The sequence below is a fragment of the Enoplosus armatus genome, chromosome 17 (assembly GCF_043641665.1).
Source record: "Enoplosus armatus isolate fEnoArm2 chromosome 17, fEnoArm2.hap1, whole genome shotgun sequence".
Lineage (NCBI taxonomy): Eukaryota > Metazoa > Chordata > Actinopteri > Centrarchiformes > Enoplosidae > Enoplosus > Enoplosus armatus.
In genome coordinates, this window is record NC_092196.1 from 19,234,075 (window position 1) to 19,358,093 (window position 124,019).

The 124,019-nt window shown below is 41.5% G+C and overlaps 5 protein-coding genes and 1 pseudogene across 6 annotated transcripts; 3 read left to right on the forward strand and 3 right to left on the reverse strand.

Moving 5' to 3' along the window:
- Positions 1–4,857: 4,857 nt before the first annotated feature.
- cacng2a (calcium channel, voltage-dependent, gamma subunit 2a) lies at positions 4,858–59,667 on the reverse strand. Its single transcript, XM_070923201.1, has 4 exons — positions 59,442–59,667; positions 23,871–23,954; positions 6,705–6,845; positions 4,858–5,393 (listed from the first exon to the last, which is right to left on the reverse strand). Exons 1-4 carry the CDS (start codon positions 59,665–59,667, stop codon positions 4,858–4,860), a joined length of 987 nt encoding a protein of 328 aa, XP_070779302.1.
- Positions 59,668–70,445: 10,778 nt separating this feature from the next.
- LOC139300617 (uncharacterized) lies at positions 70,446–74,417 on the forward strand (annotated as a pseudogene).
- Positions 74,418–75,441: 1,024 nt separating this feature from the next.
- Positions 75,442–77,872, forward strand: LOC139300038 (uncharacterized). The gene is made up of 4 exons (XM_070923011.1): positions 75,442–75,480; positions 75,692–76,224; positions 76,328–76,447; positions 76,912–77,872. Exons 1-4 carry the CDS (start codon positions 75,442–75,444, stop codon positions 77,870–77,872), a joined length of 1,653 nt encoding a protein of 550 aa, XP_070779112.1.
- Positions 77,873–79,478: 1,606 nt separating this feature from the next.
- sult3st1 (sulfotransferase family 3, cytosolic sulfotransferase 1) lies at positions 79,479–81,641 on the forward strand. The gene is made up of 6 exons (XM_070923398.1): positions 79,479–79,620; positions 79,713–79,918; positions 80,386–80,512; positions 81,009–81,103; positions 81,287–81,458; positions 81,532–81,641. The coding sequence occupies exons 1-6, from the start codon at positions 79,479–79,481 to the stop codon at positions 81,639–81,641; spliced, it is 852 nt and encodes a 283-aa protein (XP_070779499.1).
- A 184-nt stretch (positions 81,642–81,825) lies between these two features.
- eif3d (eukaryotic translation initiation factor 3, subunit D) lies at positions 81,826–88,749 on the reverse strand. 2 transcript variants are annotated; one of them, XM_070923521.1, is made up of 16 exons: positions 88,672–88,749; positions 87,225–87,350; positions 87,081–87,126; positions 86,582–86,718; positions 86,381–86,466; positions 86,201–86,273; positions 85,516–85,631; positions 85,298–85,430; positions 85,036–85,183; positions 84,807–84,937; positions 84,392–84,477; positions 84,026–84,155; positions 83,446–83,588; positions 82,714–82,906; positions 82,487–82,580; positions 81,826–81,940 (listed from the first exon to the last, which is right to left on the reverse strand). In XM_070923521.1, the coding sequence occupies exons 2-16, from the start codon at positions 87,345–87,347 to the stop codon at positions 81,927–81,929; spliced, it is 1,653 nt and encodes a 550-aa protein (XP_070779622.1). In that variant the 5' UTR covers positions 87,348–87,350; positions 88,672–88,749; the 3' UTR covers positions 81,826–81,926. The 2 variants fall into 2 exon arrangements, with proteins under 2 accessions (XP_070779622.1, XP_070779621.1); XM_070923520.1 differs by having other exon boundaries at positions 85,516–85,637.
- Positions 88,750–97,206: 8,457 nt separating this feature from the next.
- sstr3 (somatostatin receptor 3) lies at positions 97,207–98,739 on the reverse strand. The gene has a single exon (XM_070923012.1). It carries the CDS (start codon positions 98,737–98,739, stop codon positions 97,207–97,209), a length of 1,533 nt encoding a protein of 510 aa, XP_070779113.1.
- Positions 98,740–124,019: the final 25,280 nt, after the last annotated feature.

Genomic DNA, 124,019 nt, shown 5'->3' on the forward strand with positions numbered 1-124,019 from the left:
TATCATTAGTTTAGAGAGCTCCAGTGCTAATATCATTAGTATTAGCTCTGGAGTGCCTGCCCTGACCCTCCCTGACATCCCTGTGCAGTGTCCAACTCTGTTAGCCTGCCAATAAAATACAAAAAACGGCTTTGACTCTTCAAGGACACGTCTCACTTCCTCTGGACTCCAACTCCCCTCTGTCAGGAGCCAGAGGAGGAGGAGGAGGAGGAGGAGGAGGAGGGTAAGCTTCTTCATCCCACGCCTGCACAGTGAATCAACCTGTCAGGAGCTGGATGGAACATAACACAGATTAATGTCACTTGCACCTTTTAGTCTGGTGATTGTTCCACATGTGATATATGTGTGTTGTTTTACACAAACTGGAACTGGGAAAAAAAAGTTTTACATGACTTTTTTTGTCCGCCCTTCAACAGCAATTGTCCAATCACAGTTTAGCAACGACAGGCCCGTCAAGCTTTGGATTGAATATCTTGAAACTGTGAGTTTAGGGCTGTAAAAAGAGCGATGGTCCGTACGTAAAGAGTTTGGACTGAGTTGTCTTTAATATCATCTTTCCAAAAACCAAAAACACAAAAACAAAAGCGTGCTGTGTGATATGAGGGAGAAGATGGGGGAGTGTATGTCTAAGAGTAGCCGAGGAGAGGCTGAAAAAACGGACTTATTCATTCGTAGACACATTAAAAATGTGACATTCATACACCTGCACCGGGGCCAGGTGCTGCTTTATGAGAAAGCCAGTATTTCTAAGCCTCGTCCCCAACACACACACACTTTCTCTTTAATGTACTCCGGGCTTGTAAAATGACTTTTGCTTATGAATTTTGAATAAAGATGGCTATACATAAAAAAAGCCCTATTCATTTAGATTGCTACGTTAACATATTTCTTTCCTCAAATTTATGGAGAGCGGCTTATGTCAGTGAACTCAGATAATGGCAAATCAGGATCTCAGCACTTTTTCTAATAGAAACTTTTTCCTCCCCTCCCGTGTTTGATGAATCTGCTGGCCTCTAAACTTGTCTAGAGCTCGGGGAAGTACAGTGTATGTACAGTATGTGCTCTATTTATGCCTGTGAATCCCTTTATTTTATTAATTTAGTCATTTTCTTGGAAGAACCTCTCAATGCACTCAGCTCCCCTTCAACCACACATACAGAAAACACACCGTGGTCCTGAAGAATGAACCCCTTTTGTCTCACAAATAGATTTGCTTTGTATAGCTCTGCTTCAACAGCATATGTGAGCACTTCCTCACACATATATACACACTCACAGCAGTGTGTTTGGCCCTGAAAGCAATGCTTTTAGGGCGGTGGTGTAGAAAGGTGTTGGATGTTCTCTTTATAGGGAAACTGCTGGCATGAATAAACCTGGTGGTGTTGTTGCAAACCTGTGTTTCTTTCTCAGGAATGTCTTAGACAGATGCCATGACTGTCTGTGTCTTACATGCTGTCTTCTCTGAGGCCTTTTTTTTTTACCTCGAAGAGAAAAAGAGAGCGAGAGAGAGAAAGATGCTGTATCTGTGCAGCAGGAGTCAAAACCACCATGTAGTTTCTTCTGAGGAAGACCGTTTTGATAGTCAGTTTGAGCTGTTTTATACTAAAAAGCAAGCTTATGAAGTATGTGTACATACAGTAAACTTGGTCTTATAGTTGTTTAATTGGCAGGAAGTTGAGGTAAAGATGTTTTCTGACTCTATTAATCCACAAAAATTGGGGTTTGTCAGGCATTTGAGGGCCAGCATTGATATTTTTGGATGGCGACTCCCAGTGGTCGATTACAGTGTGTTATCACCATTTTACAACAGCAGACGGCAGAGGCTGTGGTTTTAGCAGAGCACACAGAGTTTTATGTCTGACAACTCAGCTTTTATTTTTATGGCTGTGTAACGGCTGACGTATGAAGGCTGATGGCAATATTGTGTGTCGATATATAGTGTCTGAAAATTGGCCATTTTCAAGCCTCAAACAGTTTCTAAAAGACATTCTCGGTTCTCGCTAAGATACAAATACAAGAGCACAGACACACATTTGTTCTGTTATTCTTGTGAGGACCCTTACTGACGTAATGCTTTCCTTACCTCTAATCTTAAAGGTGTCTGAAACCCTTTTCCCTCCCTCCCTTTTTGTAACAAGCATGCCAACTTCACGTAGCAATTAGCCCGGTAAGCAAAGGTGATAAGTAGGCAGGATTTGAAATTGTCTCTCATGTCTCATCGTCTTTTTTCATTCTTCACACAACTTATTCTGTCACTTTTACACGTGTACACCATGAATGCCTTTGAGGAGAGACTGTCTGTTGTACGGCTGGCTATGAAGGACCAGCGACACATCACACATGATACAGAAGGGTGAGACAAAAAAAGGGGACAACAGCGCAAACTTTCAGTCTCTCCTGGAAGGCATTCATAGTGCTGCACCCCATAACCTAAGCCTTATTCTAAACTTAATCCTAAAACCAAGAATTAACTTTCAAACAGTCCTTTACAGCAGTGAGAACCAGATAAAATGTCCTCACTCTTAAAGCCTGAAACTAAAATTGGTCCTCTCATAGACAGAAGAAGAAGAAGACTACTTTACTTGGGAGGACACAGCATTGACATTTCCTGGTGGCTTACCCTAACCTTAACCACCATCTCTAGTCCTAACACTAACTTTAACATTAACTTAGTCTCATTTCTAACCGTAACCCTAAAGCTAAGTCTTCACTCTACAGAAAATGGTTAACCTTGTGAGGACCAAATAATTTGTCCCCAGATGGGAGATGAGTCCCCACACTGTGACTATATTGTCCCCACAACGTGATTCAGACAAGCACACACACACATACCATCCCATATGTCCTTTATTCCAGTGGTTCCTAACCTGGGGGTTGGGACCAACCAAGCGGTCAAAGAAGAAACATTTCCGACCTCGGGAACAGTCGTTTGACATAACACGCTTAACTCAATGTCAACTTACTAGCTTTTTCCAGAGCAATTAACCGCATCTCATGGTCGTCATCAGCATCTGTTCATGTTGCCTGACTCTGAGATTTGCTCTTTTCTTATAAGACACTGGGTTCGCTCATCTGTTTCAGGCCGCTTAAAATCCTTCAAATGAAACAATCTGAGACTAAAAAATAAGGTCCCAAGTGGACATTGCTTCATTTTAAGGTGCAAGAAGCCAAATGTTTTGGAAACTACTGCTCTATTCTACAGCTCACCACGAAGACAAATAGTATACTTTCAAGCCTCAATTGTTTTTTTTGCTGTCTGTGAGCAGATATGAAGATGTGACAGACAGACAAGTGTTAGTACTGAAAACAAACACAAAGCTGTTATAAGGTAGAGTGTTAGAGACACGCAGTGAAACATGGTGATTTGTTCCCCCTAGGGTTCGTATTTTATTCATCAGGACTTGATGCATCCAAGTATAGGATCATTCGGTTTTGGCACCTTTAAAGATTTCATTTTCAATTTGAACAACACATTAAAAATCAAAAGAAACAAAGAAATGACTAAGGCTGTGTGAGTTTTAAAAATAAAACACATACATACATATATTTATATATTTATAAAGAAATCAACCAAACCATTTAAAAAAGCAGTTTTGTTCAATGTAGTTTGTTTGGTTTGTCTCACAAAAGCAATAAGATAAAATGAACTAAATAAATAAAAAAGAAAACATAAGAAAAATACACATGAAAACATTAATACTTTAAACTTTAGCGTCTTTGCTTTTTTTCCCCTTATAATTATTAACCTTTAAAACTTAAGTTTCTCAAGAGCAGATTTGCTGTAATTTTATAGCATGCATTTAATTTCTGAAATTGTGAGTCACTTAGCTTCTCTTGTACTATTTCATATTTAACTTGTTTTTGTTTTTGTGTTTGGCGTCCTCTTCTTTTCCTTCCCCTCTGCTCCTTCCTTTTTATTTTGTAGAAGTCGTGTTTGGAGTCTTTGCTTTGTGAACTTTGACCCCTGTTGTTGGCTCTTTCTGTTAAGGGGTTCGACTCTCCTGTTACGACCCCCCCAAAAAAGAAAGCGAACAGGGACTGAGAAAAAGACGAGAAGGTTCTATTAAAAGAATAGATATTAGTCTACTGTTGACTGTCTGCAGCTGCCTCTGGTGGCATCAGTCGCTGTGTACTGCTGCTACCTAAAGGACCTTCTCTTGTTCTCAACCGTCAAATGAACAGATACTAAAAGAGTCTTTTCTCATCTTAACAACAGCACTTAGTTTAGTTAACTTGTTTTTTTTTCTTTTTTGCTTCGGTAAAGTCTGTAACTCTTGATTATTAACGTAATAATTTATTTATAAAAGTAATACATATATATAGTACCTTTGTTAGAGATTACAGATTGGGCTAATTCTTACTGAATCCCAAACTGTAACAATTCACAGTTTTAATGCAAGAAATGAACAAATAAAAGAGGTGTATATCTGAGCGGTGGGCTGGCTGAGGGGGAGCTTGACCTGTTGCTCCAACCAAACTTGTGGGGCAAAACTGTCAAACCAAAGGGCTATGAAATCATGAAATCCATTCTTTATCTCATAAATGTCCACCCCCTCCCACCCTCCCCTTCAGTGCCCCGAACCTCATAAACAAACCCTGCGCAAAAAAATGACAGATCTCACTCTGCTGGGAGAACCTGACCCATTCTCACTGTTCTGCCATTCAATCCAGGAACACAGCAGACTTGTTGAAACTCTCTCAACAATGGTAATGGAAAAGTCATGCAGCTGAACAAAAAGAACAAATGTCTATAAACATGGAAATCCGTCTTCTCCTGGGGCGTACTGCACCCACAGGGGTTCCCGTGTCTCCTGGTCACCGCTCTCCGCCGGGCTGGCCTGGCCTGTGTCGACTCCCTCATACCGGCGTGGTGCGGCGGTTCGCTGTGTTGGTGTGGCTCGAGTCTTTCAGGTCCTTCTGGATGCAGTTGTGGACTTGCAGGAAGTTGTGGTCCCTCTCAGAGTTGTAGGTGGCCGTGGGCGTGCCGGAGGACTTGAGGGTGTCCCGGGGCAGCGTGTACATGGAGATCTCCGTAGATGGCAGCGCGCTGAAGCCCTTGAGGCCTACCGGCGAGGTGTCGCGGGAGTGTGACGGGTCTGTGGAGCGGGAGGAGGAGCGCGAGCGACGTCTGTAGCGGTAGCGATAGCTGGGGATTCGTGTTATGGCCGAGCCTTGGAGGTAGTCGGCTGCGCGCGCCCCTATTCGGAGCTGTCGATGGCGGTCGATGAACATGTGCACGGCCAAGACGCCCACCATCTCAGCCATGATGAAGGAGAGCGCACCGAAGTAGAAGGACCAGCCGTAAGAGTAGCTGTTCTTCTTCGAGTCGCTTTTTGAAGGGTCCCCCGCGTTGGCTGATATGTACACGATGATCCCGATGATGTTGCTCAGGCCTGAAGGGTTGGGAGGTGAGTGGTGGGTTATGGGTAAAGGGTTCATGGGGAAAAGGACAAAGAAAAGAAAACAATACACAAAGTATCAGTCAGGATGAGCTCATGAGTTATTCTTAGTGTATGCTTTACTTAACGTGCAGTATCAAGTCAAATATGTTTACAACGCTGATTCATTCTCTGTACATCGCGTACTAATCTGTCCAACATGACTGAACTCGGTGGCTTCAGATCTTGATGCAGATCATTTGGGACCGAGTATAACCTAATCCATGTAGGAGCTCTGTGTTTGAGCCCGTCATATATATATATATATATATATATATCCACAGATATATACTTTCACTTGTTAGTTTAGTCACACACGGAGAAACGTTTGACATGGTATATCTGGGAAGATGGATCGTAGGGAAAGTGTGTCAGGGACACCATATTTTTAGAGATGAGTCCCCATGGGTGGCTTTTAGCCCAGCAACAGGATCAAGAGAAAAGAAAAGAGGACAAAAGAAGAAGTGACTTGTAGCTGCAGAACAAGAGACGACCAACAGCCTTTTTGAATTTATGCAGTGATATAATGTAAATCACAAAAGAAGCGAGTAAAGACATCTTCTTAATGGAATAGTGTGCTTTTTGGGAAATATTCACTTTCTGGCAGAAGTTTGATGAGAGGATTGATACCACTGTCATGTCTGTACTGTAAATATAAAGCTACAGCCAGCAGCCGGTTAGCTTAGCTTAGCACAAAGACTGGGAACAGGGGGAAACAGCTAGCCTGGCTCTGTCTGTAACAAAGTCTGCCTACCAGCACCTCTAAAAAAGAGTCTTTCAGGATTCTGGAAAAACCTTTGGTGTTGTTAAACGACCTTCTGGGTTTTTATTTTTCACAAACTTGCATACTTGTCTCTGACTTGAATATAATGGTAATACTGGGCTAAGCTCAATGTTCAGTATTTAGACACAGAAAGACATCCATGACCTTGTCTCTGGGTAAATGGGTAACATTCCTATTTAATTATTACCACTGATAACTGGTCAAATACGGACAAAGCAATGTGATGCTGAGGCTACAAAATAATTTGATAACATGATAAAATTACAGCTTAAAATATTTTGATAGTGATTTTGTGCGCTCCCATTCATGAACCAGTGAAAGGCTTTTATTGTGAAGCCACTGCAGGAAGCAGCCATGGAGGTTAGTGACTGTTCAATACAAACTGGTCTATTTCAAAGACACATTTGCTTGCACACTGAACTGATTCCCCCCATAAATAATCGGAGCCCTCCTGCCTCTCATGTCGTGGGTGTTTGACTCACCTGCAGACACGAAGAAGATTCCTGCGCTGAGGATGATGTTGTGGCGTGACTTGTAGAACTCACTGGCAGCTATACACAGGCCTCCCATGAAGAGCAGGATGACACTGAGGATGGGGAAGATGCTGGAGGCTCGCACCGCACCTGGGAATCAGCGGAGGACAGCGGCAAAGAAAAAAAAAAAACGGGGGAAGGAGGCGAAGGGAGAATGGGATGTGATTTGGTGTTCACACAGAGAGCAGAACAGCCACAGGGGCAAAAAAAGAAAGAGGGGAAATGGCAGCGAGTGCGGGGATGAAAAAAGTGATGAGTATAAAGCAGAGGGAGCGAGAAACAAAGAGAGAAAAGCACATTAGTTTCCATTTCAGCATCTGCTCCTTGTGTGTGAGCACATCCTAATCAACACCCCATCAGGCCTGTGAAAGACTCCATCAACACTGTCTAGTGAGTGTGTATCCCCACAGTGAGCCTGTTACCCAACCTTACGTAATCACACTGCTTGACTCTCCCTCTCTCCCTCTCCCTCTCTCTCTAACTGGCTGCTTTATGTAGCATCATGTGAATGGCAGTCAACAAATGTGCTACGGGGCTCTGGCATGTATATCAGCCGGGCCGCAGTGCAGAGGGATGTAGCCCGCGTCCTTGAAACAAAACGGCGTCCTTGCAGCTAATTATCATGGAGCAAAAACTGGAAGAGGGATATGGTGTTACTTCTGAGGTCAAGCCAGGGTCAAAAAAGAGCTGCGCTACGCCCTCAGGTGTCAGGTAAAAATCAGAGTCATATTGGAGTCTGCAGACGGCTGTTTGAGTCCTGCAGGTGAAACAATGAGGAAGTCTCCCAAACCTGCCATCCTTTCTCCTTTCATACTTCCCCCTATCCCTCCCCTCTCTCCTGTTTAACATGCACACTTAAACTTTCATCAGGCTGGTTAAATTTTCACCACTTCACCTCATCTCCCCACGTGGCTGCCGCCTCAGCACTTTCCCAGCTTCTCCCCAAAGTGCTGATGCCGGGCTGGGTGGCTCTGCGCTGAACTCGGCCGCCCGCACCTCCACAGGGACCCGCCGGGGCTCCTGGCGGCCCATCTGCCTGCATACGTGCTGCCGTTCACCGCTCCCCTCCCCCCACACACCCTTCTCTCTACCAGGTATTCGCTTATCCCCCACCCCTGAACACCCTAAGGCTCGGTGGCGTCCGGTCGGCTGGATGGGAAAGCCACCCTTCGCCCACAGGCGGGTTGATAGGCAGCTGTAGTGGAGGAGAGCGCCAAGCGGTGGCCACGGCTGGATGGACACTCATCGCTCACCCTCCACTGGGCCCTCAGCAGTAACTACAGCAAGAGGCTCTGTGTGCTGATGCTGCTTCATACTGTATGTGCGCATCCCATCAACAAACTGTCTGAGGGTTTTCTATAACGCCCCCTTTTTAATACAACCTGCTGCAACCGTGTTGTGATATGAAATATGAAAATGAAAGGAAGACGCTGGGCTTTAGAGTGACTTTGGCCAAAACAAGAAGTCGAGACACTCGTTTGTCAATATTGGTGTTAGAAGAAAAGTCAGATATCCGCTAGTTAGTTTCATTCTTTTAAGTTATGGTATTTACTGTTTACAGATCCCTCCAGACAAATACAACCTTCTAATGTCAAACATCTGCAGACATCATTCTGCACAGTGAAGCTCAAACATCAAGTGAAGTGACAATAAGACTTTACCAGATCAACATACTGTTTGAACTGTCTGAAGAGATTCTTATGTGACTTCTGGATCGTGTGTCGTTCAGTGAAAATGTTCCTTAGATGATCTAAATGCTGCTTCAGAAGCATTTATAGCATTATGGCAGCAGGGAAGGAAAAACAGACACACATGAAGGCTACAGAGATCCTCCTCCTACTTACAGAGCACATTAGGAGGCACAGTATGTTCACAGGTTTCATATACTGTATATTCAGCCTGGGTGTCAAAGGTTCACGTGTGAAAACTGCACCCATTCGGATTACAGACTATACATGTGTGGAATGATGTGAACCGGTCTTAAGAACAGTGACATCAATCTGTTTGTCCAACATTTGGTTTAGAGTGGATTTTTCATCAATACCGGCCAGATTGAGATGAAATTTCATCTGGTTATTTTCGGTCCCCAGAGCAGGAATACTAATGATTTTGGAGACCCCGCCGACCTTTCTGCTTGTGCCCCCATCAGGCCAAAACTTTTCACTCGTGCACAAGAAATACTGGAATTAAATTTCCAGAGCAAATTCATGATTCCCAGAGGACTGCACACAAGATGTTAAATTCAAAACGGTTAAAAAGTGTCAGGCTGTCATGACATTTGGTGAGCACTTTAATGAACGGACAAACTGATTTGATTGTAATGACCACATGACTAACAAACATTACACGTTCAGCCCAAACACTGGGAAAGTTCATTAGAAAATAAATAATCCATATGACGTTCATGCTGTCCAACGCTTTTGTGATGTGGAGTTTAATAAACAAAGCAGGCTGTAGGGGCCACTTGTGTATGGAAGAGAAAAGAATGAATATATTAATCCATCAATAACTAAACTCCCATATTCCCGCTGCTTTTCTTTTTGCTTTGTAATGTAGCATTTATGTGACCTTTGGGTCTTCCGCTGGTAAAACTGTACAAATCCGTCTTCACCTGAAGCCGCCCCACGTTTTTGCAGCTTGTGGTTTTCACAATAAAAGCTTGTTGTTGTTGTGTCTCATAAATTCAGGCTGGTTATGTTTAAAATAACGTTTGTCTAACTGACAACATGCACTCAAGTGTCACGTAAATGCTATTTATTTCTCTTTTTCAGATTATTATTTGAATGCTTTATAATTACTACCATGACACTTGTGATCTTCCATACTTGTGTGGATTGATTCTTTTCTTTTAGTATTACTATTTAAATGACTGTTATGAGGTTAAAGTGAACAAATATTGTAATTATTAATATAAAATGTCACATTTGTGTGTTTTTTGTGTATAAAGCCTTCTTTCGGTTTTATCATAACAGGATGGAAATGACTGTCTGAGAACATTGAGCATCACTTTATTGACCCGACACTGTGATGTCTCTGCTCCCTGTCCCACCTTCGCTCATCATGTCATCACTCAACACCGTGATGTGCTTATCACTTTCTTTAACCTTGCCTGAAACAGAGTTGAGCTCCAATCTGTATGATGAAGAAGACTTTAATGCCGTTATTCACCATCTTCCATTTGTCTTTCGTCTGTCTGTCTCTGTCTACTGCACACAGACTCATCTTGTCGTCTTTGTCAAACGTCCCGTCTCATCTTTTCTTTCTCTCTTTTCCATCTCTCTCTCACTTAATTTGCACTCAGTCAAAGCACAAGACCGTTTGAAAGATAAAGTGTCGTCTCGCCCTCCCTCCGTCTTTCTCCGTTTCTCCCCCCTCTCCCACTTGTCTCCTTGCGCGACCAGAGGGGATTGTGGGGTTTAGGGTTACCGGTGAGGTAGGTTGATTAAATATTAAGTTGTCCTGAGAGTTGACCCTGCTCCAGTGTCCCGCTCTAAATGCATCCCCCCCCCCCCCCCACGTCTCTTGCCTCTATTCCTCTGTCCTGTTAACCCTGAAGATATTGACACGGCCGTTCACAGCACATTACCTGGGAGAGGGCACCGGGGCTCTTTCATCCATCAGCTTCATTTGCAGAGACAAAAGAGGGATAGAAGGCCAGCCAAATTTATTGATTGTTGACGGTGGGGCTGTGAAATAGTGCAGGATCTCAAGGTGACACGAAAGTTTAAGAAACCTCAGAGAGGCTCCATCGAGGCCAAATGTAGAGAGAAAAAAGGGTTTATCAAATATAAACGGGCCTTTTTATTTCACTAAGCAGCTGATATTCATTGTTTTATTCACTAAATCTGATGTCATCATTTAGCCAAAAGCTATCATTGGGAACATTTGATTTTATCCACTTTGGTCCAAACTAACAGCTGTCTGTTGCTAAGCCTTTACAGTTTCTTTACAATGTGGCTCAGAGCAACATTGCTGTTTCATATGAAAGCAAACGGCCTTCAAGATTTGAATCTTATAAGCAACTGAATACCTACTTGTGAAATGTAATCACTACTGAATACATAAAGTTTATGGTGATATTTTACTTTGAAAACCATCTTTGAATTGATGTGGTCTGATTTCCCCCCTTTGAAAATGTCAGTATCAATCAAGTTGTGCAATTTCAAAAAACTATATATACATTTCTTAGGGTTCACAAATTCAGATTTTGTAATATGGGGTACATATTATTAAAAACTATATTCAAACTGCTGAAATTCAATATTTCTGAATTCAGAAACTGAATGCAAAAACTAAAACTGTCAAACCTGCAATAAAATATTATTATTATTACATGTTTTATTTGTTTTTGTTAATGAATTTTCTCCTTCCACTAAAAATACTGTTTGAGAAACTTTTCCTCCCAGTAAGAATGAAAGTCTGTGAAGAGGTGGTAACCCTTAAGAAAGCACAAAATGTTGATACAGGCACAAAGATACTAGAACTCTGTATGGACGCTGGTCTCCACACTACTCGTGCCTCAGGTTCAGAGAGCTTCTGAGAAATCTTGAAGGTAATGATGTAGCTTTCCAGGGCAAAAGGATCCAGGATCCTCATTTACATGGCTTCCAGGATCAGCTGGCCCGCAGTGCTTCTCCAGTCCTATGCATTCTCTGTATTAACTTCCATGTTTAACAGCACACTGAAAAGTGCAGTGACCTTCACGGTGACCTCCCAGCATGCACCGTGCCTTCCCTGGGATCCTGTTTTCTGCCCCTGGGTTTGGCTGACCACGCTCTACCTCGGAAGAAAAGGCTGAAGTCCCTGCAGATTTTTCACGTCAGCGTGCACTCCGTTCTCCTGCATTATACTGAGTGTGTCAGTGTTCACACAGCGTACGTATGAAGCTCAGAGAGCCGTGTCTCAGAGCAGCTTGTTGCCCGCAGTGAGGGCCGGCGATGGGAATTGTTGGAGGAAGACGGGACAATAACTATGCCCCAAGGCTGTGAGGCTGCTTCTATCAGAGAGGGCACCTATTTCTCACCACATTCTGGAGGTTTCACATCTTCACTTTCCATCTTTTAAGGATCGGCTGAGCCCCTGTCAGAGTTTTGGATCCTGCCTGGAGGGATGTTTAAGCACAGCAGCACCCTGGGGGGAGGCAGGCGGAGAGACTGACAGTCTGACAGATAGACGGGAACTAGTCTCTGCTGTGAGTGCAGAACAAAAGGACTGGTCCATGATACACCATGTTTAACAGTCCTGCACAGGGTGAAACAAATGTATTGATTTGTTGATATATGACGCTGATGTTGACCTTCTATTAAACATTAGCTATTGGCTAATAATGTCAGCCACCTCTGACATATTGAAGGCTTCTTAGTGATCAGAGAGGCGCAAAAAAACCTGCAGTGAACTGTGATGTTTTTGATCATTTTACTTGTTTCAGCAGCTCATGACGACATAAATGCTAAAATAAATGAAAGAAAATGCCAATTAAAAGGTGATAATCTATAAATGATCTATAAATCTATAAATGTGATAGGAGACTGCATTACCATTAGAGTCACGTCAGCATTTTCTCAACTTAAAGAAAAGCAACTGTGATACTTGACGAATGATCTCAACCAGGATGTCATTGTTCTGACAGGGATGGCTGCCGTCCTGGAACATCATTACTAAAAATGTGTAATAGCATGTTTTTATGCATATGATTAATTAACTGACGCAGGACCTTTGTGCTTCTCTCTCTAAGTAACTTAATAGATAACAATTGTTCTCTCTCTTAGAATAATAACGAAACATGGTCGCATTCGGACCTCTGTAGCTCTTGCTGGAAAAGTATTCAGATCCTTTCCTTAAGTAAAAGTATCAATACAACAATTAAAAAATACCATATTACAAGTAAAAGTTCTGCATTCAAAATTTAAGTAAAATGTATTAGCAGCAAAATGTATTTAAATACTCAAAAGTAAAGTAGTTGAGTAGAAAATGACATTATTAGATTGTTAGTACTGAAGCATCAATCAGAAGTAGTGTTTTACTGTTGCGGCTGCTTGAGCTGGTTTTAACTATTTTATATAAATAACTGTGCCATCTTAGGGATAAAAGACAAAACATCTTGTAGTTTGTGATTATTTCTATACATTTGACTTATTAACTGTACGTATGTTACAACTGGACAGCGTATAGAGGAGGGCCGCTGAACGGCGATTATCGCAGCCAGGGTGACATTTCTGACAGAAATGGGATGGCTACAGTCCTGTGAGGTAAAACGCTGTCAATCTCCGGCTGATGGAAAACAACGACCCCGTCCAAATGAAAGCTTTGACCTCCGTGCTAATAGCTAATGACAGCGGCGACCTCCGCGGCGTCTTGTGTTTCTGAAGTCCTCGTCTCGGCCCACATGAAAGGATGCTTTAGGGAGCCCTGTGATTAGCACTGAGGTCACCGCTTTGATTTGGGTCGAGGTCACGATCACTGAGAGCGGTGCATCTTCTGTTTCTTTCCCCCCCCATGACACCCACATTCATGTGACACCCAGTTAGGGTTTCTGGGGCTGAACACCCGCTTTGCACTCATCTAATGGCTGGTCACACATTACACTATTTTCACATTTTTTCTGGTCATTAATTTGAATGAAAGTACAGCAAATTATTTAAACCCCTCCCCTGAACTGCGACTGCCCAATCTAGTACTAGCATTTATGATAAAGTACTATAATACTGGTATAGCTCTATCCTGAAATACACGAACAATGCTGCTCCTTCATTTCCACGTCTTCTATATAGATCATCAGCTGGAGAGGATGCTAATGGTCTGTTTGATAAGCCACGCTAGAATGGAAAGCTTGACAGGCACTAACTAAAGGGGGGTGGAAGTTAGCAAATGGTCAGTTGACTCAGTTTACACAGCTTTGACTTACAGAACAGAGTTTATCTGCATTTGCATCTTGACTGAGATCCCAGTGAGGTACATTTATAGTATAAATGACAGGAAGTTGCACCAAACTGCTGTAAGTTCTATTAAAATGAGACTGAATCTTCAAAGGCCAATAAAAACCAAAATGACAGCTTTTCTCAAACTTTAACTGATTTCTATTTATATTGGTTGGCGGCTGTTTGCCTCGTGATGATTGGCACTTTTCTATTTACCGCCACAATCACTGGTTGTTTTCCTGTCAGTAGCAGAAATGAGAATGTTTGCTTTCCCCAGACGGAGGAAATCTCATCTACTTTTATTGAGCAAGAACACTGAATATTGTTTGGTTTTTCTGATCCTTCATATACACATGTAGGAAGAGGCGAGGCGACGGAGAGTTTGCAAAGTAAGAGATTGGTGGAATGGAAAAGTGAACTAATGAGGAATGTCACAATGCAACACAGTGATGAGATTAGTTGTGAAATGAGTAATGAATCACATGTTAAGTTAAATAATGAGCTTTAGAGGTGCTGGTTGATTTTGTTACCTGGACAGAGCCTGGCTAGCTGTTTCCCCCTGTTTCCAGTCTTTGTGCTAAGCTAAGCTAACCGGCTGCTGCTGGTGGTAGCTGCATATTGAACAGACAGAGTATATGAGAGTGTTATCGATCTTCTCATCTATTGACAAGTAACACTGGCTGCCTTTTGCCTTTTCTCCAGGTCTGTGCGGCACGGCAGCGCTCAGACTCAGTCGGTGTCTCGCTCTGCCCGGCCTGTGGGTGGCTGCACCGGGGCAGGAGCTGTGGTAATGAGTGACGGAGGCCGGTTAGCTCCGCCCGGCCCTGTCGTCCTGCCAGCATGCATGCCAACCTGCTCACAGAGACACAGGGTGAGAGCGGATACTGCGTGTACTGTATTGATTGGCACGGCTGCAGCTCAGGCTGGTGTCCGAGCGCTGGCACTCTTCAGCGCTGGCTGACAAACAACTTAATGATACTCAACACCCATGCAGGCCCATAGCTGTGTTTCTACAGCAGCTCGTCTTCCTCAATGCCACTGTGGCTTCACTCATGCAACCTGAGTCTAAACGGTACATAATCTGCAGTCTGTTTCATGCACTGCGACTGAGACTCACACTGACTGGCAGTTGCATTAATTTCATACAGCACCAGGAAACAAACACACAAGAGAAGGGAGTCGATCCACTACGCCAGAGTTACAGCAAAGTTAGACTCTAAATATTGCGTTTAAAGTTATGGCTCACCTAAACTTCTAAAGCTGCTTCTTGTAGCTGCATTTCAGGGGACAAATCACTAAAAATGTGCACGTAATTAATGACGTAACTTCTAAAACAACATGGCTGCACCAGTGAAGGTGTAGGTTCGTCCTTTTAAAGGGGATGGATGCAAAGAAGTACCACGTTGACATTTAAGGCTCTTTTTCTGTTGATCAGTGTCAAAAACTCCATAAAATCTCCATTAATTCAGCGATGTAAAACATGAAAACTTTTTATAGGCACTGTGTATTATTTCATGTATTTCAGGCATGAAATAAAACAGTAAGACACAGAAAAGCTCACAGGTCATGTGAGTTTTTGTGTTCTCAATTTAATAATTAGTGCTCTGGATTTAATATCATATTATATATTTTGCCTCGCCCCCTCTTCAGCTGGAAGTTTGAAGAAGACAACGAAGAAGACATTGACGTAGCGCTCCAGAACCCTGAATGAAGGTTTTTAGGGCGAATCAGTCTGTGATCCTGTAAAATACGTTTAAGGGATCTCAAAGGAAACACAATGCTGTGTGTAAAAGCCAAAACTCAAAGTTTATCCACACATCTGAGTCCAAAATCAAAATCAAACCGTATTAAGAGTGTGGAGGGTAAACGCAAGACACGACTTATGGCATGAAGGTGATAAGTTATGCTAAATTGAGAGCACACATCAGTAAATCATCCACTCCGCTCCGTCGCTCTCTGTTAGCTCACTAACTGACATCCATGAAAAGCATTAAACATAAGTAAGCACATGTGCTCAAATAGTGCACACATGTACGGTACATGTGAATAAAGATGCACACGTTCCTCTTTGCACCTTCTATCCTCTCCCTCCCTCTCTCTCTCCCTCTCTCTCTCTCTCTGCCTCACTCTCTCTCTCTCCCTCCCTCTCTCTCTCCCTCTCTCTCTCTCTCTCCCTCCCTCCCTCCCTCTCTCTCTTTCTCTCTCTCTCTCCCTCTCTCTCTCTCTCTCCCTCCCTCTCTCTCTCCCTCTCTCTCTCTCTCTCTCCCTCTCTCTCTCCCTCCCTCTCTCTCTCTCTTTCTCTCTCTCTCTCCCTCTCTCTCTCTCTCTCCCTCCCTCTCTCTCTCCCTCTCTCTCTCTCTCTCTCCCTCTCTCTCTCCCTCCCTCTCTCTCTCTCTTTCTCTCTCTCTCTCCCTCTCTCTCTCTCTCTCCCTCCCTCTCTCTCTCTCTCTCCCTCTCTCTCTCTCCCTCCCTCTCTCCCTCTCTCTCTCTCTCTCTCCCTCTCTCTCTCCCTCCCTCTCTCTCTCTCTCTCCCTCCCTCTCTCTCTCTCTCTCTCTTTCTCTCTCTCTCCCTCCCTCTCTCTCTCTCTCTCTCCCTCACTCTCTCTTTCTCTCTCTCTCTCTCCCTCCCTCTCTCTCTCTCTCTCTCTCTCTCTCTCTCTCTCCTCCCTCTCTCCCTCTTCCTCTCTCTCTCTGTCTCTGTCTCTCCCTCTCTCTCTCTCCCTCTCTCTTCCTCTCTCTCTCTCTCTTTCCCTCCCTCTCTCTCCCTCTCCCTCTCTCTCTTTCATTGACAGGGTTGAGAGGAAATTAGCATTGGCTCTTAATCAGCCTCCCCCAGCCCAGAATGTGCTGACGTGCAGGACAGGGTCATGCTAATCAGGTGCCTCAGCTCCCAGGCACATTGATTTAATACTACAAACACTTATTAATCCCCCCCACACCTCCTCCTCCTCCTCTTCCTCAATACTGAGCCCTTGTATCGTCCTCATCCTTAGCAAGAGGCTTGTTGCCCCTAAACCCCAGCTCTCCCCCCTCCCAACCTCCCCCTCATCAACCCTGGCATCAAACATCCACAAAACATCTCTGGGAGGGTTTAAAATACACAGTGTGAAACAATGTGCATAAACAAAGGAAATTAGCTTTGGTGGCTAAATTCAAAATTTGCAAGACTGCTTACGCAGCTTTCAGCCTGCATCGAAAAGCCTATGTGTCTTGACTGCACACCTCACAGGCAGAATGAAATTTGACTTGAATTGATTAGAAAATAAATGCAAGTCTCACTCGCTGGCATTTATAAACTAGAACAAGAGGGAGAGCTGAGATTTTCAGATTTGACGTTTAAGACACCTCTGGGAATTCATTAACGAGCTATTTTGTGTCCCATTGTTTGTATTTATACTAATCTATGTTGTTTTGATTGTTTCTTTTTGGAAATTTCTTTGTCTCTATCTGTTTATCTCCCATTCCTCTTCTCATACCTTCCAATGGATATCCACTAATCTATTTAAGATGTCCGTAAGAACATCTGTACTGTGACCGAGAACAGCAAAAAGATTTATACAATAAAACTCAACTTCAACTGTTCTGAAGCTGAAATGACAAAAGTGCCAAAAATGAACTAGTTCTGACTTCTCAAAGGTGAGAAATTGCTGGTTTTCTTAGTCCTCTATGATAGTAAATTGTGTTTCTTTGGCTTTTGGGTTGTTGGACGAGCAAAACAAGCGAAGATGTCACCTTGGACTGTAGAAGTCTAAAGATGAATTGATGATGTAAATAATCTTTTTTAGCAGTCCGAGATGAGAACGAGAGACCAGCTATATATGTGTTGTTTATCTGACCGTCAATCTGTGAACCGACAACTGTTCAAACTTTCATGGTGAAGTCATGTCTCTTTATTTCTCCACTCAAAACTCAACTTCCCTTAAAAACATCAAAATCCTCCTGCTAAAAAAAACCTTTCCAGTCTAAAATCAATGCAGATTTTGTTTGTAAACTTTATCCTGAACTGATCAGAAATGATCATCACACAACGTAAAGGCCTTAAAAAGCCTCCAATGTTTGCTTGCAGAGTCACAGCAGAGGGACAGCAACACAAAGAGGGGATTCTGATGAGGACTGATGATTTCATCCCCCATTACTTATACTGAAGTTGCTTTAAGAGGAGTCTCTCTGTGGCCAGGAAGACCAAGAGGAACTATTGCAGCCAACAAAAACTCGTTCAATGCGCATACAGTATGGGAATGTGAGTATTGTTGTAAGAAAGACATAATAATAATACGCACCTGTCCTTTAACAGATGTTAGCATGATAAAGGTTTGGGATCCTTCAAACTTTCTCCTCACAAATGATTCATGAATCAATGCACGCTTCAAACACTACACACATAAACAAACACCAGCCTGAGAATGTGAGGATGTACATGGATGATCTCCGCTCATACACACAGCTACCATCAGAGCCCAGTAGTCCTCCCACTGAAATCTGCTCTGTCATATTAACACAACATCACACACACACACACACACAGTTGGGTCAGTGGAACACAGTAAAAGAGCTCCCTCACACTGAAATCACTTCACATGACAGACCCGCTCAGACAATTAAAGTTCCCTCCACAGAACACATTTCAATTACTGTAATTACCCTCCACTCGACTGCTGATGTCCCCACAGATCACGCCTGAACGTCAGCATCACTCACCAGCGGGGAAGTAAAGGCCGCACTGAGCCGCCGTAGCACAGGGTTTTATCTGTGGTTACGTCAACGTAAGTGCTGAACGATAACTGATAAATATTTATTCAAAAGTCCTTTTTCACATGAAGTCACTGTGTCCTCTTAAAGCGTCAATCAAACTAAACTTAATAAGACCAAAAAATAAGGTGTGATGTTGACAAAATGAATATTGTGATCATTTCTATAGCCCGATAATGACGTCTATGTTATGATAAAATCATATGCTAAACAGTTGAAGTCATATTTGTCCCATTCAATCATTTTACAAAACAAAACCTAATATTTAAAAAAAAAGATATTTTCTCAAATATTAAAGACGGCCCTATTGTGACAGAAATTAATCATTAAATTGAATAATGTATTTTCATGATATGTATGACTCTCTCTACTTCTATATACCATATTTAAAAGTATATAATTTGCTGTTTTCTCTCACGGCGGTGGGAGTGTTCAGGCTCTTACAGCTGACAGCTGATGAATAAATATGTGTATATGAAACTGATCTGAACACCACGGCTCGTCTTGTATGTTCTAATGTTGCTTTAATATGAGGACACACACTCTCACCTCTGTGTTTTACAAGCTGCGCTGTCTCTATATTCCCCGTTAATAAGATATAAAGTTAGAGTGCTAGCTCTCACTCGGTCAACCAGGACAAAGATGATTGGCTTTTAATTTATTGGCCCATGTCTGTGTGCTGTGTGTTTTATGTATCAGTCGATGGCTTCCTTATTTGTTGCCGTGGATACTGCCCAATGTCACAGCGACCGGCAGGGACACCTGCTAAAGCAAACAGAGCAGCACAAGCTGCATGTTAACTTCTTCGCCTTGTATATGTGTAACACATTATGTACCCCTCTGACAAACCCATCTCAGGTCATGTGATCACATTAAAGCCCTCAGGTGAGCCCGTCCCTCCTCCTCTCTCAACACACACACTCTTGTATACAAACTGGTATTATAGACTCTGCACTGGTTGACAAACCAGTGTTGCTGCCACCCCCTGCTCTGCCCTACAAGCCCCTGCGTGTCCTGCCCCAGACCCATTGATTTATCGGGCGGCGCCAAAGCCAGTTCAGGCCAGCGTCCAGTCTGCCGCGAGGCCCCAGGGTGACACGGGCTGTGACAGGCCTGCCCTTCTGTCATCAATGTCAGCGGATAACGCATGCAAACACCAGAGGCAGAGATTAACGCTGGCTCGGGGCAAAAACACCAGGGAAAGTTCATAAGAAAGTTAATTGAGGGGGTAAAACTGGCCCCGATACTTCACCTTTTTCTATTTTTTGTCATTGACTTTTGACTTGTTCACATGCTGAAACTAGGTGCCTGTGGGCCACTGTAAATGAATCATGGGAGCCCAATACTGTGCCCTAATTACATTACTATATATTTATTCAGACTGCGTTTGCGTATGCCGTACATTCACATCATGAATTAAATGTTCATCTTTCAATCAGGCAATGTGTGGGGTAGCGCAGTATCAACATGAGAATATATAGATACGAATACTTAAAAGCATTAGTCTACAGTACGGACCTGGGACACACTGCATGGTTGGGGGATTCTTTCCAGTGGGCTGCTGGGTGAGAAACACAAAGCGGTTTGTGATCTGAAAACAGCCTGAAGCAGTAAAACATGATGTGGCCAGGAATAAGAGAAAACACCAAACCCACACAAGCCTCAGTAAAAAACATAAAACTACAAGTAACATTAATCAGCCGTGAAATGATGGAAGATGGAGTGGTTGGGGTTGGAGACCAGAAAATGGCACCATCGTTCTCAACACTTAACAATTAATCAATTAGTCGGTTGACAGAAAAGTTATTGTCAAGTATTTTGATAATCGATAATCAGCTCAGTCAGTTTTTCAAGCAGAAATAGTGAAAAACTGCCAAATAGTCTCTGGTGCCTTGGTTTATTTTACAGAATGTAACGTATTAGGGCTGCAATTTATTTTTCAATTAATCTGTTTTGGATTATGGATTATTTTCTCAATTAATTGATCTGTAAAATCTTGAAAAAAAAAATAAAAAATGCCCCTCACAACTTCCGAAAGCTGAATTTATCAAATTGCTTGTTTCGTCCGACCAATTTTTTTCATTTATTCTCACATAAATCGGAGAAGAGCAGCTGGAACCAGTTTGGCATTTTGAAGAATGACTTGAACGATTAATAGATGATCAAAATAGTTAGATAGATAATGGCGACAACGATGATATATTATTCAGGAGTTCAAAACAAACTACTTCTAAAAGTAATTTCAAGAGATAAAAAACTCCACCTCTGACAAACAGTTAATTTCCTACACCAGTCAGACACACACCCCTCCTCCCCGCACATCATCTTCCTCTCTATATTACTGAGAATTGATGTCTTTCAGTTTAGTATTAGTAGCTTGCATAACTGGGCGTTTTCTTCCCCTCTTTCTTCTCTCTCAGCTGCTTAGCGCCCAGTAGAGCAGTGGATGATGGGAGCTCCGACACGGCATGATCTAAAAACCCACTGGCGCTTTAGTGTGCCTCAGCTGGCTTATATAACCCCGTGTGGATGTGCAAACTGCCTTGCTATTGGGAGAGCTGAGGACTCACGGAACAGACACACACACACACAGAAGCTACTGATATGTGGAGTGTGTGTGTGTGTGTGTGTGTGTGGATGTCAGCATAAGGACAGCAGATCAGAGTGTGTGTTTGTGTGATGAAGCGGGGGTGCATGTTTAGCAGAATATAGTCAGATTTGACTGTTTTCTGCTCAGCAACCACAGCACCAAATATCTCCCGCCTCCTCGCTACGCTGTTTGATGACATCACCGGCGTGTCCCCTCGATTTTGGCTCGGCGAGCTCCCCGGTGATGTCACTTCCGCTGGGCCTTCACCTGAAGTGACATCATTGCTGTTGCATAACTATCCCCCCTCTCCCTCTCCTGCATGCGAGAGCAGAGGCAGCTTTTCTCTGTCTTTGGCCACCCAGAGGCGCCGTGAAACTCCTCATTATGGAAATACCAGGTGTGTGTCCATGAAATGGAAATGGGCAGATATAAAAATACTTGAATACGGAGACACCCACTAACATGCTGTGTCCTGTATGACCCCTTCATGCACCCAAGACACCGCTTAATGCTCTGAATCATCAAGGCTCTCTTTCATGCCAGGGAGATGACAATAGGTACTGTACAGCTCCTGACATGAGATATTACGGGTGTGAGGGTGAAGAGAGGCAGAGTGTGAGAGACAGCGATCGAGAGAGGCCTGACCTATATAAGAAGGAGGCTGAAATATTTATGGATGTGAGTGTCCTAATTGGCAAGCCACTGGGAGCACTGCGGCCTTCTCCTCCAATCACAGCCTGAGAAGAGGTTAACACACACACACACACACACACACACACGCGTAGACGAGCATCGGTGGTCTGAGGGCCAGAGCGAGGCCTCTACCCCGCGACCCTGTCATCCCCAGGCTGAGAGACGCCTCTTTATAAGACTGATCTGCTGCGGCATTGTTAGAATCATTACCAGAGCTGTTATCATAACCGTCCTCTCTGGCACATATGGACGAGAACAAGCGCTCAGAGCACCAAGTCAAACGCAGCCTAATTGGCGGGGCTTAATCTCCAGCACTGACACGCACTGCTCAGCTCTCTGAGAGGCCTCAATTACTGTCCCCGCTGATGGAGACGAAGAGACGGACACTTTCTGACTTCTAGTTACGACTGCAAATTTGCCAAAGAAATCATTTTATAGTCAGCGTTGGGCAAGTTGACTCCTATAATCAACTTCACATTACGTATTGAAAAAAGTCGTTACTTGTGTTACAGGTGTTGGGCAGCATAACATTCGAACCTCCCAGCCAGCTGTTGGCAGTCTAGTTGTATTGTGGGTAATGTAGGTTTCGACAGGAAGGAATGTCATGTCATTGGGAGTCACTCAAGGTTGTAGAAATGCAATGCTAAATCGGTGGAGTACTCTTTTAACTGTGTCGCTCAGCCCTTAAACAAAGCCTCCACGTCCTCATGTCACATATTGAATACATGAAGAAACAGAAAACAAGACATTGTGGTTTAACAAACAGCCAGCCTACGTTTTGGAGATATTTAATGATATCAACAGCCAGCTTAACATTAGCTACGGTGACTGACCACAGAAGTCCCATCCTCACGACTCTCAACAAAACCAGGAAATCCTGAGTGCGTGTTTGGCTTACCAGTGGCTAACATTAGCAAGCCAGCTAAGAACACACAACATGTAATTAAGACATCCTTGGAGTTACTGGGATTAGTCACTGTAATCCCTTACACTACTCGTTATACTGAAGAAAGTAATACATTTACTGAAACGTACAATTTGTTATAGACTGTTACAGGAGAGGTGACTAGATTATCCAAATTCAGGCAGAAGTAATATTATTGTGTTACATGTGTCCTTGTAAACTCTTCAATACGGTTATAATCCACCAACCAATGGTCTGCCAAAGCAGCGATGCTCTCCAAAAAAGTTCTTTAACAAAGCCGTTTTAACAGATTGCTTTACAACAAAGACGACATCCAAAATAAATCCTCCTGATTGAACCAGAGCTTCTAAACTTTTTTAGTTATTGTTCTTCCAAAATGAACACTAAATTAAAATCTGCTAAAGTAAAAGTAGATTTACTAATTCAGCGTGTGCATAAAAAGTACATAGCGTGCTTCCGTTGCTACACCGTGACAGTGACCATAGAAACGGCTGTCCTCAGCATCGGTTGGCTACACTGAAGCAGAGTGGTAACCATAGCGACATAAACAAATGAAGATTACCATTCATTCTCACCAGTAATGAAAAGTGTTAATGAAAAGGGCCTATGAGAATATTAAAAGCAATATTGGTTCAAAGCTTCCATGTTTCTAATTTGAACTTTCAATTTCAGCACAAGATGTTGCTGTTTAACTCGGCGACTTCATGACTGCGGAGTCTGCGATTCACAAATAAGTCACATTAATTGGCCAATCAGAAGAGACTATTGAGCTAACGATACTAACAGTACATCATGAGCTTCGAGTCACTGTTGTGATTTTTAGGATTAGCAGGCAAATGAGTTCGACAAGCATCTCAGTCTTGCTTGCACAAAGGGAAAGAGAGCAGAAATCAATGGGCTGTGTTTACAGGGTACACAGCCGACTGTAACACTGCACGTTATGTTACACACAGCCAAGCAGTAAAAACAGACGAGCTGCTTGGCAGGACTCAGCCTGGCCAGCCTCGTGCTAAAAGCAGGCAGAGACAGCAGTGACACACGGGCCAAGAGCAGTTACTGGCACCGCGCTCCAGTCTGAGACAGAGCAAAAAGTGGAACGCATTTAAGAAATATTCTGAGTAAATGTCAGGAGAACATGGGGAGACAAGCCTGATGGGATTTGTCCTCGTGGTCACTTCCAAGATCAATCTAATGTGCAAACAGGATTTCTCTGTGTGAAAATAGGGAGACAAGATACTCACGTAAGAAGTACTCAGATGGGTCCGCTTCGTAATCTGTTTCCTCAGGAAAGTGGTCTATCTGTTTACACATCCCTTTGAAGTTTCCTGTTGGGAAAAAGAGAGAAACAGAGTTCAGAAGAGTTCATACGAGACGGCACCAACAAGACAAGCAGCTGATCTGCAAACGGCTGCCTTTTAGTAACTCACAAAACACTTTCCAGTTTCTTTAATTGTCAGCACAGATTGTGTCAAAACAGTTCATATCAGTGGACCCTCTCTCTTCTCTGCACACAGACCAGAAGATGCTCCTCAGAAAGCAGACCTGAGCACCAGGTCTTTCCGGCAGCAGGTGCTGGCTTGTAAACAAGAGCAGCGCAGCTGGTGCGACCTGGAGCCGCTCCAACTGCTGTGCGCAGGGAACCTCGTCTCTTAAAGCTCGTTCATTTGGCTGACACCTCGCCGTCCAGCTACTCTGTCCATCCAGGAAGCAGCATGCCGACTTCCCTCTCCTCTCCATCCTACTTCCTCCTGTCCGCTCTCCTCTATTCGCGGCCTCTCACTGGAGTTTTGGCATCGATGAGGTCACTCAAGGTGGCGTGGCGGGGGAGGCGCGCATAAGGTGGCCATTACGGCAACCTGCTGCTGCAGCGAGGAGGCAGATGCCTGGGCGTTTGATTGGACCAGATTAGCGTTTCATTAACTTCTTCATCTCCTCTCCCACCAGTGTCCCTCTATTTAGGTGAACAGGTGTTGGTTACCATGGTGCCAGGTGTTGCCGAGGAGGTTTTGGCAGCGAGGCATGATGGGCACAGCGGGGTGCAGTTATTACTTTGTGAACGGCCCACATGCAGCGGCGAGAGAGGGACCCCCCGGTGATGACCACTCAGACATTAGAGAGAGTGTCACCTGGAAAAAAAGAGCCATCAAAGCGTCCTCGATCTGCTCTCCCACCTGCGCACCACAAATACAGCATTTGTGTCGGGGCTACCTGCGGGCTGGCAACCGCCGCCGTCTGTTCAGAGACTCAGCTCAGGATGGATGCATTTAGATGGAGGAAATGTTTGTTTTGATTGTCTCAATGTCATTTCTATCCAAATGTGGATAAACATTTTAAGAGAATATCCAGAAAATTAGTAAAGGAAAATGAGAATGAATGTTAAGTGAATTTCAGCAGTTTGACACAACGTGATAAACAGTTTGTGGCGCTAATAAACCCATCAAACCATCGCAGAAGAAGAGGGCGCAACGATATGACGTAATATGGCATTTTTGTTTGTTTCATGTCTTAATGTGAGGAAGGTTACAGTCTCCTCTTTGCTCACAAAACACTTATTGATATTCATCAACAGGTTCTGTGCCAATTAGGACCAGACAGAGGCAGAGATGAAGACAGAGAAAAGCAGGGAGAAAGACAATGTAACGGGAAGGAGAAAGAGAGATAAATACAGGAAGGGCAGGGAACAGAGAGGTTTTGAAGGACAGGGAGGGAAGATGGAGAGGGAGGTGGAATACATCAAGTTTGAGTGTCACAGTTTAGGCCTCAGTAATTGCTGAGCCATGAAAAAGCCCTTCAGAGTTTAACGGACCTGCACAGTTTTGAACTTGATGCTCTGATATACGACACAAAGCTCTTCTTTCAGAAGCAGACTGGAGATTAGAACTGGGCTCGTTCCAAACAGCTGGAAGGTGATCTCTGTTAACTAGCTCTATAGCATAAAGCTCAAAGTGCGTAATCCTCAGATGCTTTGGTGGAGATGCTCGGCAGCTAGCTGTAGCACGCCAGCTTTCAGATGTGAGCTGGTGCATACTGTAGGTGTAACCCCGCTGCCTCCTGCACCTACTCCCCCAGGCTGCTGCTGGAAATAACAATATGTTCCTCTTCAACTTGCCTGCTTAAATAAGCTTTAAATAAGTTGCATTTCCAGGAGAGGAGAAGGGAGAGGAGGGGAGAACACACTTGTGCCGCCTCTCAGAGCATATTTCACTGAAAGATGACTTGTGTTTACATACGACTACATTGCACGCTCCCAGTGGAGCTGTCTGAGCAAACTAGCGGCAGCAGCAATCCACAGAGCGCCATGTGTGTGTCTTAACAACATTATCAAGTGGGTGTAAGATTTGGTTTGCAGCTGGCCGTCCCATCCGCAGTTGTGCGATTTGTAATAGCAGCTGTGGAGAGTGGCCTATTGGGGGAACCACTTCAATTAGCGTGCTGAAAGATTTATGTGACACTTAACCGCTCCAAACGGTCCTTTTCTTGTAAGACATGTAAACTCAGCAGGCTGGTAAATGTTTTATAATGGCATTTTCATTTCGGAGACCTCCCCACGTGAGTGTGAGCGCAGGGCCGAGGCGTGGAGAGAGCCGTTTGGCCATTAAGAGCTTTGGCAGGAGGACCACTGTTGAATGGAGAGTTGTAACTGGAGGCTCAGGTGTGTGCTGGGTCAAAACACTTAGCACTCCAAGAGAAACACCTGTATTCATTGAGCAACACTTTCAGCACAGTGGGCTGGATTACTAAAGGGCTCTGTGTTTAAAGTCACATGAAAACTGTCTTGCTTTTGCATTCACATTTACCTGACTGAAAGTGGATGAAGGGGCAGTACAACCACAGCCGTGCTATCATGCTAACATTTGCTAATTAGCACTTAACACAAAGTACAGCTGAGGTCGAGGTAGTGTAGCTGATGATACCACCTTTTTTACTGTATGTCTTTTGGTAGATGGGATGGTAAACCACTGAGGGCAAAACTTAAAATTCAGCTCAGTAGGAAGGAAATTCAGTGAGGTTTGGATATTAAAATCCAAGAAGGCAAAGGTTTTGTACATTTTTTGACATTCAATTCTCAAGACAAACATCATGACGTGAAGAATTAACTAACAAGGTGAAATAATGTTTTTCCTGACTTTAAGTCAGTGAGTCAAGCTTATTTGTGTAGCCTTTAATCACTGTTACAGTCTCAAAGGGCTTCAGATAATTTAGCACAACAAATGAGAGATGAAACCCTCTGAACTACAAACCCTCAGCGAGAGCAAGGTTTGCGATTGTGTTGAAATCCAGACGGTAACCATAGCCCGCTCAGCCCGACTCAACAGCATAAATCAAGTGGTAATAATTCATTAAACAGGAGGAGCAGGTTATCTGAGATCTCCTGCTGGGATTGAGCGATCACCAAACCCCCTCGGACCCTTGTGCCGGGGTCGGGTGATGTGTATGAGTGTGTGGGAGGGGAGGGTGGAGGGTTTGTCCAGACTTACTCAATCAGCCCAGTCACCGCTGGCCACCGTGCCCCCCTATAGTAGGAATGAGCTATGGGCTAACCCCATGCCCCCTGCGTCCCCTCCTGTCCTCTGCAGCCATAAAGCACTTCATTACCACAGAGCCTGGAGAGACAGAGAAGCACTCAAGAGTGGAGTGCAGTGGAGAGAAGGGGGTTGTTGTGGCAAAGAGAAGGGGGGGTGGGTGGATGTAGATTTATAGTTGCCCACCACAGCAAGGCTCTGGGTCTGCTCCTGAGGGACCTGGAGTTTATCCGGTCAGCGTCGAGCCCATTTTCAGGCCCCGTTGGCACAAACACATAACCTCGAGGAGAAGCTATTCCTGGGCTGGTGACGTCGATGTGTTGCTCTTTATTTGTGTTTTTAAAAAGAAGCTTTCCCCGGGCTGATGTTCACATATAGGTGCAGGGTTTTGGACCAGCTCCAGCTGAGCTCTGCTTAATGTGGAAGCCTTCCAAGGTTTAGGTGTTGACTGGTTAAAAGAGGTCTGTGATGCAGCTGAGAAGGTTTTCCAAATGCTATTGAAACCACAAGCGCGGCCCCTGGCTCCTGGTTATTAGACAGGTACAGGGAAAGAAAACCCAAATCTTTCTCTCTTGCCATCTTTCTCCGAGTGGGAAGACAGGACTTTCTGCAAATTTTAAGGCAACTACAACCCATTTCTCCTTCCTTGACTCTCGCTATAGGCGGCACTATTAAGAGGCTGGAAATTTCTTAAAACGTCTCACTTAGTGGTGAGACTTTTGTTTCTCTTTTCATTAATCAGTAGGCTGTTAGTAAGAGGCGGTCATTGCCCCGTCTCAACTGACCAGCTTCCTTCTGAACACGAGAGACAGTAGATTTGAGAATGAAAAACTTCACATAAACTCCACCAAACATTTTTTTCATTATTCATTTATACTGCCGTTGTACTAATTAACTGTTAAAAAACCAACAACAGGTTTGGTGCTGTGTGTGCACCACCCAGACAATTTTGATTTCCACAAGAAGCGTCTCTTCATTTGTTGAGCTGTTGCTGTCAACCCCCCCCCCCCCCCCGAAGCCGTGATGTTTGACCATTGAATTTTATAGCCTCCCCAAGCATGATGGCCTGGCGCCGCCCATGACTCTCGCTTAATCTTCATTTTGCTGCCCCACCCCCACAACTCTTCTATCTCGGTGTCCAATATGACAGAAGTGACCACACAACAAAGCCAGGAACTACAGGGCAGCTACAACAGAGAGACTGATGCACATAATATTCAAGCCTAACTTCTTTGCCTAAAGGTACCTTTTTTATGTCTCTTTCTGAGATGATTAATAATGTCATAGCTTAACCCAATAGACTCTCTGACTTACCTGGTCCAGCCCAAGACAGGTCCAGTCCCCATGAATCTACTTAATTCCTCGAGAACTAAAATCTAAATCAAAACCTGTAGGTATACGTTAACCGCTTGTGTTTGGTATGAATTTAACTTTACATGCACAACCACCTCTAAGCCCTGAACCTCTCCCATGTTAACTTAAAAGATCAGATTGGGATTCATGGCGAATAGATTCAAAAAAACTAATTTAAACTGCAGCTTTTTATTTGCAACATAGTTTTTCAATTCAAATTAAGGTTACAAACACAAGCTTACTGGCAATTTGAAACAATTGGAGGCATTAAGTTGCCATAACCCAAATCATTTACTGCTATTGCACTTGTGGTCTCTGGTGCTGCCACTGTCACATGGGGTGCCTCATGCTGCCCAGATTATCTCCATGTCAGGTCGAGCACACCTTATCATACCCAGGGTGCATGAATAACAGTCCTTTCTCTCCACATTGTATTTACATTGTACATATCTGCAGGTAAAAAAAGAGCAGAACCGGACTAATCCTTCCTGGACGCCCAAGGAGAGAGACATCCTGGTCGGCTCTGCCCACACATGAAACTCTCAAACAGTGATCAAACATGATCACAGCTGCCACAGCGCTGCAGACAGAGACAAAGGTTTGATGAGACACAAACACGGAGGAGGTGCATGATGGGATGGGGAGGGTGAAGTGAGGGGGGGGGGTTGCAGGGGGTCAGGAGGACTCTTGACTGAGTAGGAGGTGCCGTTTAAAAGAGAAAGAGTTAGAGAGTTAGAGAGATTCAAGCCCACTTCTGATTTGTCAGTGGGCGGCATTCTCAAAAACTTTCCAGGCAGCCACCGAGTGTGTCAGCATACAGAAACCCCCTCTACCCTCCCCCACATCCTCCCCCTCCTCCCACGTCCATCCTCAGTCCCTACGGCAGCCGTTGCCGCGTGGACATCAGAACCGCTCGCTTCGGTTGCCATGGATATAGCTATCTGGGCCCCTAGTAGGGGAGGATCACATGGACGGAGCCGGTGAGGTGTCTTTAACCCCTGGACACACAGCGGCTCCAGTGACACAGCATGCAGCATTAGTCAGCTGCTGTTACAGTACCAGCACGGCAGCCTGCAAGCTAGCGTTAGCTCCACGCAGCAACCAGCAAGCGCAGTCAGGTACGCTCGTGTCCTTTAGGGTCAAACACATAAGCAGGATTATAGCTCCGAACAGCCAATGGAGAGAGATATATTGCATGCATGGGTCATTAAACCGCACAAATGATCACAAATGGTCTCCTCTGGTCTGGTGTTAGGGCGTTGCAGCATTCTTATGTGCATGCATGTATAGGTATGAGCGTACAAATCCCCTATGGATGAAAAGGTAATGGGTTCACGCATGTTACACGCTGACATCTTCTCCCCCCTAATGAACAGCCGCCCTAGCAGCAGTGACATAGCCCTAATCGCCTTATTCATCTTCATAATCACACCTTATTCATCCTTATAATCACTATATTCATCTTGGTAATGACCCTGCTAAGGCAGGGAGGCCCATACGCACTGGTTCTCCCTCTCCCGTCATACGGCCTGTGAAAACATGCTGTTTTCATGTCAACGCCTGAGCACAACTGTTGTGTTGAGACTTAAAGACACAGTGACATGACAGTTAGCTGAAGTGTGACGTGTCCCAAAATGAAACAGAATATGCGGACAGGGTATAATTTCAGGAAGCATCTGATCAAATAGTTCAGGCATTTTGAATGGACGAGTCTCAGTTCAGACCTGGTTACAAGCCTCTGAAGGCCTGTCTGCCTCCACTCACACCTTCCTCATCCAAGTTCAGGTTCAGGAGGTGGAGGAGGAGGCATAACTGAATAAATTATTCATTTAGACAATGTGTTGGTATTAGTGTTTTATTATGTGTTTATAACAATAACAGAAGCTGTCTGAGTGTGGCCTTCAAAATGTGTGTTAATACAATATTTCTTCATCCAAAACACAGCGGAGACTCAACTGACTACCTTTTCCATAACAATTTGCTTGTTGTTATTGTGTAACAAGCAAATTATTCCAAATTAAAACATGTATTACACAGTTGGATGAAAAGTTGTATTTTGCTCTTGCAATATTTCAGCTAATGCACTACTGCAACACAAATCAAGCTAGTTGAGCTAGTTGTAAGATGGTCGTAAGCTAGTTAACGGTGAACGTAACTGCGTCGTCTTCTTTATTCCGAGATCTGTGGTGGATGTGTGTGTTCCCAACTCTGACAAATTTATAGTAGACCGTGTCTTAACTTGACAACAATAACGACTGGAAGTTAAAAGACAAAACAGGAAATGAAACAAACGAATAAATGGATATCCTCTTCTCCTCTGAACATATGGAGTGAACAGGGCATACTGTTGAGAAAAGCTCCGTATTGAAGCTGGAGTTTCAGTTATTTGTGTTACTACAAATGTCAATGGGATTTTGAACGAGGTTTTCTTCCTTCTGGAACAGAACCCAGAATTTGTGGTCTCTGGTTTTTCACATCTCTGCATGATGAGAGAGGGTAGCTGGTTTCTCCAGATCACATTTGATTGGACATAATTTATGTATACGCCCCCGAGTGAAGGGTGAGTCATCAGAAGACACTTCAACGTTTTACAGGAAGAGAAAGGGAGAGGGATTTAGATGTATGAATAATCAAACATACTTTTTAAAAATATATATTTGACATGTACCGCGAGAGCGAGAGCAAGTGTTTTTTGCTATATTATCAAACATTCATGACTAAATTAGCAACAATCAAAGTAAAAGAAAAACACCTTTAGGTGTCAAAGCTTATCTGCTTGTTCATGTTGGATCCCATTACTCACAGTGAGAAGCTGATTGAGAAAATAGGTTTTCGGGGCCTTTATGTATTTTTATTTCACTTTGTCTTCACTAAAAGAAAAGCGGGGAGCAACAAGAATACAATATTAACAGCTTTGCAAATAAAGATGCATCTTGCAGGCCGCGGAGAAGTTGGCAGGTATGTAGCACAGCAGCTGTAACTGTAGGGGATGTGGGAGGCAGACTAATGGAGGCAGCGAGGTGCCGTCAGGTTTCGGCGCGTTGGAGGATGACTGACAGATGTTAGACAGTCATTTGACCTCCCACGGCTCGGCTCTGAGCACTTTCCCAACAAAGCCGCTCCTCTCTGCCCTGAACGCCGGGATGTCCGCCGTTTCTGACGTGAAACGCGCCACATCTGCGTCTGTCGGTGAGCTGAGAGCTGCTGCAGCGGTCTGCGGGTCTGTTTACTCCTGAGACGACGTGTTGAAGGAAAAGGAACAGGAAGGGAGGAGGAGATCACCTGTGATCCACTACCAAAGGAGCAGCGACCCTGTAGGGGGGCCAGACGTCATATTCGCTTCACCCCACTGCTTCCTCGTCTCTTTTCTTCAAATCACTCTTTATTTATAGTCTCCTTTCTTTAAACTGTATTAGGCCTTTTCCACTAAAGGAACTTAACGTGTAGACATTGTCACAGCTTCTGCTTTTGTTTCTGCCTCTTTTGGGGAGAGTTCCTGAGCCTAAACTTCAGCACCGCTCAGGAGGTGGCATCAGACATTAACACGGGAGACCGCTGTTCATTTACCGTTGACAGCCGACAGTCAACATAGTTTTTTAAAATAGCATCAATCAACGATCTCCCCGTAACCTTAACCTTGTGCTTGTTATTGTCACCATGACTTCGAAGCTCCCCTAACCTTAACAAAGTACTTATCTTAACCCCAAAAGAAGTCTTTCCCTGAACCTAACCAAGTCGTTTTTGTGCCTAAATTAACCAAACCGTGACCACAGCTAAAACAGTCATTTGTGCTTTAGGGAGGCTTCAGATCAGAAAACACTTCTATGTGTCTTTCTAGGGCTTGAACAAACAATATGTTTCGCTTAATTTGTAGAACATTTTGTTATTTGTCTGTGTAAACTGTAGATTGTGTGCACAGTGTTTTGGAATACATTATAAGTTCAGTTTCCCAGTAACATGCGGGAGCTGGTCTGGTGCCGGCCTTGTGTGCTCTGAGCGTTTGGCCTGATATCTGAAGTGATGTCATCTTTTCACTGGTGTAATCCAAAATGTTCTTGTCAGAACCAAGGACTTATGGGTTCTCACAAGTTCCAGAGCATAGATCTACATATATGTATGTAGATCTATGCTCTGTTTTTCGGCCCCAGGTCTCTGCTCTTTCTTTTTGTTTCCGACTCTTTACAACAGGCCTCCTCTCTCCTTTCTGCTTGGTGTCAGAATATCATAAACAAAGACGAGACGAGCAGCATCTCTCTCAGCTCAGGAGATGTCAGAGGATTTCTCCCGATCCATCTGTGCATCTCCGTCGAGACGTGTGGACACACGGGGACATGCAAGGTCACGGAGCTGGGCAGGAACCGCGATGAAGGGTAGGATGAGATTTCACAGATCCAGGAACAGGGAACCGGTGAGTCACCGGTGTCACAGCAGAGTGCGTCACAGCCTTCTGGTCAGACGGAACGAGAGCTGTCCAGTTCTCAGAAGAGTCCCTCAGCAGCACCCACAGAGAGAGGCATTCCCAGAACGCAGGCCAAGTAAACACCTCGCGCTAATAACAGCAATTGCAAACACCTCACCTACGCCAATCACAATCATGTAATCAGCACCACGGGGGGGGGGGGGGACTGGTTTGCATCTATTTGCGATCCTGTGCTCTGAGACTTTAGGAACAAAAACAACCACATTTAAAAATTGTCAGAATCATGATACGCACAATAGAGTTAGAATGGATATCAGGGATTTCACAGATAAGCTCAACTTCAACAAGAGAGGAGGAACTCTGGTTTAGTGTTTCTTTAGTTATTCCATCCCTGGACTTTGGCTTCCACCCTCCACATCGACACTCTCATTTGTACAGTCCAAATCAACTGAGAAACCACATTTAGAGGCAGCACGAACACAGTCAATAGAACAATGCAAATGCAGCAAGATGGATGCAGTTTTGCTGCAGGCGAAGTCAAAATGAGTCAAAGAGGAAATGACTGAGAAAATTGCCCGACTCAGTCAAGAGGAAGACAATCAACGAGAGGAAGGTGAGTAAGAGCTTGTAAACACCAGAAAATAAGCTAAACTTCTAAAATGTTGCTTTGTTAACAGCAACGCTGACCAATAACATTCAGTGCTGCTTCCGATCTGCCAAACCTGGTGTAAAATTATGAAAATTCAGCGTCAGAATAGAAATTAGGATGCTATGGCAGAGTTTGAACTAGTCCACTCTGACTCATCCACGGGGTGACGTCAACCCAAATCACAAATTATAATGCGACCACAGAGAGACGCCAGTTAAACAACTAATCTCAATGGCTTGCTCAGCTGTACCGCTACTGTCTGTTGTGTCATTGTCATTGTGTACCATGACAACATCTAAACACACAGAAAACAGAGGTTCCTGTCGTGTCTCCTGCCTCCAAACCAAAGTGCCACTCAAAGATTGCAGATTTTACCATATTTTTGTCACCTCAACTTTCAGCGCAAAGTGTAAAGGGGCCTTTTAGGGGCCACAGGAGGACAAAGAGAGAATTCAGTCAGTAGCAGCTTGAGGCCTCTAAACACTGTTGGCCAAGATGATGAAAAAGAGAGCGAGCTGGATATTACTAGTACTATTTGACTGGGCAGGAGGCAGAGAGCTAAACCCACCATCAGGTGAACTCGCCATGCCGCTGTAGGGCCTAAAGCGTCCTCTCTTCAGGACTGAGCCGAGTCCTGCCTGCATCACAGCACCGCGCTCCAACAAACCTCCACATAATCCCGCAGACCTGAATTAATGGACCAGCATGAATTTAAAAGCTGCGTCCACTGCGACATGCTAACACCGTCCACAAAGGGAAAACATGGCAACTAATGATCCTCAAACATTTGTTTCTTTCCCAAATTAAATAAATGATGTGCAGGAGAAGGTTCAGTGCAAATATTCTACAATTTTCTTTTTTGTCTTTAAATCATTTGTTAATTTTATTGTATATAACAGACAGTGGAGAGACGATGATGAGAGAGAGATGGGGACTGACATGCAACTACATGTAGGGCTGCAACTAATGATTATATTCAGTGTCAATTAATTGGCCAATTTTCTACATTAATCAGTTAATTGTTTAATCAAATTGCTTGTTTTGTTCTTCACTTTTCAATCATAGAAGAGTAAGAAAATCAGAAAATATTCACATTTGAGGATCTGCAGCCTTTGAATTTTTGTTTAAAAAACTGATCGAGTATCAAAAAACGGTCAGATCTACGCTAGTGCAGCTCTAGATACACACTTCAACTTTCACTCACTCACAATTTACACATTTTCAACAGCTGTCGACCACCTTCTGATGTATTCTGTAGTCTGAGTTGTGTATTCTGTTGCTCAAACTCCATTTTAAACACTTCAGCCCCAACAAATGAGATCAGGAGATGTGAGTTGGAGCTTTGTTTGCTTTGAGGTGGAACAGTGAGAGCACACAAGGACACTGACTACAGGAGATGTTATAAATAAATAAATGTTTACATGCATCCTCGGTTCAGGATGTGGCATGCAAGGAAAGACTCTCAGAAGGTTGTTGTAAGTGTATTTCAAGTTCAGGCTCTGAACAAACCCTTCATCCTCCTCACAAACAAAACAGCAATCAATATCTTTCCCCGTCTATTTCTAACTTCTGCTTCTCCCCTTTTATCACTTTAGGTTAGCTGAAGCTAATCAGATAGCTTTCAGCTTGTTGTCAAACTTAGTGTTGCATAGAAACAAGGGTGATGTAATGCTCCCTGTGTGTGTTAAGCTCCCGCTCTCTGTTAGCAGTGAAGCTCACAGCTGTGCTTTGTATCTGAGGAGGAGAACAAAGCGTCCTTTAAACTTTCTCACCTCGGGTTTATATCCACAGCCTGGAAAACATCACACTCAATTCAGTTCACTTTAATAAACTGGCAGCAGCACTGAGGTGTCTGCGCGCTGGATTGTTCACCTCTCCGCGCTGGGGATGATGAAGTTGTAGCTGATGCTCATTCGCTGTGATGAAACCTTAAATGATTTGACCCCGCTGACGGCCTTTTCCTGTGATTTACATCACATGCCCTGAGCTCACGGTATCAGCGCAAAATCTGCACCGTGAGCACAGCGGGACAGTGGCTGAGCTGCACATTGATCTTATGAACGTGCTGCACTCTTATTTAAATCAACTGGATTCTCAACTGCGATTAATAAGGACAGATATAAGGGGGGGGGGGGGGGGTCTTTTACTGGAGACTATAAAAGGTCACAAATCAAACGCAGTCGATGCAGCTGTTTCACCAGATTATAACGATTAACTGTATGAGTTATGTATGTTACTGTATGAGCAGCATTTTAGGATTAACTGCAGAGGAACTAACTGTTTTGGACAACATCAGAAAAACAGTAAATTAGGGCTACAACTATTATTATTACTATTATTATACTATTATTTTCTCAACCAAGAGATTAATCATTTGAGAGAAATGTCCATCACACTCTCCTAAAGTCCAACGTGATGTCTTCAAATTGTCAAATGTTTTTTTGTTTTTTTTGCCATCTTTGCTTGAAAAACTTTTTAAACAATCATCAAAATAGTCACAGTTATTAGTTTTCTGTTGATTGACCAATCAGTTAATCAACTAATGGTTTCAGATCTACAGTAAACCACTTGCTGTTGGTTATTAAATGTCAATAAATGTGTAAGAATAAGAATGTAAATTGAACAATATTCGCTGCCATTTGCAAAAAGAGTTTCTAAATTGGGGAATTGAATTTAGTGAAACTTATATTTTTATTCTGTTATTCCCACAGGATTATTTTCTAAAGCACTATAGCATGTGGAAGTGTTTTCTTTTTCTTTTCCGAGCAACCTTGTGGCAAATACAGCAAACATGAAACAGAGTTACAAGCTCTTACAGGCTCTCAGTTTAATATTTTTCCCTCCTTCAACTTTAAGTCCTGTTGCAAACAGTAAAAATGAACTGGAAATAAAAGTTTCTGAGCTTTAAGATCCAGGTTTGAGCCAAATAAAAAACCTTTAGATTAATCTTGTTTGGAATTACACTTGGATGACCCACTGACACAGAATGAATGATGACGTCTTTCTCGTCGTATTAATAACTCTGATTTACACTGAACTAAAGTAAATTGCGTTCGACTGTATTCTAAGGATTAACACAGGCCTGAGTCTTAAAGTTCATGCACCCTGTCAAAGTGTCCTTGAGCACGACGCCGCACCATCTACCTGCTCACTCAGTGTAAATCACTTTGAATAAGGTGTCAATTAAAATGTAATGTAAATGTAAATGAAGACAGAAAAAGATACTGAGAGTCAAAGAGGACAAAACAGTCAAAGAGAGGAGAGCATGCTGGGTAATATGGTCCAATAGCAGGACACATCTGTGCTGTATATCTACAGGGATCATTGTGTTGTGTTAAAAGTAAAGTTTTCTTCTAAGTTTGGAGAAAAATGGTTTGAAAATATCTTGTCAAAACCAAAATGTAGGACATTGAGGAAAACCATGATATATTCTGCCGTACAGACAGCGGTGGAGGAAGCTGAGAAAAGAAGGTGAGATGGACTATTTAATTCATATTTATCCAGAGTATCCAGGTAAAAGTTTATGTCAGTGATTTAAGAGTTTTGTTGCAGAGAATGGCGATCTGAAGATCTGATTATAAAAATAGTTTGAGTTGGTTACAGATGATTTACAGTCTTCTGGATTGTCTTGTCCATGTGAGCTGGGCCTAGTTGTATGTATGACGCCAATATAATATATAATAAAAGCTTAATTGACTATTTCATACAAAAATACATAGATCAACTAAATCATGGATGAAGCCATAACCAATGTAACAACGAATAACTTTTCCTAAATATTATTAATCCTGTTATATTATCAGTTCCTGTATTGTTTATATTATATTATAAGTTACATCTCTTTCACTTTGATATTTGCACACTCGCACGCAGGTTTTGTTCCATGTGTGAGCGATACCGTACTAAAGATGGATATGGAGAGCCCCATGATGTTTGTGTGTATATTTATTGTGTATTTATTAGCGTATATTATCGCGTCGCACTCTTGTGTAATCTGTTAGCTGTGTGTTCGGTGTTGAAATGATCAGGACTACAGGCCTGTAGAGCAGGCTGACTCACTCTTGTGTTTGCAGGGCGTTGGGGGTCCTGATCGCCCTCCCAGCCTGTTGAATGCACTTCAGCGTTGCTCTCAGCAACACACACACACACACACACTCCAGCCAAATATGCTGTGTATTCAGCCACCCGCCTACTCTTCCCTTCACCACATCACACTGGCATGAAAACCACCATATGCACACAAGTTTTCTCTTTAGCTGCACACTATTTATAAAGAACATCTCTCTCTCTCCTTTGTTCTGTGTGTTGTAGTGTTTTTACATGATCATCCAACACTCACAGTAATATCACAAAAGTACTGCAGAACTGTACTGCGAACTCCTTATTAAGGTTGGATCACAAACCGAGCAGGCTGATGATGGCCTTTTATTACGTAACAGTCATCAGTATCTGCCTCTAATATGATGGATAGGATGTTTGATAAAGCTGCAGGCAGTGCTGGAAAGTACATTTACTCAATTACTGTACTCAAGTACAAATTCGAGGTACTTATACTCCACTAAAATTCAGAGTGAACTATTTTTACTTCACCATGATTATTTGACAGCTTTAGTTACTTAAATATTTTGCACACAAAAGATGAAAATATAAAAGTACAGTTTAAAAGATTAGACTAAAAACGAATTGGCACTTAATAACTACTTTAACATGATGGACAGTAGATAAATATTTAAGCACCCTCCCACAAATATTGCATCTGGCCATTGTTTGATTTTGTCTCAGAGTTAGCACGTGTTTATACGTCGCCATTTTCTTTTCTTTGCACATGCCTGTAGTGTTAACGAATCTTTACAACCAAAATGGAACCCATCCCTACTTCATATACAATCAAACTAAAGTGACAGCTTTCCAATATCTTTCTGAATTCAGCAGCTGTTCCTTATCTAAACGTATAAAACACATTACATCCTTAACCAAAATGCTTTAAACTAATCACATAACAAAAACAGACATTTCTAGTATAAAAAAAACACTCACAATTTGTTGTTTCATATAAATATTTGCAGCTTTTATAGAATTTGTATGACTTGAAGTTAATTAGAGTGTGTTAATGTGACTTCTCTGAATGGCTCTGCTTGTGGATTTCAGCTGAATCCCTGAACTGTAAACATGTACAGCCGTGATACAATACAGTAGTATAGTGGAGTATCGTAGTACTCAGGAACATTCCCACTGTACTCTATGCTCAGCCAGGCCTCTGCCTGCAGTGGCACCGACAGAGTATCAGGTTATACCTCCAGAGCATCCAGAGCCGAGTCACACACCTGATATATCACCGCAAGCCTTCTGATGGTTTGTGTTGATACGTCAGAGCTGGATAACACAGTTCTACAGTTCCCTAAAAAATAAAGCTCAGGCAGATCCTCATGTGTGTTCAGAAGAGATGACAAGAGCTGGAAACGTTCTGCAGCTCATCAGAGCATCAAGCCATCCATCCAGCCTGAATATTAGAGCCATAATCATATTCTCTGAGAGGGGGAATGAGAGATACTTTTTACAGTTGGCTGCATTTACAGTGATTATGATTCACTCTTATGTTCATATGTCAGTCTTTCTTTGCAATGAAAACAGGATGTTTTGTATTCCATCTCTCTCGCTAATAACACATGGAACGATAAGTCATCATCATCCGGAAAAGGCTCAGTTACACCACATCCTCGAGAAGAGGTCCAGTCGCTCGCTGCCAACTCCTCGATAGATAAGCGGTAACAGTGTGATCAACCGTCTTATGCAAGATTTTTAAAGATCAAGAATGAGCTCTCGGTCCTTTTATGGGCTCAGGGGTGGAAGAAGTACACAAATCTGTTAGTCACAACAAGTTGAGACGCAGTGGGAAGGATTTCAGTGCCGGCAACAAAACATTACTGCAGCGTCACAGCTTAGTGTGACTGCTGTCGAACATCACTTGACTGACTGACCTGAGTTTGGCTCCTGATACATCTTCCACTGTGAGAAACGTAACTCAGTTTCAATGTTCAATTTACATCAGGAAGGCTTCATGTCACCTCTTATACCCTCATATTTGTCTTTTCACTGCAGCGAACAAAGAAGGGGAATAAAGCAGCAAGTCGTGCTGCATTTTCACCAAAAAAACACTGAGGGTCAAACTCGCCGAGGTCGACTTCTGTACTTTTTCCTGAGTAGATTTTGACTTCTACTTGTAATGTAGTATTTTTACACTGTGGTATTACTACGTTTACTTAAGTAAAGGATCTGAGTACCACCGTTGTTTGAATGCTTCCCAAACCAGAGATGATGTGATGTCAGCTTGTGGTGATGGCTGAAAATCCATTAAGTAGCTTTTAGAAACAATGCAGTGGCACAATGCATGAAATACAATACAACCACCCAATCCTACCTTTGTACCGCTTAAACTGTTTCCCCGTTTCCAGTCTTTATGCTAGGCTAAAGCTAACCACGTGCTGGCTCCAGCTTCATATATCTTGTACAGACATCGATCTTCTCATCGTACTCTCAGCAAGAAAGTGAATAAGTGCTTTCCCACCTAATGGTCACCTTCCAGAGGTTTTGTTCATCTGGTCGCCTCATCTGTAGTTACTCTTCTCCTCAGTCCGATTTCATTACCTCGAGCTCATAAGGAAGCCCGTAAGGTTTTCATTGTGTCTCTGCTCTCTTTGCTTTAGCCTGGTCCTTGATATCCCTCTCCTCCCAGCATATGATATTAATCTCAACAGCCTCGCTCTCCTCTCTTTTGTAGGACGCCCTCATCTCCTTTTCTGTGTTTTCTCTCTTCTGAAAAGTGTGTGATAAAAGTTCACTCCCACCACCACTGTGCCTGTATTACTGTGTGTGTGAGAGACAGAGAGGCCTTTCCTCAGGCAAACACAGTACTTGTTGTTTGTTTTGAGGGGAGTGAGAACTGGCAGATGGGGAACATACTTCTTTTTTTCAACGCAAGCTTCAAGTCTAGTTGTGGAAAATTTCAACCCACTTTTTGTTCACTTAAATCTTTTGAGGCCAAGTGACCTATCAGGCAAGACCAAACCTTATCTCAAATAACCTCAGAATATCAAACAAATACACAGTAAACCAGTGGTTCCCAGACATTATTGACACTCATCATGTTCCTAATTTATTCATTTGAGTTCAAACTGCATGTTATTTAAAACTGCTAATTGCGGATGTTGTTACAATAATGTTTTCATACAACTGAACTGTCCATTTGGCTGACTATTTCAATCATTTTACTTTTGGTGTTGAAAGTTACAAAGTTAAGTTAAATGTTTTTTGCTTTCCCCTGGTGACCGCATATGTACCCCAGGTACAAGTTCATGGTTGGGAATCACTGCAAAACACCGCTCATGCCATCATCAAAACATTAGTGAGTCCTAACACCTAGAAATTAGTTAACTCGCCTGGAATGTTAATGGGTTTTTGGTTAGACGTATGCTCCCTGCGCTCTATAGTGGTCGACAAATGATAAGAATTTCAACAAAGCAACCGTGTGACCCTGAATAAGACGCTAAACTTGATATCATTCTCACCAAAAACAGTGGTTACAGCAGTAAGACATGTATCTGCTCACGTCTGAAGCGTTCAGCTCCACATTCAGCACTTCATAGTTTTCTGCAAATAATGATTTAAACAGAGGTTTCACTCAGTTTAAATAATTCCATCAGCGTCCTCTTGTTCCTGAAAACTGCAGACCTCAGCAACACTTGAGCGGCTCAGTAGATAAGGTTATTGGGGAGAGATAACAAAGTCTTAGCACAAAGACAAACGCGCGGAGAGGCATAAAAGCCAAACTCAGAGCAGCAATTTCCAATAAAGGTGAAGTGAGGTAAATGCAGTTACGTTCGGGTGGTGATGAATATGGCGGCAGGACTTTGGGCAGCTGGGGGGAAATAAGCCTGTGAGAGTGACTAATGCTCGTTTACTGTAAACACAATATCTCATGCCCACATTACAAATCTTGCCGTCTTGGATACTATTGGACGTCTCTCAAGTGGAAACATTACTCAGTTTACAAATTCACATGATTCCTAGGGCTTCGGACAGGCTGATCAATATTTGTGATCGTGAAACTCTCTCTCTCTCTCTCTTTCCGAGCTAAAGAGTCTGATGTCATCAAAACGTGCAGCCTGCAGCTGCTCCATCGACAGCAAACTGCACACTGACTTTGTGGACTCATCCGAAGGATATTTGAGCTTTTCCACCAAAGCCGGGCTCCATTTTAAAAGCAGAGATAACAGTTAGGAACCGGAAAATGCATGCTCACACTGTCAAAGTCACCTTTCCCATCTCTGCCAATTACAGTAAGTTCTCTGAGGTGCAATTCTGTAACTCAGCCCGGCATCACACATCAGCAGGAGAGACAAACTCCAGCTCTGTGAGACAGCTGCTTTATGCCCAAGATTACAAATTGAATTGTCTGAGGCTGTCTAATATATCTGAACACTAAAATGCAGAGTTATTCACTTTTACTTTAATAAGTTCCGACCCTTATTTTAAAATATACCAAAACGTGTGTCGTAAAATGGAAGTGCTTTGGAAAAACCAAAATGAACAGTGACTACTGAGTATCCACGACGTGCCGTGCCTGAGAGATTCTTATTTTACAGGTCATCATAGAGAATACAGGCTGACCTCCTCACTCAGCAAATCACCTCAACTATCTTTCACCGGCCCGATCCAGAAATACACTAAGTCTCTGCAAGATTGTCCTGTTTGTCAACTCTGAAAATCATCCGTGTGTCCTTGTTATATGATAAACATACTAAAGTCAGCGTGCACTTTTTACCCCACTACATTTATTTGATGACTTTAGTTACTTTGCAGATTGAGATTAAATTTAAAAAAAATTATGATGTATTTTTATAGATTAGAATAAATTTAGTATTTATTAATCCCCGGCCGGAAATCCGCAAGCTGTATATTAGCTGCATCTTTACCAGCTGCACCATTAAAGCGATGTACACATTAATGCATCAATAATTATAATCCAATAATATAATTTGCATGATTCTGAAATGGGACATTCTGCATAATGAGTACTTTTACTTTTAGTACTTTAATTAAATTTTGATGCTAATAAATGCATGACTGTAACAGAGTATTTCTACACCGTGATATTGCTACTTTTACTGAAGTAAAAGATCTGAGTACTTCTTCCACCTCTGACAGCCACATCCTGATTGATATGTCCTCATATACGATACGACACCTGCCAGCCATTCAGACACAAGTATTTTACCATGTTCACGTTATATCTAAAGTACAGTGGATACTTCTTCTTCTTGAAAAATAAGTTTAAGAATGAATGTGAGAAAAAAAGATCACTTTTTTTGTTGCAAGGTTGCAGACTTCTGTGAAATGTTACTGCCCACTACTTTCACACCAATGGTGCCTTTTGGTTCTGGTCTGGACATAAACGTGAGGTCAAACAGACGGAGAGGAAACTCTGTGATTGGACAGTTTTGGTGATGTCATCCTACATCAGCAGTACTACATGGATCCAGTCAAACTCTGAACAGTCAAACACGATCCGAATCATGTTTCCAAAAGTAAACTTTCACAGTGGCAAGTTGGATTTCCTTGTTGTCCCTTTAACGCCCCCCAAACTCCAGTTCACAGCTTTGTAGCTTTAGTTTCAACACACCTATTGCAGCGTTTCAACACTCTCCTCTTATAGTCGGGGTGTGTGGTCCCAAAATCCCCAAATTCTTAAAGTCTCTTAATACCTTTCTGTAGCTTTCTAAACGCCCCGCTCTCTGGCGCCCCCACTCACCCCCCACCTCCTCCTTTGGACTGCCCAAGGCAGAATGATTAATTTGTGGCTATTGATTTCTCTTCCTGAGCTGAAAGTATGTGAGGGAGAGAGAGAGAAAGAGAGGGAGGGTGAGGGTGAGGTAGCATGAGAGAGGGTCAGAGATGCAAAGGGGTGAGGAGGGAGAGACTTGGAGGGAGGAGAAAGGGAGAGGAGTTGGGGGGGGGGTACATCCAGTATTCAGTGTAGTGCTTCTCTGCAGTTCTTTTTTTCTAATCTTTAATGTAGGAAAAAAAAGCCAATGGTTGCAGTCTGGATGCGTCAAACCACCTCCCCTCTCTCTCTCTCTCTCTCTCTCTCTCTCTCTCTCTCGGTGGCGATTGGCAATTCACTGAGTGTCCACATGTCATCTCTTGCCCTGCTGCAGCGGCGAGCAGCGCGGCATGCTGGGAGGAGGAAGGGAGGAAAAAAAGGGGAGAGTTTAAGGGAAGGCAGCAAGGGCGGGCAGGCGAGATGGCTAGATGGATGGAGGCATGTATTCATCCATTTCCCTGTTTCATTACATCTATGTAAATGCTGCTGGGTATGTACTGTATGTGTTTATATGTGTTTGTGTGTGTGCTCGCAACCTGCTGCCATCCCTCACCCCCCCACCCCCACATACACCCACTCCCCTCCTCTCACGACCTGATAAGACACAGTTTTCTCCCCACCAATTCTTCACTGCCTCTTTTGATTCCTCTTCCCATCCTTAACTGTGACTTTCTCTTCAGTTAAGTCCCCATGTAGCTGCTGAGGAAATTTAATATTATGGCCTCCCAAAAAAAAAGGGAAGGGGGTCAGGTTAGAGGAGATGATGATGTGTGATCGGCACTTAATTCTATTGGGTAATCATTTTAATTAAGCCTGTATGTGGTTAGCTCGTGACGCGCGTGTCTCTCTGCGTACTACAAGCACATTTTTGACGTTTGGAGAAAAGTATGACCTACATTTGCTGTTTGAGAATCACACACACACACAGAGCTTCTCTGACTTTATACAGTTTATGAGAGAAATGAAATATGTACTGTGATCAGCAAATGTCCTTTTTGTCAAGTGACCTTTCAAGGGCATATATACAGCAGCGGTAACAGTCGCTGAAATGAACACATATGCAACACGACGGGTGAATCAGAGGGGCGTAAACAAAGAAAATAGATCAGAGATGCAACGATCTTCTAGATGAAGAGTGTCGATAAACAAGGTCACTGTTGGTATTTACTTTTGCTTCATTTTACAAAGCCAGTCATCACTAACAGTACCACCAATTACATTATAGCCTACAATCTAAGTACAACTTAATGACCAATTATTCTTTTACTATGGTCTATTTGTGCTGAAAAATCTATTGAAAGGATCCATAAAACAGCGCTTTCTGACAGCTTCAATGTTTTACCAAACCTGCACTGCACGATGAAAGCTAGAAAATCCATGAAACACACCAACAGTCCATATTCTTCCACAGTTGTGAGGGATGTTGCTACATCTCTGTACATCTGGCTCTGAATGGTCACAAATTGATAAATTCCAGCCAAAATTAGGAAAATGTCTTAGTATTAGAATAGTGTTCCCTGAAATATGGCATTGAAAAAAAATACTGCGTCAATAGATCATTTCCCCTGCGCATATTTTGACATGTAATAGCAGAAAGAACACAGGTGTAATTGATAACATTAATAATGGCTGCATTCCATTTAGGTGAGCCACCTCCAGGATCCTGGTATTGTGCATATTGTTACACCTGCACTGCTCTTGCTATGACCTCAACAATGAAAAGGGCTGACTACCAACTTGTGCAGGTGTTGAACTGTGAGTGAAGTTGTCGACGTGATGTTTTTCTACCTTAAACCTGAATTAAGCAACACTTTGATGTTAACATGAAATGCTGCCAGATCCACTGAGAGCTAACACAAAACTAGCTTTTAGCTGCTTTAACTTTGACTGCTTTGATTTTTTTTTGAGCTCACACATACTCATTATCATTATTGCATACATTCTCATTAACTCAGAAAACAAGCTCAGACAAGCCAATGCTGCATTCATGCAATGTCGGCAGAATGGGAAGAACAGGAAAACCTCCCTATTCCGACTTGGAAGTGCTCCAAGACGTTTACTGCTGTTACGAGTCTTGTCGTCTTGTAATAGCTACTTTTGCTGTGTAACGTATTTGGAGCAGTTTATGTAGATGCAACTGCCATTAATGGTGGCTTTGCAGCCATTTTGCAAACAGTTTGTTGACACTGAAGTTCGTTTCCATGTTGCAAATTACCGATATTCCTGACTGGAACTAGAAGGCTTTTCCGACTGGGTTGCTTGTAATTACTTAACGATATGACGTGAAATCGCAGAGAGCAAAGTAACCGAGTGGCTGGTGAAGAAAACATCTACCAACTAAAGAACCAGATGTTCTTCTCAGCTGTTGGTAGAGACCAAACCAGAGCAAAAAGGAGATGAATATTTGACTTACACCACTCAGGTACACAAAAACATGACTGAAAGGGATGCACACGTTGCCCAGGTGGTTTCTCAGGGTTGAGTTTCTGTGAGTTTCTTTTCTTTCCCCTACCGGCAAAAATCAATGAATGCACCTGTAACCGAGACAAAAATGTTTCTCCAACTGTAGTGAAGCGGTCTTTAACTCCACACCAGAAAAAGTAACTCTAATCTTAAGCAAAGTTGTGTTACATGTCTGCACCTAATTGTTTCACAGAAAAGGCCAAATTGGCCTTTTTTCAAAGACGATACTTTGTCTTGTCACAGCAGGCGAAGCACAGGTGTAACTAATAACATTAATGAGTAAGCCTGTATGCTCAGTATTATGATTACGTCATTGGCACACTACTGGAATACATATCTAATAATATTAATGTTATTAGATACACCTGTGCTTTTCTGACCAAGACATGTTATTTTTAGCTTTGAGTGTCACTCAAACTGTGTCTGCATTGACTGTAAGGTGCTGAAGTTGTCCACAAATGCTTTATCAGTGGCTTATTATTGTTTACATATTATATCATTAAATTTAAACTGTATTTTATTGAGGCAATAATCTTGGCTGTTTGTATTAAAGCATTAAACACTGCAGCATTTGAGAGGCCCGTTTTGTAAAAGGTGTTACAGAAAAATGTTTTTACATAAGGAACTATGAAGTGTTGTATTAGCATTGATCTTGAAAGGTTGAAACGGCACCCAGCTCTATATTCCATGTTCAATCCCTGTGAAGAACATAATGTCCACATGCCCACAACATGTGCCCATTTCACATAATTTAATCAGACTGCTCTGCTAATTCTCACCATTTTATTGTCTTAACTCAAATTGGCATGGCGCCATCCAGGGCAAAGATGATTAGATTTTGTTCAGTGATCAATGCAGACATGTGGATTGGGAAGGGAAGCCTGTAGGCTGTTGTATTCAGTTTATTCCCAGACACGCAGCCTTCAATACTAGTTGTGCTCTGACTTTGCGGCCGAGCTGCCCCGGAGCGAGTGGTATGAAGAACACTGTGGGTAAATAAAAGATTCATTTTCACAACTTGTTCATGCAGTCATCCTAAAGACCGGAGCAGCGTAGGCCCTCGCCGTGGTGATGTCACGGCATGACACATCAAAGACACACACGCACAATACAGGCTGATTACAAACACACAACTGTCAGGCTCACAGCAACTCCAGTGTCACACTCAAATCCACGCTGCTGAGAAGGCAGAAAAAGCATACATGTGCAGTTCACATCTGCATGACATCTGCGGTCATTTCCAGGTGAAAATGTATTTGTCTGTGTGTGTGTGTGTGTGTGTGTGTGACTCTTTTCACCCAGAGATGCCTGTGTGCATGCTGCTATGATCATGAGAGACTCCCTGTCTTGGAAAGCGATCTGAGGGAGCAAAGGGAAGCCGCGCTGCTCCTCATTAAAAATTCATCCTGTTCCTTACTGCTCTCAGAAACAGAGACATGAAGGTGAGTGCTCACATACATGCCTGCATGCACACACACACACACACACACACACACACACACACACACACACACACACAGGACAGACGAGAGGGGGAGGAGAGAAGCAGCATGCTCTCCTGGAAATTACATCATCCTCCTCAGTGGACTTAGCAACACCTTATCCTCGCCTACATCAGGATGTGGAGATGATAACAACGGCAACTTCATTTTGACAAATTCCCTGATTCGCTCTGATCTGCAGATTAGTGTGGCATTGTCTTTTTATCCCGGCAAAAATCAGCAGCTTCGTCAGCGGTTCGGCGGATGCTTTGTCTACGCGTTAGAGTCACACACCTCCACAGACATGAATAATCGAATGTCAGCCTTTCCCAGACACCAGGTTTACATCATTTCCTGTAGGAAGCCTATTAAATCATCATCCTTCAGGTTAAACACCCAACTTACTCTGTCAAGCTGGTCGGCTAGACGTGTGAGTGATAGAACAAACAGCGTCTAAATCAATTAAAGTTAGGTGATATTCAACATTTGCTAAAATGAAAAAATATTTTTTTGCTGGTGCAGTTCAGTCGTTTGAAGATTGTACCCAACGCACAGCAAAATATACTAAACCAAAATGTCAAACTTCCATTGCTCGTAGATTAACCTCGTCAATGAACTCATCACTGTGACATAACAACCTTTTGTCTCTTTCTCCTTCTTATGCTCTCGTGTTTTGGATTGAAGCGGTTTTCAGCAGTCTCAATTGACAGATACAGTCTCATTACAACTGTTTGTTTTCCCAACAGCACCATTTGCTGTGACAGTGGGGTCTGCCAGCCCTGTCGACTGCAGTAAATACTCACTCTGGAGTGCAGTAAACACGACCATCTGAGCAGCGTCACACTGACAGGCAGCTCTGACGTCCTCAGAGACAGACAGACGGGCACAAAGGCCAGTTTGGTGCCTCCGGGGCTTCGCTATCAACATGGCTGCCAAAGGACGTGCCATAGCTCTGAAGACACCAAACCTAACTTCATTGTTTTCATTTTTCAAAGTAAGTCTGGAAAGTGGACAAAAAAAAATCCATCACTCAAATATCTAGCTGAAAGTAAAATAAAACTGCATTATTATTATTTTTTATTTAACCAATTATCGTCAAGGATTGCGATGTTGGTCTGTCAGTCGGTCCACCACTTTGGTCCAGACTGAAATATCTCAACACCTATTGGATGGACAGCCATGCATTTTCCAGCTGTACTTTGTGTCAGTGCTAATTAGCAAATGTTAGCATGCTAAGCCAAGATGTGTTAGCATTTGGCTCAAAAGTACAGCCTCACTGAGCTGCTAGCATGGCTGTGGAGTATTACTGTTTACTGGTTTTGCCAAAGAAAAAAATGAATACAAACAGCTGAGTGTGGCTAAAATAAAACTGTATGTAAACCTAAATCATAAAATTTGTAGTGCAAACAAAACCATTTAGACTGTAGAACATGATCAGCAGCTTATTTGCATTTCTCTGTTTACTTTCTATTAGTTACAGCATTTTAAACTATTGTGATCAGTGTATGATTATTATGAGCCCAACTTAAGAGATACAAAATGTCTTGAGTGCTGAATCCAAACTGATAATTTATGATGTGTATATGAAGGTGAGATGATTTTTCACACTTGAATGTGTATTATTTACAGATGCATCGATAAACTGATTAATCTGCAGCTACTTTGAAAACCGATTACTTGTTTGAGTCAAACATTTGCTTGTTCCAAGTTGTCAAATGTGAGAATTCACCAAACAATTAATCAACAAAATAAGCAGCTGATTAATCGACAAAAAAAAAGCCCAAGTGTTATTATTATTATTATTATTATTATCTTTTGGCTGATAGTAAGCTAAACATGGAGGCCACAGGTGAGGAGGAGCAAAACATAACCTGTTACTGCCTCTGCCCTCCAGTCCAGACTCCTAAACTGAAAAAAATCAATCCCATCAGATCAACTGTCTGTCTGAAATTACAACGCTGTCTGGTTTCTTTGCATTGTTGCACAGAAAACAAATCGATTATATTGGATGTCCAAAGACCAAAGACATCTGATATCTAAATACACCACAAAGCCTTGTATATATACACTTCAAATACAGACACACACCTGTGCTTTCCTGAGCCAGCTGGACCGGATCACCTTCAGCCTCTCTGACCGGCTGTGTACTGTAGAAGTACATCGTGCTATCTGTTTCCTTCCTCCTTGCCCTCTGTATTCGGCCTGTGCTCACTTCTCCATCTGTCATACTCAGACTCTGCCCTGCTGGCGTCACCTCCAGCCGTCCTCCACCCGGCCCCGAGCGGTGACCCACAGCTCCGCTACAGGAACCCTCGGCCCCTCCTGCCTCGGTCCAGGCCGCAGACTCTGCGACCAGAGCTGTCAGCAGCTCTCCCACAAGGTGCTAAGAGGGTGGGAACATCTCTGTCGGCTCTCTTCAGCTCTGTTTGTTTGTTTGTTTATTAGGATCCCATTTAGCTACTGCATCACAGCAGAAAATTCACCATTGTGACAATAAAAATTAACACAGCTCAAAACAAGTATATTAGGAGAATGCTTCACAACTAGAATAATCTCAGTATTCAGTTAGTTCATACAAGAAACACTGTCAATGGGTCACTTCACCCAAATCACACTTTGCCGACCATTTTGGTTTTATGCGTTGAGGTTTTCGTTTAATGTCAGCAAATTGCATAAAAAGTTCCCAGAGCTCAAAGTGACGTCTTCATCGGTCTTGTTTTAATTTTAAACCCAAAGATATACAGTTTACTATCATGGATGACAAGAAAAAACCATGAAATATTATCGATGATGACAATGCTACTTACTGGGAGCATAAAAGTCCCACTACATCAAAACTGCTCTTCACTCACAGACGAGCTCAGAGAGAATAAATCAGGGTCAAAGAAGTAATCCTCACAGCCGTGATAATCCACTACACAACCATTACTGTTATTATTATTATTAGCATTAGTATCATTATCAGCAGGCGGTCATACATTCAGCCGGGGCAAAGCCACCACACAGACTCTAACTCTGCTCCTGTTCCTTCCCCCCGACTCTGAGATGATGCAGTGTGTTTGGGCTGCGTTCTGACACAAAGCAAATACGGTGTAATAGATTGCAAATGAACTGCACCACGGACACCACCAATTAATCAAAAGGCAGATTGTCGTACTTTCTCCGTGCCATTGCAGGAAAAAAAAAAACCAGGAGTGAATCGCACCTCCTTAAAATGAATGGATTGTATCTGCAGTTAATTATCATTTACTACAGGGTCTCTTTGGGATGTTTCCACAGCTTAAGGATACGGCCGGTGAAGTGGAACGGAGAGGAGCTCTGCTGCGATGGAATCAGAGATTGGTCTGCTGGTAATTACACTTTCATTGTAAGAGGATCAATTCTATGTAATCAGAGTGCAATCTCACTGAAAATCGAGTGGTTATTCAAGCCGCTTTAACATGGAAACTTTACATTTTCGAGGGAACAACATTTGTTTGATGAACAGTAGCGAATAGTACAAGAGGATGGAGGTGGAGTCAGATTACGGTGGATACAGACACACATTTTCATTACTTTTGCTCTTGACCTCTGACCTCTGAGCACTGCAGCCACTTGAAAAGTTTGGTCAACTTGTATGTGGTTTATGGATGGTTGTTTTCATTATCAATCGGTCTGCAGATTATTTTCTCAATCAAATAATAGTGAAAAATGCCCATTATAATTTCCCAGAGCTCCAGGTGGTGCCTTCATATTCCTTGTTTTATCTGAGCTTTACTCCAAAACCCAAGATATTCAGTTTATGGCACAAATCTCCACATTTGAGAAGCTGAAATCAGAGAATGTTTGGCATTTTTTTACCTGAAATGATTTAAATTATAAGTCAGTTATCAAAATAGTTGGTAGCTGGCATTTGTAGATAACAATCCAATTAATCGTATGCCTTGCAAATTGTTAATGTTTTATACCAGTCATCCTAACAGCTCGCCTGGCTCTGTCCATTACCTGAAGGCTTGAAAAATGGCTTTGAAACATTTATAGCTTTCTACTTAAATGTTCAAACCACAGCATTATTTGCGTCTCCACCTTCATCCTTTTTATGTACTAAAAATTCGACAAAACATGGCTGAATACACATCTTGTGTTTGATGCTATTGCTAAGCTGTTTCCATCTGTCACTAGCAACTATGCTTGCTCACACTGGTTGCGACAGAGCCACCTTCCAAGGCAACATGTGGATTTGAGCTGCATTTTGTCCCATCCCAAAGTTCCAGTTTCAAATGGAAATACGTTGAGTTACGGGAGCAAGAAGACATGGAAATGTTTGTGCTAGCAGGCAGTCAACAGTCCTCGCCTATCATGTTCTGATGCCGCACAGTATGCTTACACAAAGACTGGCCCAGGGTATGTTTTGTATTGATTTGTTCTCTGGTCATGTAGGATAAAGATAGACCCCACCCAACAGGACCGACTGCAGCTAAAAATAACACGTGTAAATCAAGGCTAGAGCCACACACACACACACACACATGCAGTTCTGCTGGCTGTGATGATGACGATGTGTCGGGGGTCAGAGGGGATAATTATTATGTAGTAACTGAAACGTTGCTCCTCTTTGACGCATGTCCCATCTTCAATGCTTGTTCTTTTGTTTTTATTTTTTGTAATTTATAGCCGAGCCCCTTACTCTCTAGACCGCGGGGGTGGGGGTGGGGGGGTATGTTTCCACGCTGAGCGGGTGACAGCATTTATGGGAGAGTGCCACCGAAGTTTACAGCCCCTTTCCCATCTGAGCCATTAATCATACACTAAACCAATTACCATGCCATCACACCCGTCGACTGTCCATCTCGTCTCAGCGACTCTGTCAGGACGGACGAATGCTGCTTCACGAAGCTACCAAGACTATTAATATGCGGGGTGGGGGTGGGGGGGGGGGGGGGGGGGGGGGCTCCTTTGGGTGTACTTTAAACCCTCATTGTCTTCTGAAGTTTGATTCAGGATATAATGTTTTATTAATTTGAAGGGACCCTGCTGTTCAGTCGGGGTATAAAGTGATCGGCATGTCCAGTGCTAATACTAATGATGGATGCGTTTGGGTGTTTCCTTGTTCACAACAGGATACTTATTTTTATTTCTCTCTTATGTTAAGACTCTTGATCATGTATAGAATAGATCTGGGGACTTCAAAGTGATTTTTTTTAAGAATTTGGATTATGATCTGTAACGACCAGAATCTAGCCGTAGTTTCTAATCCCAAGCTGTTTGGTCTATCTGCTGGTTTACACTTTACATATAGGCAAGTGTTAGGTCAGTGGGAGAATAACTTTAACAATAATGAAACAGTTTAAATCATAAATACAGGACTGTTTATAGGACGTTAACATGATAGCTTTGTCTAAAGTGCTACACCATAACAGCACTGGTATCAAATCTAAACAGACCTGAGGCTGCACTCCAACACAATCAATGAACTCTACACTGATACCCGGGTACCAGAGTCTGTTGATGCACATCGCTGTAACTGAAGAATTATAACAAATGGAAACAGCAATACGACCGAAGGCCGGAGTCCTGCTCCGTTCCGGCCTCAGCCTAATCCAGTAATGTCTGGCCTGTAATTTGGCCTTAGTGGGCAATAGAGAGGGCAAGGTGGAGACCAATAAAACAGTCGTGTTCGGCAGTGACCGTCTGCAGTCTCAGCGGAGCTCCAATGAAAGGCAGGCGAGGGCAAAATGAATCCCATCCATCGCTGGCTGCAGGGCAGTGACAGTGCAGTGCAATAGAGCTCAGTCACTTTACACAAGCTGCAATCAGCTGAGGGGAGAGGCAGCCCACAGTCGTGACGCCGTCCTGATGGAGGAGAGAAACCTCAGTTTCTACTTCAACAAGTGGCTGCGAGGCCCTGAATACACTTTCCATCCACGCTGCTCTCAACTTGTGACTAACTGTAATCCGGCCCATGCAGCTGGATGTACAGTGGATCGGTGTCATAATACAGTGTAATGCCACTTTAGGGCCGGGACATTAGCCTGGGTGGGCATACTCCAGCTGGGTAATCCTTATCTGATTGGACTATGAGACTAATCCCGCTCTTCTCTGCTGCTCTGCTCTGCTATCTGCTTTTATCTCAGGCCTTCCTCTTATCCTGCCTCTCTGCTGTACACACACACACACACACACACACACACACACACACACTCACAAACATCATCATTCAAACATGTTTAAGTACACAAAAGCACGTATGCACACACACACACACACACACACACACACAAAATACTCCCACGTGTTTTCAAATGCATGAATGTACACTACATTGATACTCCCACGTGCTTATACATAAAATCATGAGGCAGGATGTGTGAACTGTGATCGGTGGTGATTGACAGGAACTGTGGGAGGCCATACTGAAGTGGTAGCCATTTTACCTAAAAAAGGAAAGCACATTTTTCTAAATAATCTGTTTTGAGAGAAGGACACTTTAGTGCATGATGGTGCATGTAAAAAGAAAGACTTGCCATGGCTACAACTCAAATTTAAATCTACTGTCTCAGGGAGAAAGAAGACAACAAGCGTTTTGTTGATGAGGAATAAGCAAACATTCGCAAGGTCATAATTTCCACTAGATTTTGGCATCCTGAATCACTAAAATCTGTCTCGGCTGTGTCCTCTTAGTGCCTGAACATCAGTTTAGTTGATTAAAAATGCTCTGAGATGATAAAAATGCAGGTATGTTCATCCACGTTGCCTTCGATTGTTATCTTGCAACAGCATGCACTAATTCATATTTTGATTTACAGAAGCCTTCCTAGGATATAAATTAAAGCACAGTAAAGAATGGATTACCATTAAATTTGATACAGACACTCATGTCGGCGTCAGAATTAATTGTAATAGTTTTGGTGATCCTCAACAATTCACGTAGCGCCATCATCAGGTCAACATTTTAGTCTGGTTTCTGACCAAAAACCTTTCCATCAGCCTCAGCTTTACTTTGCATTTAGTGCTAATTACCAAATGTTAGCATCCTTCCAGGCTAAATGAACATAATTGCGATTGAGAGCATGTCAGCACGCCGATGTTAGCATTTAGCTCAAAGCTAACTGTACAGAACAGCTTCACAGAGCTGGCAGCATAGCTGTAGACTAGTTTGAGCATAAATGTCAATGTAATATCTGCGGCTTTAGGAAACTGTGATGGGCATTTTATAGATGAAATGATTAATTGGCAAAGTAAACAGCAGATTGATAATAAAAATAATCATAAAATCGATATCATGTGCACTGTGGACAAGAAATTGCACTGCACATATTGCAGTTTAGGTTGTTGTGATTTGTGAGGGAAAAGAACAAACACATTGAATTATGAGCCTTAACCGACCATTTCTTCATTCAACAGGTAATAAAAGACAAAACTTCAGGCACCACTGTGGCCCTCCTTCATCACAGGGTCCACCATTTCTCTCCCACGCCTCCTCCCTGACTCTGTCTCTCAGCCACTGTGGAGCCTGAGGGCGGCGCTGTAATGAAGATGAATGCTTCAGATTAGCAGCAAACGCAGAGTGCTACACCTGGTTGAGAGCACAGGGGGGCACAGCGGCTGCACTTACAGACGTCCCAGATAGGACGGAGGAGCGGCGGCCTCCAGGGCCCAATTCATCAGCAACACACATGTTTACGTCTCACCGACTGAATCTGTCTCTGCACCCACACTCTTAATACTGTTTCAAGACTGCACACCTCCAAAATACTTTGCAACATCAACAGCAGAGGACCAATAGGTGCAGATTTCACTTCCAAAGAGTGAAAGTGTGGAGTCAAACTGTTCACTGTGTCTTGATCAAAATCCCAAACCTCACCCAAACGAGTTTACAAAAGGAGCAAAATCTGGAGGGAGACCAACAAATAAAAATGGACATTAAGACTTAGCTCAAAAAGTTGGAACCAGAGAATTTTTCAATGTTTTGCTTCAAGAAAGATGCCAATTCATTTTCTGTTGATCAACTTATGTGACTTATCGTTGCAGTTCTAACGTGATCTTTGAAATGATGGTAACTGGACAGTAATGTGCTGAATCATTTTCTCCTGTTAAAATGGCCTCCTCAAGAGCGCCAATAAAAATCAGATCTCAGGACGAGTGATCCCTCCCCAGAGAGCTTTTGATAGAACTAGAGTAATACATCCCAAACTGCACCATTTGACCTTTAATGCATCTATATAACTATCGCGCATACTGGAATTTGGCTGGCAATGATAAAAGTAATATTACTGAGACACTACAATATATATATATATATTTTAGGGATGTCCCAATGAAGTTTTTTTGGCCCTGATCCAGACTTAATATTGGATATCTGATACTTATATTTACTAAATGTTGATTAAATATGTAACTGACACATTGATATAACAGCTGTAGACTACTTAAACTGACACACCTTATTTTCTACGAGCTACTTGATCCAAACACTGGAGGTCCTGACTCAAAACTACGAAGTTTCTGAACTTAAATTATTGATACGATGTGACTGAAAGACGTGTCCCTCTGTTGGAGTTGTTGAAACTACAGAAACAGTCCACTCGAAACTGTACAGAGAGGAGATCTTCCCTCATAAACTATCTCTGATGAGTACAGATAAAGGCTGCAGAGAGCACACAAACCCAACAATGGCCAAGTTTAACATTTGGCTAGTTAGCCTCTCACCAAGTTACTCATGGAATGAACATGGAGATAACTGATATAATCTACCACCAGCGACATTTGTCATTTTAACTGGCCGAGAGCAACGGTGAGTGCCAGTGTTGTGTTACCTGAACCTGACCTACGCTTAACCATAACCTAACCTCAGCCCTCACCCCAACCGTGGAGGTGGTGCTGCTGGAAACACGATATGTATATATGTTTATGACAGAAGGGAAATCTGTCTGAAGGACTTCGACCTGCTGAAACCTGAATGTTTCGTACACCAATCTTTACTAATGATAATTAATTATTGACTCAGAAAATCTCTAATACACACTCACATATAACACATATATTTTACTTCATTTTGTCGCCACCCTCGCCCCCTTCTGACAGCAAACCTACGCTCTTGTACCAGAAACACAATCCTTTCTTCTTCAGGAGTGAGATTATTGTGTTTCTCTGACATGCAGTGAGTGAAGCAGAGGTCAAGGTGTTGAAGCACCCAGTGTGGGTATTCCCATTTTGCTTTTTCACAGGTTCTCCTCTCCAGTAGCTGGTTATACAAACACAAACCGTCGCCCACCTGTGTCCACTTTGTGAGCAGGATGTGTGGGCCTGCGCTGCCAAACACACAGTCTGTGTTCTCTGCTGCGATAAGGACGGAGCGACTACTTCAACCATTTGCAGCCTCAGTCGCTGCCTGATCACCAGTAAGACTTCATTTAAGAAGAGCTGGGGGGAAAGATGAATACTAGTCATCTTGGCACTTTGAATTAATTGAGCTGAGCTGCAAACTGAAGCCTAATTAACATCTGAAATGTTAAACTTGTTAAACTATGCTAAAACAAGGCTGGTTTTGCAGCACGCAGCCTGCTTATCTCTGCCTCTCTCCAGCTGCATCCGCTCTGTACTTTTCTATTTTTCAATTTCCCCTTGATTTTTGGTCTAAAATGTGCAAACTACCTATAATTAAATGTACTTGCTTTTTAAGACCCAATTTCCTGAGCAGGAAGTCATTTGAATTAGAATTTAAATGAATATGACCCCGGTAAGTAAATGCACTGGCCCCCTTTTTCCACTCCCTTGCCTCTTCTGGGCCGGGGATCATTCATGAATCACAAATGACAAATCTGGGTTTATTTCCTGCCATTTTGATCTTGGATTCAAAGGGAGAGGCTCATTGTGCCGATACAAAAGCAACATACACACACACACCGAGCCAAGAGTGTGATGTTTTGATCTGGTCTTGACTCTTTGCCGTTTTGTTTGCCAATTAAATAATAGCCTGGCAGGGATAAAGGCCAGCCACTGTCACAATTACACTCCAGCTGTGATTAATCCTATGTGCTTTAATGTAGTCATTGGAACAGTTAATACACCAGAGCACTGTATCAGTATTCACTGTGATGTCTCTTATCTATCCAGGAAAGGTTGCCTGAGCTCTTTTCCCAGGAACTCTTTGTGACACCTTCACAAACTTACAAACGCACTCACATCTGGAGTCGTACCAGTGACACCACAGTTTTCAGTTGTTGACACCTGAGCAGCTTCTCGGGAACAGCTGAGGTGTAAGCGCTGTGATCAGAAGTCGAGGAAACTATTTTGATAGCAATACCAAAGGGATATTTGAATTCCATATAGATAGATACTTACAGATACTTAAACTAAAACTTTTAACCCAAACCATGAACTCTCCCTAACCTACCTTAAACCAGCGATAACTGTTTTACCACTTTGGGGTAAACAAGTTGGGAAGACAACATTAGCATATCATCATCATCTTTTAATTTTAATAACTTTCTAGCAAACAGTTTTTATTTACACATCCAGCAGATGCAGAGCAACATTATCGTGTTTCTGGTCACCTGATGACTGTCTCTCTTTCAGCTCTGTTTTTGCTCTCTGCCAAACGCTCCACTGTGTTCACCAGCTAATCTCTAACTGTGTCTGTCTGCCGTTATTGTAAATATATTGATTATAGCCAGTTGTTACTCTAAACCAGTTAAGCTTTGAACAGAAGAGTCTGGCTGCTTCTCACAGGAGCCAGAGGAGCATGAAGTCAGACGCCGCGGCCTTTCAGGATCTGACAGCTGAGAAGATGAGCAGATTTGCAATTGCTCTGCGCCCTCACAAGGTTACAGAGCCGCACTCAGGAGTCAGCACCCGAAGCCTCCACTGGAACATCACAGGCAACGTGCCGCCTCCGTCCGACAGGGCAGACGCGGGAGGTCATCTCCAAACCTGCGCTCAGGACGTGAGGCCGTTTGACATCTCATAAAGTACCGAACACTGCCAGGTCAAAGGTTACATGACGAGCAGCTCTCTCTGCTGCCATGACTTTTACTTTTGGGGCTTCATTATGAAAATAAACACCCTGTCCAAACTGCCGGCCCAGTGCCACATCCTCTTTAACTGGACAGAACCCCTGCAGCGTCCCTTAATTAGGGTTAGACCAGTGTATTGGTTTGCCAATACATCAGGCTGATATATGATGAAGGTTCCTCCCTAACTACAGCTCATGAATATGTTATTATTTCATTATTTAAACTCTAATGTCTGACGAGAGAAACAGTTCCAGAGTGGTGTGGGAGGCTTTTATGCAACAGCTTCAGGCTGCAACCAGAAACCTGGTTCACCCTGCCCGCAGGAGCCGAACACCCAAAGAGAATTATATTAGGCCTGATTTAAGTGGAGAGTTCTAGTCTTGATGATCTATATGACCCCTTAAAATGAAGCAGTGTCTATCTGCATGTGTCACTTCAACCAAAAGGGTATTTTTCTTTGTGAGAAGTTAAACTATCCAGTATTTCACTCCATTTAATAATCTCACCACCTTCACATTTATCTTATCAAACCTGCCTGATTTAAGTGAAGAGTTGTAGTCTTGATGGTCTACATCCAACCCTTAAAAGGAAGCAGTGTCTACCTCATCACAGGTCGCTTGAGTCATTTCAACCAAAAAGTGAATTTTTCTTTTTTTTTAGATTGTTTCTTTAGAGACACGAAGAAGTAAAACTATCCAGTATTTTACAAGAAAAAACAAAAACTAGAGAAATGTTTTAATAACCGTACGACCCCTCCGATTAATCTCGCATTGTCCAAACACAGAAACCTTGTATTTCTTGGAGTTTAGGAGTATGAATGTTCCTCTTCTGTCAGTACTGGAAGCTTATTCTGGCCTTTAAACACAGATTCCTGTCAAACCCTGTTGTGCATTTCATGTGGGGAAACAGAGGCATTGAGGTGCTTCCTCACACTGCGAGTGGCATGGAGGGAAAAGATACAGAAGAGCCTGACATCCAGCAATAAAAATGAAACCATGTTGGGAAAGTTTGTTGAGAGAGCAGCAGAGAGAGATCGTCAGGCCGCTTACCTTCCAGGCAGCATGTCCTCCACAGGCCCGAGTGGGTCATCACCTCCTCGTTCTTCTTGCTGGTCTCGTTCTCGCTCATGGACTTGGTCCTGCAGACGCCGCGGGAGTACAGCCAGTAGTCCGTGCCGACCGCGATGGTCATGAGGCTGAAGGCCGCGAAGGCTCCCACCGTGGTCAGCAGCATCTGGACTCCGCGGTCGAACAGACCCATGTTTCCGCATTCCATGAAAGGGGGACCCCCTTTCCTCTTGATGTACAGGAAGTAAATATTTGAAAATTTGCGGGACCAAACCAAACCGAAAAACCGGGATATACTCGAGCGGAAGGAGAGGGAAGAAGGAGGAGGAGGATGCGGTAGGAACCTTATGGTTGCGTTTGGGTGAGGACCAAAACAAGAGAAAAACTGAGGATGGCAGGAGGTTGGGGGGCAAGAGAGGAAGAGGCAGTGATGTCTCCCCTCTCTGTTTGTTCTTACGTTTGTACCCTAAGAAAGATGAGAAACCAGGTGTACAGAGGCTGACAGCCCTTCAGCAGGCCTTCAGCTGCAGATGTAGCAGCAAAAAAGCTCCAAATGTGAGTAATAACACTGAGCTATAAAGGATTGATTATGTCCTAAACCCAACTGAGGTTTATTCTCTACAGGCCTGCAAAAGGAAAGCAAAAAAAATGTTTCTTGACTTGTAAAGGTTACAGCTGAGCACAGAGCTGAATTAACATGAGCTCAAATGGAGCACAGAGATGGTTGGGGCGGCGGGGGGGTGGTGTTGTTAGAGTAATGGCAGGCTTACAGTACAACAGTTCAATATGTCTGTTACAGTGAGTTACAGTTACTTTAGTCAGAGGTTATAACATTGCGTTTACTAGTAAGAATTCAGAAATATAGCTATACCCAAAGCTATCCTAAAGACTATTAGGCTATTAATATTATTATTCTAATGTGTTTTGTTAGTCAAAAGGGGGAAAAGCAAGGAGATAATAAACTGGGGAGGGAAACGAAGGACAGCAGGGAATTCTATCATATTAGTGGAAACAAAAGAGAGTAAACAAATGGACTAATTCAAGTCCTGTGAGAGGAAATAAAAGCAATTCTCGGGGTGTTTTAGACCGACCTATTGTTTGGTTAAAAGAAAATATCACGCTGGCTTCTCTCAGATCAGCCCTACACGCGATGGAATGAGGAAATCAAGGCTCAACAAATAAATTAATTAATTAGCAGGCTTTAAAAAACACACACACTCAAAACCAGATAGAAACCGATAAAAACCTAAAAAAAAAATGAAATTAACCGCGTAGATTTTGCTTTTTCCTAAAATTTTGATCCCCAGTTTCCATATGTAGCCCTATAGCTCTGGGAAGGTTTCCGCCGAAAATGGGGGTCTGCGGTCAGAGGAGGTTCGGTCGTCGACGATCCGGAGAGAGCGGGGAGCATCCAGCAAGGCAAGCCGACCATCACTCGACATAGAGCCGGCAGGAGGAGGACGAGGAGTCGGTGTGGGAGCCGCCGCAGCCGAGGATGCTTCTTCCGTGGATGGAGGAGGATGCCGCCGCCGCCGCCGCCGCCGCTGCTGCTTGAATATCCAAATTCACCGTGGCAGTATCACACCCAGGACGGTCCCGTTTGTATAGCCCTTGCGCCATGTAATAGGAAGAAAAATAAATTCTGATGTATGTTGCAATGCCCCCTGTTTTCCCCTCCTCCTCCTCCTCTTCTTCTTCTTCCTCTTCTTCTTCTTCTTCTTCTTCTTCTTCTTCTCCTTCTTCTTTCTCTGCTGGCGCTCTCGGATGCAGGTTTGGACGCTTGCAGGAAGGAAAAAAAAATTACACAATCAGGAGAGCGACTTGCACAGATCCACAAGCAGAGCTGGTGTTGTCACGATGTCAGAGTCAGCGGCGCTATACATTCAGTACATTCAGGTTCGCCTCTCTCCCCCCTTCTGTCGGAGGATGAGTAATGTCAGTGTGAAGAAGCTGCTCTTTAATTCTGCAGGCTAGTTTCTCTTCTTCTCCTTCTGCTTCTTCTTCTTCTGCTTCTTCTTTCTGGCGACGTTTTAAAAGGCCCACAGTGTATGTATGTGTGTATATGTGTGTGTATGCATGCGTGTGTGTGTGTGTGTGTGTGTGTGTGTGTGTGCTCTGTGCTGCAGCAATGGAGGCTCGTTGCTGGAAAGATATTAAAGATTTTTTAATTCCGTTTCTGTGAGTGGAGGGGGCGGAAGGAGGGGGTGTTGCGATGGTCTCTCTCTGTGTGTCTCTCTTTGGAAAGGTAGATGGAGGATTACTGAATTGCATTTGTGCATACAGGCAGAGATTAATGCATTTATGGCTTATTATTGTCCGATCCAATTGTTGCAGCACTCTCTCGTGCACTCGTCCCTGAAGTAATCTCACTAAATGTCCGACTTGCGGCTTCACTTCTCTCGCTTTTCACTCGCTCTTGTCATTAATAACTGCGATTCCAGGCTGCAGCTCACAGCTCTAATGGAAGATATGGTGTCATCCTCTGATTAGATCATTCTCCACGAATCACAATTAGCAACGAGGATGAGGCTGGAGTCTGATTTGGGTCATTTTGAGGGTTTGAAGTTCTGAACTCAACGTTGAATTCATCATGTTCTTAATAAATGACCGACTCCTATGTAATTAGTGTGTGTGTGCGTGTGTGTGTGTGTGTGTGTGTGTGTGAGGCTGTGGTGCTGAAAGGACAGCTCCCTCCAGCTCTGCTCTCCCTCTGTGGAGTTTGTCGCCCCCTGCTGTTCAAACATTGTCATCACAACTAATAAAATATCAAAACCCAAAGACAGTCAACCTTTCTGCCCTTTCTAAAATTATTAAAATGTGAAATTATTATTATTATATCAATGGCATTTTGGTCTCTCATGCATGTTTAATTTCCCTCTAAAAGTAACATCTTGTTTGTTTGTGCTGCAAGCTGTGTGCCTTCATATCTCGCTCCCTAGTTTCTCCTCCTCGTCTCTTTTCACTGAGGCTTCTCTGTGCTGGTCTTGGGACCTCTCTCTCTCTCTCTCTCTCTCTCTGTCTGTTTGTTTCTCCTGTCTGTGTGAAGAGTGTTTTGCTCTTGTGTGTTTGTGTAGTCTGTCCTCTTCCAGGTCTCCATGGTGGAGAGGAGGTCGTGTGGCTCAGGTCTGTTTGGTGACACCTGAAGTTGCTCGCACATCCTCCCGGATCCATATTCTTCATGTGCTCACCTTAAATCTGAGTTTAGTCGAGTCCAGCATGCGTCTTACACAAGCGTTACGTGGAAACTTGAAGCCTCCAGTGCTCATACACTGAGAATGGACTGTAGACCGACCGATGCTGGATTTTTGAGGCTCATATTGAAAAAACCCAATAATGATGTGAATCCCTTAAAGTGCTTTCAGACAGCGAGCTGCCACCTGGCAGCATCAATGTTCTGTGTACTGAATCGGTGGCAGCAGGCCGCATGAAAAATCAACGTGTTAGTGCTCTTTGGTGGACCATCTATTAAGCGGTGAGACGACTGTTTATAAATGACCTGAAACCTAGTTTGGCATTACTGGAGTGAAATGTCTTGTTACTTAACGATGGACATATACACTGACGCCGATATACCTGCAATAAGCCAATATCAGCTGATAGCCTACATCGACCTGGGCGATTTATCTGTCTAGCTAATAGGAGACTTCTTGCGTTCAGCAACTTTTTAAACAATATTAACAATATTTGCATATTCATAGATTCTGGATTTTTCAATGAGGGAGAAGGAGTCGATGTCATTTTGAGAATTTTTAACAAGATCATTGAACTTTTTTTGTGGAAAACAAATATCAGGTATTATTATTCAAAGCACAGTGTTTTATAAAACTTAAAACATGTCTGGAGCAGATCTTGTAAATCTCTAAACAAATAATAGTAATACAAAGAAATGCAATGAACTATTGAAGTACAACTGACAGTAGTGTGGCTGATATATTATTATATATGTTAGATTGTTAGATTATTAATAGTGATAATGTCTCAATGTTAGAGCAGTGTTGTAGCTGCTCAAGGTGGAGCTAGTTTAATTACTGTATATACAGTTAGCTAGTTTAATTACTTTATATACAGTTAGCTAGTTTAATTACTGCATATATATAGTTAGCTAGTTTAATTACTGCATATATAGTTAGCTAGTTTAATTACTGCATGTATAGTTAGCTAGTTTAATTACTTTATATACAGTTAGCTAGTTTAATTACTGCATATATAGTTAGCTAGTTTAATTACTGCATATATAGTTAGCTAGTTTAATTACTTTATATACAGTTAGCTAGTTTAATTACTTTATATATAGTTAGCTAGTTTAATTACTGCATATATAGTTAGCTAGTTTAATTACTGCATGTATAGTTAGCTAGTTTAATTACTTTATATACAGTTAGCTAGTTTAATTACTTTATATAGTTAGCTAGTTTAATTACTGCATATACAGTTAGCTAGTTTAATTACTGTATATGCAGTTAGCTAGTTTAATTACTGTATATACAGTTAGCTAGTTTAATTACTGCATGTATAGTTAGCTAGTTTAATTACTGTATATGCAGTTAGCTAGTTTAATTACTTTATATACAGTTAGCTAGTTTAATTACTGTATATACAGTTAGCTAGTTTAGTTACTTTATATACAGTTAGCTAGTTTAATTACTGCATGTATAGTTAGCTAGTTTAATTACTGTATATACAGTTAGCTAGTTTAGTTACTTTATATACAGTTAGCTAGTTTAATTACTGTATATACAGTTAGCTAGTTTAGCCCAGTGGTTCCCAACCTAGGGGTCAGGCCCCTCTAAAGGGTCACAACATAAATCTGAGGGGTTATAAGAAGGAAAGAAGAAAAAACAAAGTTCTGCTGAAATTTGAAAACTTCTTACACAGTAATTTAAATGAAACCATGTGAGAAGTTAAGAGGTGAAATGTCTCTTTGGTGGACTGCTAACAACTCATAGACTCAAAACGTGACAAGCAGCTCTAAAAGGGTCACAAGCCCAAAAGTTTGGGATCCACTGGTTAAATCTTGAGCAGCGCATTTTATAAGCTAATTATATTTGTTTTTATGTAAATATTAATCTGAAAAGAAACTATAGTGGAGTAAAAAGTACAACATTTCCATCTGAAATGTAACGGAGTAGAAATATAAAGTAACAGAAATACCTCAAGTACCTCAGAACTGTACTTACGTATAGACCAAAAATGGTCATTTCGATGTCATAGTTTGCCATCGTCCACATTTGCGCCTGAGTCAGCGCGTTAAGCTGAGCGGGCTAAGCTTTGTTTTTGGGTCGAGACCCACGGCTCTGATGATGGGGATGGAAAACGTTGTTCAGCTGTTCACGTAACCAACAACGTCAGAGAGAGTGCCTGTGCAGGTTGGCCGTCTCCTCGTGAAAAAAGTCATCATCATCACCATCTTCTCTCAGGCCTCAGGGCCACATGTCAGATACTCCGATGATCCGGTCAGAGACACGTTTGGACAGGCTGATTTCTGCTGCTCTTAGTTCAGCATTTATCATCTCTGAGCCGCTGAGCAGCTGCATGTTGAAGCATGACAGTGAAATGTTTGATGCAGAGAGTAAGAGAGTATAAAGTCAAAAACAAAATTACAGCAAAGATCTATACCAGTACAAGTGAATGGGTAGATTCCTCCTACCAAATGCAGATCGAGCAATAAATGTCATAACAGAAATATTCATATTCTTCGTAAAAGTACAACAATGTAAACATACTCCATTACAAGTTAAAGTCATACATTCAATAGTGAACCTAGTAGAGAAGTATTATCAGCTAAATGTGCTCAATATATAAAGAAAATCTCATATAATGATGCATTAACATGTGAGCAACATTTTAATGTTTTAGCTACTTGAGGTGAGGCTAACTACTTTTTTAACTTTATAAAAAAAGGTTATTACAATTACTACTTTTTACTCTTGGGTAGTTTATTATATAACAATGCAGTATAACTTGTTTTGGATGTGAAAGCTTGATCTGCAAATTAACAAGAACTGTAACGGTCAAATAAATGTAGTGACGTAAAAAGTAAAATATTTCCCTCTGAAATGAAGTGAAGTCTAAAGTAGCATAAAATGTGAATACTCAAGTAAAGTAGAAGAACCTCAAAATTGTACTTCAAGTACAGCATTTGAATTAATGTACTTGAATTACAATTTCCTTCCTTCACACATTTCTACACTCTCACACCCAGTAAGTCGAAAGTGAGTGTCGCTGAGGTTCCCAGGTCTGGGTTTGCCCCTTTTCATGAAGTCTGCTCCTCAACAACTACATTATGAAGCCAGAGTTAATTCTACAGAGTCTCTATTGCAGATACCAACACTTTTCCCTGAAGAGAGAGACCTTGAGCTCTGACTAAAGACCTCTCTGATTCCCGCTTTCTGCCAGGATATGGGACACCCTTCACTTTCATTAAACAATTATCCCTGACAGGCAAATCAGGTCCCAGGCCCGCACCCACACTGGTCCCACGTGGACTCTTTATGCCAATCTGACATTAACTCAGCAAGCTGCAAATCCAGCCCTAATCGGGGCCTTGTTATAGCGCCCCTCGAGCATTGGCTCAGGGAGTGCTTCCAGTAAATTGTCCTCTGGAGAAAAAGAAGAGAGAGGGAGGAAAAGAAAACAGAGGCTCTCTTAAAGGTGGTCGCACTTTGAACGTTTCTATCCTCAGTAAATGAACCTGATTAGAGGGAGTCTCTGGGTGAGGATGCACCCATGGGCCCTCTGGTCTGCAGGTTTAAAAACATCCCTCCAGGAAGGCAAATTAGATCGCACAGTGAGTTAGAAGGGGTTGGATCTGATGTTTGTTTGTTTTTAAACAATACATAATATATATGTTTTAGGTTTTTAAACTGGCAACCAACAGGATTTTGTGCTCCTCATCATGTTTGAGTTGGACAACGTCCATGTATTTCTCTTATTGTGAGGGTAAAAAAGTTGTGAAACAAAGACAAGAGAGGACTGATATGAGACTTTTGAGGCCAATACAGATATGGATATTATTATAGTGTAAAAAAAAAAAAAACTCAAACCAAGAAAATATAAACAAAAGACAACAAATTTTAGTTATTAAGTGAAGACAAAGATGTGTAAGACAGGATCTCTTAGATTTGAACAACAACTTTTACTATAGTAAAGATAGTCTTAGCCATTAGCTTTACTTGAAATTAACTGGAAGTGACAACAAAAATATTTCAATGTGAATAAAGAACATTAAAGGCTCATAGTGCATACAAATGAAGTCTATAAAACTCCCTCCTCCCAGTCAGACCCACAGAGCCGGTCCCCGTCCTGTTCCCACTCTGTGTTACTCTGTGTTCTGCTGTGTGTTCTGCTGTGTTACTCTGTGTTCTACTATGTGTTCTGCTGTGTTACCCTGTGTTCTGCTGTGTTACTTTGTGTTCTGCTGTGTGTTCTGCTGTGTTACTTTGTGTTCTGCTGTGTTACTCTGTGTTCTACTATGTGTTCTGCTGTGTTACCCTGTGTTCTGCTGTGTGTTCTGCTGTGTTACTCTGTGTTCTGCTGTGTGTTCTGCTGTGTTACTCTGTGTTCTGCTGTGTGTTCTGCTGTGTTACCCTGTGTTCTGCTGTGTTACTCTGTGTTCTACTATGTGTTCTGCTGTGTTACCCTGTGTTCTGCTGTGTGTTCTGCTGTGTTACTATGTGTTCTGCTGTGTTACCCTGTGTTCTGCTGTGTTACTCTGTGTTCTACTATGTGTTCTGCTGTGTTACCCTGTGTTCTGCTGTGTTACTCTGTGTTCTGCTGTGTTACTATGTGTTCTGCTGTGTGTTCTGCTGTGTTACTCTGTGTTCTGCTGTGTGTTCTGCTGTGTTACTCTGTGTTCTGCTGCGTTACTCTGTGTTCTGCTGCGTTACTCTGTGTTCTGCTGCATTACTCTGTGTTCTGCTGCGTTACTCTGTGTTCTGCTGCGTTACTCTGTGTTCTGCTGTGTTACTATGTGTTCTGCTGTGTTACTCTGTGTTCTGCTGCGTTACTTTGTGTTCTGCTGCATTACTCTGTGTTCTGCTGTGTTACTCTGTGTTCTGCTGTGTTACTTTGTGTTCTGCTGTGTGTTCTGCTGTGTTACTCTGTGTTCTGCTGTGTTACTATGTGTTCTGCTGTGTGTTCTGCTGTGTTACTTTGTGTTCTGCTGTGTTACTCTGTGTTCTGCTGTGTTACTATGTGTTCTGCTGTGTTACTATGTCTTCTGCTGTGTTACTCTGTGTTCTGCTGTGTGTTCTGCTGTGTTACTATGTGTTCTGCTGCGTTACTCTGTGTTCTGCTGTGTTACTATGTGTTCTGCTGTGTTACTCTGTGTTCTGCTGTGTTACTTTGTGTTCTGCTGCATTACTCTGTGTTCTGCTGTGTTACTCTGTGTTCTGCTGTGTGTTCTGCTGTGTTACTCTGTGTTCTGCTGTGTTACTTTGTGTTCTGCTGTGTGTTCTGCTGTGTTACTCTGTGTTCTGCTGTGTTACTCTGTGTTCTGCTGTGTTACTCTGTGTTCTGCTGTGTGTTCTGCTGTGTTACTTTGTGTTCTGCTGTGTTACTATGTGTTCTGCTGTGTTACTATGTGTTCTGCTGTGTTACTCTGTGTTCTGCTGTGTGTTCTGCTGTGTTACTATGTGTTCTGCTGTGTTACTCTGTGTTCTGCTGTGTTACTATGTGTTCTGCTGTGTGTTCTGCTGTGTTACTCTGTGTTCTGCTGTGTTACTCTGTGTTCTGCTGTGTTACTATGTGTTCTGCTGTGTGTTCTGCTGTGTTACTCTGTGTTCTGCTGTGTTACTCTGTGTTCTGCTGTGTTACTCTGTGTTCTGCTGTGTTACTATGTGTTCTGCTGCCTTGCGTGTGAGGACACTGCCATGTCAGCAGCGTTTCCTCCCTGATCCCTGCGTGTCGACGCTGAGCTGAGTGCAGCTGAGTGAGCGTTTTGACATGGCTCCTCACACACACTCACACTCACACACACACACACACTCACACACACACACACACACACACTCACACACTCACACACACACACACTCTCTCTGTTCTCTCCTCCAGCACCATGCTTCCTGCTCGTGGCCCGACATATTTGGGAGCCCTGGTTAGTAAGAGAAACAAAGGGTTATTTCTTCTTTCCAAAGCCACACAGTCTTGTTTTAAGGCGTTTTGGTCCGTTGTGGCCACATGATTACCAGCTGAGCTAACGAGTGGAGTCAACATGTTACTTTCAGTCCCAGTCTGTGAGCTTTGTGAGTGTAACTCCAGTGAAGTGTAGTGTTGCTACAGGTGCTGTGCTGTACAGACTGTGTGCTGAGCAGGTGGAGGGTGCTGTTCTATTTGCCCTGGGGCAAAAACAAACACAGGTAGCTACTGTTTGAGTGTGACTCATCTTCTACTTTATTAAGAAAACAGGCTGAAGACGAGAGTGATCAATGGTAACATCTCTATTTCTTTTCTGTCTTCATCTTACCTTCTCTTTCTTTTCTCTTCAGTTTCTTCCTTCGTCCCTTCCCAGTTTAATCCTTCCCCTTTTCTGTCTTTCTTTCCTTTCTATCTTGAATGTATTTCTTCCTTTGTTCCTCTCTACTTTCATTCTTTCTTTTTGTTCCTTCTTCCTTCCTTTACTGTCTTCTTATTATCCCTTTTCTTTCTTGGTCCCTTTGTTACTTTATTAGCCTTTTCTTTAAGTTCTTCCTTCTTTTGCTCTTTCCTACTTTTCCTTTTATTCTTTCCTTCCCTTTGCAGAAGGAAGATCTCAGTAAGTAAGATCTCTGCTGCAGTCTGACAGTTCATTACATTGTTTTCATTTGCTGTCTCTCGGGTCTGATCTGAGATCTGTTCATAGCGAGCACAGAGTCATAGTGTCGTCCATGTGTAGTTGTGAGGAGTGAACTGAGATCAGATTCTGGATGCCCTGTTGCCATGGAAACAGCACAGAGCCCTCCTCACCACCTATAGCTTGTATACACACCTCCGTTCTGTCCTGTGTGTGATGTCTTAATATCACCACTGACATTTGTGCTTTCACAGGGGTAATCTAATTAAGGTTTCAACCGGCTTATCAAGCAGTGTTTAACAGCAGTGTTTGATCTACTACAGCTATCCAAACATTGACATAGAAACATAGAAGCTATTTCAATAATTATCATCCATTACAAACAGTAAAAAAAAAGAAAAGGTTTAGCTTGTCCTACACCACTGGCTGGCGCTGTTACACAAGACTTCTGATCTGTGACCTGTTACTGAACCCTGCAGGCAAAAAAAAGTTTACATAAAGATTTGTTTCCACCAACTTATTTATTTTTGAGAGGACATAATGGTCAGTGACGACTGGAGTTCTGGCGCAAATCCCGCGAGAGAGAAGCGTCGCGTGTTCTTGTACTGAAACAAACATGGCCGACAACCAGCAGCTTGTTGACGCAGTGCAATTTGCGCTGAAAAGGCCAAAAAACAGAAGTAGAGTTATGTAGAGTTTGGATGAGATCCTCAATTTCAATACACCCTCACACCACAAACATTTTGCCTGCCATTTTTCTTCTTCTTTCTTCGTTTATTTACGGGGGGGGGGGGTTGAAATCTTCTTTCAACAGTTGCAAGGTGTGTCACCGGTCTAACTCTCTACCAGGAAGCTAATAAACTCTAAACGAACTATTCATTTGCTGAAGTAACAGACAATTCAATCATTACTCTGGGTCGTATCGTCAATAAACGTGTAGCCTATATTTCCGACAGCATTTGAAGGCAGCACCAGGAAACAGGCTTTGGACGCATGACGGCGGGCTGCTGCCTGGACTTGTTATCACTTTATTATCGCTTCCTGAACAAACAACCCAGCTGACTGACGGTGCCTTGAATGAGTTAGGTCCAGATATGGGTGTGATTCAGCCTGCTGATGTGGAGAAAGGGAAACGAAACTAAACACACTTGAGCGTCACCTGTCGAAGTTTTGTCTCAGCAGGTGGTGACTTAAGTTATTTCAGCAGATTCGGCCAAGAAATTAGTTGCTGATGCACAGTAAACGTTCAGATTTCCAATCCTGATTTACTTTTATTTTAACCACGCAGGTAATAAGACACAATAAGGGACTGAGGACAGCATACCGAGAGGAGAAAGATGCCTCCAGCAAGGTAAAGAGTTTGAACCATTGAGCTACTTTTGCACAGACAATGAGAGAAAATAGGGTAACAGCAAAGTGCCAAATGAGGTTAAACACAGACAGATCTTTGATTGGCAGAAACCCAATACACACAAAAAAAATAAGCAACAATTAATAACTTGTTAAACCTGTTTTATTAACCCCCAGTGCACGCTCACATACCTGGTCCTTACGCGTTTGTTTTTAAGTATTTAAATTATTCTCCTTGCATGTTACCTGCCTTCAACTAAGAGCTTATTCTTGTTTCCTAAGAACAGAGTTGACTATATCTGTCATTTAATAACAATCAAAATTCATCTAAGACTGGACCCTATGAACTGCAACTGAATGTGTCAACAAACTGTAGGCTCAACAACACATCATAATGTCTTCAGCAGGAAACTGCAGCAACAATTATTTGACTTTTTTTTCTCCTAATATTAATGTGTCCTGTTAAATTAATGTCCTTTACTTACATTTACTTACTTTGGAAAAAGAAAATAAGTCGTACTTCCTTAAGGAAGGGGGAACTACCTTGGTAGCTGTTTTTTGCTCTTTGTCTCTTTGTAGTCATTTGTGTCTCTGTGTTCCTCTGTAGTTGTTTTGTGTCTTTTTTTGGAAGTTTTGCGCATGTTTGTAGTTGTTTTGCTGTCGTAGTTACTTTTTGCCTTTTGTGTCTCTTTGTAGTCATTTGTGTTTTTTGTTTCTTTGCAGTTGTTTTGTGTCTCTTTGTAGTTGTTGTTGTGTTTCTTTGTGGTCGTTTTTTTTTTATCTTTTTGTGTTGATCTTTGTCTTTTTGCGTCTCTTTCTAGGCTTTTGTGACTCTTACAGTGACACTCCTCTGCACAGATATTGTACTACTGTAATACTTGACCTTAAAAAAACCCTGAGAGGCAGTTTATATTTTCTTAAAGCAGAGCTGTCCTGCTTTACTAATGTTTCTGTATTGTGGATGATGTTTTGTCTTACAGAAAGGAACTACAGGAGGCCTTGTGCTGCTACACCGCAGATACCCTCATTTACATTGACACAGTGAGAGGATTCTGTGAGAGGGTCTCTAAATGGATGATTGGAAGGGAGACAGAGTTAGACATGATGATGGACATTAAGGACAGGGCTGACAAAATCGACCTAAACGTCGGCCATGTTACCCAGTCAGAGAACAGAGGAGAGGCCTTTCTGGAATATATGAAGAGCAAGGCAACCCAGATGACTGCTGACAGCAGGCGTGCAGAGCTGGAGAAGGAGCTGGCTGCTGTGCTGAAGGTCACTCTGAGTGGCCTGGAGAAGCTGGACTACTTCCTGGATGCAGTGGAGAAGCTGGCGGTCACTTCACTTCATGTGTTCATGGAGGAGAACCAGGTGTTACACCTGCCCCAAGGGATCAACCTAGAGCATGTTCAGGTTGTCATCACTGCTGCACGGCTAATCTGCCCTCTCCTGCTGGAGTTTAAAAGAGATGCGAGTGTCTTCTTCCTTCCCAAACTGCAGAATGTGGAAGTGCTGTCATACCAGCTGGACAAATACATACAGACAACCCAGAACATCTGCGAGAAGTTACAGAAAAGGTAAACTGACATTTCTTCTAAATATACACATTTTGCTAAATAAGCAACATCTATTTTTGGAAGTAAGTGTAACTGTCTTTCACAGCTCCTTCAGTGAGTTTTGCCTAAAGAAGACTGCTGAAACTCCAGTAGACATTGATGTGGATTTGTCTGAAGATGACATACAGAGGATGCTTTATCACATTAATCAGCTGGATGAAATCAGGTAAGTACTGCCCTCTGTATGTTTTTTTGCCCCAAATGTCATGTCAACATGTCATGTCTGTCACCGTACCTTTTGGATGGATTTCTGTGAAATTTGATAAAGATATCTATGGTCCCCAGAGGATAAATCCTACTGACTTTTCCTCTAGCGCCATCATCAGGTCAAAAGTTGTCTAAAAAAGCAGTTTGTCTAATGCTTTGGTTTGTGACCAAATACCTGCAGAACTAATGCCATTCCCATCAGCATCAGATGTGTGTTTAGTGCTAATTAGCAAATATTAGTTAATTATATTAAGTTAATATTATCATTATCATAGCGGTAAACCTTCTACCTGCCTAGCATCAGCATGTTAGCATTGTCATTGTGAGCATTTAGCTCAAAGAACAGCTGGGCCAAAGTGCAGCCTCACAGAGCTGCTAGCATGAAGCGAATTCCAGGCAGCCTGTGTCTTGTCGAGCAGGAGTTAAGACCTCATTATAATTTGTACTTTATTGTATGAATTATCGTAGCCACTTCTGCCTATCTCTGTTTTATGTTTATGTGTGTTCCAAAAGACAAACCTTTTTTTTTCATACTGAATTTTGAAGTAGCATGTTAACCTTCTGAGATGTGCCATCTTATTTATTCTTTCTTAATTTCTTCTCTCCTCTTTCTCAGGATGAACCAGAACTTCCGGATGGTGTTCTTGTTTCAGGAGGGATCATGTTCTGGGTTCATCAGTGAGTTCAGTGAGCGTCAACCCAGGATGCTGCAGTTTCTAAACGACCTGGAGGAGAATGCTGTTCAGCTAGACAGGATGAATAAGGGGGCAAAGATCTCCAGTGTGGCAGGAAGCTCGGTGGGGGCGATTGGAGGTGTGCTGTCCATCATTGGTTTGGCATTAATTCCTGTAACAGCTGGAGTGTCTCTAGCTCTGACAATGACTGGATTAGGGCTGGGAATTACCAGCGGAGTCAACAGTGCTGTCACCGCCGCCACAGAGATCGGAGTAAACCGCAAACATCAAAAGAAAGCCAGTGAAGTGCTCCAGAGCTTCATGGAGGATGTGCAAGGTCTCCAGGATTGTCTAGAGGAGGTCACCAGTCAAACACTCCTGAAAATACAAGCAAGTAATATAGATGTTGCTCTGGGAGTAGGCAAGGTGCTTAACAAAGTTGGTATTGTTGGAAAAAGTATTGATTATCTTGTTGATACTGCCTCTGCTGCCAAGGTGCTTAGAAGTGAAGAGGTGATTGCAAGTGCAGGCAAGGTGGTGGCCCAGGAAGGTAAAGCTTTACGTAATGTGCCCAAGATGGCCTCAGATATCCCAGATATTGGTCAGGCAGCAGTCAAAGGGCCTCTTGCCCTCTCCAAGTCAGCCAGGGCCGGTCTGATCGCAGTCAATGCTCTTTTCATTGGCATGGATGTCTTCTTCATCTGTAAAGACAGCATCAGTCTGGCCAACGGCAGCGAGACTGAAGTCTCACAGTTCATCAGAGCCAGAGCTGCACTTTGGAGCTCAGAACTGGACTCGTGGCAGAAGATCCATGACTCCCTGTGCAAAGGTCTGCTGACATCAGAGAAAAACAAAGCTATCCTGGAGACGCCATTTTATGTGGAGATGGAGATGAAGAAACAAAGAGAAACAGAAACGGAAATTCCATCTGAGGAAGTGGATGGAAAACTGAAAGAAAAACAGTCGTGTGTGATACAGTAGTGCTCAGTGAACAGAGATTACTGTGTGCCTTTTTGCCAACTCTGACACTATGATCCATTTAATGTGATCGAACCATGGATGAAAATTCAACTCTGCTTATAGCTCACTGTTCAGCATCGAACATCATTTAAATGTATCTTTGAGGAGTTCTTAATTAGCTGTAATTCTCATGACACAAACAACTTTTTTACTTATTATTGGTGTTTTTTTTTCCTTTGACTGAGTTTATGAAGCCTGTTTTAAAACATAGCTCATTATGTCATATCGTAATAAACACTTAACTGATAATAAATCTAATGAATAAATGTGAGGAAAAATAAAATAACAGTTAATTGTAGAGTTGCAATTAAAAATATCATCAGAGCAAAATATTGTGTAAAATATGTATGATCCGCAAAAAAGTGTTTTTTTTTGTTAATTGCAGCATTTTGTTGTAAATCTATATAAATAAAGGCAAAATACAAAGATCTGTCTTTCTGTAAGTTTAATTCAAAGCACAGAGCACATGTATAACCCCCCCCCCCCCCCCCCATCAATAAAGTATTTGTGATTCTGACAGAGATCTCCACAGCAAAGAGCAAAGTTGGCCTCTCTGTCTGTCCTGTCTTCAGCATGAAGTGAGGGGATGTCACAGCTACAAACAGATGCTAAAGTCTTTTACTTGCAGCTGACTGTTATCTCGGGCTCATGGCCTCAGTGCTACCGAGTCAGCATTATGTATGCATTGATACGTACATGACGTTATTGTTGGAGTACTGTGAACTGTGTCCGGATCACCTCCTGAAAACGAAAGGAGTTGATGTTGAAGCTGCGAATGAACTCATAACCTCCAGCCAAGAGTTTCTGTCTTCACTGCAACACTCGACACGGTGACTGACGCCGAGTGCAGAGATGGGAAGGTGGGTTAAAGATGTCGCTTTTCAAATGAGTTTGTTTTTAACGAGCCAGCACGCGACTGAAAACAGAAGTAACCGAAAACAAGAAATGAAGTGAGTTTTTATGAACAAGCGTTAGGAAAAGAAAAAGATGAATTTGTATTTATTAGGTCGTGTTTTTGCCAAACGGATATTAATTTCCTGTATCCTATATTCAGTATGGACAAACAGAGCTCGTGGGGGACAGAGAGAGACAGAAGGTGTGTTTCACCTGCTCACCTTCCATTAAACCCATTAAATCCATTAAACCCATTAAATCCATTAAACCCATTAAACCCATTAAATCCATTATTGGTTTGTTGGCTGAGACACTCAGATTTTTATAAAATTGCTTTCACTTCGTAGTGCATATCGAAACACCGAAGTTCAACTTTTACAGCCCTTTAGGACTTGCACTACGCCCATAGCTGTAAACATAACACTGCGCCCTTCAACGCATTATACGTGATGGTAAATCAGTCAGAGTACAAACATTTTAAATATAAGGTTGATTAATCTCTAACCTTGGAACAGCACTTTCATCAGCTCATTTTTATCTAACTGTGCGTTTTAATGGGTCACTTTGTTATTTCCATAGAATTATAGATAAAATTAAGTTAATAATTCAAAGATTGCCAAAACTGTACTTGATTCATGTTAAAGGCTTTTGAGCCCTGTTCATTGTAGCTTGGATTAATTTAATTTAATTTAATTCAAGGAACTTATCAAACATGGGATCCAGGTCAATCAATCAGATATTGGTGTTTTGTGTTGCAGAGAGAACCTGCAGAAGGCCTTGCGCTGCTACGTCACAGACACCCTCAGCCACATCGACACAGTAATAAGATTCTGTGAGAGGATTTCTCGGTGGATGGGTGCAAGGACGAAAGAGCTGACCAAGATCAACCAAAAAGAAATCAACCAAAAAAAGTTGGCTGCTGTGCTGAAGGTCACTGTGAGTGGCCTGGAGAAGCTGGACCACTTCCTGGATGCAGTGGAGAAGCTGGCGGTCACTTCACTTCATGTGTTCGTGGAGGAGAACCAGGTGTTACACCTGCCCCAAGGGATCAGCCTTGAGCATGTTCAGGTTGTCATCACTGCTGCACGGCTAATCTGCCCTCTCCTGCTGGAGTTTAAAAGAGATGCGAGTGTCTTCTTCCTTCCCAAACTGCAGAATGTGGAAGTGTTGTCATACCAGCTGGACAAATACATACAGACAACCCAGAACATCTGCGAGAAGTTACAGAAAAGGTAAACTGACATTTCATAAACAGCACATTTTGTTTTCATTAACATCCATTAGGAACTATACAGTATCTCCAGTAGACAATCATAGCAACTGTGTCGTTAACAGCTCCCTCGGTGACTTTTGCCTGAAGATGAACAACGAAACTGTGGTACACCTCGATGTGGATTTGTCTGTAGATGACATACAAATGATGCTCTATCACATTAATCAGCTTGATAAAATCAGGTAAGCCTTAACCATAACACAGTTAGTGTTTGCAGTGACTTTAATGCATGTATTATTAGTATGTATTATTAGTATGACTGCCCCCTGGGTGACTTCATATTTGAATTATTGAAACTTCAATCATTTTGAAGTTACAGCTACAATGCATAACAGCCACAGTCCAAGCTAAGCTAAACTGAGACGTCTTTTCCACTAATAGAAGAGAAATTATAAACAATAATGTATTCATCGTTTGTTACAGCTAAAGGAAAGAATTTGTCCTTAAAGAGTGTGTAACTCCACACTAGACCTTTCATTGCTGCATTGACCTTCATGGGTTAAAAGGTGTGCTCTGCTTTATTGCTCTTGTGCAAGTGTTTGTCCCGACCCAAACAATGGAAAACATAGCGAATCCCGACAGGCTGTTCTTTGAAACATCTCTTCTTAGGTTTTCTTTTTTTAATTGTGTCCCTTCTCTTTCTCAGGAAGAACCGGAACTTCCGAATGGTGTTCTTGTTTCAGGAGGAATCATGTTCTCGCTTCACCAGTGAGTTCAGTGAGCGTCAACCCAGGATGCTGCAGTTTCTAAACGACCTGGAGCAGAGTGCTGTTAAGCTAGACAGGATGAATAAGGGGGCAAAGATCTCCAGTGTGGCAGGCAGCTCAGTGGGGTTAGTTGGAGGTGCGCTTTCCATTGCTGGTTTGCTATTAATTCCTGTAACAGCTGGAGCGTCTCTAGGTCTGATGATAGGTGGGTCAGCGATGGGAATAACCAGCGGAGTCAACAGTGCTGTCACTACAACCACTGAGATTTTAGTGAACCGAAAACATCAAAACAAAGCCAATGCAGTCTTCCAGAGCTTCATGGAGGATGTGGAGAGTCTACAGGGTTGTCTGGAGGAGGTGACCAGTCAGCCAGTCACCAAAATAGAAGTAAGTGATATATATGTGGCAGCTGACAAGGTGGGTAAAAACGTTGTTGCTGTTGGAAAAGGCATTGCTTCAATAGCTGATGCTGCTAAGGCACTGAAAAATGAAAAGCTCATTAGAAGTGCTGGGAGAGTGGCAGGGCAGGAAGGTAAAGCTTTACGTAATGTGTCCAAGATGGCCTCAGATATCCCAGATATTGGTCAGGCAGCAGTCAAAGGGCCTCTTGCCCTCTCCAAGTCAGCCAGGGCCGGTCTGATCGCAGTCAATGCTCTTTTCATGGGCATGGATGTCTTCTTCATCTGTAAAGACAGCATCAGTCTGGCCAAAGGCAGCGAGACTGAAGTCTCACAGTTCATCAGAGCCAGAGGTGCACTTTGGAGATCAGAACTGGACTCGTGGCAGAAGATCCATGACTCCCTGTGCAAAGGTCTGCTGACATCAGAGAAAAACAAAGCTATCCTGGAGACGCCATTTTATCCCGAGGTGAAGGAACGAATGTGTTGTGTAATACTGTAGTGACAGTGACAGTACTGCAACACTCGCAATGAACCTTTTTGGCTAATCTTTGAACTATATTTAGACCCTTTTCATATAAATCATGTGTGAAGGTTTAGCACTGCATACAGCAGAAAATCACTGATCACCTTCAATCATTCCAGCGCATCTTTTAGGAATTCTTGATGAGTTGTGACATACAACATTTCACTCTGTCCGATTTGTTAATGATTATATAGTCAGCATGTCTTTTTTCCTTGTTGGAGTTTGTGTAACTTACTTTTTGCCATGATGAAGATTGCTTTAGTGCATATGCATATGCATATGTAATAAAGGCTGTAACTGATAATCATTGTATGTGAAACTAGACAAATAGTATAAATAAGTCAAATTACACTAAGTACTTGTCATCTTACAGTATAATTACTATGAAATATTAACCAAGTAAAAGTCTATCCATCCGTATCACTATCAGGTATTCTGATTTATTTTAGGGTATTCAATATTTAGGGGTCCAACCTGGTTGTTTCTTTGCAATATTTGGGAATTTGAGAGTTTTTTGTATAGCCATCAACAAGCATTAGTTTGTGGCATGGTCGCAGTCAAATGAAATATAATTTTAGATTGTAGATCATCAGATTGTAAACGTTTTTAAAAACGGTTTGTCATTCAAATGGAGCAGCTACGCTTATTCAACTTGTTTAACTTTAACTTGTATGTTCGAGGGCCATTCCTTGACTACCTTGTGGAAACCTGAACATATTTGCATCAATCTATTTATGTTTCATCAACCTAATTCATATTTTTTAGCCCAAACCCCTCTTTTGTTTTCTATTTATTTTGTTTTTCATTTTACTTATTTACTTTATCATGTCTTTCATCTTGATTTGTAAAATAGATAAACTGAGTCTACAGTGGCTCTGTGAGGCTGTCGCATAGCAGTGCTTTGAACTGAATGCTAACGATAGTATGTTAACCATCTTAGTATAACATATGTTAACATATGCTAATTAGCACTAAACACAATGTACAGTTGAGGCTGACGGCGTTAGTTTTACAAATATTTAGTTGTACACCAAGTACAAGACATATTTCAATTTAGACCTGAAGATGTTCCACACTTCATAGCAATCCATCCAATAGTTGTTGTGGAATTTCACTAAAACTACTACTGTCAACCACATGGTGGCGCTGGAGGAAAATGATTTATTGTCCCTCCTTCTGGAGTCCAGGTTAATTTTGGTTAATTTTAGCAGACTTTCTATACATTCATATTTGTTTTTGTTTATCACCTTTTTTAACAAACTCAGCCATGAGGCTAATTTATCATTATGTCTATTTAATAAAGTATAAAACTACAGCACTGTCAACTGGTTTTCTCTGCTTGTCTCTACATGGCATATAAATAAAGTTATTTTGCTATAAATAAAACATGCTCAGTTTTTAGAATAGAACACCAACACTGTGTTAGACTTCAAGCTTACTGTTGGTGGCAGTGTGTCCCCAGCTGTCAGTACTTCACATATAGAATACATGAAGAAGCCAAGAGCCAGTAAAATCAAATCGAAGTCCAGAGTCCAGCTACTGTACTTGTGAGCTGTTTTGTGTTGTGTGACTCAGAAGCAACATGGAGCAGATCACTGACTTCCTCTGCAGGTATAAAAACTATAACTTTGCCATCGGCTCCACAACTGCAGAGTACATTGATTCACTCCAGAGCTTTGAAATTCGAGATAGTGACATATTCCTTGTCACTTATCCAAAGTCAGGTCAGTGAGACAAACTCTTCTGTATCACTTTATTTGCCTTTACAGTTTTGTCCTGAACAGACTTACTGATCAGGTATGATGTCCCCCCACAGGCACTATATGGACTCAACAGATCATCATCTCCATCTGTGAGTTGGACGGGGGTCTGAACGAATATCCAAACAACTTGGAGCAGATGCCGTGGCTGGAGTACACGGAGGGTCGAGATGATTATGCCCTACGACCCTCTCCACGGCTCTTTGCCTCTCATCTCACCCCACCTCTCATGCCTCCGGGACTCAAGGAAAAGAAGGCAAAGGTCAGTATTTTATGGAAGTCCAATACTGCCAGGAAAATAAACATTAAAAAAATATATTGAGAATGTTATAAATGATACATCTGAAAGTACAAGAACAATAAATCAGTCAGTGGCATTTCTGACAAAAAAGCTTTTTTAAACGTAGGCAATTAAATAATGATCATAATAGCTGCAGACTCATTTCGATTAATTGATTAATTTGTCAATCAACTACTCGATGAATTGACTAATTGTTTCAGCTGTAATTACGAGACACAAATTCAAAATTATTAAAAAATTATTTTCTGAAACAATATAACATAGTTGTTCAAAATTACAACAGTAGTGGGAGTGGGCTGCCATATGTAGTATATGCCTAAGCTACAAATTAAGGTATCATTAAATAGTGAATTATTTAAATGGAGTTTGGCATGGATAGTATGTATTGGTTTCACCTCTGTGCTGATTGTTGCTTGTTTTCACGTCAGATTATTTATGTGATGCGTAACCCAAAGGACAACATCGTCTCCTATTACCACTTCAGTTGTGCCTACGGCGACCTGGAGACTCCCAAGAGCTTTGAGCACTTTTTTGAGGAGTTTCTGACAGGCAACGGTGAGGTACCTCAGAGTCTGGATGATGACCAGATAATTTTAAATGATCTATCTTTTTAGATTGTGATGAATTACCATTTATTACTGTAATATTATCTGATTTATTAGCCCCCACGTTTCTGGATCTGAAATCAATCAGTCAATTATCTAATCCACTACAGCAAGTTAGTAAAATTAAAAACCTCTTAACAAATTGGTAAAAAAAAAAAAAAGTCTACATCCATGCCAGCAGCTCTGTGGGGCTGTACTTAGGCACAGCAGTGCAACAATGACCATGACAACATGTTAATGTTTACCATCTTAGTTTATTGTGTTAGCATGTAACATTTGCTAATTAGCACTAATCATAAACCAAAGCACTGGACAAACTGAAATTTTAATGGCTAAAAAAACTGTATGTGGATAACTGCGGAACTCAAACCATGTCTAAGTTGTATTTGCATGTTAGTGGGATAAATATATTCAACAGAGACTAAATTAAGGAATACATTATACAGTTGGAGCATCATCCTGGTTTGACCACATCAGGGTGTGGCATTCAAAGAGAGACCAGTACAACATCCTCTTCCTGACCTATGAGGACATGATTTTGGTAAGATGCAGTTTTCTCCTGCTGTTGTACATTTGCATGTAGTTTGTACTGGTGTGAGGAAGGGAACACATTTCAAATCCATTTAATACTCTGAATTAAAAAGGGCCACTTTCATTTGAAAGTAAATAAATTCTTTGTCAGCGTTTAAATGAGCTCTTTATTTGGCTTCTGTTTCTCTTTCAGGACCTGAAGGCGGCAGTCACTAAGATCTGCATTTTCTTGGGGAAGAACCTGAGCGAAGCAGCCATTGACCAAGTTGTAGAAAAATCTACATTTAAGACCATGAAGAAAGACACAAAAGCCAACTATGAGTTTCTGCCACAAGAGAAGCTGAGGGGAGACTTCATGCGCAAAGGTAACATAACTGCAGCTCGTGTGCAGAAACATGTGAACAGACATCAGGTCTAGTTTTTGTTTTTTCATTACAGGTAAGATCGGTGACTGGAAGAACACCTTTACTGCAGCTCAGAGTGAAAGAGTGGATCAACTCCTTCAGGAGAGACTCGGTGATATGTCTCTGAAGCTCATCTGGGAATAATCAGAACAGCCACACCAACAAGGAGACGTTTACATGTTCTTATTCCTGCAAAGCTTCATCGACACTGTGTCAACATATTCAGTAGCTGCTGATGTGTAAACTGTTGATATGCATCACAAAATGTTTGGACTTCTGTGCTGAGAATAACTGAACACACACGAGCAGAAAACACTAATAAATGCAGTTCAGGCCAATCAGTTGTCTTTATTGGATGTCAAAAGGAGTTAAATTGTGTTTCTATACGTATGGAAGGCTTTCTTTGGTCACTGGAGCCGACTCCACACTTCAATTCTCTTCATCTACAAAGAGAAGAGGAGAAAAGAAAACAGTTTTCTATCAGTAAACAAAACAGGATTAATACAGAAACAAGATGTACGATAAGTGTGCTGTGTAAACCCCAGAAAATCCCTTTTTACATCAGTTCATGGTCCAGATGTGATGTTCAGGGAGTAAACCTGCTTCTAGGAACAGACCCCTGAATTTATATTCAGACAAGAATAATAATTCAGAGGCTGCAGGGATGTTTTACTTTTCAAACTTCTGATGAAAGTAAATTGCCGCGAGATATAACCAAAAAAAATAAAATCTTGATGTCTTTCAAGCTTGGGGCCAATTCACGATTTGAATGCAACAAGACTGAAACATGATTGAAATACAATCTTTTAAAAGGTCTTCATGTGCAAAACAGTTGAGCATTAAATACAGGCTATATTACATACAGCAGTGGAGAGCCATCCACTTTACTAATCTGCACAGCCTGATCTCTGCAGACAGCTGTTCAGCATGCAGTCTTCTTTTCAGTCTGTTGCTCTCATGCTAGCCACCCGGAGACAGGTGTATCTCACCTTCTTCCTCCTCATCCTCTTCATCTTCCTCTTCCTCCTCCTCTTCATCAGAGCTGAAGGTCCCATCAGGCAGGCTGTACACCCGAATCACTTGCTGTTGATAAAAAAAACACACAGAATATCGACCCGTGAGCTCAACAATTCACAGCTGCCTGCGCCTTTAGAACAGGGAGTTTTTATGAATCCAGAACAAAGTCTTCACGACTTCAGTAACTGTGGCGGCTCACCTTGTTGGGGTCCTTGAGGATGAGGTACTTGCCCTCGTCCAGCTTGCGGCAGATATCGATGACGCAGCGGAGGATTCCCCAGGCGTTCTCCATGCTCAGGTTGATCTGGCTGGCGAACTCGTTGGGTTTGAACTGCTGGGTGCCCAGGATGACGTGACGGGCCGAGTCCTTCACGTGGTACCGAGACACGTACCTGAAGAACACGCAGAGATGCAACAACTACAGTCAGTCTAAGCTTTCAATACTGCTCTTTGTGCTTTTTGTCTCCATCAAGGTAACTGAGTCCTTACAACAGGAAGAATGTGTTTGTGCTTTATTCACTTGAAAGACATATTAGTTTGTATCACAGCCGTCTAACTCAGACATAAAAGGGTTTGTTCCAGGAAGTGTGTTTGCTGATTTGATAACTAATGAGTAAAACCTGGACCGAGTGTAGCAGTCAGTTCATTTAGCTAATGCTAGCAATCAGCTATGTCATATTCATAAAGCCTATTAACGCTGCATGTATTATTATCTTTATAGGGTCAAATATGCAGCATGAACCAAAGCCACATACCAAAGCATTTATAGCTTCAGCTAATCTGCAAGGTCGTCCTCATGAGAGTTGCATACAAAAGCATCATCAAGCTCAAATATAGCTTGCTAAAGCTAAGTGCTAAGATTATAATCTGGCCTCCATCACTACATCTCCTGTATTCTTCTGACAGAAGCCCTTGTGTGTGTGCTCCTCACCCCAGTTTGAGGTACTCTGATCCAGCCAGCATGGCGCAGCAGGTCCAGCGGGCCAGTTTGTAGCTGTTATTCTTCAGCTCGGTGGCCAGGACGGCTCCTCTCTGAGAGTCCAGCTTCTGACGCCAGTCCACCCCGTTACAATGCTGGTGAGGACACAGAGCAGCAAAAGCTCTTTAAACACAACAGTGACAATTCAACTGACACTAAAGGTAAAGGGTCCGTCTAGATGAGTCCGCCTTTTGCTCACAAAGTCATTTGCTGTCTCTCTGCTGGGGAGACTTGCTGCTACTACGTCTGTGTGTTCATGGTCAAACATTCACGTTCACTTTGAGTCACTTACTGACGTCAAAAGAATATGGGCCACTGGATATTTAGCTTAAAAACAACGACTTTCAGTCAGTTCAGTCAAGATAACTATTAAATACATGACAGCATGAAATAAAAACAACATTTGAACAAATTAACCATTAAAAGATTGTGTTTTCCAGGCCTGGCAATATTATAAAAAGACATTAAAAACTCTGTAAAGATGAACCCACTGTTGAAACCACTAAACCAGGTCCCCTCTGCCTGCTCTCACCCTGGAGTCCCACTCGTTGAGGGTCTTGACGTTAATGAAGGACACTTCTCCGTTGGCACCGGTCATCACTCCATCGTGCTCACAGCGGACTATCAGATCAATGTCTTCCCCAAGCTTCCAGTGACGGTATCTAAAAAACAAAAACAGGCCATCAGCATGAGAGGAATCACATCCAACGACACACATGTACGCTGGTGGTTTTATTAACGTTACAACAGCCTCATCTTGAGCTCAAAGGATGAAATGAATCTACTATCACACACAAACGTAGCTGCAACCTCTGAAGTACTTTACACTTTGTACAGGCTGATGGATACAAGTTTGATTTAAGTTACTGGACATAACTGCGAGGGTTCAGCGTCTCACCTGTAGGCTACAGATGCCACCTCGTTCTTGTCTACATCCTCCTCCACAAATGGGTTGGTGTTGGGAAACTTGTACCGCTCTCCACCCTGAATAAAAGAAAACAAAAACATGACACATCTTCATAAAATAAATCAATTTAGGATGTTTTAGCACTCATCTTATGTGTAAGGAAAATAACTAATGTGTCATTTTAAACTACAGACGAACCATCTGCTGGAGGCACTGGTTGAAGCTAGATTCTGACATTTTGGGAATTGTTTACTTTCTGGTGGATTTAGATGAGAAAATTGACACCACTCTCATATCTGTCTGTTAAACATACGTCTACCGCCAGCAGCTGGTTAGCTTAGCTTAGCACAAAGCCTGGAAACAGAGGAGAACAGCTAGCCTGGCTTTATATTATGTGCGTTCTTACCATGCGTAAACACTGCTGGCTGAAGTTGTGGTTGATGTATGTGGCCTCCATCGCCAGGTTACGAGGAGAGTTGAAGGAGTTGCCCTCATCCTGCGGTGGCTCGTTAGCCGTCTCACTCACGGTAAGCAAATCTGAGAGGAGCAGTGACAGACGTCAGCAACAACAGCCAAGTGAAACGTAAAGCAGCTCCTGGCCAACAGTGACATCAGCAGATCTCTCAAAGCCTCACCAAAGTCTGAGTTGTCTCTCTTGTCAAAGAACAGCTTGTTGCCCACTCTCTGCACGATGATGTCCCAGGAGTTGACTGAGCGCGTGCAGCACATCAAAGTGGCCAAGATGGCATCAGTGGCAAACACATTACCCTGAGTCTTAGCCAGCTGGAAAGAGAACAAAAAAATACGAGTTGTTGTACAGAAAGCATCAAAACAACAAACTTCTGACTGTCACTGCTGCGTTTCCATGAACAGCTCCACACGTGGAACGCGGTCTACCTTGCGGATGACAGGATCGTCGGTGGTAGTGACGGTGTGGAAGATCCTCTTGATGCTTTTGAGCTGCTTCTCATTGCGGGTGGTGATCCGGTCAAAGGCCTTATCATAGTACTCCAAAGCACCACAGCACTCACTGAAGGAGAACCAGGACACAACTGTTCATCACCTGAAACCAGTTTAAAACGACTGACGACGAAGAGCAGGTCAGTTTCACTTACATGTCAAGAGGGTCAGCCACCTCCATGTATCTCATCTTCATCAGTCTGGGGAAGTCCATCTCCTCCTTCACCTCCCAGTCGCTCCTCACCTCCACTGAGGAATCTCTGGGCTTCAGCTGGGCCTTAAAGAAAATGGACAGGGGGGGAGGGGACGGGGGAGGCCGAAGGACGGAGGGGGAGGCCGGAGGGGGGTTTACGAGTAGAAGAAATGAAAAACATCCAAGTTACCAAAAACCCTCAACAGAAGAATCGACTGCACACTCTGCTGCAAGAATACTTTGGACAACGTTTTATCCATATTTATAATCAGAGTTCAGATTAACTTTCTAACATATTATTAAAGCTTCATGTTTCACGTTTCCAGTCTAGAGCTGCACCTCACAACCATTTTCATCATCGATTCATCTGCCAGTTACTTTCTCGATCAATCATTCAGTCCAGAAAATAGTGACAAATGCTAATTATAATGTCCCACAGTGCCAACAGTCCGAAGACATTCGGTTTTCCATCATAAATCACAAAGAAAAGCAGAAAGTCTTCACATTTGAGAAGTTGCAATCAGCATTTTTTGCTTGAAAAATAACAAATCTGATTAATCGATTATCAAAACAGATGCTGATGTCGATCCATTCATCATCTAATCGTTGCAGCTGTAATCCAATAATATCGATTAACCGACCCGTACCTGAGACTTCTGGTCCCACTTCTGACGGACACCAAACTGCTTTTGGAACTTCTTCTGCAGGCGCATACGATCCCTGAAAAGACAAAAACTTGTGGTTAAACTGAAGTCTTAGCAACACGACCAGCTGTCAACACAACATCCTTTAAAACAGGACGTTGTTTCTTTGAGGCTGAAGCTCACCTCTCCTTTTGCTTGGCGCTCTTTGGGAGCGTCTGCATGTTGAACTGAGTCAGGTTCCTGCGGTCCTTGTCTCTGCGCAGATTCCTCTGTTGAAACAAACACCATCATGTTACGGGACGAGTTAAAATATAATATGCAGCGCTCATATTTTAGCTGACAAACAGCAACATTCAGAGTTTCTGCGGCATCGGCCTGTTGTACCTGAGCAAACCTCATGCGGTTCCTCTGGTAGGCCGTCTTCTGCGTCTTGGCGGTGTCCACCAGCTGGAAGCTCGTCTCGTCCTCCTCATGAAAATAGGCGTACTGACTACCGCCTCCGAACTGAGACGAATACTTATCTGAAGAAAGTAATGCATAAGAAATCAACTCTAAACGATAACCGGTGTGTCTCTTTCATTTAAACAACACTTCTATAAAAGAAAATTGAATCGCATATAAAACAATTGTTATTTTAAGGTCTAACGCCTCAGTCTGATGTTTCCCCAATTTATTAGTGGTGACAATCAGCTTTACTAAAGTAGTGCATTCCCAATCTTCCAATTAGAGAGGCCAGACCTTTCAATCAGTCTGTGTTTTCAATGGTATTACCACACAGACATGAAGTAAAAAAATACCACATAATGTGTTTATGTCAAATCTGGGTGCGCCGCCCAAGTAAAATCTACACATGAGGAAGACTTGGTACAGCTGTCTTACTCACTTGTGTATCTCTTGTCTTGATAAGTCGCTCCAGTCCAGTCAGCAACCTGACAGAGAAAACACACAACGTGAGGAAAACTGTGGCAAATAAGCTGAAGACTGAACACTGGATAACTTCATAAGCTTGTAATGTGAGAAAACAAACCTTTCCCAAACGGTCTCCTTTGCTGAAAGGCTGGTAGGGCATGTCTTTAAACTTCTCGGGGACCGCACACGGACCCCACCCAGACGGATTGTCCTGGATCACAGGGGCGTTGAACTTGGCCATGGCCTGAAGACAGAGTGAAAAAAAGACTTCTGTGACCAAACAGTCGCCTACAAGTGTGTCCAGATAACCAACGTACAAATAATATATTGGCGTCTACTGCGGAGGTTGTACCCATCTCAGGCATGCACGGGGTCTCAGCCAATGAGCAGCACTGATTTCTCCAGCAATGCACTAAAATAAATAGGCACTGATCAGCTTGCGCAGTGGGCTAGTCATCATTGACCCCTGAGCATCCAACAACAAGCTGGAACAACTTTTCATTACTGATGAAGCTGTTATTACTTTTTACTGACTAATATAGTCTGTAATAAATCAGCAAATAGTGAAAAAAGTTTCACACAACCAACATATATTTATTTTACATTAATATAAAACAGAGAGCAAAGAATCATCTCATCTGAGAGACTGGAGAGAGAAAATAAACAGATTATTTTATTGATAAATTATTTATTTAACCACTGATCAAAATGTTTCTCTATTAATTGTCTGTTGATTGACAAATCAATTAATCTACTTCTCCTTTCAGCACTGACTCACATCCCTTTCTGCTGTTATCCACAGTGAGTAAAAGCAGAAAATGTTGGTAAGCGTTATTAAAACCGAACTTTTATTGGAACAACAGCAATTTGTGGATTTAATGGATGCCCAATTGACGTTATTGATCCGTAAGAGAAAGGAGGGGCTGATGGTTAGGACTTGAACAGAAGGGACGTGTACGCATCAAATCTTACAATAAGAAAATAGCTTTTGTTTTAGTTCTTATTCGTGGGGTTTTTATTAACCGTAGTAACAGAAGTGACAACTCCTTCATGATCACACAGGATTGACTGAACAATACGTTAATTTAAGACGCCATTTGTGAGGATACACTGAATATGAGTATTCTTCAATACGCTTGGAGGTCGGTCGACAAGCGCACTACAAAGATATTATTATATCTGTACATTTTTAACAGCAACATCTGGCACCACTGGCCGACATTAGCCTTCTCCCGTACAGTCACATGCTAACTAACGTTGCTAATATCTAATGAATCTCGACAGGGCAACAACACAGCTTACAGGAAACAACCAAATTATATTATATCAAAAAGGGGGAACTGGTTTATCTACTATATCACAGATTTCTTTGCAGGCCTGGCTCGGTTAGCTAACGGTGGCTACTGCTAACGGCAGTCATCTTGCCAGGTGGCCGCGCTAGCAAGGCTAAGCTAACTGGGTGGCAAGCTACATACACGTACACAGGGCTCGCTACGATTTAGCTTCAAACATGAGTAAAAACAGATACTTTTCATACGTCTGTACATATCTTACTGTAATCTTACCGTGAATGATGTGACACCCTATCGGGGCTTTTAATCCAACCGGTCCTCAAACGGTGCAAATCGCCGACAGACCGCCGGTGTGAAAGGAAGTGGTTAGCTGCCGTAAAGCGGAAAGTGGTTCCTGCCGTATTACAAGTGCAGCTATCATAATGCTGAAGGCGCAGTCCACCCATGGCTGTATTGAGAGAGCAATGTAGCTTTAGAGAGATATGTTAGTTATACATATATAATAATATAAACACTATGTATATTCGCGGATAAACTCACAACAATCCTAGTTTGAAAGTTTTATTTCGAAATGATTTACCGGAAGTGTTAGTATGTTATTATATCTGGTATACTCACACGTAGAACGTGTAAACCAGGTACAATAACATACTAATCATATATATATATACACACACACTTACATACATATATATGCGTTTTATTTTCACGGTTTTAACCGGAAATAGCATAGTATCTATTGTGTCCACCTTGATGCTTGTGGCAATGCAGTTGTAATTACTTACTGTGACCACCAGATGGCAGAAATATATACATTTTGCCAAAGCTAACTAGAGGTAAACGAAGAGAAACGCAGCAGGTTGATGGAAAAACCTTACTTCTTTTGCTGTAAATAACAGTTAGGCTGTGCGCTTATCTAATTATTATAGTAATAGTTTTACAGTACAACCATCCTTGCTAGCAAAAAGGCTGCCAAAAAGTAGCCCGGCAATGCCTTTAGCTGTCTCCTTATGTTTCACGACACTTGCCTCCCTTTCGCGTCCTTGAGGTCTCGAGACTCTCCATAATTGTAATGACGAATTATTTCCGTTTGCTTCAGTTTAGTCACTATTTATTTTGAAAGTAAACATCGGAAGTTTGTATATGCTATCAGGTCTAACTTGACGCTTGTACAAACATGGTGCAGTTCCTAACTGTGGCCACTGGAGGGCAGTCAACTCCCGTAATTGTACCTGCTCTCATGTCAACTGTGATCGTTTATTCAGCTTTTATGATACAACATGGAGGTATTGAGGGCTGACTGTAACTTACAGCTGTCATAGGAAGGTTAAAGGACACAGACATAAATGAAATATCCTCCAACAGCATCAACGCTGTACTACTAATCGTAATGAAGCATGTTATGCTAACGTGAGCTCTAAGGCTGGTCGGTAAATCTCAGGTCAGACAGGTCTCCACACCAAAAAATTGTTATTAAAACAACTATTACAACAGTTACTAACAGTTATCATGTTACTGTTAGTAGTAATAGTAATAATTTGTAGTGTTTCTAAATACACTGTGACTGCCATTAATTGATATTGCTCAACATAATATAATACAATACAATAGAAGGCAAGACTGTTTATCAGTATAAATATTTATTTCAGATTGCTGGGTTGCAGTTTCCAACCGCGACCACGAGAGAAAAGAGAGAAAGAACAATCAAAATTATCATTTCATAATAATTTATGTTGGTTCGTTTATGATTTTTACATTCTTTTATTTTGAAAGAATGAACGGAAGTGTCACAATGCCATCATATCTAGCTTGACATCGTGCCTTGATGTAATTCCTCACTGTGACCACTGGAGGGCAGTAAACACTCAAGAATCTACACCAACATCAAGGCAGAAAACTATTATCAAAACAACACTAAAGTAACACATTTTTATCAATACTCGTGTCATTTCTAATAATCACACTAATAATTATATAGTTTTACATGTTTAAATTATTATATATTATACTGACATTAATACTGTTAACCATTGATTTAAATGTAGTGTTGCAGTTCCTCATTGTGACCTCTGGAGGGCGATGAACACTCGTGATTCTTAACACACTCAACTCCAGCAACGTCAAGACGGACACAATACCACAAAACAATGCTACAAAAAACACAACTGCACATTGTTAAAACTTTAAAACTGTAAATAAAGATTAGATTTGTATTTGTAGAAGTATTTGGTATTTGCATCCTCTTTGAAGTCAGGGGATAAAAAAACATAATTCAACCTTGATTCATTCATCCGTCAGAGCGTTTTAATTTGCCTTTTGAACGCCATGTTTAGCAGGTAATTAGGTGTATACCTGAGTCACGTACACAGACTCACAGTCATGTCTTTGTAAGTGTGAATGAGAACAAACACACTTATCTTCTCTGCTGTTCCATGTCAGGCCTCCGGTGTGTTTCATAAACGAATCTCTGGATCAAATTAAGATGTTATTCAAGCACCGCAAAGGTCAGAAATCTGATTAACAAACACAAAGATGGCTGTGTGATGGATGTTAGTTAAATATAGTACAGATATTTCACATGGGACTCAGTCAGGCGATGAATGATGCTGCTGCCCTATCAACATCTGGTCTTTTCAACATCTGCATTCATCTACACATCATGTAATCGACTATTTCTCTTGAGCCATAACAAACCACTGATCTAAACTGTGTACAGTGGAATGTAACTAAGTACATTTACTCAAGTACTGTACTTCAAGGTACTTGTACTGTGCTTGAGCATTTCCATTTTATGCTACTTTATACTTTTTACTGCATTACATTTGTCTGACAGCTTTAGTTACTTTCAGATTACAAATCTTCATACCCTCCCTGTCCGGTGAAACACGTATGTATGTTTTTATGAGCTCATGAAACTTTTTAGAGATACATGGTTCTCACAGGACAGCGACGCTACAAACATATGATGATATGATGCATCGCTGTAGATTAAACTACCCAACAGTATATAAAGTAGTTCAAAATAACTCCACTTTAAACAGATATATTATATAAAACGCTCACAGGGAACATTTTACTGCACAATAAGAACTTTTACTTTGGACACTTTAATTGTGCTGATAATACTTTCATACATTTACTTCAGTAAGGTTTTGAATGCAGGAGTGAAGTGTTTTCACAGTGTAGTATTGGCACTTGTACTTAAATGAAGGATCTGAGTACTTCCTCCACACTGACGTGTGTATAATGATAATACCTCTGTGAGATATGAGTTCAGCCATTTCACATGTTTCCGATGTTGCATCTCGACGCGGTCGTCTTTCAGGGATCTTTCAGCAGCTCTGATGACAGACGGTGAACTCAGTGTGACTGATTATTAATGAAGACTAGATGTTTTCTACTTCCTCACATCGACTTCAATGTGCACAGAAACGAGGTCACTGCATTTCTGATGTTCTGGTATTTAATAACATTAGTGTGTTTTAATTCTGTGCCTCTTTGGTCCAGACTGAAATATCTCTGTTTGATGGATTGTCATGAAATGTGCCACAAACATTCATGTTCACCTCGGGATGAATTATAATAACTGTGTTGATCCCTTCACGTTTCATCTAGCGCCACCAGCAGGTCAAAGTTTAAATGAATCCAATTTAGTTTTTGACCAAATGCATGCTAATTAGCAAATGTTAGCATGCTAAACTAAGACGGTGAACATGGTAAACATTATGCCTGCTAAATACTAGCGTTGTCCCTGTGAGCATCAAAGAGTGAGTTTCCTCTGGTGTGTGTTGCTTCAGGGTGTTTTTGTATTTTGTTTATTTTTTAATGATGTTTGTGTTTCATCACAAATCAAAACAAACGCTGTTGTTTTCATGTATTTAAACCTTTGGCCCCGAGCAGCCCCGAGCCAAACATGACGCTCTCATCAGCGTTAATAAAAGATCCTTAATTGTATTTTTTCCTGGGCTGAGTGTCACTAACACAAACACTTGAGGTTTATTTTTCCTGACTACATGTTCATGTTGTTTCCACCTCCAGCTCTGAAGCTTTTTTCTCTCTCAGAGATTTTTTCTCCTTGTTTTGTTTGACTAATTTTAGAGGCTTTAAATGCCAACAATTATCCGGTAATTAGCAACAGAGGAAAGCCTGAAAAAACAAACGGGATTTTGTGAAGCAGAATATGTTGTTTCTGCCTCGCTATCCTGTAAATCATCTCGTGTCCCCTTAAGATTTATATTGCAAACTCTTGTGGGAGTCCAGTGAGACAGTCGAGCTGTCTGTGTGCAAGTTTCTCAGTTCTTAACACAGACGTCTGTGACGGTTTGACACTTTCAAATTGCTGTTAAAACACATACAGCATTTGATTTGGCTACTTTATATATGTATATATTTCTTCCATATTTGTTTTCTCCGAGCTTCTGTTTCTTTAACGCGAGTATCTGAGAGTTAATTATGCATCAGGAGTGAAATGCTAACACCTGTGTTCAATCAGAGAGCCCCCACGCTGGTGATTGCTGCTACAGTACGTCTATTAATACCTGGAGACTAAAGAGGTTTTTGATTGCTTGCACACGTTCCTTTAATAACTCTCCTCTCAGAGAACTGAAGACGTGTCCATGTGCAGACACTAAAACCATCTTGTTTCTTGAGATATTGTGAAATATTGTTGTAGCAGCTCTTTAGCATCATAGTCAAAGTAATTTAACCTGATGGTGGAGTCTTTATGTTAAATAATGTTTTGATAAATATTTAAGAAATAATTAGACATTTTGGAAAATATGCTTAATTGCTTTTTGCAGATGAGAAGATTGATATACGATATGTATAATATTTGTATGATATAATATAAAGCTACAGCCAGCGGCCAGTTAGCTTAGCTTAGCACAAAGACTGGGAACAAGTGGAAACTGCTAGCCTGGTTCTGTCCAAAGATAACAACATCCACCTCCCAGCTCCTCGAAAGCTCACTAATTAACATGTTATATCTTGTTTGTTTGAGCTACAATTATTGATTGTGGTTTCACAAAGGGTAATGTGTTGATCAGTAATGCTAAGCTAAGCTAACTGCTAGCTGTAGCTTCATATTTATCGTACATACTTGAGTGGCATCAATCTTCTCATCTAACTCTCTGCAAGAAAGTGAACAGGCATATTTCCCAAAATGTTGAACTGTTGCTTTAAGAAATTTGAACATTATGATTTTTTATTTATTGAGGATAATTAAGACAAGAGTCAAAAGTTCCACTTAAACACATCTTTTATTTCTTCACACTTCAAATCTAAACGATGTATTCAACGACAGATTCGTCATCATGGCACAAAATACTGAAACTGCAGCAGCAAAAGACAAATAAAACATAATAATATACAGAATCTACATGAACCTGCATCAGCAGAATTATGCTGCACATGTTGCCCTGATGGTTTGAGTTGATCCTCATTTTGACGAGAAAACATGTTTTACAGTGTAATCTCTGCTGCAGACTCTTTAAGGGTGCATGTCCCTCTGGGAAACTGGTCCTGCACTTAAATCAACACCAACACGTCAGCTTAAGTGATTTTTGAAAATACAAAGTAATCAAGACTCCCACTCAGGTAGCGTCACCTGTGGGATCACTCTACAACTCCTGATTACACTGTGGAAAGCACACATGCGTTATTCTGCATGCAGAAGGGAAGCGCTGACGTTCATTAAGCTCGTGTGTGGACCTTGTTGTGTTCTTACTCCTCAGCTGATGACAGTGTTTGCACAGGGTCTCCATACTTCCTCCTGCCAAAAAGTGAATAATAGGCTATTAGAGTTAACTTGAGTCTTGTCCATATTGTACGTGGGTGAGAGCCTGTAGGCAGAGAATCACACTGAGTCATAGCGAAGCCACCGGCAGCCCCGTCAACAGACTACCACCTCCCCGCGTACAGTAAGCGCAGGTGGGTTATCACTGAGGGGAGTCTGGGATCACACAGGCAGGAGGCTCAAACCAGCAGTATTTATAGCCCAACACACACATGCACAAACATTAGTAAACAGCTTACTCACAGAGGGAGAAGCAAACACACACAGTCCACTCGCCCCGAACAAATCTCCGCTCTCATCAAACTGCAAGCCCCCAGGGGCCTGGCAAATAAAGCGCCAGCCGAGCAAATCCCTTTTTAATGTGCCTTTAATGACGGTTTTATGCTCCTCAGAGGATCTTTGCAGAAGGGGGTGCGTGGGCTGAAGGCCGGCCGAGAGGAGCGGCGGCACAGTAACAACGAGCTGAAGCACCGTTTCACTGTATTTACAGCCAGCTAAATATAACGGAGCAGAGTGTGTGCTGCGTTCACACTCGTGAATGAACGGCGAGTTTCGGACGAGTTGTTGCTGTGATTTAGAATGAAATGGTTTTTTTTTTACCTGCAAGTTTTATTTCAATGGTCAGTGGAGGAAAAGTAGTTAAGTGATGAGTACACAGTGAAAAAGCTGGGTGAGCGTAACTACACTCTCAGTATCTGTTGATCCTGGTCCCATTTTAAGTTATTCCCCCTTTTTCCAGAGAAAATACAGCAATTCTACCCGACATTCAAGCATGTTAGTGTTTCTTCCAATTAGGCTAAACATGTCAACTTTAGTGTGAAAGGAAATGATCTCATGCTGCATATTTAGTGAAATGTTGTTAGCAAGATTAAACCTCCGAATTAAATCAGCTTAGACGGGAAATCGACTTTTTCTGTCCTTTAAAAGATGTTTGAGAACCGCTGCTGTATCGTATTATGAAGTTTATTTATCAGCGCTCTTAATTAATAAAAGAGGACTGAAGTGATTTAGTATAAAACTTTCAGTCTCACAATGGACACAAAAAGATTCGGGGGGTGCTATGCTAGCAGCAGCTAATGTAGCCTGGAGCCTGGAGCAGAGATGAGGAGCTACAGAGGTCTGTAGGCTCACTTCTTTCTGACTCCAGACTTTTTCTCATTTTCTAATTTGTAGTCTTCAGACTTCACTCAGCTCCCTCTGGAGCCACGAAAGGCTTCAGACTTTTTTTTTTTTTCCGCACAGCAGAACTCCCCAACACCTGGAAACAGACTTTGATGTGTAAAATCGGTGGAGTTCCCCTTTAAAGTATTTGACTTTGAACATTGATGCACTAGTTTTAAATGTGTGTGTCTGCAGCTCCGTCGTCTGTGCTGAGTTTTGTGTGAAGACTTCCAGATCTCCCGACAGTGATGGAGGTGACGCAGGCTGCACTTCATGAGCTACAGCACACTCATTCTGCGTTAATCAGGTGTCGGATCTAAAGAAGTTTTATGTGTGTGTGTTCTGACTGTTTACTGTACAGACGTCTGATAAATAATGTACTGTGTGTGTTACCAGACCGCTAACATGTGTCCGTTTCAATCTGTATAACAACAAACACACACGTACTAAACCTGCACACCACCACAAAGCCAGTGTGAACGCTGTTTTTCATGATAACTGACATTCCTGACAGTATATCACAAGTACACCACCTGAAAGTTTCTTCTGATAACAACGTGGTAAATTATTAACTTTGCATTTCTGACAGTGTCACAGTTGTACAGGTCGTAACAAAGAATTTATCTCAACTTAAGAATTACTTGTTTTAATCAGTGTTGTACTGGATTAAACACTGCGGCAAGATAATAATACCACACAGGAAAGTATGTGTTATTATACATTATTAAAGCAATATTGTTTCCATCCCGTGTGTGTGTGTTTCAATCAGTCTTGATGTGCAAGCAGCAGGCAGCACAGGCTAGTTTACTAACGTCATCCAGTGTGCAACAGGATGACGTTAATGAATTCTGAGCTTCTGTCCAGAGTGAAAGTTTATCACACGCGACTTTATGCTTTCAGGAAATGGTGCACGATGTCAGAAGAGACAAAATAAATCCTTCACCACAGTCACAATTTCAGCTACCACAGAGTTTAGATTAATTTCAAAGAACACCCAGCGGCCTGAGAGCAGGCCGTATACACAGAAGCTAATATTCACATACGATGTTTGGATATATTTAATGAGAACTAACATGTGAAGGTCTGCAACCCCGTCTCTTACCAATTATGTTTATATACCACTAATTTTCAACGGAAAACGTAATAACCACTGAACATAACGAGCACGAATGCAAGACAGTCTGATAATCTTTTAAATTTTAAATAAGATACAGAAATAAAGATTCTCAAATAAAATCAATCATAATCATCATCATGGCCGCCAATTTACTGAGAGTTTTTTTTTAATTGTATAACTTTATTGGCATATTTTATGACAACTCTAACGCAGAAAATGGTCCAGTATCATCCTCTGCTGAACAGGTAGCCTCATACGGCCATTTTAGGGGTGTCGATTGGGTTAATGATGAAATCTCATGAAAGCGCACCTCCACCTTATTAATATTTAACTGAAACTACGATGTTTACATGATTACATTTCCATGAATAATAGTCATGTCATCAATGAAGTATTTCAGCTCATGTGTAGATGGTTGTAGTGAATGTTGACTAAAGCTTAAATACAGTTTGAGCAAACGATTGTCACATTATGGAATAAAAAGGCTACGAGAACAACAATCAACAAGGTAAAAGTAAATAAAGGCACAACTTTGTACATTCAGTCATGCATATGTACACAATATAAACAGCAACACATTCTGTGTGTTGGTAAAACGGCATCAACTCTTTCAGATGTTTAAGAAACTTTGAGTCCATTGATCAAAAATACCAGCTCTAAGGTTTATTCTGCATGTGGATTAGAGGCAGGCTGCCTGGTGTTGTAATACTGAGTAACATACAGTCCATGTTTTACACTATAAGTAACTTATCTCCAATGAGGTGCTCTGTTCTAAGTTTTCCTCTGGCAGAGTTTTAATGCTCCCGTTCTTGGTTCCATTGAGAAGTAACGGTACAGTCAGTGTGGACCCGTTGACTGGATCTTTCCCCTTCGTGTCCCCGGCTTTGTCCCTCTTGTCCGGGGACGTCGGCTCTGTTGCTCCTGGAGTTGGTCCTTTCTCCGAGTACAGCGGCTGCGAGCTCTGTGGCTGGAAGCAGCTGTTGCCGTCTTGAGCGATTCTGTAGATCTCAGTCATTTCTGAGACGTCTTCCTCGTCATCGTCCTCTTTGTCCCTGATTGCCCGTCTCAGGCTCTCCCTGGGCATGAGCGCCATCTTCCCGTCTTCCTGCCGCTGGCGCTCCATGGGCTCGTGGTTCTCCACTTTCCTCGTGGAGCGGCAGAGCGCCTTCCGGAAACCCCTCTTGAAGTTGTCTGACAAGAAGCCGTAGACGATGGGGTTGGCGCAGCTGTTAGCATACCCGAGCACTACCACAAAATAGTAAAGACACTGGTACCCTGGGGGCAGGGACACCAGCTGGTTGATGATGTTGAGGGCGTAAAAAGGCAGCCAGCAGAAGACAAACACGGCAACAACGATCACAACCATGCGCGTCACTTTTCTCTCCGACTTCCTTCGCTTGGTTGACGTGGCGTGGACTTTTTTACCCGAGCTGCGGATCTTGAAGACGATGAGCAGGTAGCAGAGGCAGATGATAAGAAGAGGGCAGAAGAATCCAACTGTGGAGGTGTAAATGATGAAGGCCGCTTGCCAGATGTTAGCCGGCTGTGGCCAGGCAATGTTACAGGTACCTCCTGCATTCTGGATGTTGGCAAAGATGACCACCGGCAGAACAACAAGGAACGACAGAGCCCAGACAGTGCAATTCACCACTTTAGCCACCTGAGGGCGCCGCCACTTTGAAGACCGAATGGGATGGACTACGGCGAGGTAGCGATCGATGCTCATCACGGTCAGGCAGAAGATGCTGGTGAACTGGTTGATGGAGTCGACAGTCATGACCAGGCGGCACATGAAGGAGCCGAACGGCCACGAGTGGAGGGTGTTCTGAACCGCCAGGAAAGGCAGACTGAGCATGAAGAGCTCGTCAGCGATGGCTAAGTTGAGGATGTAGATGTTGGTCACCGACTCTATCTTCGAGTAGTGCAGCACAATGTGAATCACTAAAGTGTTTCCACCCAGGCCGATGATACAAACGATTATGTATATGAGCGGGATGAGGACTCCTGCCACGCTGGGACCTGAGGAGACATCTGGGATGGTGGAGTTGGTGGAGTTGAACAGCGTCTCGTTCAGATCGCTGTCGTTGAACATGAGCAGAAACAGGGGGAGTCCAGGCGAGGGGCTGGCAAAGCTGCCGTTATCCCACATCTCAGTCGTCATCTCCAGCCCGGGAAGCGAGACGACACCCAGGGATGAGCTCTTTCTGTCGTTTTGTCCTTCTGCTGTCTCAGCTCCCGCCCATCTGTTCTGTTGGAGGAAGAAAATCATGGTTATCTGCCTGAATACTTTTCTACGTTTGTTCCACGTCTGAAGAGACTGACACGAAAAGAAAAAAACATCTTTGTCTTCCAAGGACATGAGAAAGTGTATTTATAAAAAACAATACATGTACTTCCAAAGCTTAAGTGCTGCTGACTTCTAAATGGTGGTTTTAAAAGCTGAAATGTGCAAACATGCAGTTTTTCTTTCTTTATTGGATTGTATGTTTGCACATTTATACAGAAGTCTTTTTTACTGTAAATAAAGATGATGTAGCCTGGAGTCCGACTTTACGCTGCAGTAAATCGTACATCAAGACAAAAGGATGATTGAGACTGTACTTTCTGTTCTGTATGGACCACAAGTTTGTTTTTATTCAGGACACTAAACTTTCTTTCAATCACATTTCAAATTCACTTCAAATCAAGTTTCATCATCATTACATTACTATAAACACTTTACACTACTGCAACAGACCCTCAATACTTTGCAACATTTTGTCAGTCATCAAAAGGCAAGACATTTCTTTTTCTATTTTTTCCCATGTACTTCAAATGTAAGACAGTGGCAGTGAAGTAATCAGCGATTATGCTGCAACAGTGCTCATGAGGGTAATGATGTTGCAAGCACATGAACTGACTCAGTGATTTGCATGATTAGTATTTAGCATTAAAACTTGCGGTAATAAGTCGTGCTTGTTTTCTGAGGACATTTTGTGTATAAGTTCAGCAATTTGAGGTAATTTAAAGGGAAAGAATTTAGCAAGTCAGTTTGGTTCTTTGCATATTGAGACTTCGTTGTGGGAACTGAGCCGAAGCAATAATAAAATACTGCAATATCTGATCCTGGTGAACATCAGCATGTTGACAGTGAAAAACACAGGAAGCAGGTAAAGATAACACAGAGATAAAAAGCAGATGGGATAGAGGTGGACATGAAATGATGAGTCAGACAGGACACAATTAAAGGCGGTGAAGATGGATGTTTGCTGGTAGATTGATTTGACCACAGCAGCTATATTTGGTCCTATTGATACGACAGGCTAATTAAACAGAGTGTGTTCCCACACATGAGGCGATGCTGGTAATTGAAATTTCATTAGCAACCCAGCAGCACTCTGGTTAGCATGAACTGACTCTGTGTGGTGTCAGGAGACTCACGCTTGATAAACATTTTCTATACTGACCGATTACTGAATCAAATAACAGCTGGCACACTGACCCACACATTCACACAGTCACGTTCATTTACAAATGAAAAAGAAACAAAACCTTTATTCAGGTTAATATTAGCCACGCTAGCGGTGTGGCGCTAGGAATAGCAATGTAATGTTAGGTCTGTCTGATGGTTGGTCCACCACTTTGGTCCAAAGTGAAATATCTCAACAACTATTGGATTGTCATGACATTTTGTACAGACATTCATGTTCCCCAGAGGATGAATCCTACTGACTTCCTGCAAAACTAATGACATTCCTATCAGCCTGGGCTGTACTTTGAGTTTAGTGCTAATGATGAATAGTTAGCGTCCTAAAATGCGAAGTTAAGATGGTGAAGACGGTATACAGCTGACATCAGCATGTTAGCATTGTCACTGTTAGCATGCAAATGTTATCATTTTGTGCAAAGCACTGCTGTGCCTAAGCTAGCCACTAGTAATAGGCTACTCTTAGTGTTGTTAAAGAGCGTCTTTTGGGGCTTTTTCATAGAAATATGTGGAATTAACTCCTAAAATATTTGGGAGACATTATACTTTTAGACGTTAACATTTAACTCAAAGCAGAGCCTATGTGCAGTTTCACAGAGCTGCTAGTATGACTGTAGACTCTTAGTCTTCTTACATTGAAAATCACGGTATTTACAACAGAAATACTCGGGAGACACTGAATATCCTTCAGATTAAAGAAGTAGTTTTGAGGAAATTAGGCTAAATCTAAGGCGACCAGACGTCCCAGTTTGGGGGTTTGAAAATATGGTCACCCTAGCTAAATCGTTTCCTGCCAAGAAGTAAATGAGAAGCTCAAAACTACTCTTACATTTGCACCGTGAATATTAAACTAAAGTCAGTGACCGGTTAGCTTAGCTGGCTTTGTAGCTAGCTGTGTAAAAAAGACACTTTGTGGTTCTGGACTATTTCTTGGACAGGCTTTTTGTTTGCCCCTGTTTTCAGTGTTTATGCTAAGCTAAGCTAACCCGGCTGCTAGCAGTAGCTTCATATTTATTATTACTATTTCCACAGTGAACTTTCCAAACTGATGTAGGGAAACATCTATGAAACATGTAGTAATTCAAATAACTCTTTATTAACTGCACAGCTGGACCATAGGAGCAGTAAATGCCATATCACAATAAAAGCATCATGTGCACCATTTCAGAAGAAAGTCATAGAAGAAATGTTCTTACATCTTTTTTCAAAATGTCTGATGTTTTGCTTTCAGAATATCAGCCGTGAGAAAAACCCAGATGTGCCCTGAGCTCCCTGATAGAGTTCATCAAACAAACCGACTGAAAGGTTATTGTCACCTCAATGGCGACAGCTGCAGAGTTTATAAAAAAGGCAATCAATCTTTTTGCCTTCCTGGAGCTCAATTTAAAAGAAACATGAAAAAAACGAATCCCCCCCCCCCAAAAAAAAACAACCAAACCTGAAACAGCAAAGCAAGAAAAATCAACAAATGTACTGAACGTCTTTTTATGAGACCAGAGTAGTTTCTTTGGTTTCAGCACATTGGCACATTAATCATTTTTCAATATCTCCAATTCCTTGTAATTACAGACATTTCACATTACATTTGGCAATTTGGATCACCATGGAAACCGGAGAAAGAGAGAACCCAGAGATCAGTGTCGTAAATCAAACGGAACCAAATAAACAGCAACACATTGGCATTAAAACCAGAATAGATTTTTTCTCCTCTCTTCTTGAGTGAAAATGTTTCCACGACTCTCCTGGTCCTCCTGGTGATACAATAACAGCTCCGGTCCAGCCTGAGCGCGGTGCTTCGTGCAGCCGTTGAAGGATTACTTCATAATCACCAGAATTAGATTTATCACGGCTAAAATCTGTAAAACTGCGATAAAATAATTTTTTGTGATGCTCCTTTGCGTTTATTAATGGTTTAAATACAATTTTCTACCACCAGTGATCAGGTGCTGCCTTACGGGACGACGCAGATTTGTCCTAAATTCGTCCCTCGTGTCTCTTTACCTTTCGGGATATTTGCTACAACAGCTCTGGCGGTATGCAGGCGGATATCCGGTTAGATTATTATCATCATTCATGAATGAAGATAAACCTTTTTAATATTGCTAAACTGTTTTTGTTTTGCCAACATATTTATAACGTTCTAAACAGAATATCTCTGTTTTCATTAGCAGTGTCCATAGGGGGCCCACAGAGATCCATAACAAAATAAATTATACTACAAAGGAATCAGAACAAACAGAGAACAAGAGAAGGGAGCCAGTGACCCCATTTACACTTCATTATCACTTCATGCTTCTTGGGGAGCTATCAGATATAAAAGTGTAAATGCATCCAAGAAGCATTTGGGATGGATTTAAATGCGGGTGTTCAAACCATGTATTGTATATGTGTATTGTGTACTATGATAGTAAGCGCTCTGTGGAAGTTAGAAATTAGAAATTAGACGTCTTTCTCCTTGTTCCATTAAAGTGACACACGATCATACAGAAAGAGCACCGAGCTGTTGTAGCGTTAATCTGTTCCCTGATCAGTTTGTCCGCTGAATGATCCATATGTGTAAGAGCCGGTGAAGACGACAAAACGTTTGTTGTTCATAAATGCGATTCGTCCATGTGTTCTGGATAGCTGTTTAACAGGAACGTCCACAGTTACACTCGACAGAGCTGCCACATCAGCCAGTGGGTTCCTTTCTATCCACCAGTATCTAGTGGAAACGCCTAAAAGAAAAACTCAAAATATTGACTAAAAGTTTTTACGGTTGGCTGAGGTGGAAAAGTTGGTGGGTCGATAAACAATCAGCAGTTTAACTGGCAATGAGACTAATCGACAGTTTCAAAATAAAGGAGAAATATCAATTTATAAGATTAGTAACCTAATTTTAAATTAAATCTCTTTCAGCCAAACCTTAACTGCAATGCAGCTGTAACGTTCACGTTTCTTACAACTGTGATGCTTCAGAAGAAATCAACCTCAACCTCCGTGTCGACATGTCTCACCTCAAACAGCCTGTCTGTCTCATATCTGCATTTTATTTGTCATATTTCATTAATCTTTCTGCTGAACAGCCGGAGACCTTTCAGGCCCTTCAAACCTCTCTGAAAAGGGAAATCCATTCAGTTTGTAGATTGAGGTTCTGAACTGCTGCCGGTGTCACTCGAGAGTGAGACATCCTTTGATCCAAATGTCTCCTCGTCTCCTCGGGGTGGGGGGGGGGCTCGTGTTTCTGCATACCATCACAGCCATATGATCTGAATACTATCAGAGTGATCAATAGCTTTCTGAAATGCTTTGACTGTAAAATCAGAGGCTGAAGGCAGATCAACATCTGAGAAAAGAGGACTCACGGGCTAAAATTACATACGATCTATATTTGACTCTTCTGATGTCCGCTGCCTCTGATTGGTTGACGCTCTGGGCTGTATTGAGGGCTCATCTCTGGTGGTCATGCTGTTACTGGTGGCACATTTTTTCCCCCGCTTTGTTTATCCACTGATTCATTCTGGACTCTTTTCAGACAAAGACTGACAGATTCAGAGAGCTTGAAGTTTTGAATTATTTACTCGCATCTGCAATATCTGAAAAACAACATGGCGTCCTAGAAATTATGTTTATATACAACTAACTTGCAACGGCAAATACAATGAAGGAAACGTAATGCTGGTCAGGTTCTAGTAATGTAATTGCATAGAGCAGGGTAGAGCGGCCTGGCGGTTCAATCCCCGGCTCCCCCTGCAAGTTGCTCCCAGTGGAGGCCATCTTCTTGCCTGGCAGCTTGACTGTCATTGGTGTGTGTGAATGGGTGTGAACCTATCTGCCAAGTCTATTAAACTATTTTTATGGTTATGTTTAGGCACTGGCAGCACAGCAGTTAAGGTTAGGGACAGATTGTAGTCTGGTTTAATAAAAAACAAAGTCTGCAGTGACACATGTTTATTAACATTTAAACCACAATCTTTCCCTGATCAGACAGGATGTGAACCCCAGCCTCTGGTGTCAAAGTCATTCACTTTGTTGGGAAATATAATTTGGTAGTTTATACACATAATTTCTAGGAGACATGTACTTTAAATTCATAATCTCATTAAATCAAACGCCATTTCCATCAATAGCCATTCAGTGTATTTACGTTCAGCAATTACTTCTCTGTTACAGTAGTTTTCATTGTTAGTTGTTCACAAGAAACAATGCAGCATGTAATCCATCATATCTTTATCTAAGTGATAACAGCCTCACTGTTACTGTTCTTTCTCTTCACACCTTATCAGAGCTTTATCAAGTTATTGCTTCACATTAAAATACTTAAACTGGCAAAACACTGGGTGGCTTTTATTGTGTCACGTTTGTCACCGAGGTTAGCATAGATCGCAATCGTTCATCAAAAATGTGTCAAAACAAGACATGGCACATTTTCAGCTTTTTCAGTGAAGTATTCATTTATTGTCATCAAGACAACGTGAATTTGTTTGGCTGCACTGTGAACAGATACACCAGCTGTCTAACTCTCTGACCGAGTGTTTGCTGAAGCGTTGACCAACACAAGGATGTCTTTACTATTACTTTAAATTGTGATGAAAAGCATGAGTTTGTCAGAGTGGCTGTCATGTTCATTTAAACAATCTTGGACAATCAGACCTGCAGCTATCAGAGCCGCTGAAGGTGAAAGCTGCCTTATCTGAAACATCAACGTGTGCCGGTTATTTTTGGTTTCTTGGCAGTGACTGAAACACAAATTACAAACGGGAAGTGCATTTTTATCACAGTGAGTTCTGATCTTAATGGAATAATTAAGCAAACACCATAATGTTTTACTGTTTAAACAAAACCATTTTCGACTTACAGTAAGGGGCTATTTTGAATCATTGATCTCACTGTCTAGAAATAATTAGAATAGACAATTTAATAATAAAACAATGATCTACAATTTAAATTTTCCCTAAAAACCTCAACATATCTGGTTTATACAACAAGTATTGTGTAGTTTTTATTATATCTTTTGTTGTCTTAAATTTTGTACAATGTGAAGAAGAAATAATAATTATAGAATAATTTAGGACAATTTGTTTTCTGAGACATTACCCGACCTAAAAAAATACAGACTCATGCACTATAAACTATAAATGTGTTTTAAGACAAATAAAAATACTCATCTCTGAAAAATAATTTACTTTTTAATCACACAAAGGTTTTCTTTGACACTAATTTGTGTTTGCAGTCTTGTACAGGACATTTTTGTTTCATACCTTAATGTCAAAATACTGGTTTCCAAAAGGACCCAACTGAGATCTAAACTGTTAGTCTTTCTACGTCCAACAATCCACCTATTTGAAGACATTGTTTTATTCTGTAGGCACTTATATTTGAACCTCATAGTTAGTCGTCTTTACTTTATAATAATTTTATTAGTATTAATGTATTGTAGAAAAGAGCGCCTGAATCTTGAGCCCTTGAACTGCATTAGAATAAGAAAGCACAACAGCAGAGAGAAGATGCAGAGTAACTCGTTTGTTTGAAGGAACATCTCTACATGAACAGTCTCAACACTGTTTTCACTTACGAGGATGAAAACGGAGGAGTAGGATGTAAATGTAAAATAATTAAAAAGGTGTCACGCTTCATGCGGTAACGTGCTGATTTGCTCGGTAACGGCTTCACACAGCTGCAGCGTACACGTTTGTCCCTGCACCTTTTTTCTTTCCATAACTGGTGTTTTTGCTATTTTGAGCAGCAACATAAAGTACAGCTCTTTTTCATTTTCAGCCTTGACTTCACTTAATTTCTATTATTATTGGCTTCACTTTTCACTCTTTTTTATTTGTTTGTTTATTTATTGTGTATTTAATATCTTTAATTGGATTTCGCTTGTGTGTTTTCTTTTTAATGTCGACAACTTTACGTCCTCCTATTTAGATAATAAGTATATACACATTTAATAAATGGCTTTTGACACACTATAATGTGGCTGTTAGCAGATACAAGTGATTATTTACGTGTTGGTCAACGACTATAAGTGAACACTGATATATAAACAATCATATAACCTAACTTATGGAAGTCTTATTCTAATTCTTATAAGATTTCCTCTTCCTTAAAGTCCTACAAAGCATAGTTAAAAACATACTTTCATCCCTGTTTTATAATCTTTTATATTTATGTCATATATACATTTTTAACAGCGTGAATTTGTTTTTTTGTTTATTTAAGTAGAAATAATATAATGGGCTTTTTCCTTCTCCCTGCAGATTCATTTTCATTGTTACTTGTGTGTAATTTATTTGATTTTAAACAAACAAAAATTCAAACTCAAACAGACAATCAGTGAGTGACAAAATAGTAAAACGCAGTTGTAGTATAAAATATATCTTACTGTACATCAATAAACACTTAAAAATGGCCTTATAGCTGCAAACAACTACATTATCGTGTGTTATAAACCATTTTGCTAAATAGGGGGTGAAACAACAACAAAAGGATGTTGCCAATAAGCAGAAGGTGAATACAGGTGAGGATTTGTGTCTCACTCAGGTTTAACTGCAGCTCTCTGCAGGATCACCACCGAGCCGAGCATCCATCACAAAGGTCAGAGTCTCTGACAGCTGCAGCACTTTAAAGGTTCAGAGTATTTCAGGGAGGAGCTGCGTCATCCTGACACAGATCAACACATGCATTCAGGTACACAGAGTACATTTAAGTACTGTAATTAAGTAAAAACTTGGTTCTCTTTTAATGTCTATGTACTTCTACTCCAAAGAGGGAAATATTGTACTTTTACTTCACTGCAGTATCTGACAGCTTTAGATACTTTACAAATAAACATGTTAACATACAAAACATATGAAGAGAAACTGAAACTGTAAAAGTGAGGGTTGGACAGAAGTAGGAAGACAGAAGTAGGGTTTTATAAAGTGAGGGGAACATGTGGACATTACTCCCTTTTTATCATAGTTTATATTTCCTGGTCGGTGACACGAGAGGTCAAAGATTAAAGCCACATTAAACCCAGCGTTCAAATCTACTCTCCTGCTTCACAAAACCAATTACACGGGACTGATTGAGTATTCAGTACTGACAGGACTCAGAGTGGCCGTGAGAGCGCAGGTCAGGTCATGGCTAAGGACATTGACGGAGCTGTTTGAATAGCATATTTGCTTAGGTTTCTTTTGTATTTTCTCCTCTTGAAAGCCGAGAGTGAACGTTCAGCTGTTAACTAAACAGTCCTGAGCAGACCTGAGTGGAGGAGCACGGAAAATTATTGTTATGGTTTACAACAAAGAAGGTTGTGAGCATCTGTAATAAAATACTGTAACAAATAAGTTATTTACCAAATATCGAATAAGATATGGCCTTCATGTTCACCTTTAAGTTATCATCAGTGTATTTAAAAGTGTATTTATATTGGCCACAGCCATATTTGTGTCCTTAATGTCGTATATTAGTACACCTCAAACATAATTTGAGTACACAGGTAAACTAACAGTAACTGTGTGAAAGGTAACAGCAACAATACAGATGCTTCACATTAACATTTTAACTAAAAATGAAATACAAAAATAGACTTTGAAGAAGAAACCATCAGCCCACTATCTCCTAACTTCAGGACACCTCGTGCATTATCACACAGAAGGTTCCCCCCTGACTACAGACGAATCTGGCAGCTGATTTATGTGTTGCGCTTGTAAGTAAGTTAACTAACTAGCTTATGATTTAAGTCATCAAACTACACAATTGCTGTCATCGTAATCAGTAGAAATAACACCTGATACTGTATGAGTGGAATCACAGTCAAGCTAGCGAGCGGTCTCGCCATATTTCCCCTAAATGTTTAACTATTCTGTTGTCTGAACACCCTGCAGTTAAATCTTATTATCTTTGTGCATCTCATTTAAATTTAAATGAGTTTAAAAGCTACATGTTGTTGTATTTTTATTGGTATTATATTAATCTATATCATAAAACACAAAAACATATTAGCTGTAGTTGGGGACAGTATCTGTACTCTTAACTGTACTGTTCTTCGCATCTGCATCCATCAAAATGAACATAAGCTCACCTGTATCGCGCTTTCTTTGCTGGTTTATTGAGCAAAGGTGGATTCATATAAACAGCACATGACCCTAAACAACAACTCTGCAGAGGAGAGACAACATTTCAGTCTCCTCTCATGACTGGAGAGAGCCCCCGGGCGTGGGTTTGGTTTCTGAATAGCGTACACTTGCTGCTGCTCATGAAGCTCATTGCTTTGAGCTCACAGTAATAACTGAAGGGCACTCGGATGAAAATATCAACATTTTTATCAACTCAAATCTTCTCTCCTCTGGACTGTGGTGGTCTAGAGGTTGAGTGTTCAGAGAGACTTTAATAAGAAAATGCTGAGGGTGCTGCCGCTGCCTACTGATGCTCCTCTCTCCAACTCTTTTTGCAACATTTGTGAATGACTCTGATCTACAGATTAAGGGAGCTAATTTAAGCATATTCTTAAAACCCTGAAATATTCTGGTGTTCAGATGAGTAAATTCATCATTCATCATCATTTTGATGTGTTCAAGTTTGCTAACTCTGTCTCAGAAGCCTGGAAGAGAAGCCAAGATGGATCATTTAATTAGCATTTATTCTGATTTATGTTATAACTGTGATTTATGAATATTTGATAACGATGGTCTGAAGATCTGATTGTGAAAGATGCTTCTGTTGCTTGGAAATGTATTTGCAGCACTCTGGTCCTGGCTTGTATGAATTTATGGTGTGCTGTAGGCCCATGTGGGCTGGACATACTTATATGCATGACTCAATGATAAAAGTTTCATTCATTCATTCTGAGGCTTCAGAGGAGTGAAGAAGACTCAGTGAGTCAGAGGGACTTAATGAACCCAGGGAATTCACACACAGCCTGGCATCCAATTCTGGCGTTAGTTTTAAGCTTTGCTCTCCTTTTCCCGTCTTGTTCAGGTCCTCTATGAGAGGATGATCCGATCTCAAGGGTCGAAGGAAGAGAAACATCAGAGCAGGATGGAAATATCTTGTGCACCTGTATCCTGTTTTTTCCTTTTCCAGCTTCATTTTTCAAGAGGAGATGAATAACCAAAGCCTCTTTCAGATTTTTTACATAAATGTGACGGCAATTTAACGCATCAATCTCAAGTCTGAATAAACGCCTGAGTTACCTTTATGTAAAAATCACAACAACAATCTGACGAGGTCGGACCTGCATCACTGTCAACACGGCACAAGTCTGAATTCGACGCCTTCACATTACAGGAGCATTAAAAAATGTACAAAAATGTACTAAAGTTAGCATGCTAACCAGCTGTCTCTTGCCGTCCTGCCTTGTAATACCACTTTGTACCTCAAGATGTGATAGTGAGTCACTGTAGCGTCCAGTCAGCCCTCAGTACAACAACACAGAGGTGGTTTTCTTGCCAGGTTTGGCTCTGCAGCTCTGGCTCTTCTTCCTTCATATCATTAAAACTTTCGTGCTGTTTTCCAGCAGTGACGCTGCTTCCTCTCTCTCGCCAGGTGTCACATAACACACGAATGTCCTGCCCTAAATGTCCTGTCATGACTGAATGAAGCCGTGAGGAACATACACAGACACAAAAAGCCCTCAGCTACACAGGGATAAAGAGGAAAGACAAGATTTACTTGCATTTCTGCCTGGTTGACCTCTTAAAAGTACATTTTGTGGGTTGTGCTGATTAACGACCCACCTGTGGTGACTCGATGTGTGTGTGTGTGTGTGTGTGTGTGTGTGTGTGTGTGACTTGTGTCTCATTCACTTTGTGGATGGACAGATGATGGCATGATTTTGCTATTAGTGTGTGAATTCATAGTTGCATTGGCCATCTTGAGCACAGGGAGTTTTCCCAGAGGACCATTGGGGCCAATGCAACGCAAAATATACATATTTTTAAATAACCCCAGCCTCAACTAAAAATAAGGAAGTGCTGTGTGGCCCAGGCGAGTGGGCTGTTGGCCCACTGTGGTTGGACGTTACATCTGTCAGCCTCTCTCTCCCAGTCCAGTTCATTCTAACTTTACCTGGCCCCGCCCCTCTCCCATCTCTGTTAAGTGGTGACATTTGGATAAATAATGGAGCGGAGCAAGATGGAAAAACAAAAAAAAGAGGAAACATAAAGATGATGCTGAGTTTATTTTCCTCAGTCTGTCCCTGGATTCATTATAATTTCAACTTCCAACAACAAAAACACGAATAAACATTATTGGTGGTATAATAATACACCGCTAGTGGGAAAGTGGCTAAAGAGGCATGTTTACGTCATTATCCCAAAATGTGGCTGAAATGTTTCAACAAAATGAAAGTTTTTGTTTAGGCTGAACACAAACCTCCCTGCAGCTACTGGCTCAAACACACTGCTGTGCAATAAAGAATGACACAGATTGATCAGATGGTGGCGCAATAATAAGCAACTTTTTGCTTGTTTTTATTATAATAATAATAATAATAATGATAATAATAATACATTTATGTATGGTCTTTCAAGATCATTGGATTTCCGGTTCTGTATTTCTTAGGTTTTCATTTAATATCGTATTTCGCTTTATTTATAAAATAAGGTCAAACTTTATTAATCCCAGGAGGTAAATTAAGCATCACAGCGACACAAGAAGAAGAAGAAGACCAGAGGAAGACAGGAACAGGATACAGATTACAATATAGTGAGCAAGACACTAAAGCCTGCTCAGTGGAAATCATTATCAAGCCATAAGAAATTATTGAATTCCTTTATTTTGTAGTAATATAGGTATAATGCATAATGTCTATAATGCTATATGCAGTTGTACACAGACACAACAACTTTTTACAGTGATTATTAATATATATATATAAATATAACGATAAGGGCATTCTTCCTGGTGTATAAACAAATAATGAATGACACAATAGTAAAACACAGTTGTAATAATATAAATTATTTCTTATTTATATTATTTAACACCTAGAATAGTCTTATATCTGTGTACAACTACATTGTAGTGTGTTATAAAACATTTCTTTAAGGTTTATATAGTTACATCCTTTATATAGTTATATGCTTATAAATGCTAAATAGGAGAACTTAAAGTATTACCATAATATATGCATGTGTACACACATGCTCAGTGTCTCTCCCTTTCACACACACACACACACACACACACACACACACACACACACACACAGATTAAGTTATGGTGCCAATTTCTTAATCATGTTTGACAGTGAGGTTTTCCTCATATGGAAATATCCATTAGTCTGTCTCTCTTGATGCAGCACAGATTCCTTTAGATGCTTTATTGAGAGAGACAGATGTGAATTATTTTCTCTTCTATGATGCCAAACCTTCTTTAGAATATATTACGGTACTTATTAAGGAAAGCAAAATTGTACATTAGGTCCTAAAGCCAATTTAATCATCTCAGTGTTTGATAGTTTACTTAACCACTTTAGTTTCTGTGTAGATGGTTTATAAAGAGACTGTAAGAGACCCTTATAAAGGGTTTACAACTAATGACTTCATTCATTAATAAATAATGTACAAATGCTTCACGGGTTATGTTACAAACCATAAAAAAACAAATCTTTGGTTGCCAGGTTGTGAAAGAGACCACAAAGAGATACAAACGACCACAGACGCAAACGAACAACAAAGATAGGCAAAACAACTACAAAGATACACAAAATGACCACAGAGAAACAACCACAAAGAGACAGAAATGACTGCAAAGAGACAAACAAGAGAAAGTGGCTGCGTGGTTTGTGTCTCTTTCAGTCTGGGGGTCTTGCTCGTATGTATGAGGGTTGGGGGGGCCTTGTACATGTCTGTGTACAGGGTCTCATTGTCTCGTAATCTGTCCATGGCTGTGGACTGTTTGGAGCTATTGTTTGATACTAGAATATGTAATGTAGTTTATTTGGCATTCATTTATTACACTGAATAACTCATGTGCAGTTTATTATTAATGAGAAGCGCAGCTTTAATTTAGAGTATTAACACATTTTTAGTCATCTCATAAATGTGCCCCCCTCTCTTTAAATGTGTACCCCAGTCTGTCCCCGACTCTGAAGCCTTTACACCAGCCTCTGTGAGTAATTAAGGCCATTTAGGGGATATTGTGTTTGGATTATTGGCTGTGATGCTGTCAGAAACGATCACAAGTGATGGGAGACACACGGACGCTTGACAGCCACTCATTGATTCACAGTCATTTCGTCCACAGGTTGGACAGTCCATAAAGATCACCGACCCTCGTGTACAAAAACAACACATCCACTCTTTAAACTTACCTTGACGCTGAGACTTTTCAACACGCGGTCTCGTCCGGTGAATTAGGATTTATTGATGAAACGACGGAGACGAGCAGCTGCACTCGGTTTATTCCCCGTCAGGACGTCTTTTATTTTCATCCTCCGCCGTGAAACAGTCCGCTCCGGTCCTCCGGTGTGTTTCTCGGTGAGTTTTTCCTCCGTCTGTTCCCGGACTGACTGATGCACTGAAAGTCAGCAGCGCAACATTATAACTGATGGCAGGTCGCTCCGTCTCTTGCTTGTAACTAGGTAACAGCTCTGCCTGCTGCACGGAGTCAAGTAGGAGGTGTTAAAATCCTATAGTGTGTGTGTGAGGCTCATTCCCAGTGTGTGCACTGTCTCTGTGTGTGTGTGTGTGTGTTCTGTGACAAGCCTGAAGAACCATTAAAGGCTGGAGGGGTTCCACTTAGAACATTTGTGCTGCTACAAAGCGAGTAAGAAATGTATGAGGCATTTTTATAAAGCGACACTTAGTTATCCAAAGTTATAATCCCTCTTTATAATACTTACACTGTCTATATAGTAGTTTTCAATGTTAGTGGCGGAGTCCGCCATTCCTGTGCCGGATTCATATTGCCTTCATACACATGAGGGGATTCACAGGTAATGAGGCAGCATGTTATCCAGGTCACTGTTTTTAATTACACTCAGTTGCCAGTTTATTAGGTACACCTAGCTGATACTAATGCAGTCTAATAGGCCTACAGCAGTCCTAGCCTGGGAACCAAACAAATCTGCGAGCTCATGTTTTATTTGCTCTGGCAGATGCGCCAGGCCCCCCTCCTGTTCAGAAAGATTTCCAGCGTCCAGAGGCATTTCGGTCTGTGCTCTTTGATGACGCGTCTTGGAAATCCAAAATGAACAAATGTTGACAGTCTTGCAATAAATTCTCCTTCATTAACGCTATGATGTTCAGTTTTTGTTTAAACTGTTTTAGAGAGGTGTTGATTCAACAGTATCCCATTTATATCAGTGAGGGTAGACTAAATAACAGAAACACCTCTCCGTATAATATAATATCAGTGGTGGAGGAAGTACTCAGATCTTTGACTTACGTCTGTCTCACTGATATCAGCCTCACTACATCAGAGCCGTAGGAGCTAACTGCTAATGCTAAACCAAACATTTCCTACTGCTGCTGTTTCACATTAAAAGCATTCAACTCATGAATCTCAGGGTGACTTTTATTGAGAAGCAGTCATTTGTCACTCCAGTTAGCACTGACCACGACAGTTCGTCAGAATCAGTTGGCTTTTGATTGAATTTAGACAGCGAGACAGCGATGGGGTTTTGGGATGGGGTCTCTTTCACATCTGTGTTGTCTGCTTACGAGTTAAACACCCATATCTGTGTCTGCAGTGGACCAGGAGATGACATTTATATCAACGTCTTTGACACATTGTGGGTTCAGTGGCAATCCAGTGTATTTCCCAAAATATCAGGTTGTCCCTTTAATCTGATGTACCGTCTATAATTTGCGTTAGACGTCTTTTGAGTTATTACATTTCCATGTGCAACAGCTTCTTTAAAAAATTATATTTTTCCATGTGAACCTGTAATCTGAGTTTGTGCAGTTATAATACAACATAATAACCAAATAATAATAAAAGTAAAGTTTATTGTCTTTCAGAAACAACTCAAGCAATTTAAAACACAATCTCAGAAAACTAATAATGCGAAAAACGGTATAAAATGAAAAACAAATAAAATCAGAAGCAGAAATGCATATAACTAATATGTATATATAATAATATAACAAAATATGTAATTAAATCTCTTCCAGATGAGTTGATTGTGATTTGGATTTTAAAAACCCTGGTTGGAAGTAATCCTGAAAGTCTATATACGTACATATTTATCGTAATAGACCTTATGGTGTTAATAGCTAAAATGTAGTCGCTTGTTTTAGCTCCACCATCTTTCAGGCTCTCAGGTTCGGAAACTCTCAGAAGCCTAAAATTGATAAAAGACAGTGAAAATAATTTCATTTTATTTGGTTTCGGCCATTTTTATAAGATAATTCGAACACTCTTTCCTTCTATCCAGATTCATATAGTAGGTCAGTGTTTATGTCGTACTTAACGATAACTCTGACTTTAACCAAAGGTTTTCTTTATAAGCTGCCATGAGGACAAGTCTTCAAAAATCTGACACATTTCAAACTGTTGTTTCCTAATGTCCTCATGCAATATTTTCAGTCTGATCCGTCTGTTCTCTGTTCTCTCAGCTGATATTCTATAATTCGGTTCTTGAAAAAGCAATAAAAAAACAATAAAGATATCATGCACATCAAATGTTGCTGAGATTGCTGACAATCCGGTTAAAATTGTTTTTAGCGCTGGTGATAGATAAGAGAAGACATTCTTTATTATAGCTTTTGCTTTTTTACGTCTCTGTATATATGAGAGTACTTTACAGCCTGTCGACTGCTATTGCTCCTGCTTTGTTGCTGCAGATCTGGCTGATTGGTGCCACGGGTCTCGTAAAGCAGATGTGTCTTCAACATTTTCCTTTTAGATGTATAGACTGAGGAACAGTGCTGCAGCAGATCAATAGATATGTGCCAAAGTCGCCCTCACTCACATCGCACACTATTATCACTTCTCCCATGCTTTTACAAACAGACCGCTCTCTGCTATAAAGGATTTCTCTTCCTTCAAGGCTACAAAGGAGGCCTTTGCTGTCGTCAAAATGGCCATGACAACAGGGACGATCAGCCCATCTGTTGCTGCAACAGTGTCTGTGTGTGTGTGTGTGTGTGTGTGTGTGGTCTGCCAGATGAAGATTCATTCCACATTTCACATAAAATCCACATTACATAAGTGTGTAGTGAACACAGACAGTTATAGAAAGTATGTCCTGCATGAGAAGGGTGGACGTCTGTTAGCGCACGAAGAGAAACACTTTCCTTCTTGTTTATTTATAAAACCTCTCAACAAACTGCCTTTGTTTTTTTTGTTTTTTTATCAGTTTAGAAATATCTTTTGAGGATAATTCATGTATCAGTGCTGAATGAGGGACGTCAACAGTAAGTAGACTGCATGTAGAAGATATTAGACTTGAATCGTAAGTAGCACCGCATCTTAAAAATCCCATCACATTTATGTGTTTTTGTGATCAACATAGATTTAATGGAAGAACGACAATAAAGGATAATGACTGTGTGAGTGTCTCTCATATTTTGCACAGTTAGTGTGCAAACATTAAACGGCATCACCATGAAACAATAACATGAAAATAATTAACACCTGTGGTTACCGTGGTAACAGACACTCCTTGAGCAGCTATTTTTTTCAGGAATACAAGAAAAGAGCAACTGGTACGTTGGCTGAAAAGGGCAAACATGCTACAAAGGCCCAAATCATTTACATTAAGAAACACATGAGAAAATCCAAAACAAAAACACCGACGGAAAGTGCAAATGAAAACACCAAAACAAATACATGAGCAGTAAACACACCGCAAATACAGAAACGTTGCAAAGTCAAAAACACACAAACCCTTAAATCAAAGGCAACAGAAAAACGCTGCATATCCAGTCAACACGATGGAAGTACTCCAGCCTCTAGGGGGAGCGCCGAGTGGAACAGACATACAGAAAGTGTATGTCTGTATTATGTGGCTCCTTAAAGTGCTGCTGCTAGTTAATAAATCACTCAGTAATCTCGGGCCAATATACATTTCTGATCACCTTGAAGAATATAAACCCAGAAGGACTCTGAGATCTTAAGGCAGTCTGCTGATAGACCCTCGAGTCAGAATCAAACAGAGTGAAGCTGCTTTTAGCTGCGATGCTGCACACAGATGGAAACAACTTCCTGATGATCCCAAATGCACCCCAACTCTAGCCACATTCAAATTCAAATTCATTCTAAATGTTCTCCTGTGCCTTTGATTGATTGGTTACTAAAGTGCAGTATGAAGGAATCACATATTCCAGGAATTCACAGCGAGACCCCAGTGGTCAGATGGCCCTGCCAGATAAAATCAAATCTATCTAATTATTCAGGCTGGAGCCAGCAGAAGATATCATTACTATAGCTTTTGTATTGCACTTTTTATTATGTACCACCCATGTGTAGAGTGGGAGCGGCACAACACCTCAGGGAATGGACTCCTACAGCATCAGAAAGGTCATGAACAGTGCCCACGTCCTTCCTGCCTGCCTTCATCCTTACAAATAACATCGCTGTAAATGGCAAACCAGTTCCCTAAAGAAAAAAAAATGAGAGTCAATGAAACTGTCAAATTAAACACCCTCTGAATGCCTTTTCAGCCTGCTAATGCGGATGTCAGAGTCTTTGTTTCCACCTTAGGTTCATCGCAGATGCAATGTTTGTTTAATTAAATTGGCATCCTCAGAAGAGAGGGAGATCGGCATGGCGAGTGTACGTGAGAGATTATTAGATTTAATGTCAGGCGGATGAGGACTCAACATATAAAGCGTCATATCTCAGAGTGGGAGTGGCTCTTTGACTTTTAGCTATTTAGCCATTTAGTTCTGCATAAACTTTGATGAGTCAGACGTGAATGATGAGGTGTGGGGGCGAATGCTGAGCCAAAACAAAAAGAGGATCTTCTTAATGAGATCTGTCTAATGGCCTTCAAGGCCTTGGCAATCCATCCATTAGTTTTTAGTCTTAAGGTTTAACATTTTACTGCTTCACAGGGGTGGAAAGTAAAAAAAAAAAAGTGCATTTACAGAAGTTCTGTGCAATTTTAAGGTACTTTTAAGGTGTTAGCCCCTTTCAGGACAGTAACCCCTTTAATCTGATGGTAATTTAACATGCCTCTGTCTAAATAAGCAATACTGGTAGCTTTAATATAAGACTCACAACAGCAATCTTACTAGATAGTACCGAGACACATTATCACTTTCAACAAGGCAAGTCTGAATTGATTAATGTGAGATAAAACATGCAGAGAGAGATAAAATGTCTTGTACTGCCTTCTGAGATCACTGTAATAAATGCATTACCTCAGTTCTTCTCAGATCAAATCAGTCTATAAAAACATTATATACGTAAATGCTTATAAATTGATGCATCAGTCTTAGTCTACTAATGAAATATAATATTTTTTCAGTTAAGGGGGACTTTACTGCACAACCATTACTTTTACTGCTGATACTTAAGTCAGTTTCCTGATAATACTTCTGTACTTTTATTGCAGGACATTTACTTGTTATCGAGTATTTGTCCATTATTGTACTTGTACTTTTACCTAACTGAAGGATTTGAATACATCTTCAACTATGCTGCTTCATTGCAGAGCAGGAAATGGCAGTAAACTTAAGTAAGATGGAGAGTTCTTCAGTTTAAAGGTCAACCTGAGATCAACCTGCTGAGGTGTTCTTCAACAAGACACTGAATCCCTGTGAGCTCCGGGACGGTGTACCCTGACCTCTGACCTTTCTATGAAGGGGGTTGACAGAGAAGAGGAGGCCTGCTTTGACATCGAAACTAGCAGGTATTCTTCTCTCAGTGTGCTGCAATCAATGAGCCCTCCGGTGATGAAACTTCTGACATTCAATAAGTACATTTGTCTGGCTCTCAGGAAGGAAGGAAAGGCAAAGGGTCGGCTTGAGGCAAAACTGAAAAGATACAAAGACAAATTGTTGTTTTCATGCTTCAGTTTTTCTATGGATTAAACAAACAAGATATAACATGTTGAGTTTCAGAAGTGCTGGTGAGCAGATTTTATTACCTTGGTCAGAGACAGACTAGCTGTTGCCCCGTTTCCAGTCTTTGTGCTAAGCTAAGCTAACTGCTAGCTTCATATTATATAACAGATAGAGGGTGATATCTCTCTGCCAGATATCAGCGTATTTCCCAAAATGACCAACTATTCATTTAAAACAAAACATTACTGATGTGTAGATCAACCCATCAACATGGAAGATGGAGAATTAGCTTGTATTTAACCTATAGCCTATATGCTAGGCTATATAATGTATGTTAACAATCAGTATGTTTGCTTAAAATCAGTGTGGACTCAGTGATTCATGTAGATGGACACATTTAATGCTGAAGGTTTGAATTTTCTACCCTTGCTTGAGATAAAAAATAGAAACAAGGGGGAGAACATGGAATTGAAGCCTATTTTGTTTGTCTGCTATTTTCCACTTGGGCAGTTAATGGATTTCTCCCTCTATTCAAAGGATGACAATAACCAGAAGAAAGCATTTAATGCTGCACTAAAAGCAGCCTAGTTCTCCCTCGGGGATCAGTATACTAGAGTAATAATGCCCCAAAATCATATAACGATGTTAGTGATTGTTTACCAACCTGTTCTGTGATATATATGTAAGGATAAACCCATAACTAACCAGGCCAGCAACAAAGTTGGTTCACCCATCTGAACTGTATACCAGTAATCAGGAAAGCCATTCTGATCAAGCAGGAGCCCTCTCACCCCCTCCACCAATCCTTCCAGTTACTGCCATCAGGTTGATGCTACTAAAACATCATCTTACTTTGTGAGACAATAGAGTAGAATAGTTCTATCTTATTTTAACTGCTTCAATATATCTTACTAGTGAAAAGGGGCTAGAGTCAACATTTAACATTGAACTGAAATTTGAATTCCTTTTCCTAAGGAAATATAATAAATAATGATACAGCAGCTAACTAAGAGTCACATTTGGAGTAGCTAATGTCCCGGAGCTGGTTAACTGCCTGTGTGTCTGCTGGCATTAAAGTGATACTACAAACCAATGTTAGTGCAAGTCCACACAGATGTTTCACCAATCAAAATACAGCTGAACCTAAATTTCGTGCCCCCCGGAGATCATTAATGTAGGACACTGCTGTAGAAAAATGTGTCAAACTTGAATAGCTTTTATTACTATTCTGACCAAATAAGTACACAAGCAAAAACACATTTTAATTTTAGTTCGATTAGACAAGATTTGAGTCCATCTTTCACTCGATATGTTTGCTCACTGTTGTTCAGGAGACAGTTTGTCCAAATTGTAATTAATCTCTGTCTGTGGGTATAAAAACCCACCAGACCTCACATCGACATTTCATTTGGCAAAACTGCTCGATCTAAAGTGCCTCAGTGGGTATAAGACTCATCTTTCTTGCAGACAGACTTTGTGATTTGGATTGATTATACAACCATCTTGCTTAGTTTAAAAAAACATTGTTATTATGAAAACAGATGGTTCCACCCTCAAGCTGTAACTACAAAACCCACAGGGGAAAACAATCAATCATACAATCTACCTCCAGGATAAAACACGTTGATGTCTTCTGTAATGGATGCACACATCTGTATTATACAGTACAAGCACTGAAGAGTTGTTATACCATCTGTATGTCATACACTGTAGACTGTGGCTGTGGTATCTCTACATGATGGTGGAGTACTTTTGTATCTCAGTGTTGGCCTGTTGGTCGGTCCACAAGTTTGGTGAAATGCCTATTGGATGGATTGCCGTGATATTTCGTTCAGATTCATTTATGTTGTCACGACTGATTTTGGTGATCGGCAGCAGGAGGAAGATATTTGTGGTTTTAAGTGAAATGTCTCAATAGATTTGGGGATCCCATAACTTTCCATATTGCGCCATCATCAGATCAAAAATCGTATTTATTCAATTATACTCGATTTAACGGTACATTTTTGTACTATAAAGATGCCTGAGCCAATAGTGCCCAATAATTCCAAAATATCCTCCCAACTAAACATCAACATGTTATCATTGTGAGCATGTAAGCATGCTTATGTTAGCATTTAGTTCAAAGCAACATTGGGACTAAGGCCTCAGATGCTTCATCTGAACTGATGGTCGAATATCTTCAGAAACCACCTTTCTGATGTTGGAATTGTGGGAGTGGCTGTAGTCACTGTAGTAATTTCTGTACCTTTCTGGAATTTTGTCACTATTGATAAGACCCACTCATACAGTCTTGTTGGATGCAGTTACATATAACATCATACTTATTTTTAGTTACATGATTTGTGCCCACTAGTCTGTCAGTCAAGTCCCAGCTCCTCCTATACTCCCAGACATGAAAATGAAATCAAAGCTACATCTCGTGTGTCTGTGTATTCAGGTGTAGTGGCTGCTCATGCTGAGTGCTTATCATTCGCTCCTCTAAATGAAAAGGTAAAGCAGTCTCCCATGCTCCTTTTATCTGTTTTGACGGGAACCAGCTGCTACTCCGATTAGATAAGTGCTCTTTTTTCAGGCTGTCACCTTTACAGCGCCGCTTCTTAGTTTCAGTTAATTCCAGATAGACCCGTTTGCTCTTTTGGCAGCTCTCACATGTTCAAAATGTCAAAAACACAAACGGAGGTTAACAGAGAAAAGCAAGATCAAGTAGATAGCATTAATTATGTATCTGTTAAATGAATCTTGGTATGTATCTCATATCTGTGTCTTTTCTGTCTTTTGATTCAGAGCATGGAAACAGATATGCATGCTCCATATCACGCTTCACTACATTTCTTATATGTTTACAGTGCTCAGTCCCTTGTGGTCATATCTTCATAAAATCCCATTAATCTATGTTTCCATATGTGTAAAGACATTAAAAAATGATCACTGTTGGACATATTAAATAATTGAAACCCCCTTGCAACATGTTTTGAGGCAGCAATGTTTCAGTAAAAACTGTTTTCTTGCTTGTATATTGCTTTATAAATGAGCTCCACAATATTTCCTTGCATGTTTTGCTCAGATACGCTCTCATTTGCTGCCAGCAGTGAAGAGGAGACGAACTCTCAGCAGACTCTGACCCTTCTTGTTCAATCTTAGAGTGTTTTTACGGCCAGGTCTGTGCATTAATTAAGTCCAGTTGTGGCCAAGACGAGCTCTTCCTTTGATGCTTGATGATTATGTGTCTTTCTTTCTCTCATTCACACAGCACCATGAGGGGATTGCATCATCCTCTTCTTGACCTATATTGTCAATCTTATTAAAAAGGGACGCATTCTTCCTTTTATACTCCTGCTGTTGAGCTTCTGGTTATCATGACTTGATCAATGCAAAGGTGAACTAATTAGTAACCTCTGACCTACAAGTAAGCAGGCCAGGCACGACCACTTTTGTGTATTATACCCCATTACGTAGTTAGTCACGCTCAGTCTGCATGTGTTTTCACTGTTTACTTCTTGTAATGTGTCATGGGGATCATTTTTGAGAATCACCAGTGGTAGAAGAAGTACTCCCATCATTTACTTAAGCAAAAGCGGCAATACTACGAATTACACGTTAAAAGTCCAAAATGTTATTTCTGTTTCTTTTTTTTCAAATACATAAACACAACACAACACAAATTATCGCAGTAAATCAAGTAAGAACAGGTAACAGGACAGAGATAACAAAACAAATCTGGGCACATGGAAGTAGCCATAACACTGTCTAACAGTGTTCGATGTGTGTGTGTGAGATGTAGTGAGATGAGAACAGAGTGTGTAGAAGTGCATGAACTTGCTGAACTTCTGTGGCTGCTCTCCAGTCTTTCATTCAGCGACAGTTGTGTCATTAGGAATCAGCGTTTTATTACTGAAACACCACTGATGAATTTGAACTCGGTCACATCCACACTCAAAGGCAAAAGTAATACGCAGAGGCAAATGTCTCTCCCAGATGTGAATGCTGAAAATAAGACATTAATGAGACACACAGTTACTGCTTCTTCCTGTCAACAATTTGCAGAGACATTGTGAGATCTGAGAAGGGAGGATCAAACTGTTGATTGTGGAGACACAATCCTCACATAATTTAACGTAAAGCCATAACACAGGGCACAAGCCACTCCTGAAAATCGAGTTATTCTCAAAATACCAAAGCAGAGTTGGTCATATTTAATATTGGTTTTAGACATATTGCCGTCCTGAGACTCCACAATGTTTTACTGCAGTCCTGTATCAGCAGGGATCTGTGTGTGTGAACTCAAATGTACTTTATTTAACAAAAGTTCTGAATATTTCTCCAACTGTCCGTCACACAACATTGCCTATGGGAAAATGAATGGGACTTTTACTTCGTTAACCAGGGGCGCTTGTACTTCACAAGTACTTCACATGACATGCGAGAGACAGATTTAAAGTAGCAGAGGCCGCGATGTCCTGACCTTTAATCCCTTGTATTGGCCAGAAATAGTGTCTTTTCTTTCTGTTTTAAGTCTGTTGTCTCCAAGCTTAAACTGAGATAACTGAATACATTTAAAAAACTGATAGAACATGTGTTGTGATTCAACTGAGGGAAAGATAATTCACATTTTAGACCCAGCAACAGCAGCACAGCCACCTACACTGAATACAAGCTCAAAAGAGGAATGAAACATTCCTGATCATCTTGACATAGTTTTCTACATCTGAAGCTACTGAAACATTGCACAAATGACACTCAGTGATTCAGCAAACAGTCATAAATACTGAGCTGTTTAGGGGCATTCAACAGTCCCCTCTGAAAATTACTGTTTCACAGCCTCCACGCTGAATAGTGATTGTGAAGAGTCCATGAGAACCAAGTTTATTTCTGTCTAAGTGCTTTGAAACCTTCAGTCAATGAATCGCTCTGAATGCTAAACAACATTCACTTCAGGGTTTCGGGCTCGTCAGTCTTTGAGTGATGAGTAACAGCCAGGTTGTGTTTGGAGGTGGATGTGTTCGTCACTGTCATACAAGTACACAAATTGTTTTGTTTGACACTTCACTATCATCCAAGGACGAGGAACTGTTCTGTAGAAAATAAATAAACTCATTGGTTGAATCAAATATCAGAAGGCAGGGCTGCAGAAACTGACGTTTTGTTGCTGTTGATGATGTTTTTACATTTTGGTAACTGTGAAGATAGAAAGTCAAAGAAATATGTCGTCAAGATATGAATAAAATGTATAAATGGAAATCATATTTTTAGCCATCCTAGCAGTGCGGCTCTAGGGACTGCAAGGTCGGTCGGTTGGTCCGCCACTTTGGTCCAGACTGAAATATCTCAACACTATTGGATAAATTGCCTTAACATTTTCTACAAACATTCATGGTCCCCAGATGATGAATCCTCCTGACTTTGGTGACATTTGAGGTTTTTAGCGAAATGTCTCAACAACTTGAATTTGATGGATTGCCATGAAATTTGGTTCAGACATTCATGTCCCCCTTCAGGGTGAATTGTTATAACTTTGGCTTGCCTTTAACATTTCATCTCGTCAGCAGACGTTGAAATGCTGCCATGCATCATTTTCTTGCTTTGGTCAGTTCTGTTTCTCTTTACGTTTTCTCTCGAAGTTAGAACAGTTTTGGTTATTTCACAACAGACATTTCTCTCACTGGTCTGAAGTGGGCGGGACTCATTCGGTGAAAGGTGATGTCACAAATGTTTTTGCTCCAATCAGAATTTAGCAACATTTGAATCAGATGACAGATTTGTTCCTTTGGCTTGTCAGACCACTGTCAATCAAATCTGACCAAACCGCACCCTCAGAGTCCTAAAAAATAAAGATTAACTGAGTTTTTGTTGTGTTAACCTATTTATAAATAATAATAAATAAAAACTAACTGTTAGAGTTGTTTATTTAGTCATGAATATTTAATGTCACTGATGAGGGCCAACAAGTGGCAGCTTCCTCAGCTCTGACCAGGTTTCTATCACTTTATCTGAATTTGGAATTTACTGCCAAGGGAAGGGGGGGGGGGGGGGGCAGCAACTGATAATCCCAAATATCCAAAAATATCTTCTAATGAAACTTCTGATTTCCCAGATGCTGTGTCAGTGCTCTGCACCTGCTTTTGCCATGTTTCCTTATGGAGAATGCATGTGTGGGCT

Coding starts and splice junctions, on each gene's coding strand:
- sult3st1 (XM_070923398.1), top strand. CDS start 79,479: ATGGAGCAGATCACTGACTTCCTCTGCAGGTATAAAAACTATAACTTT. Junction 80,513..81,008: donor GGAGTTTCTGACAGGCAACG/GTGAGGTACCTC, acceptor TACATTATACAG/TTGGAGCATCATCCTGGTTT. Junction 81,459..81,531: donor GGGAGACTTCATGCGCAAAG/GTAACATAACTG, acceptor TTTTCATTACAG/GTAAGATCGGTGACTGGAAG.
- cacng2a (XM_070923201.1), bottom strand. CDS start 59,667: ATGGAATGCGGAAACATGGGTCTGTTCGACCGCGGAGTCCAGATGCTG. Junction 23,955..59,441: donor GAGGACATGCTGCCTGGAAG/GTAAGCGGCCTG, acceptor TTTTCCCAACAG/GAAACTTCAAAGGGATGTGT. Junction 5,394..6,704: donor AATCTTCTTCGTGTCTGCAG/GTGAGTCAAACA, acceptor CCAACCCTTCAG/GCCTGAGCAACATCATCGGG.
- eif3d (XM_070923520.1), bottom strand. CDS start 87,347: ATGGCCAAGTTCAACGCCCCTGTGATCCAGGACAATCCGTCTGGGTGG. Junction 86,719..87,080: donor TCAAGACAAGAGATACACAA/GTGAGTAAGACA, acceptor TACTTTCTTCAG/ATAAGTATTCGTCTCAGTTC. Junction 84,478..84,806: donor GCCAGCAGTGTTTACGCATG/GTAAGAACGCAC, acceptor TCTTTTATTCAG/GGTGGAGAGCGGTACAAGTT.
- LOC139300038 (XM_070923011.1), top strand. CDS start 75,442: ATGGTAAATCAGTCAGAGTACAAACATTTTAAATATAAG. Junction 75,481..75,691: donor ACAAACATTTTAAATATAAG/GTTGATTAATCT, acceptor ATTTAATTCAAG/GAACTTATCAAACATGGGAT. Junction 76,225..76,327: donor TGCGAGAAGTTACAGAAAAG/GTAAACTGACAT, acceptor TGTCGTTAACAG/CTCCCTCGGTGACTTTTGCC.
- sstr3 (XM_070923012.1), bottom strand. CDS start 98,739: ATGATTTTCTTCCTCCAACAGAACAGATGGGCGGGAGCTGAGACAGCA.